General features: G+C 40.2%; 2 protein-coding genes across 7 annotated transcripts; one reads left to right on the top strand and one right to left on the bottom strand.

Annotated features, from left to right (window-relative positions):
- Window positions 1–5681: 5681 nt before the first annotated feature.
- Window positions 5682–40369, top strand: polr1e (RNA polymerase I subunit E). Of its 2 annotated transcripts, none has more exons than XM_072589544.1 (12): window positions 5682–5812; window positions 11333–11436; window positions 11588–11664; window positions 18772–18857; window positions 19772–19827; window positions 20747–20891; window positions 27047–27154; window positions 31306–31402; window positions 32380–32519; window positions 34658–34739; window positions 36960–37091; window positions 40211–40369. In XM_072589544.1, exons 1-12 carry the CDS (start codon window positions 5740–5742, stop codon window positions 40365–40367), a joined length of 1257 nt encoding a protein of 418 aa, XP_072445645.1. In that variant the 5' UTR covers window positions 5682–5739; the 3' UTR covers window positions 40368–40369. The 2 variants fall into 2 exon arrangements, with proteins under 2 accessions (XP_072445645.1, XP_072445655.1); XM_072589554.1 differs by lacking the exon at window positions 5682–5812 and adding an exon at window positions 5867–6042.
- Window positions 40370–40465: 96 nt separating this feature from the next.
- Window positions 40466–92530, bottom strand: fbxo10 (F-box protein 10). Of its 5 annotated transcripts, none has more exons than XM_072589511.1 (12): window positions 92016–92168; window positions 88620–88665; window positions 82153–82743; window positions 78977–79837; window positions 66382–66531; window positions 64360–64496; window positions 61567–61637; window positions 60497–60649; window positions 54748–55023; window positions 52694–53004; window positions 50434–50615; window positions 40466–48140 (listed from the first exon to the last, which is right to left on the bottom strand). In XM_072589511.1, exons 3-12 carry the CDS (start codon window positions 82735–82737, stop codon window positions 47954–47956), a joined length of 2913 nt encoding a protein of 970 aa, XP_072445612.1. In that variant the 5' UTR covers window positions 82738–82743; window positions 88620–88665; window positions 92016–92168; the 3' UTR covers window positions 40466–47953. The 5 variants fall into 5 exon arrangements, with proteins under 5 accessions (XP_072445612.1, XP_072445596.1, XP_072445631.1 ...); XM_072589495.1 differs by lacking the exon at window positions 88620–88665 and adding an exon at window positions 85208–85382; XM_072589530.1 differs by lacking the exons at window positions 88620–88665; window positions 92016–92168 and adding an exon at window positions 92399–92530.
- Window positions 92531–105613: the final 13083 nt, after the last annotated feature.

The following is a 105613-nucleotide window of genomic DNA, read 5'->3' as shown; positions in this document are numbered from 1 at the left end:
CATAACATCCATTGGCTCTCATTTGTGTAACCTGCTCATTATCTCCTCAAAGAATTCTAACAGATATGTCAGTCATGACCTTCCCTTGATGAAACCATGCTGACTTTGCCTTATTTTAATGTGCACCTCCAAGTATTCAGAAATCTCATCCTTCACAATGGACTCCAAAATCTTACCAATGACTGAGGTGAGGTTAATCATCCTGTAATTTTGCATCTTTTCACTCCTTTTTTAATCATGGGGTAATATTAGTAATTTTCCAGTCCTCTGGGAGCCTCCCTGACTCCAGTGATTCCTGAAAGATCACCACTAACACTTTCACTATCTCTTCAGTTATCTTCTTCAGAGCTCTGAGGTGTATTCCATCTAGTCCAGGTGATTTATCCATCCTCAGACTTTTCAGTTTCTCCAGCACTTGCTCCTTGGTGATGGCCACCATGCTCACCTCTGCCCCCGATTCTCTTGAATTTTTGGGATGTTACTCATGTCTTCCACTGTGAAAACTGATGCAAAGTACTTGTTCAGTTCCCCCACCATTTCTTTGTTCCCCATTACTATTTCTCCAGCATCATTTTCGAGCAGCCCAAAGTTGACTTTCACCTTTCTTTTACCCTTTATAGACCTAAAGATGTTCTTGAAATCTTGTTTTGTATTACTGGCTAGCTTACCCTTATATTTGATTTTCTCTTTCCTTACTTATTTTTAGTTGTCCTTTGTTGGTAGGCTTCCCAATCCCCTGGCTTCCCACTGCCCTTTATATGCTTTCTCTTTCACTTTTATGCTGTCCCTGACTTTGCTTGTTAGCCATGGTTACTTTGTCTTCACTGTACCATGCTTCTTTTTCCTACGGATGAATTTTTGCTGTATTTCTCAAATTACTCCGAGAAACTCCTGCCATTGCAGACTGTTCCACTGTCTTTCCTGCTTGGCTCCTCCCTCATTCCTCTGTAGTTGCCTTTATTCAACTGTAATACCGTTACATCTGATTCCAGCTTCTCCCTCTCAAATTGCAGAGTAAATTCTATCATATTATGCTCACTGCCTCCTAAGGATTCCTTCGCTTTAAGCTCCCTTATCAAGTCTGCCTAATTAAACATCACTAAATCTAGAATTGTCTGTTCCCTAATGGGTTCCACCATAAGCTGCTGCAAAAAGCCATCTTGTAGACATTCTCCAAATCCTTAACTTGTGATCCACTACCAACCTGACTGTTAAGAGGCTGAGTATGCAGCCTTGCAGGGCACCAGTGTTGAGGATTATAGTGGAGGAGGTGATGTTGCCTGTTCTTACTGATTGCGATCTATGGGTCAGGAAGTTGAGGATTCAGTTACAGAATGGGGGAGCCGAGACCTAGGTCTTGGAGTTTAGAGATGAGTTTGTTTAGAATTATGGTGTTAAAGGTGGGGCTGTAGTCAATAGTAGAAGCCTGATGTAGGTATCCTTGTTATCCAGATGTTTCAGGGAAGAGTGTATGACCAGGGAGATGGTATCTGCCACGGACCTGTTACGCCGGTGGGCAAATTGCAAACGATCAAGAAAATTTGGTAGGCTGGAGTTACTGTGAACATTAGAATCAAAAGCATGAGCAGGCCTCTCACGCTTGCTTCTCCATTCAATAAGATCATGGCTGATCTGATTGTCATCTCAAATCCACATTCCTGCACACACTTAAATACCTTTCAAAGCCTTGTTTAACAAGAATCTACCTGTCTCTGTCTTCAAATATTCAAGGACTCTGCTTCCACCACCTTTTCAGAAAGAGATTTCCAAAGACTCACAACCCCCTGGGAGAAAAACAATTCACCTAATCGGTGGTTTATATGATTTTCAAACCGTGACCCCTACTTCTAGATTTTCCAAGAGGAGGAAACACCCTTTCCACTTCTAACTTGTCAAGTGCATTCAGGTTTTTATGTGTTTCAATGAAGTCACTTTGACTCTTCTAAACTACAACAGATCCAAATCTAATGTTTCCTCATAAGACAATCTGCCTATTCCAGGTATTCAACTAGTAAATCTTCTTTGAACTGACTCCAATATACATACATCCTTCCTTCAATTAAGTGACCAACACTGTGCACAGTACTCCAGATGTGGTCTCATCAGTGTCCTGTATAATTGAAGCACTTCCTCCCTACTTATGTATTCAGTTCTTCTCATGACAAACAATAACATTCTACTAACTTCCCTAATTACTTGCTGTGCCTGCATACCAATGTTTTGTGATTGATGCATAAGCATACTCATATCCCACTGCATCTCAGAGCTATGAAGTTTCTCACAATTTAGATAACTTTTTTTATTCATTCTGCCAAAATGAACAACTTAACATTTTCCCACATTATATGCTATTGCCACACCTTTTCACACTCACTTAACCTATTAATATATTTTGTAACCTCCTTGTGCCATCTTGACAACCCACTGTCTTACCTATCTTTGTGTCATCAGCAAATTTGGCAACTGTTCTTTGTCCCTTCCCCTGAAGCATTTGAGCTCCAAGAACCGACTCCTATAGCAAACCACTTGTTACATCTTGCCAACCTCATAAAAACCCATTATGCCTACTCTCTGTTACCAATTAGCCAATCAATCATGTGCTATCTCCACAACATAAGCTTTTATTTTCCGCAGTAACTTTTGGTATGAAACGTTTAAATGCACCTTTAAATGCCTTCTGAAAATCGACATCCATTAGTACTCCTTTAACCAAGGCATGTGTTACTATGTAAAAGAATTCCAGTAGATTTGTCAAATTTAGAATCTCTACAGTGCAGAAAGAAGCCATTTGGACCATTGAGTCTGCACTGACCCTTTGAAGAGCATCCCACCTAGACCTAATGTTTTTTTTAACTATGGCTAGCCCACCTAACTTGCACATCCCTAGACACTACAGGGCAAGTTAGCATGGCCAATCTATCTAACCTGAACACCTTTGGAGTGTGGGAGGAAACCTACACAGACATGAGGAGAAATGTTCAAAATCCATACAGATAGTCACACAAGGCTGGAATCTAACCCAAATCCATTGCACTGTGAGGCAGCTGTACCAACTACAGAGCCACCATGCTGCCTGTAACTCCTGTTCCCTGACTGGGAATAGAATCCAGGCTGCAGCGGTGAAAGCACTGAACCCTAACCACTGGTCCATCACAGAAGGTAGATTTCCTTTTCTTTCCTTTCCACCAGGTTCCCTTTCACAATAATTTGTTGACTCTGCCTTTTACCCAGGAATATAGACCTATTGTAAGATATTTAATAGCTTGTAACATTTACAGTATGTTAGATGTTAAACTAACTGCTCTGTAGATTCCTGCTTTCTGTTTCCTTCTATTTTTGAATAAAGGAGTTCAGTTCACTACCTTCCAATCTAATGAAACTCTCCTTGAATCAAGAAAAGTTTGGAAAATCAAGACCAATGCATCAGCTTTCTCACTAACCACCTCTAATGAGATCCTAGGGTGAAGTCCATCAGGAAAAGGTGAGGACTGCAGATACTGGAGATCAGAGTCGAGAGTGTGGTGCTAGAAAAGCACAGCAGGTCAGGCAGCATCCGAGGAGCAGGAGAATCAACGTTTCAGGCAAAAGCCCATTCCTGATTTTGCCCAAAACATCGATTCTCCTGCTCGCCGGATGCTGACTGACCTGCTGTGTTTTTCCAGTACCACACTCTCGACTCTGAAGTCCATCCGGACCTAGATATTGGTCAGCCTGCAGCTCTAAGCGTTTGTTAAGTATCGCTTCTTTGCTGGTAGTGATTTTCCTGATTTTCTCCTTTCTTCCATTTTCTGATTTATTGCTAATTTTTGGATGTTACTTGTCTCCTGTACAGCGAAGATAGATGCAAAGAACCTATTCAATTCATCTGCCATTACCTTATTTTCCATTATTAATTCACCAGTCTCACATTCTGTGAAGCAAGCACGCACATTATTTTCTTATTTAAATATTTATAGAAGCCCTTACTACTGTTTTATATTTCTGGTTCGCCTTCTCTCGTGCTCTAAATTTTCCGTCTTTATTACATTTTTGGTCATTATTTACTTTTTCAAAAATTCTGTCTGATCAGCTACTGTCTTTACACAATTATCTGCCGTTGCTTTTGCCTATCTTTAGCGTTTATAGTTAACCATGGGATGGTTGGTCCCTTGGGATATTTCTGACTCACTGGAATGTATCTATTCTGAGTGTTCTGAAATAACTCCTTAAATGTCTGCCACAACATCTCAATTGACCTTTCCTTAAACTTAATTTGCCATTTTACTTTAGCCAGCTCAATTTTCGTGCCTTCAGAATTGCCCGTAATTAAATTTTAAAGGACAGCCTTGGGCTCACTCCTCTCAAGTATCATCCTGGTGAAAACATTTGAAATTGCAACTGTAAACAATTGTGAACTTCATTTAATAAGGTGCAAGATAATGGAGACTTCATCTCAGACTTCACTTGCTTTGTATATTATGGAAATATACTCAATTTAAAAGTAAAATGTGAAAAGAGAATTAGTAGAGATGTCTGAGGGGGTCTGGGGCAAGGGTGGTCTGGGAGGACATGATTGAAATGTACTAAGTAATGAAGGCAATACGATAGGGTAGGTAGGAACAAACTTTTCCCCTCAGTAGAGAGGTCAATAATCAGGGGATATATTTTTAAGGCAAGAATCAGGAGGTTTTAGGGAAGTTTCACACATAGGGGTGATGGATATCTGGAACTCACTGCTTAAAACGGCGGTAAAGCTGGAACCCTCATGACATTTAAGAACTATTTCAATGAGCACTTGAAATGCCATAGCAGACAAGGCTGTGGCCCCAAGTGCTAGAAGTTAGATTAGAATAATTAGTTCGATGCTTGACGACGGAACGGACACAAGGTCCGAAGGGCTTTCCCTAAGTTGTAAAAAATGAGTCGTCTTCAGAACTGATTTATTTTGGAACACTGTAAGAATTTGGATGTTAAAGGTGCTTATATAAATGCAATTGATGTATTGAAAACAAAACGTGCTAACATCACAGCAGGTCAGGCAACATTGGTGGAGAACGAGCAAGCTAACATTCTGACTCGAGATGACTCTTCATCCGACCTGATGTGAAGGGGTCAGTATTTATGTAATAGTTAGGAGGGTGGAGTGCTGGGGGAGAAAAAGGTCTTGATCATGCGGATTAAGTGATCAGAATGTGAGAAAGGCAGAACAATGCAGTGTCCAACTGCCAAACTGGAAAGAACAGAGGCCTACTGTAAGGAGAGAGGACATGGTGATAGATAAATGCAACAAGTATAGCTAAAGTAAAACCGAATTTTTCAGTACAGGTTTCAGCATCTCCAGTCATTTGCTCCTAAACTGTGATGTATGCAGCTTTGGCCTCTAGATGGCGCTGTTGCAAGGGGCTGCGAGCCTGTGATGGTGAGGTGGTGTGGCGGCCTGGGCCTGTAGGTGGCGGTGTCGCTGGCGCCGGGCGACCTGGGCCAGTAAGTGGCAGTGTCGTTGGCGCCGGGCGACCTGGGCCTGTAGGTGGCGGGGTCCCTGGCGCCGGGCGGCCTGGGCCTGTAGGTGGCGGTGTCGCTGGCGCTGGCCGGTCTGGGCCTGTAGGTGGCGGTGTCGCTGGCGCCGGGCGGCGTGGGCCTGTAGGTGGCGGTGTCGCTGGCGCCGGGCGGCGTGGGCCTGTAGGTGGCGGTGTCGGTGGCGCCGGGCCATTAGAAGTTAATGTGTGGTCGTGTGTTGAAGTTGGCGGCGTGTTGGTTGTCATGATGGCAGCGTTCGGTGTGTGGAAGTACAGGAATTTAACGGAATTGGAGCCGGAGCAATCAGCGACACTCGGTAGTGACTCTGGGAATATTTCGCGGAGGGGCTGTGAACTTAGATACAGGGAGAGAGGGTTAGAGTCAAAGACCGGAAAGGCAAAAAAATAAGTGAAAACATAGATCTGCATTTGTATAGAATCTTTGATAAGCCCTCAAACCTTTCAGACCACCTTTATTCATGAAATACTTTTAAAAGTAAAATTACTGTCGTGATGTGGGAAACGTGGAAAATGAAAGCTGGCTCGTGTAAGGACAGTAGTTGAAAAGCTTGATAGATATTGAATGCTGGAAATCTGAAAAAAAGAAATCAAAATGTTATAATTCTTTTTTTTGTTTGTGTTTATTCTTTCGTTCTTGCATTTACGCGATGTTTGGCATCTTTTGGACGAACCAACATTTGTCACCCACACCCAATTGCCTTCAGGAAGGTGGTTGAACTACTACCGTGAGAAAGTGAGGAGTGCAGATGCTGGAGATCAGAGCTGAAAATGTGTTGCTGGAAAAGCGCAGCAGGTCAGGCAGCAGCAAAGGAGCAGGAGAATCGACGTTTCGGGCATAAGCCCTTCTTCAGGAATCCTTTTCCAGCAACACATTTTCAGAACTACTACTATGGCCCAGTAACGTTGAAGGGCTTAGTAATAGACATCTAACTCTGTGTGTGTGTGTGAGAGAGAGAGAGAGATGAAGGGGAGCTGGCTGTGGTGTTCCCATGTATTTGCTGCCCTTGTCATTCTTGGTGGTAGAGAGTACTGGCTTGGAAAGTGCTGTCTAAGGAAGCTTGGTGAGTTGTTGTAGTCCGTCTTGGAGATGGTATGTAGCTTCTGCCACTGTATATTAGTGGTGGGGAGAGCTTTGAAGGTGTTAGTTGAGTAGTAACCAAGCTACTTTGTTGCAGGTGGTGCCAAGCTTCTTAAGTGTTGGATCATCAGGTAAGTGGGGATTGTGCCATCACACCCCTGATTTGTGCCATGTAGACCATGGACAGGCTTTGAGGAGTCAAAAGATAAGTTCATTGCTGCAGAATTACCAGCTTCTGACCTGCTCTTGCAGCCACAGTATTAAATAACTTGTCCAGCTCAGCTTGTCATCACTGGTATGCTGCAAGATGTTATTAATGTGGGTCATTTAGCATTATGTACTTATTAGCATTATGATGGAATGGCAATCATTGAAGCAGCTGAAGATGGGTTGGGCTGAGCCTGGGGAATACTTACAATGATATCCTGTGGGATGACATGATTGACCATAGACATAGGAGCGGAAGTAAACCATTGAGCCCATTCAATTAGATCATGGCTAATCTGATAATCCTGAAATCCACTTTCCTGACTATTCTCCACAACTCTTGATTCCCATACTGATTAAGAATCTTTGTCAACCTTGAATATCCTTATGTCCCAACCTCTGCAGCCTCCTCTGGTAAAGAATTCTATGCATTCACTATGCTTTGAGAGAAGAAATATTTCCTCATCTTATTAACCTTTTATACTAAGATTATTCCCTTTGATCCTAGACTTTCCCACAAAGTGAAACAACTTTTCCATATTTCCATTGTCAAGTCCCCTCAGAATATTGTGTATTACATTAAGGTTACCTCTTATTCTTCTAACCTCCATTAAGTACAAGTGCAATCTACTCAAATCTTTCCCTATAATACAGTCTCTTCTTGGCTGTCTTGTGACACAATGTAGTGTCCTATCCATAGACTAAGAGATCCGGGTTCAAGTCCCACTTGTTCCAAAGGTGTGTAATAATATCTGAGTAGATTGATTGATTAAAAAAGAGTTTAAAAAAAACAGTCGCTGCATATCCAGAATCGACCTAGATGCATCCCATCATATGTTCTTTAAAGGATGACTCCAACCAGCTTTAGATTCAGATTAAAGTGGTGCTGGACAAGCACAGCAGTTCAGCCAGCATCCGAGGAGCAGGAAAATCGGCGTTTCGGGCAAAAGCCCTTCATCAGAATTCCTGGTGAAGGGCTTTTGCCCGAAATGTCGATTTTTTTTTTTCTGCTCCTTGGATGTTGCCTGACTTGCTGTGCTTTTCCAGCACCACTGTAATCTTGACTAATCTGCAGCATCCACATCCATCTCCAACCAGTTTTATCCCAGGTCCTGTGACTCTGGTTTAACTAGGGTTCCTTGTTGGTATAATTGATTAAAAATTGCCTTGGTGTCAAGGGTAGTCACTGTCATAGAGTCTAGAGATGTACAGCACCGAAACAGACCCTTCAGTCTGACTCGTCCATGCCGGCCAGATATCCCAACCTAATTTAGTCCCACTTGCTAGCACTCAGCCCAAATCCCTTCAAACCCTTCCGATTCATACACCCATCCAGATGCCTTTGCAATTGTAGTAACCTCCACCACTTCCTCTGGCAGCCCGTTTCACACATACACCACCCTCTGCATGAAAATGATGCCCCTTAGGTCTCTTTTATATCTTTCCCCTCTCACCCTAAACCTATGCCCTCTGGTTCTGGACTCCCCCACCCCACCCTATCCATGCCCCTCATGATTTTATAAACCTCTATGAGGTCGCACCTCAGCCTCCGATGCTCCAGGGAAATCAGCCACAGCCAATTCAACTTCTCTCTATAGCTGAATCCTCCAATCCTGGCAACATCCTTGTAAATCTTTTCTGAACCCTTTCAAGTTTCACAACATCCTTCTGGTAGGAAGGAAACCAGAATTGCATGCGATATTCCAAAAATGGTCTATCCAATGTCCTGTACAGCTGCAACATGACCTCCCAACTCCAGCACTCAATATTCTGACCAATAAAAGAAAGCATACCAAACACCTTCACTATCCTATCTACCTGTGACCTACTTTCAAGGAGCTATGAACCTGCACTCAAAGGTCTCTTTGTTTAGCAACACTCCCTAGGACCTTACCATTAAATGTATAAGTCCTGCCTGACAGTCTTTAGTTCAACTCTTTTGTCCACACTTGGATTCAGGCTGAAATGAGGTAAGGAGCTGCATAGGTCTGACAGAATACCAACTCCACATCAGTGAGCAGAATATTATTGAGTACCTGCTAGGTAGCTGTCAGTGACACCTTTCCTCACTTCACTGATGTTTGAGGATAAGCTGATGGAGTGGCAGTTACCAGATTGGATTTGACCTGCTAGACAGGACAAATGAAGGCGATTTTCCACATTGCTGTGTAAATGATACCGATGTAGTTTTACGAAAGTTGGTTGGCTAGTGGGCGGCTAGTCCTGAAATATAATTCCAGGCTGCAAGTGTTATTACCAGAATGTTGCCCAGGCACTTAGCTCTTGACATCATGGAGAATGAATCAAGTTGGCAGAAAGCTGGCATTTGTAATGCTTGGGACCTCAGGAGGAAGTGAAGATGGATTGTCCACTCAGCACTTCTGGCTGAAATTGAATGCAAATGCATCAACATTGTCTTTTGCACTGGAATCATAGAATCCCCACTGTCTGGGAGACAGGCCATTTCGCCTAACAAGCCCACACCAACCCTCCGAAGAGCATCCCACCCAGACCCATCCCCCTACTATGTCAGTATTTCCCTTGGCTAATGCACCTAACCTACACATCCTTGAACACTATGGGCAATTTAGCATGGGCAATTCACCTAACCTGTACATCTTTGGACTATGGGGGAAACTGGAGCACCCGGCAGAAACACACGCAGATGCGGGGAGAATGTGCATACTTTACATAGTCTCCCCGAGGTTGGATTTGAACTCTGATCCCTAGTGCTGTACAGCAGCAGTGCTGATCACTGAGCCACCGTGGTGCTTTAGAGAATGGCGATGTTTGTGAAGCTGCTTCCTCCTGTGAGATGTTTTATTATCCACCACCATTTATAACTGGTTATGGCAGACTACAGAGCTTAGATCTGATACTGTGATCACTTAGCTCTGTCTATTTCATGCTGCTTGATATGCAAGTACTCCTGTGTTGTAGGGTATCAAGTTAGTACCTCATTAAGTATGCCTGGTGCAGGTTCTGGCATGTTCTCCTGGGCTGTTTATTGTATCAGGGTGATCTCCTGTTCAGTGATAATGGTAGACTGAAGGTTATGTCATGAGAGATCACAGATTTTAGTTTAATACAGTTCAGTTTCTGCTGATGGCCTGCAGTGCCCCACATATGCTGTGTGTTGAGTCCATTTGAAATCTATCCCATTCAGAATGATGGTTGTGCAACACCACACAATGTAAAAACAATGACTGCAGATGCTGAAAACCAAATACTGGATTAGTGGTGCTGGAAGAGCACAGCAGTTCAGGCAGCATCCAACGAGCAGCGATTTCGCTGCTCGTTGGATGCTGCCTGAACTGCTGTGCTCTTCCAGCACCACTAATCCAACACCACACAATGGTGAATATCCTTAATCTGGAGAACATGCGGAGAGAGACCCAATGAGAAGCTAAAAGAGTTAGCCTATCCTATCCTGGCAAGTCCAGTCTTTGGATTGATTGAGTTCAGGGAAAAATAAACAGAATTGTTACAGGAAAAGAGGCACGTGAGAAGGAGCTGACTGGTAAGTAATGTAAATAATTTGACTTTGTACTTTTTAAATTTCCTATTTATAGTAAACAATCTTAAAAATAAGCTTAAGTCATGGCACCTTGGCTGTGTGGTACGACCACATGGCAATTTGTGGTCTCTTCATGTCGCCCAGATGAACACATGCATGAATTGTCTGTCACCAGCTACAGAAGTTTGATCTTTGGGTTTCCAAACTCAAGCAACAGCTGGAGTTGCTGTGTTGTATTTTCAAAGCTGACGACTATAGAGGAACCTTGATAATCCCACCAACATGGGCGGGGAGTATTTTATTTGGATAATTGAATGTCGGATAACACAGTTTAGCTGAAGATCGGGACTTTGCAATCTTGTTTGAATAATCCGAAATTCGGATAATTGAATGCCAGATAATCGAGGTTCCTCTGTATGTGGGTAGCATGTTTAAGGAGGTGGCTACACACAAATGTTTATAGCATGCAGGCAGAAAAATATGATTGCTGTTCACTCTTGGAGTTCCAAGTAGAAATCCCTGGGACTGTCTCACTGACTAACTGTTTTTCTATTTTCAATGCTATTGAGGGCAATCATTACTCAGAGGAATGTAGTAAGAGTCAGGTTTATGGCACCACGAGTGGCTCAGCTGCACAGGTGGAGAGGCAGAAGAGTGATAGCAGATTTGATAGGGGATATGGGCAAATTCCAGAAAATCTCATCGTTTTGATTGTTATTCTTTTGTAAACCCAATCAGTTTCTGAATGTTCTTTGGAGAACAGAATCTGTCATCCCTATGCAGTCTGTCTTACCTGTGACTCTAACCCCAAAGACCTGATTAAATGGGGTTGGGGCAACAAAGTGTTTTGCTAGTATTTCCCACAATCCTAGAACAAAACTGAAAAACTAATAAATCAATATTTTAAGACTAAAGCATATTACTTTTGTTGTGGAAAACAAAAGTTACCAAAATGATTAGGATATACTCTGTGCCACTAATTAAGTTTATAAACATCATTGTCCTATTTTACAGTTCAGTTTTCCAATGGGAAACTCTCAAATTCAGAAAATGTGGAATTTCAGCTGCATAAAAATATACACCGAAATCATCCCCGGAAAAAGCATCAACTAATCTTGGTAAGAGTGAAGCGACAGGTATTCTCATGCAGTTGGTTCCATGATAAAGCTAGCATGGTTGTCCTGATTATGTGGTTTGTTTAATCTATTTTAATAACGTTGCTAGCTCATTGAAATTGTTTCACTTTATTCCTTTTTTATCCCCCTGTAGTCTGCTGAGACGGATAGATTGACCTACGTTGGAAATAATTTTGGACCAAGTGCCCTGAAGTGTAATTCATTGTGCAAGTAAGTTTGTTTCTCTGAATTAGGGGTAAAACTCGATTGAAAGGCAAAGTGTTGAAAAAAGAAACAGGGTTGTTAGCATTTGGGAAGAAATGGGAAAGGTTGTGACGACAATCAAACACTCTTGTCACCTTTTGTACCAATCCACACATTGAATCCTGAGATCAGCTGGAATAAAATTGTCTTCCTTTCAATTTGACCAGCTGCAATGTAAAGTAAGTATAATATCAATGTTAAATGTGAAAAGCAATGAGAGGTCGTGTATGGTATGAACTGCCAGAGGAAATGGTGGAGGCTGGTACAATTGCAGCATTTAAGAGGCATTTGGATGGGTATATGAATAGGAAGGGTTTGGAGGGATATGGGCCGGGTGCTGGCAGGTGGGACTAGATTGGGTTGGGATATCTGGTCGGCATGGATGAGTTGGACCGCAGTGTCTGTTTCCATGCTGGACATCTCTAAGACTCTGTAAGTCAGTAGATATCACTTTTGGATAAGGCAGCTTAGACAAATGGCCATCTTTTATGCCATAAGATACAAAGAATAATTTTTCCCCTGTTTTGGACAAACAGCCTACAAATCACATTTTTTTTTCATTCCAGGCAGCATTGGAATCCAGTGAGCTGCATTTTGCTGGTACAACTTTACTGGTACAAAGTTTGATTGGTGCTAAGCTTTGAAGTGAAAGAGAAAATATGTTCTACTATGGTGTAGAGACATTACTTAGTATTTATGGAATAAGCTGTCCTTGGTAACTTGAGAGAAGAAGGGACACAGAGTGAGACACAAGAAGGAAATATGAGTAGGAAGTGTGTACAAGTATGTGATATGTTATTATGAGAATGTCTTTTGTTCTCATTTAGATGAACAGATCTGCTGTGAGATTGCTCACAGTGGGTTAGGGGATGCAGTTTTATACAACAGTATTGTCAGCCAACCATGACAGGGAAAGTGTGAGATTGTGTGACATGATCATGTACTAGATGTGCCAGTTTTAATATGTATGTTAATATTGGCAGAATTCTGGCAGAACTTTGCTAGTTTTTCTTTCCTATTATAAATACCCAAGATTATCTTTGTTATGTCCATATCAGCCTAAAGTGTTCATTGTATAAATAAAGATGGTGATATTCATAATGAAATATAAAGAAATAAGATATGTGACTTTAAAATGGGCGTTGAAGTGTCTGCCAGCCTTTGTCCATTTATCATTACACTCTAACTACACATCAATTGATAACCCCTTGGGCTGATCCTTTCATTTTGGCTAAGTGCACATTGAGTTACGTTTTCTGGTGGTTTTTTTGCCATGATGCGGAGCCTGTTTCCAAACTCACCTTGTCGACTGCCTCCCTTCTACGGCATTCCACTCATCTGATTCTAGCCCCATTTTACTATGCTGCATCTCCAGAACAACTTGCCATTGCTGAGCTATCCAGAAATTGATTGATATCCCTGTTTTTGGCACCATCTTTAAAAGGTCACCTGAACACGCACACTGTCAGTTCGAAATTGCCTTGCAAAATTCCTGACATTTCCCCCGGGGATGTTCAGTGTCCTTTGTGGGCAGGGACCTGAAGGTCCTGCTGGATGATGTGAACAGGATGAGTACCACCTTCTCCAAGACCAATAGAGGAGGTTACTGTACCTCAATGTGCCGTCCCGGTATGAAGTTGCCACCATGTTGGTATAGTCTGAACTGTCTGAAGAAATGCGTTACAATGGAGGAAAAAGATCAATTATCCTCTCCTCTCTGCCAGTGTAAGTGCTACTGTCTTCTGTCCAATATCTCCCTCACTCTTGATCTCGGTTACTGTAACCCCCTAACACCAAGATTCATTCTGTATCACTTTCCCTGTTGCCTGCAACACTTTCTGTCACCCACCCCAATCCCTGACACAACTAACCATGCGTGCCCTCTGCAATTCCTGTTTCCTTGCTTGGGTTATCTTCCCAGCTGTGCCACACTTTTGTGTCTCTCTTTCCAGGAAATAAACAACCGCTGTAGGCCAGAAAGAGTTAAGATGGGTGGTGGGTTGCCCACATTAAGCTCCTTGCTCTTTGGAGAAAGAGGATCCTGACTCAGTATTCATGCTGTTAGACTGGTATAGGAGACTTGGAGCACCATGATCCCCTGACTGATGTGTCTTTCTGAATTGAGACTTGCTGATAACCATGACAAGCGTCCTGTACTTGTATCTGCGCTAATTGGTGTGGCAATGCAGCATTAATGTGAGTCTGGTATCTCTGATAGATGGGGCAAAACACACAAAATCAAGGCAGGGATGCTGTGAGACTGAGTGAGTGCTAATGCACAAGCAAACATTCCAGAGATGCAGTCTGGCCCAGTCCATGATCTAGACACATATGCATGCAATGCCCTTGATGTGGCATTGCAATGACAGTTCCCAGTACAGCGTGTAAGTGGATCAGAGATGTGCTGTGAGGGTTCTAGAGGCTAACACGTATTGGATGTGAGTGCATGTGGCTGGTGCTCTTGGAGGGTGCCTGAGATATTGATGCTTAGTGTCCAACCTGGAATACCTTTGGAGCAAGTGGAAATCTGAAATTGCCAGGTACTTGCTCTGGCTTCCATGTTGACAACTCTTAAGCTTCCAACGCATTTGGTGTGTTTTATAAGGTAGGAAGCTAAATATCAATGTAGAAAGTTGAACTGTGAATAAGGTGTTTAACAAGCAATCCCTCTTAATTGGCACCTTACCACTGTTTAGCAAGAAACTTGTTTTACCACTTGACAAATGCATAAAGGATGCAGTGAATTACTCCTAGTGTCAAGATTCTTGAGATTTTGCCACCAATCTCACCATTCCCCAAATAATGCGAGCACCTAGATCACTCCATCTCTTGTGGTGCAATGCCTTATAAGATTGCCTATTCTTCAACAAAATAATCTAAGACATGTTCTTAACTTGTTCTTAAGCTTTGAAAGAACAGCTAAACTTGCCAGTAATTTATTTTTGTCTTTATCTTATGCTTTAAATATTAGCAGGATTTTTTAATCTGCAGAGTACACTTTGCAAGCTTATCAGAGTTCTTTCTGACAGACGTTTATGCTGTAATACATCATGCATATAAAAACTGGTCTATGGTCTTTGAGATACACTCCATGCCTATTGCTTTTTGAAATTGTACACTGCCTAATTCTGTGCCATTTAACATTTACAAACGCTTCAAAAGAAAATAACTGACACAGTATCTGCAGCTTCTCACTTGACATATTTGAATTCTTGAACAGTCACTTTAAATTAATTCTATTCACAGTTATGCTACAGCAGTAGAATAATGTCTTATGGTTTAATAAGATAAAGTTTGAGTCATTTGACTTGCTTTGAGAAGTGCCATGGGAAATTCACAACCAGGTGGCACGGTGGCTTAGTGGTTAGCACTGCTGCCTCACAGCGCCAGGGGCATGGGTTCAATTCCTGCCTCAGGTGACTGTCTATGTGGCATTTACACATTCTCTCTGTGTCTGCCTGGGTTTTCTCTGGGTGCTCCAGTTTCCTCCCACACTCCAAAAAGATGTGCAGGTCAGGTCGATGGGCAATTTAGCATGCCAATAGTGTTAGGTGCATGAGTCTGAGCTAAATATAGGGTAGGGGAATGGATTTGGGTGGGTCTTCAGAGAGTCAGTGTGGAGTTGTTGGTCCAAAGGGCCTGTTTCCATACTGTAGGAAATTTAATCTAATCTAATATCGTTGTGGTTCTGTTCGCCGAGCTGGGAATTTGTCTTGCAAACGTTTCGTCCCCTGTCTAGGTGACATCCTCAGTGCTTGGGAGCCTCCTGTGAAGCGCTTCTGTGCTGTTTCCTCTGGCATTTATAGTGGCCTGTCTCTGCCGCTTCCGGTTGTCAGTTCAAGCTGTCCGCTGTAGTGGCCGGTATATTGGGTCCAGGTCGATGTACTTATTGATAGAGTCTGTGGATGAGTGCCATGCCTCTAGGAATTCCCTGGCTGTTCTCTGTTTGGCTTGCCCTATAATGGTAGTGTTGTCCCAGTCGAATTCATGTTGCTTGTGGTCTGTGTGTGTGGCTACTAAGGATAGCTGGTCGTGTCGTTTCGTGACTAGTTGGTGTTCATATGAACACCAACTAGTCACGAAACGACACGACCAGCTATCCTTAGTAGCCACACACACAGACGACAAGCAACATGAATTCGACTGGGACAACACTACCATTATAGGGCAAGCCAAACAGAGAACAGCCAGGGAATTCCTAGAGGCATGGCACTCATCCACAGACTCTATCAATAAGTACATCGACCTGGACCCAATATACCGGCCACTACAGCGGACAGCTTGAACTGACAACCGGAAGCGGCAGAGACAGGCCACTATAAATGCCGGAGGAAACAGCACAGAAGCGCTTCACAGGAGGCTCCCAAGCACTGAGGATGTCACCTAGACAGGGGACGAAACATTTGCAAGACAAATTCCCAGCTCGGCGAACAGAACCACAGCAACGAGCACCCGAGCTACAAATCTTCTCCCAAACTCTAATCTAATATCCTTCACCAGACAATTTATATGTAAAGAACTTGCCCACCTCAGATCTTGAGGATTCGATGTGCTGTTTCTTAATTGCTCTTAGTTTGGGCCCTCTTTCAACTTATATTATTGTAGAACAAGTTTAAAGCTGTTGATGATCCTTTTCCTACTTTATGAAAATTGTTGCTCTTTCATGTATGAATCTTGACTCCTGTGTGATATAGATATTTACTATATGTTATCATTTGGGATTAGGATTTGGATTTTAAATTGAGGTGGATAAGTTTTTGTGAGTTCTGTGAAGGTCATCCTTTTCAAAAGGTCAAAGCTGTTTCTAACAGTGACCTAAATACATAATTTCCAAGAAGGCATGGGACTTCAGTTAAATGCCTGGCCAGTTCATTGTTGAAATGGTTACACTGCTGTATTTATGACAAGAGGATGAAAAGTATATCAGGGTTACCAGTTTAGTTTTGACTTCAGACCAGGAGGTTCATGGCTTCAGTTCAAGAGTACCTGTCACCTTGGGGAAGTGGTTTACATCCAAGTTCTGAGCGCTCTTACAATCTCAGCTAGTGCTACTACTGGTCTGAGATCTGACACAATAGGTCATTTTTTTTAAGTCAATGAGCTAGTCTTTCACTGAAACACAAATTCACAATGCTGTAGATTTAGTTTTAACGGTAAAACAAGTTTTTATTAAAAATAATATAAGATAAAATAAAACAAACCAATCCCTTTACATTATAAGAGAATTTAAGATTTTGAAACACACTGTAAAGTACAATATATCACCGATTTTAACATCATTGCTTTACAGTACTCAAATATCAGAGAGAATCCCTTCTCTAGCTTGACTTAATAGTTGTTTTCAGTTCCTGGTCTTGACAGTTCTAAACTGTCTTCTTTCTTCTAATTTCTACCAAGATGTCTGGGAGCAGAAACCAAAGGGCTTTCCAAACAATGGGTGTTTCCCCTTAGAAGAATTCAGAACTTGTTTTGCTAACTAGAAGTAGCTATAAAACACATTCAGTACAAATAAAACCCATTATGTGCCAGAAGTGTATCTCTCATGCAAGGCTTAAAGAAAAAACATGGTTACAGAAATACTGACAAGTTAATCCATAAACCCCTTCATATACATAGACCAAAACCCACATGCCACTAGTTGAAAAAAATTCTAAAATAAATGATATTAAAATATATGTAAATTATACATCTTCCAACACAGAATGTATGGAAGTTTTCAATCTAGATGAACTCAAAAGCAGTTTTAGATGATCAGAATTGAAAAAGGCTCATGCCAAAAGATCTATAGAGGAATCATAAAATCATCTCAGCAGTCCACAGAAAAGAACTGTGAAGAGTCAGTTAAGTAAGAAATTAGAGTTGTAACAGAAATAATATTGGGTACCTCTGAAAAGATAGTGTTGGTAACCAGGTTTAAACTTTGCCTTACTGTTCAAGATTTTTCTGAGTATCCTGTAATTGTATATAGCTCTATTTTTATTGTGCATCATAAACTTCTGTTGTTAAGAAATACCTGCAGCCTCCTGTGCATATGTTTTGGTAGTTAACTACCATAGTAACCAACTGCAAATCTTAAATATAAAAGCAAGCCAGATTTCACTCTGGGATCTGACTTGGCCACTATTGCCGTTAGCTGGGACGAGAACACCGATTCTCACTTCACATTTGTGTACATGCACTTTCCAGTGAAAGCTGCTGGAGAGTGGTCAAGGTTAGAGAAGTTTCCTTCCCATTCTATGCACTAATGTGGCCAATGTAAGAAGAAAGCATCATCAAATTGTGTTGTTATGAAGAAGAATGAATAGTTTGCGCAAAGCGATGAAGAGAACACCAGTTCTTTGCACTTTGCTTTTTTCTGCCATTTCTTCCACCTAAAGGTCTTTTGCGAATTGTTGAGTTCTGATTGCCTCATCCATTAAAAAAAATACTGAGCATTAACAGGCTTTTAGCTGTGAGGTGAGCTGGGTGTGGGGTATAGGGGGAAAGTGGGGAGAAGATGGTGCGATCACAGTCAACCTTGACCCTGCTGTCATCTGACATCCAAATGCATGTTTTCAGCTGGAATACTAGAGCACGTCACTGGCCATTGTCTTGATGAGGAGATGCTGTGGTTAATTATGTCTCCTCTTCCACATAAACTCAGCTAATCTGCATGCACTGACAAAACTAAGATGTTTGTGATCTGTGCATTGCCTATTGGCATCAGGAACCAATGGTTTTTATTTTGTCTATTCTGGCAATTTAACAAGACTTTTGTTTTGACTTTCAATTTCTGAGATTCAGAAGTACTTTAGCAAAAAGAGACAATAACAAAGTTTAACTGTATAATGTGGTTTACCCCTTTGCTGTATACTTTTCAGAGGCATAGATAATTTGTCTCTTTGTAACATTTTGATTGGACTTTGAGCCTGTTCAGAGGCAGCTGAAAAATGTTATAACATTGCTAAGACTATGAAGTCTTTAAATGATGTGTAGGTTAATATTGGAAATTTGCAAAAATGCAAACGATTGGGAAGTTACTGAATAAAAGTGACAAAAAATTTTCTTTTAAGGAATGTGTTTTGTTCATTTCAGGTACTTTGTTGGTGTACTAAATAAAAGAACTGGGAAGATGGAGGTGTATGATGCACAGCTTTTCAACATGCAGCCCTTCTTTCCTGGTATGTTATTCTGTACATAGAACTTGATGACCTTGTGAGCACTATTTGATTTGGATAAGCCAGGTTCTTTAGCATCAGGAGTTGGACTTATGTGATACAGTTAATTGAAAAGCAATCAGATGCATTCCAGAAGAATTGTCGGTCAAAAATGATCACTGATTCAGAGAATGACCTACTAGATGGGATGACTAAAAGCACTGAGGTACTCTATCCCCATTGCTGACTGTTTCTGGAATTGCAACAGTTCAGAAACAACAAATTGCATTCTCTGTAACTCAGCAAATCAAAAGTGTCATTATGTTGTAAAATATCTGAAGGCATTCCAAAAGCATGATCAAAATATTGTGCTGGGCCGAAGAACGAGATGGCAGAATGGGTGACTAACATTTTGGCCGAAGAGATGGACTTTAAAGAGATTGGAATGGAATTTGAGGGTGGGACCTAGTTGGTTCAGTGTGTGGTTGATAATGATAGAAAAAGGATAGTGAAATGCACAAAAAAGCAGGATCATTTGAAGAACGTGTGGATAATCGAGAAGCTGCGTCAGTTAGAAAATTCAGCAGGGATGAGGAAATGGAAGTTTAATTATAAATTAAGTATTTTAAGATGTTGGAGAACAGAGCCAGGCTTGGAGTCCTCCACGCCTGTTACTTCTATCTTCAAGGCCCATGTTAGGCATTTTATGATGTTTGAGTGAAGTGATAAGGCAAATATAATTACACGTTATTTTTATTTTTCTGGGTTTGTTGAAAAATGCCTGTAATTGCTTTTATTGTAGTTCGATAAGGACATAGAATGCCATCACCTGTGAAGTGTTGAGTTTCAGAACTGGTTGTCTAGTTTATTTTAAGAATGATTTGAAATGTCCACTTATGAATTGGAGCAGTGTGTTGATGCTCGTGTCATCTCCTCAGATGAATCTGCCATTGAAGGAGATACCAGTGAAAAAGGCACTTCTTACAGGGAGAAGGTAATTAATCTTTTTATAGCATTTGACAAAGATTGCAATTATGGATGCACTACAGCTGCTTGCCAGGGCTTCAGGAGCAGCATTTTCCAAACCTGTGACCTCTGCCACAGAGGGACAGGGGCAGAAGGTACATGAGGAGGCAGTTAAATCTGTTGGGTCTCTCAATGAGGGGATTTTCCAAGAGGAGAGCTTGAGTAGACTAAGCCTATGTTCCCTGGCTTTTAGAAGAACGAGTGATAAAGTCATAGAGATGTACAGCACGGGAACAGAGGGCTCCTGCCCAAAACATCGATTTTCCTGCTCCTTGGATGCTGCCTGACCTGCTGTGCATTTCCAGCACTACTCTAATCTCCAGCATCTGCAGTCCTCACTTTCGCCTGGTATTGTCATTCTGTCATCCTTCACTTTGTGCTTTTAGTGGAATAATTGTTCAGGTTTATCTTGACACTGGTGATGCTGCAACCCTCAGCTGAGTATGTGGAGCTTTCTTTTATAAATTTACTAAATCTAGCATTCATCTCCTGTGAATTGGTTTGTGTTTACTTTTCCATATGGCAAGCAAGGACTAATGGAATTTGCTCAACTATTGGCAAACCAGTGGGACTAAGTGGAAAGTACAGAACGTAACTATTGCTAAAAAGTTGCTACATCTGCATGCCAATGACAGGCCCAATCAATACACTCCTCTCGAGCTTTATAAATTTTATCAAGTCTAGACCAGATGCCTGCAAGACATAAAGTTTCTCCTTTTAGCAATGTTTTTAAAATCTGAAACTTTCAAAGCCTTTATCAGCAATTAGAATATTGTGTACAGTTTTTGTTAACCTGTCTGTGCAGGCCTGTGAATGCGAGGGAAGAAATTATCCAAAGTGATGTTTTGCTATTAAAATATATTAACTGTTTACTGTTGATTCCGTAGGTGAATTCCCTCATTGAGGCGTTTGGCACAAAGAAACAAAAACGTGCCCTAAGCTCTCGCAGACTGAATCAGGTTGGGAATGAGACTTTACAGATAGCTGTAGCCAAAGCAGCAGAAAATATAATTGAAAAGAAAGGAATCACAGGTAAAGGAACTCCTCTGTGACTATTTAAGATCAAACAATCTACCTTCACAAAATAACTTTATATTACAGCAACCTGAATTGTTGATCTGCGGGAGCGTGCAAGAGGAGGGGCACTAATGTATAATAACTATTTTGTCAAGATATGTGAATAAGTCATATGCAAATCTCAAAGCTATCCCTTGTGAAGATTTGTCAGTGCTAAGCTTTTATTATTAGAATTAGAATCTCTACAGTATGGAAACACGCCCTTCGGCCCAGCAATTCCACACCAACCCTCTGAAGAGTACCCACCCAGACCCATTCCCCTATCACTTGGCATTTCCCCCAGACAAATGCACCTAACCTACACTGCCCTGAACACTATGGGCAATTTAGCATGACCAGTTCACCTAACCTGCACATCTTTGGACTGTGGGAGGAAACCGGAGCACCCAGAGGAAACCCACACAGACACTGGGAGAATGTGCAAACTCCACATAGACAGTCGCCCGAGGCTGGAATTGAACCAGGGTCCCTAGCGCTGTAAGGCAGCAGTGCTAACCACTGAGCCACTATGCCACTCCTGCAGTGTATAGGTATAGGAGATAAATGTGCTCCACTCACCAACTGACACTATTAATACTTTTGGCTATTATTTTGGGCATTGAGAATTACCAGTCTTAGCAATCATGAGAGGGAGAGTGCAACTGCCCAGTCATGTTATAGAGGTTTATAAAATTATGAGGGGCATGGATAGGTTAAATAGACAAGGTCTTTTCCCTGGGGTGGGGGTGTCCAGAACAAGACTGGACATAGGTTTAGGGTGAGAGGGGAAAAATTTAAAAGTGACCTAAGAGGAAATATTTTCACACAAGAGAGTGGTGCGCGTATGGAATGAGCTGCCAAAGGAAGTGGTGGTGGCTAGTACAATTACAAAGTTTAAAAGTTAAAAATCACACAACACCAGGTTATAGTCCAACAGGTTTAATTGGAAACACTAGCTTTCGGAGTGCTGCTCCTTCGTCAGGCAGTTGACACAACGACCTGATGAAGGAGCAGTGCTCCAAAAGCTAGTGTGCTTCCAATTAAACCTGTTGGACTATAACCTGGTGTTGTGTGATTTCTAACTTTGTACACCCCGGTCCAACACCGGCATCTCCAGATTTAAAAGGCATCTGGATGCGTTTAGGAAGGGTTTCGAGGGTTATGAGCCAAATTCTGGCAAATGGGACTACATTAAATTAGGATATCTGGTCAGTGTGGATGATTTAGACCGAAGGGTCTGTTTCCATGCTGTACATCTCTGTGACTCCATATTTATGACAACTATTAAGATCCAGGTCAATTAAGTTTGGATCTTCACAGTTCTGGAGACTTCTGTAGATCATGAATGTTGTGCAACCTCGGGTCTCTGTTTAGTTTTAACCCCCATTGTAACATGCCTTTGAGCTGGAATTATTTTTTGGAATTCCCAATTTTGCCTTCAGCTAAGGCATGCAATTTAATCATGAATGTGAAACTTACAAGATGCAAATTTAAAAAAGGTAGTTTTAAATGATATGTTCCAGGGAGTGTAATGGTTTACACCTTCGATATGTGGTTTGCAAGAAATTGACTCTTCAGTAACCAGTTTACTATGATTGGAGTTCATAGAAGACTGTTCACTTATCCATCCGTGTCAAAGAAGGAAGGTGCAGGGTATGTTAGAAAAGACTTTATGGAAGCTGCTACAAAATGTTTGGGGCATTGGAAAGTTCAGATTAGCAAAATGAAAATTATTGAGGTTCAAAAGTTCTTTTGAGTATTGTTCTCATTGGACCAGTAGGTGGACGAACCTTAGAATCACAGAACCCCAAAAGTATGGAAGCATGGGATTCGGCCCATTAATTCCACACCTTCCGAAGATCATCCAACCCAGATCCATACCCCCTCTACCCTATTCCTGTAACCCTGCATTTCCCATGGCTAATGCACTTAACCTGCACATCTTTGGACTGACAGAGAAAACAAACGCAGACATAGGGATAATGCGCAAACTCCACATGGGCAGTCACCCGAGGCTGGAATCGAAACTGGCTCCCTGACACGGAGGCAGCAGTACCATCTACTGAGCCACCATCTTCATAAAAAATTCAAAATAATGCATGTGATGGATATAGTCAGGTTGTTTAACTTCAGTTTTGGAAGGTTAGAGGATACAAGTTCCAGAGAAGCTGGAAGGTATTTCTTTGTCATGTTTTAGGCTCATTGAATAACATTTCATTTCATTCTCAAGATTAGAAGATTGAGAATCTGAAATATTCTGGAAACCGCTTCAGTCTTGAGATTGTGGGGTTAGTATTATTTAACTGGGGAGAAATTGCAGAAAGCTGAAACACAAAGGGACTTGTACACAAAACACAGAAAACTGGCTCACAGGTGCAGCAGGTAATCAGGAAGGATAATGGAATTTTGCCCCTTATTTAAAGGGGGTTGGAGTCTCAGAATAAGAAAATTTTAATGTAACTGTGCAAGGTGCTGGTGAGACCATGTCTGGAGTACTTAAGCAGTTTTGATCCCCTGGTTTAAGGGAAGATTTTATTTCACTGGACACAGTTTAGAAAAGGTTTGCTAAGATGATTAGTAAATGTTGAGGGATTGCCTTCTGAGTAAAGGTTAAACCAGTTGGTACTGTACTCATTGGAATTTAGAAGAACAAGAGGCAGTTTTATTGAAACATAGGATTCTTAAGGGCTTGACAGGGTAAATGCCAAGAGGATGGTTCCTCATGGGAGACCCTAGGACTAGAGGGCATAGTGTCAGAATTTAAAACTGAGATGAGGAGGAATTTTTTTTCTCAGAGTTGTGAGAGTCTTTGGAACTCCTTCCCACAGAGAGCTGTGGGGGCAGAGTCCTTGGGAATATTTATGGATGGGATAGATTCTTGATCACTAGGGAAATCCAGTGTTATGGGAAAGGGCAGTAGAATGGTTGAGAGGAATGTCAGATCAGCCATGATCTATTCCTATTTTTTATAAATTATTATAAGTGCATAGGGAATAGCTGCATGGCATTTAGCATAGTTTGCTAATCAGTACTGTCATCTTTGAGCTTCTGTTTAATCTCCTGTACTCTGTGTGCCTTGATTCCCTAAGAAGCTAAAACATCTCTATCTCAGGGATAGACAATTCCAAAGCTTCACAATCTTATTACTGCAGAAATTCCTCTTATCTCCTAATAACTGAACCTTTATCCTGAAACTGTGTCCCATTAATATAGATTTCCAATCCAAGAGAAAAATAACCTCTCATCTTGAAAGCAGTCAATATGTAGACAGTTTGAAAACTTTCTGCCTTTGTTGCTGACAGCGTTGTATACCATACAACTTTGAGGATAAACCTAATTTGCTGTCTTCCACTAATTTCAGTTCCTCTTGATTTGCTGACATTATCAGATCCCCAAGTTCTGATCAATGATTTAGCACTCATAAGGAAGCTGCACTCAGAACGGTTCTTTCCAAATATCCAGGTCAACAAAATCAAATCAGTCAAATTAAGCAACAAATAACAGGGCTAGAGTTTGGACACCCCTGATGGAGATGAAAGATTAAATTGATGTCTTAAGAGATAGGTTTTCTCCTCTTAGACATTTTACACTACCTCCTACGGTGTCAAATTCTAGAATCCCCACAGTGTGGAAACAGGCCCTTCGGCCCAGTAAGTCCACACTGACCCTCCAAAGAGTAACCCACCCAGACCCATTCCCCTACCCTATATTTACTCCTGTCTAATGCACCTAACCTACACCTCCCTGAACACTATGGGCAATTTAGTTTGGCCAATTCATCTAGACACATCTTTGGACTCTGGGAGGAAATCAGAGCACCCGGAGGAAACCCACACAGACACTGGGAGAATGTTCGAACTCCACACAGTCGCCAGAGGCTGGAATTGAACCTGGGTCCCTGGCGGTCCCTCAGTGGTAACCACTGAGCCACCCTTTTAATATAAGTAAATTTAAAACTGCTCACAATTTAACCCATATGAATGGCCTTTTCTCATTTGTATTTGTTCTTTCCTTCTCAATGGTCAAATGATGTAAGGCAACAGGGTGAGACAGCGTTCTGTTGCACCTTGGCAAGTGTTAACAGTGCAAAGGTGACACTAGCAACATTCCATAATTAGTCTCAGTCTCGGCGGTACCTTTTCAGTGGTATAGGTCAGATATCCTTTATTTGAGAACCTCTGGACCAATTGCGAATCAGAATTGGATAATTTCGGTTTTGGGATAAAAGATAGTCGGTGCTTACTCAGGGTAATGTTTTCATCAAGCTACATTGAAAACATGTGACATGATGGATTATGGATTTTAACAGAATCTAATGTTTGCTTAGAAATACCTTTCTGACATGTTTATTGGAAAAATAAAACCATTTTTTGCACTGAAAAGCATCAAAATCCAAAACTAAGGTAGGCACTGTGAACAGTGTTGCTAAACAGCTGAATTTGATAGACTTCAGGTCAGAGCTAGTTGAGGCACTTTACTAAAATTTCAGAATTGAAAGAAAGTGACTCAGTGACACCCACACTGACCCTGGTCAGTTTCCAGGGGTATCAATTTATTTATTTGAAGGCTCCCAACAGAATTTGGGTAAATTTTCTTAGAGAGATGAACAGGCCAGAGCTGGTTGACATGGTTTGAATGGGTTTCAGATCACACATTTCCTGTGCAAATTAGCAAGAGGGTGCATTCAAAACATATTTTGGGGTTTAGGTCATTTCAGTTTCCGGATGTACGGTTAATGATACCTATTCTGCATCAGCTTAAATGACCAAGCCTCACTGCACCCAACTTATGATAAAAAAAATAGAACTAGGGATAGATCTTTAGTAATTAAACAATATTTGAACTCCATTTACCTAACACAATCTTTCAACTTTGAAAATTGACCCCACTCTATTGGAATAGTTTCAGATTTTCACTATCCTTGTATAGAGTCATACAGCATGGAAATCGACCCTTCAGTCCAATTAGTCCACACCAAACATGTTCCCAAGCTAAACTGGTTCCACTTGCCTGCATTTGGCCCATATCCCTCCAAACCTTTCCTATTCGTGTACCTATCCAAATGTCTTTTAAGTGTTGTAACTGTACCTGTATCCACCACTTTCTCTAGCATTTCATTCCACACTCACAGTAAAAACAATTTGCCCCTCATGTCCTTTTTAAAACTTTCTCCTCTCTCACCTTAAAGATATGCCCCTAGTTTTGAACTCCCTCACTGTAGGGAAAAGGCTCTTGCTTTTCATCTCAATTCTGCCCCTCATGATTTTATAAACCTCTTTCAGGTCATCCCTCAACCTCCTACACTCCAGTGAAAAAAAGTTGAAAGTACTTACTGAGTCTGCTCCTAAATGGCCTAACTCTGATTTTAAATGATGCCTTCTTATTCTGAATTCCTTCATTAGAGGAAATAATTCCTCAGTACCTACCTTATTGAATCCTTTTAGTCATACTGAACCTGACGAGATCACGCCTCAACCTTCTTAACCCAACAGAATATAAGCTTATTCTCATAATTGAGATCTTTTTGAAGTCATGTTATTATTCTGATGAATTGGGACTCTCTCTCTTTCAAGATGATTGGGTTTTTTTTTCAGAAATTTGGTGCCCAAAACTAAGCACAAGAATCTAGAGGGACTCTGACATACTCTTCGAGGAGATTGCCAACAAGCTACTTTTTCATTAAGGTCACGAACTTAGTTAAGTTCAGTACTGTAGCTGTGTTCTGCTAGACTGACATCACAGAGATCATGCCAATTCCATTTTAGCAAGTTATGATCTTGAACTTAGTTATTGGTTCGAGCAAGAAAGATGTTAAAATCCCAAATGCTTTGCTAATTTTTATCGGGAACGTAACCAAGATTACGATATTTGTTTGAGAAAGCAATAAGTGGTTGCTATCCATTTCTAGAAAACCATTTAAATAAATATGACCTATTTATTTTACAAAGGCAAGGTGAAGACTCCACTGGATGATTAACTAGTTGCAGTCTTATAGAATCCTATTATTTGGCATCGTATTTGTAAGGAAACAGCTGCATCTTCTCTGCTTTCGTCTGTTATTATGGAATGTATTGGAATACTGTTTTACAATATACATGTGATATTATTTTTAACATTTGGTTTTCACGAAGCTATAACTAGTGAGGCGACACAGTTCGAGTCTCAGGACAAGCCAGACTTCCTTCCACCTTGTCATGCTGATGCGGATAAGCCTGAAGATGTTTACAAGTTTGAGGACCGTATCCTTTATTTACTGCAAGTTGAGCTTTGCTATTCACGGGTAGAGTAACGGCTCTCCAGAAGCAGTTCAGTTTGTCTTTTACATACAAAGTTTGTAAGGTTACTATTCTGTAGTGCATGCTGTTAGAGAGAAGGTTTTAATGTTGTTGTGGTTCTGTTCGCCGAGCTGGGAATTTGTCTTGCAAACGTTTCGTCCCCTGTCTAGGTGACATCCTCAGTGCTTGGGAGCCTCCTGTGAAGCGCTTCTGTGCTGTTTTCTCCGGCATTTATAGTGGCCTGTCTCTGCCGCTTCCGGTTGTCAGTTCGAGCTGTCCACTGTAGTGGCCGGTATATTGGGTCCAGGTCGATGTGTTTGTTGATAGAGTCTGTGGATGAATGCCATGCCTCTAGGAATTCCCTGGCTGTTCTCTGTTTGGCTTGCCCTATAATGGTAGTGTTGTCCCAGTAGAATTCATGTTGCTTGTGGTCTGTGTGTGTGGCTACTAAGGATAGCTGGTCGTGTCGTTTCATGGCTAGTTGGTGTTCGTGTATACGGATCGTTAACTGTCTTCCTGTTTGTCCGATGTAGTGTTTTCTGCAGTCCTTGCATGGGATTTTGTACACTACATTAGTGTACACTACACTGAAATTAAAACCTTCTCAAAGTTTGGTAGAAGATTTGAAGAGATTAGTACATTAGTACACTACATTAGTGTAGTGTACTAATGTACTAATCTCTTCAAATCTTCTACCAAACTTTGAGAAGGTTTTAATTTCAGTGGTATGGAGAAAGGGGAGTGACAAGAATATTCAAAGGTATTTACAGCACAGAAACAGTCAGTCTTGAGTCAGTGTGTCTCGACATAATGTTTATGCTATATATGACCCTCTTCCCACCTATCTTTATCTAACCCCATCAATAATTCCATCTGTTCCTTGTTACTCAAATTGCTTATCTAATTTCCCCTGAAATGTAAAGAAGTTCTTTGCCTCAGCTGTTCCTTGTGTTAGTGCACTCCTCAGTCCTACTTCCTAGGTAAAGATATTTCTCCCAACTTGATTTACGAGAGATTATCTTAAACTCGCTTGTCTTGTTCCATCCTTCAAGTGGATACATGAACTCAGCAAAACCTGTTTCGAAAACAAAGTGCAGCAAATGCTGGAAATCTGAAATAAAATCACAAAATCCTGAAAAGTAGGTCTGGCAGCATTCGTGGAGAGAGTAACAGAATTTTTTTTCTTTGAGAAATGCCGTAACAGTTCCTAAACTAGTGTTACATTGCAAACTTTTAAAAAGTAGTAAATTCATTCATTTGGTCTCCAGGAGTCAGGAAAGATCCCCCACCCCCACCCCCACCCACTACCCCCACCCCCACCCACTACCCCACCCCCCACCCACTACCCCCACCCCCCCCAGCCCACCCACCACCCACTTCCCCCACCCACTTACCCCACCCACCCACTACCCCCCACCCACTACCCCCCACCCACTACCCCCCACCCACTACCCCCCACCCACTACCCACTTCCCCCACCCACCCACTACCCCCACCCACTACCCCCACCCACTACCCCCACCCACTATCTCCACCCAACCACTACCCCCCACCCACTACCCCCACCCCCCCCCACCCCCTACCCCCACCCCCTACCCCCACCCCCCCCCACCCCCTACCCCCACCCCCTACCCTCACCCCCCTCACCCACTACCCCCACCCCCTACCCCCACTATCCCCACCACCCACTACCCCCACCCACTACCCCCACCCACTACCCACTACCCCCACCCACTACCCCCACCCCCACCCCTACCCCCACCCCTACCCCCACCCCTACCCCCACCCCTACCCCCACCCCCAGAATCAGTGATGGAAGTGGGCGGATGGCAACACCAGTAATTTAGAAGGCCCACCTGTGTTTACTGTGACATTACTGCCTAGCATTGCTGCCTCACAGCACCAGGGACCCGGGTTCAATTCCTGCCTCGAGTGACTTGTCTGTGTGGAATTTGCATATTCTCCCCATGTCTGTGTGTGTTTCCTCTGGGTGCTCCAGTTTCCTCTCACAATCCAAAGATGTGCAGGTTAGGTGAATTGGCCAAGCTAAATTGTCCATAGTGTTGGGTGCATTAGTTAAGGGTAAATATAGGGTAGGGGAATGGGACTGGGTGGGTTACTCTTTGGAGGGTCGGTGTGGACTTGTTGGGCCAAAGGGCCTGTTTCCATACTGTAGGAATCTAATCTAATCTAATCTTATTTGGACTGTTAACACTCAGTCTTCAGTACCTCTGAGGTCCGTCTATATCACCTGTTGTTCCAATGCTCACTTACCTAGTGTCCCACTAGATACAGAATCAATGAACCATATAAATAATACTGGCAAGTCTTTGAAACAAATTAAACAAAATCAGCCTTTCAAAATTCACTTTGAAAAAACATCTCCCTCGGATTGTCATTCAAGCATGCAATGAAATTCCCATTGAAAACACCTGCAATCCACTTGACATCTAATCTTGTCCAAATTAACAGACTTTGTAAAACTATTTCAAAGAAAAATAAACTTATTACAACATCATCGCCATCAAACATATAAAGCTAGCAGTCTCCTTCAATGTTTGTAAATAATCCACAGGGTTCAGGGCATTTCAGACAAAGTTTGAGACACCTAGGACACAATGACCTTCAGAAACTGTTGGAAAATCATAATCATAAAGGTTTTTGAAGTAAAGTTGATCAATATTGGAAAAGGAGAGAACTTAAAAAGACAGAGAAATTGAACTAACAATGGCTAATGGGTGCAGTGGATGCAATGTCTGAATCATCTTGTAAGGACATATGAAATAGGACTTGATAGAGGCTGTATGATCCTCAAGCCTACTACGTCATTTAATAAGTTCAAGGCTGGTCTTTAAAAGTGCAAAGTATTGTAAAATTCTAAGATTGTGATATTGTGACCTTCCCTCCGTCAGAGGCCAGAAGTGGGACTTCCACCAATGATGGTGCAGTGTTCAACTCCTCAGATTCTGAAGCAGTCCATTTTCAAATGCAACAAGATGTGGACAATATCCAGCTTTAACCATCACCAATAAGACAACCTAACTACCACTCCTTGACATTCAATGGTGTTAACATTATTGACTCCCCCCACTATTAACATCCTTGGGGTTACCATTGACCAGAAACTGATTTGTCATGTAAACACACTGGCTTCAAGAGCAGGTCAGAGGTTAGGAATGCTGCAGTGAGTAACTCCCTCTTGGCTCCCCCAAGCCTATCCATCTAAAAGGCACAAATGAGGGTGTGTTGGAATACTCACCACTTGTCTGGAAAGGTATATCACCAATGACACTCAGGAAGATTGATAGCATCCAGGCCAAAGCAACACACTTGTTTGGCACTACATCCACAAACATCCACCCCCTCCCATCACCGAGGCTCAGTGCACACTGCTGTTACTGTCTACAAGATGCACTGCAGAAAAGAAATCACCCAATGATCCTTAGACAGCACCTTCAAAACCCACAACCACTTCCATCTCTTAGGACAAGGGCAGCAGATACTTGGTAACATCACCTGCAAGTTTGCCTCCATACTGGGTCAAGATATTGGAAGTCCCTCCCTAATGGTATTGTGGGTTAACTTACAGCAGGTGGTTAGCCGTGGTTCAAGAAGGCAGTTCACCACCACATCCTCAAGGGCAACTGGGACAGGCAATAAATGCTGGCCAGCTAGGAATGTCCACATTCCGCAGATCAATCAGAGAAAAATGCCAGTCACCATCTTGACTTGGAAATATATCACTGTTCCTTCACTGTCACTGGGTCAAAATCCTGAAACTCCCTAATGGCATTGTCTGTCAACATATAGCACATGGACTGTAGGGTTTCAAGAAGGCAGCTCACCACCATCTCTATAAGGGCAGTTAGGGATGGTCAATAAATGCTGGAGAGCCAGTGAATCGCATGAATGAATTTTTTAAAAAAGTCAAATGACAGGAAAATCTTGATGGTGACTCTTTCTTTAAGAGATGACAACCACTTGGTCTAATTACAATTCTAGCACTATGGTATTATGGCAGATGATCAAAATAATTAGGTAATTGCAACTCGTGTCAAATGTCTTAAAATTGTCGATCATTTTCACCTGTGGACATCTCCTTAACTAAGCACAAGTCATCTCGTCTACTGAATATCAAGCAATTGAAGCACATAGTGAACTACCGAAGATTAGTGCTGCAGAAGAAATTAGCAAATTAGCACAAACTGGCAAGTAAGTTTAGTGGATAATATGTTGGTATGAGGTTGTCAGCCACAATAATTACCATAATTGTTAAATTTCTGATGCCTTTCATATAAATTCCTGTTCTGAAGAGTATATTTTACAGAAAAAAATCTGTACTGCTTACATTTCATAACAGCTGTTAATCATCATTTGCTACTGTTATGAAGATGTGGGTGTACTGTACCTGTAAGTAAGTTAAAAGCTAGCAGAACTACTAGACAGCACCAAGTGTTCTGAACAAAATATAATATAACATGTGGCCAGCAGCTAATGTAGCTGGTTGCCTGGAGACAAAAACAAATTTGAATAAGGCCAATCAATTTAAATTATACCCAGAAAAAAACAAACTCCAATCATTTGAATTGAGTATATTGACAATATTAAAAACCAGTGACATAATCCGATGCTTTGGCGGTATAAGACCGGGGAAAAAATGAACAATTGAGTGAGAACTGCCAGAAAAGCAATGGATGTAGGCTGCTAGTAAAAACTCTGAGAGGTACCTGTCTAGAGAATGAATTTGCACAGAGAAAAACATCGACACTGACCTGGAAAGCAGCTCTCCAGAGGAAGATATAAAGATTTGACTGCTGGCTGATTTTGAAATTTGAATTTTTCAGTAAATCTTTATCGGGTGTTTTATCAGACCAGTATTATAGAAGGAAAAATATAAGGCAGGTTAGAAGGAGTTGTAAATAGTTGTTAGTTAATTATTCTCTGTTATACTTTAAGAAATAAAGTTGTTAATTTTTACTTTATTTAGTTCTTGGCCTCTCAAATTTTCACAGATTACTGCACGGGATAAATCTTTTCTGTGTTGCTTGTTTAAATTAAGCAGGAGAGTTTACCCTGTGATGTAACACGACATAATGTTACAATTTTTAAACACACTAAAGAAATGCTGTTTGGTCTAGCAGAAGATGAAGCTTAATATTTAAGCATGATTTATTGTTCTTTACTTTTAGCTATTCCTTCTTTGTCCTGGAATCACTGAAGTCCTTACCTCAGGATGAGAACAGTCGTGGTCATATGTGTTACTGCCTACATTACTTACAGATTCTGATCAGATTACACAATTTAAGAGACCGTGAATTAAAGCAGAAAGGTAAAATTTATTTGTCGTCTGTTTTTATACTGTAGATGGACGTGTACATTAATTCAGTTCCAAGAATTACACTTGGGAGTACTGAGAGCTTTAACATTATTTGTGCAAAGCTTGCCTAGCATAAAAGTATGAAGTTGGGCCACTGTTTAAATTTGTGACCTTGGACGAAGTCAGTCAGGATCAGGAATCCACAGATTTGGAACTTTCATACTTCACCTATTTATTCAGTTGAACTTTGAGTCTTCAAATTAAAAATATATGTGGGCCATATACTTTTTTGAAGATAGTATATCCAATTTAATTTCCAGTAGGTTTCACTGTCACAAAATCTCCTCCCGATTATTGATTAGTATTAAACAAAAACAATTGTTGTTTTGTAAAATCGCCCAATGACAGTATGGTTGCTGTACTACATCAACTTACAGTTAAAGTACATGAGCTAAACAACAGTTCTTCGGGTAACAATAACTAAATGGGTCATGAGGTATATTTATTATTTTGGAATTTTTTGCTCAGTTATTTAACTTAGCTGGTGCACCCAATATTACAAAGGTAAGCACTTAACTGCAGTAGAAATAGAATGATTCTGTTTTACTCAGAATAAATAGAAATAGGATTAGACTACTTGGCCCATTGAGCCTGCTCTGCCAGTCAGTGAGATTGTGGCTGATTTGACTGACCTTAACTCCACCTTTCTGCACATCCCCCATTACCCTTGATTCCTTTGTGTATCAAAAATCGATCTAATCCAGTCTTGAATATGTTCAATGATCCCAGTTTCACTCCTTGATGTTAAAGAGCATTCCAAAGATTAAATATTCCTAAGAAGGAATTCCTACTTATCTCTGTCTTAAACAGGTGATCCACTTATTTTTAAATGCTCCCCTCATTCTACATTACCCAAAATAGGGAAGATCCCTCAGGATGTTGTATGTTTCAATAAGATCTCCTCTCATTGTTCTAACCTCCATTGAGTATAGTCCCAACCTGCTCAATCTTTTCTCAAACCCCTTTATCTCAGGACTCAACCTGGTGCACTATTTCTGAGCAGCATACAATGCAAGTAATACGTCTCCTTAAGTATGGTGACCATAACTGTACACAATACTTTAGGTGTAATCTTGCCAATGCCCTGTTCGGCTTTTCAAAGAAATTTTTTTTTGGGATAGGCTTTACTTTATAATATGAAACAAAATACTGGTCCAATTCAAATAGTTTGTACTTTAGCATGATTTAAAGATATTTCATTCTGCAATTTTCAATTGATATTGAACGGTAGGAATTTCAGTAACTTAAAAAGTTGATTCTTTTTGGGGCGATACAGTAGCTCAGTGGTTAGCACTGCTGCCTCACAGCACCAGGGACCTGAGTTCGATTCCAGCCTCGGGCGACTGTCTGTGTGGAGTTTGCACGTTCTCCCCGTGTCTGCGTGGGTTTCCTCCAGGTGCTCTGGTTTCTTTCCACAGTCACAAAGATGTGCAAGTTAAGTGAACTGGCCATGCTAAATTGTCCATAGTGTTAGGTGCATTAGTCAGGGGTAAATTTAGGGTAGGGGAGTGGGTCTGGATGGGTTACTCTCTGAAGGGTCGGTGTGGACTTGTTGGGCTGAAGGGCCTGTTTCCATACTGTAGGAATCTAATCTATATTTTGCCCCACATTTTCTTGATAGACCTTAAATGATTAACAACTTTCCAGTTGTCACAAAAGTGTTACTGTTGGCATAGATAAATTCATATTTTATTAAAGTCATTCCATCAATTTTTCAGGATTTTAAAAAAATTCTGAAATATCTTGCAGTTATAATCTTTTCCCAAATTCATATGAAAGTTATAAATTACTTAAGCTTTGTTTGTTTTGTCTCTGAAAATGCTGAATCCAACATCTGTTGACTTCTAACTTGGCACAAACGATGATTGTAAATTTTTTATAAGTATAATTGACTAAGGCACAAGTAGCTTACACTAGAAATCTATTGGTTTCAAAAATTGATATGCTAAAATGATTTTTTGCATGCTTTTATATTATTTTTCTTTTTCTTAAAGTAAACATGATCCAGGGTCATATTTCTACAATACAAATAGTCCATACTTAATTAAACTGCTTAACTCAAGTATACCTTTAAATATTTTCTGCTTCAGATTCCCTTGGGAGTGATGTTGCAGATGTTGTAAGAAGCAGTTTGATGAAAAAATTCACGGTCCTCACTTATAACAATGGACGGTAAGTACCCTTCTTTAAGTTTCCAAAGAAGATGGATTGCAAAATTTTTTCCAAAGTTCAGAAGATAGCTCAAATAGAAATCCCCAAACACTGGTGATCCATAAACATTTTCTACACCATAATAGAAATAAAGAAAAATCAGCAATCTGGAAAACCCAACACTAAATCTTGATCTAAGATCTTTTATTCTGTTACTTCTAAATGCAAGGTGCGTAAATCCAGAAGTGCTGAGGAAACAGAAACGTATGGTATGGAAGGCTTTCTGAGACTATTATATTGATCTTGCCTCATTGGTGGTAAATTTAACAGTTAATCTTAATATCACTGAAACAGTCAACTGTCTTGTTCAAAAAATTCTATGAAGCTATTAGTATGTGTTTAAGAGGCAATTCAAATCAGTCTTTACTCCATGTTGACCTTTTTTTAAAGAATACTTTTCCCTATGTCTTTACCTATAGGCATGATCATCTGTTCTGTTTGCCTATTTTCTGTATTAAATATCGATGAATTTCCAATATGTTGTGGCTGTGATCTTGTTGGAGATTAGTGCAGTTATATTTGAGTTTGAGAGTTTGATGTTTGCTGCAAAGGTTAGATACCTAACAGTAAACATTCCTGATGAAGGGTTTATGCCCGAAATGTTGATTCTCCTGCTCCTTGGTTGCTGCCTGACCTGCTGTGCTTTTCCAGCGCCACACTTTTCGACTCTGATCTCCAGCATCTGCAGTCCTCACTTTCTCCTACCAAACAAGTAAACCAAATTGCATTTGCCACCTATTATACTTTGCTGAGGAATGAAACAAATTAAATATCAAATGAGGTTTTGTGGGTGGAGTTTAGGAATAAAAAGGGGCAGTCACGCTGCTCGGAGTGTACTATAGACCCCAAACAGTCAGTGGGCAATAGTCGAGCAAATATGTAGGCAGTTCGTTGAGTTGTGGAACACGAATATTGTTATTATATTAGGGGATTTCAACATTTCCAACATGAACTGGGATAGTTATAGTGTAAAGGGTTTAGAGGGGCACATTTCTTGAAGTATATTTAGGCGAGTTTTTTTAATATCAATAATTCATTTCATCCACTCCAGTTTGGGAAAAAAAACAGCAAAGAGAAGCTATTGTGAAAGAATGAGGAATATCAGTATTGAGTAATCTTTCTAATGACATCAATTCAAAGTTTCTACAATTGTAATTTTTCTGTATTTACATACTTTAGCATTAGATTAATTCTGGAAAGAAACTACCATTGGTCCTGTGTTGAACATTTGCCAATTGTCTATCATTAATACAGAATTTGTTTCAATGGTGAAACTTCATTGCAGTAATTAGAGTCATACAGCATTTAATTCACTATTGCTACATGAATTATACGTTAAGCATGTTAAATTGACCTGAGCTCGGATTAACACTTGCAGCTAAGGGACAAACTGTCACTCAAAGATGTATAATAAAATCTGATGACCCATCTAAAACAAAGTCTTGATACAGTGGGAAAAGGAAGTGTTAAAGAGCAGTGATCCTAAAGATAAACAAATAGTCTGCAGACTATCTGATTAGTTGGGGAATTGAGGGTTATAGGGAAAACACAGGAAAGTGGGTGTGGGGAATGTTTGATCAACCATGAGCCTATTGAATGGTAGAACAAGTTCCAAGGGGCTGAGTGACCTATTCCTGTTGCTATTTCTTATGGTGGTCTTTTGAGTAAATTTAAAAACCTTATGATGAGAAGCACTGTTTTCCTTTAACGTGTGATGTACAATTCATTGTTTCAGGATTAAATCTAGGGCTTTAAACACTGCTTTAGACTGAATAATTTCTTTGTTAAGTATGTTCTACTTAATCACATGGTAATGAATTAGATCACATAAACTGTTGTGTATTGTGTCAAATGGAATTTGCTGTGCCAACTTTAGGTAAATGACTTTTGTAAATATTAAAACAGTCAATATGTATGTAAGCTTTTGCAAGAATATTACTCTGTAAAATAACAAACATTTAAATTCAAGAGCACTCTAATATTTTTATCCTGGTTCTAAAATTGATTGTACACAACACACATGATAAATTTATAGTTTTTATGATCAGCTCAAGAATTAGTGATCAATGTCAGATTTGGCTGTAAGTAGTATTATGGCTATTAATAGGAAAATATGTTTGTGCAAGGATATAAAATCTCATCTTCAAATCTTGTACCTAACCAATTTCTGTCTGTTTTCAGGGTAAAACATGTAATGCCAGCCTCTATGAAAGCTAAGATAGTGGCATTCATTATTGCACTGGCTTTACACATCAGTAGTTTTCAAACTAACCTCACGTATCTACAGCGGGATTTAAAAATCAGTGAAAATAGGTAAGTGTTTTCCTTTTAAGTATTGTATCAGTTGCTCAGTTATTTGTCACCTCACATTGTTACTGTCAAGGGAGAGATTGTGGCTCATACTGGCTATTTGGTAAACAGCACTGGAATATGTGCATCAGCAGCCTGAGTTAATATAGCCCCAGATTTCTAGCATCTGACTAATGGTTAGAGAAAGATTGGAAGCTTGGCATCTGAGAACCAACATTGACAGGAGAAAGTGAGGACTGCAGATGCTGGAGATCAGAGCTGAAAATGTGTTGCTGGAAAAGCGCAGCAGGTCAGGCAGCATCCAAGGAACAGGAGAATCTACGTTTCGGGCATCACCCGAAACGTCAATTCTCCTGTTCCTTGGATGTTGCCTGACCTGCTGCACTTTTCCAGCAACACATTTTCAGCTCAACCAACATACCAACATGCTGTGTTACTGGTACATGATTTCTGTTTATCCTAGTCATATGTTCATTTGGAAAACGCTGAGCTGAATCATTGATGTGTTTTAAATTAGGCAAGGTGCACCATTGCTATATTTTATTCATGAAAGGCCCTAATATGTATCTTTGCTTTGTGCTGCATGTGAACCCCTTTCAAGGTGGAGAATATATATTTTGCCTAATTTTGTTTCCGAATGAATTCAATGCAACATTTCAATTTAATAGCAAGTAGTTGAGCCTGGATTGGGTGGGACAGTTCATACAACAAGGAGTATAGGTTGTATAGAATATATTTAATACCAGGTTGTACAGATTGGAAAGAATGGGACTTTTAATAGCCAAATGTCAGCTATGGTGACATGCTTGTAAGCTTAAGTTGGCACTCGTATAATGTTCTATTGTGGTAGAGAGTGCTGCATTGCCTAAGGTGCCAGCTTTCAGATGACTCGTTAAACTCCTGTCTGCCACTGCAGATGAACATAAAAGATCCCATGGCACTACATAACAGAAGAGTTGTTTAATTTCACCTAGGTGTTCTGACCAATATGAATCCCTCAATTACCATCACAAAAACAAATGTGTAGACCATAGTCCATTAGGAAGGGAATACCAGAGTTTTGACCCAACAATCCTGAGTTTTACATTACATATACACTTTTAGCATGCATCATTTGGCTATAATGTACTTTGGCAAATCCTAGAATTGTGAAAGGTGCTATGTTGATGCAGGTTCTTTAGATTGGAACAAACAGCCCAAGTAATAGGAATGTTGAGGAGCGCAGTCCCTTAAGTGTATAATTATTAAAGTTATCAAATTGAGGGTGAAGCAACTAGATTCTCACAACAAAAGTATGGTTCCACACGTGCACACCATTGAAGACATGGGTGCCACATGAGAAAGTTACAAAAATGCTTAGATCCTGCAACCAGAATATTGTAGATGATGTTGTGATATACTTCATGACAGTTTGTGATGTGTGAAATTAATGCTTATTTGTTGTAGTTCAGATCACTTTTAATTGTCAAACAATAAAATAGTCCATGCCTTTATTTAGAAAAGAATCGAACTGAACTATTAAGATGATATAGGTGCTATATGCCATTTTCAGATTGTTGTAATCTTTTTTTGGAAGAGATACACATTAATAGTTTAAAAAGTGTGAAACTTTAAATATTCAGTAAAATCTTTTATCTGGTGAGCTTGGGTAACGGGTGATGCCAGTTAATCAAAAGTGCTGGTTGATAGGGAGTTACATTACTTCTGACCAAAGATGAGGTTTTACTCTTGTCTTTGAGGAGAGGGGGAAGCATTTGGGCAGTTGAGGACCCCCAGCACAGCAAGCAGTACATTAAAACCCCACAACTGACACTGACATTCAGATTAACTTAAAAAAAACCTGTCAGTTCTTTGACTGGGATTGCTTTAATTGGAGACAACAACCAAAACTGACCCAATAATTTCATTGTAAAGCCGAAGAACTATTTCTAAAGATTTACAAACCATTATATTTTTTTAAAGAATGCATTATCTGAACACTGAAAGTGATTTTGAAGTAAATCAGGTTGTGATAAATTCACTGTACCATATAACGCAAAGTTTACTGTTACTTCATACTGTTGTTACTGTTCTTTGATTTGAAGGAGTCCCTTCATATTGGAACTCCACCAGTCATTCATCCTTACTGGATTTGATGTGGATTTATTTTTTTGATGATTTTGAGGGGGCAGAGAAACAAACAATTGGGACTACTTTGAATCATAATATTTTTCATTTGGTCTGAGTAGAGTTCTAAAAGTTTTGAAGGAGAGAGTTTTAAACATTTAACTACAACTTTGCACATTCAGAATTTCACTGCTCCCTGCATAGATTTTTGTAAACTTGTCAACAACTGTTGTGTTGGCATGGAATAACTAATTCCCTTACTGATCATAGAAAATGCCTGCATATCCTATCATGATGTGTGTCTCATCTACTCCAACATTTTGTAACTCTCATCTAAATCCCATATTACCCATAGCAGACATTGAATGAACTCCAGCTCGGAGGTTAAATGAAGCCTGAAAGCTTTGGTAATCCAGCTCTTGGCATGGCCCGATAAGGTTCTTGAGATTATATTTTCATTTTCCTTTTGTCTTTGAATTCTGTTGGGCTGGAAGTTTGGAAAAGGCTGTTCTGATCTTTATTGGCTTGGTGAATGAATCATAAAACAAAATTCCATGGCTTTGGAATATAGTAAATAAATTTGTGTTCTACCTGAGGCTGTATACTATATTTAAGTGTTCCATAAAGGCAGAAGCTTAGATACCTCCACTCCATTTTCCATTGGAGTAATAGTATGCTAAGCTGTCTCTTGACCCTGTCTTCCCACAGCCCCAATTGATTTGCATCTCCCTTTATTTACTTGCACTTGTTTAGTGTCCTTTGATAGATTTTTGTTGGACAAGGCTATCCATTTCATGGGAACAGTGAAACTCTAATTATGATGAGCAGGTGATTATCTCATTCAGCAATTCAGTTGCACAAACCATGATTACTTATATAAACCATTGGTGCATGAACAAAACTTTCTGATGTGCTATTAATTTTTTGTAAGTACACCTCTATCTCAATCTTGATTAACGTAGAGATTGGTACAAAAACTCTTCATTCATCACCACTTGTTTTGTTGTACTTGATAGAATTTTGGACATTGCAAGAGCAATGGGCTTAAAGATTGCAAAGAAAAAGGTGGATATTCCTGGCAGTACTGCAGAGGACCATAAATTAGCAACACTCTCATTACCACTGGATATGCGAGCTAAACCTCAAGGTCGCAAAAGGAAGAAAATGACGTAATGTTGTACATAGAGACACAGTCAAATGTCACATCAGTCCTCAAGACCACAGAAAGGACACTTATGAAGAACATCTAAGCAGAACACTGGCATGAAGAGTTGGCCAATATTTCAAATTTTTATTTTTGAAAAGGAATATCCAGGCTCAGTTAACAGTGCAATTGAAGTGGAGTTAATAGTTGACTGTCAAACTACATCTTTTGTATTCTTAATTAAACATCAAAATACAAAGAGTAACTTTTGAGAAGTTGAATATTTGTCCAGTTGATCCCTTGTGCACATACTGCCAGTCACGAAATGCAAAGAGGGATCAAAACTTGTACAGCTAGTTACACTGCACATTTTCAAAACATCATTTTATAACTTATACTCAGGATATTCGTCTTAAAATTATGGTAACAGTTATTCAGTTAAGTTTGGTAGTAGATTGACATTGTGTAAGGTTAGACTTGATATTATGCGGTTTTACTCAATTACTTTTGAGGCTTGAAAGGGAACTTAAGGCCTTTCCTCAGGATTTAAAAATGTTGGTGAGTTGTTAGTTTGGTCGTCTGTTCATCTGCCAAAACCTATACAACATTCAAATATTTCTTAGCTTCTACCTTATCTATCCCATGTTTTGATGCTTCTTTCTTGAACTAGTTTGGCTTGGGTATAATAAATCACCTCCTTTGAGGAATTAATTCTGGAGCATTTGAACATAGTCAGTTCTTCCATAACATGGAGGTTGCATTCTTCAGCATCCCCACATAATAGAAAAACTGCACTTTAGAAACAGCAGAAAGTGTCGGTGCTGTAATTGCGTTACAGCCCACACACACACACTTTGAAGTTTACACTGTACAAACAGTGTCCCCAATTCTTCAATCACATGACAGCAAATTCACATTGACAAAACAAGCATTATACTGTAATCCCTATTTCCATGCACTACTCAGGCAATGCCATCTTTCAGATGCACTATTAACCCAAGGCCCTTTCTGATTTCTTATGGTACCTGCATTCAAATGAAAGGGAATAACCAACTAATTCTTATTTTCCCCAGCATCAGTTACAGAATAATATATTGATCATACTCAGCTGCTTGTCACAGTCTGTTCTGGTTTGTAGAAAATAATTTAAAAAAGAAACAAAAGGTGGCATATCCTGTCTTTTGTGTTTCATGCTGCTTTTTAATAAAGAGATTAAGATATCAAAAAGGAGGCTCAGAAATGGGCAAACCAATCTGGATATGAAAGGGCTGTTGTGACACAGTGTTAGTATCCATTCCTACCAGAAGACCAGGGCTCAGGTCCCACCTCCTCCAGACATACTACAACATGTCTGACTAGATTGATTAAAAATGGTATAAAGAGGGCCATTTGGTAACTGATGGCAGGTTTAAATAATCTGCTCAGGAACCTCAACTCAAATGAGCAAATGACATCAAAAATATTATTCTTTAAGCTATTGAAAAGCTTGTGAAAAGTTAACTCATGCCTACATTACAAAGACTATTCATTGACAGCTATTTTATATTTTCAGAATACAAGTGCTTCATTCAAGCTGCCCCACTTAAGCAAACATTTTTAGTTACATACAACTGAATTGCATGTAGTTATTTTAAATCAACCTACCTTTTGGATGCACCTCCTGAACAGTTGGGACTTAAATCCAGCCATTCTGGCCCTTGGGTATGTCTTCTTTGACACATCACGAATCATAGAATCCCTACAGTGTGGAAACAAGCCAGTTGGCCCAACAAGTCCACACTGACCCTCTGAAGAGTAACCCCCCAACTAATGCACCTAACCTACACGTCCCTGAACACTGGGGCACTTGTAGCATGGCCAATCCACCTAACCTGCACAGCTTTGGATTGTGGGAGGAAAGCAGAGCATTCAGAAGAAACCCACAAAGACAAGGGGAGAATGTGCAAACTCCACACAGACAGTTGCCCAAGGCTGGAATTGAACCCAGGTCTCTGGCACTGAGAGGCAGAAGTACTAACCACTGAGCCATCCTAATGGTTTTCAACTGTTGGTGAGAGACAGTCAGCAAGATGCTATCGGATATAGAATTCATGCTCCTGTTCTCAAAATTGAAAACTGCTGTTTACTGTACATATTACTGACTATAAAATAACAAGTGTGCTGCAAGACACTCAATTAACTGCATTTATTTAAACAAAAATGGGTTATATAATCGAAGGTCAAAACACTGCAAAGCAATTCACAGTTCAGAGATGGTGGACTGATTGCCCAGTTGTTCCATGGGTAAATATGACCGTTAAATTTGCACACAAGGTTTCACAAATTGATAAATGAATGAATGGCTAATCTGCTTTCTCACAAAGTTAATGTAATTGTTGTATAGCCTGTAAATGTACAATGGACAGCAAACAGCATTTTCAGTTTTGATAACAGGAGAATGAATTCTATACCTGATAAAATCTTGCTGACTGTCTCGCATCAACAGTTGCAAAGTATTAGTGAGTTGACAAAGACAACGGCAGGGTTCTAAAGTTTAAGTGTTGAGAAATTTTTTTCTTCAAGATACTTGGGCAAGGATCAAGAGGCCCTCAGAGAAATATTTTAAAAAACACTTTGCTAAAATGTTCCTTTGTCCAGATAAGTGAACATTATAAATGAAGGAAATCTATCAGCATAGTGATCATCAGAACAGTCAACATCATATTATTGGGATGTAGTTGGTACCTACAAGGAGCAGACATGACAGGCCAATTTTCCATTTTGCTGGGTATATGTTAACATCAGTTTAGATCATAGAATCCTGTAGGGCAGAAGTCGATTTGCCAATTGTGCTTGTGCAGCTGTTTGCAAGATTTATCCAGTTAGTCCCATGCTGTTTCTATAAACTGCTGCAAATCTTTCCTTGATATATATCCAATTTTCTTTTGAAAGTTGTGCATTCCAATCACAAATTTGTGTTTTTTGGTCACTGACCTGTCAGTAATAATTTTTTCCTTATTCACTCAAACAAAACCATCTCAAACTTTGTGCACCCCTCTTAAATGTCCCTATATCCTCCTTACTCTTTACATGAACATAACTCCACATTGCAGCATCTTTCTCTTGTAGTACTTTCCATACCTTAGCAGTGGTGCTCAGGGTGAGAGAGAATTGAATTGTTTTTCAGTGTTCAATAAGCAGAATGTTGTAGATTACAGTGAAACTGGATGAAAATTCATAAGTTATACTTGTCCTTAAATTTTCAAAAATGTTCTTTCTCATTGTTACTGCATACTTTGTAAAGTTGGTTTGAAATGAACAGGTTTTAATTTATTTTCAGGCATTTTTATAGTTTGAAATTGAAAGTTGGTTTCCCACTTTCCTATTATATAATTATGCAAGTCTAATCATTCTGTTTACAGAAAGGGTAGAGAATAGGATAAACAATTGAGAGGTGGCAAATGGAGTTTAATGTGAAAAGTGTGAGGCGATTCACTTTGGAAGGAGTAACAGGAATGCAGAGTACTGGGCTAATGGTAAGATTCTTGGTAGATGAGCAGAGAGATCTCAGTGGTCCTGTACAAAGATCCTTGAAAGTTGCCTCCCAGGTTGAATAGGCTTGTTAAGAAGGCATATGGTGTGTTAGCTTTTATTGGTAGAGAGATTGAGTTTCAGAATCATGAGGTCATACTATTGCTTTACAAAACTCTGATGTGGCCAAATTTGGTGTATTGCGTACAGTTCTGGTCACTGCACTATAGGAAGGATGTGGAAGCTTTGGAAAGGGTTCAGAGGAGATTTAGTAGGATGTTGCCTGGTATGGAGGGAAGGTCTCATGGAAAAGTTGAGGGACTTGAGGCTGTTTTTGTTAGAGAGAAGAAGGTTGAGAGGCGACTTAATTGAGACATAAGATAATCAGAGGGTTAGATAGGTTGGACAGTGAGAGCCTTTTTCCTCCGATGGAGGTGGCTGGCATGAGAGGACATAGCTTTAAATTGAGGGGTGATAGATATAGAACAAATGTCAGAGGTAATTTCTTTACTCAGTAGTAGGGGCATGGACACACTGCCTGTAACAGTAGTAGACACGCCAACTTTAAAGGCATTTAAATGGTCATTGGATAGACATATGGACAAGAGTTTCAGATTGGTTCCACAGGTCTGTGCAACAAAGAACCAAAGGGCCTGTACAGCGCTGTAATGTTCTATGTTCAATTAGGCCCATTAAGTGCATTGAGAACAAAGGGAGTCATCAGATGGATATCAGGTTTGAAGATTCCAACTGATTTTCATGCTGTTGATTGCAATATGTTGGAAGATCAGTCTGTCAGAAAACAACAGCAAACATTGAAAACTATGTATTAACCTGTTCTGTAACTGGGTAACAACTGTGTCATTCCTGGATAGTGTTAATTTCACTTTGACGAGATCATATGGTTGGTCAAAACAGAGTGTGAGAGGGAGTAAGCTTGAAAAAGTATTTTTAAAAAGAGTAAAGTATGTATTGGTCTTCTACAGCGTGATAATGGAGTTAAAATGTGATAACAACAGATGAACAAATATTTCTTCTATCTTTACTACAGAGAATAAGAATATTTTGTTAATACTTTTAAACTAGGGGGAGGTGGAGAACTTATTGGAATTATGATCATGAAGACAGTGGTGTTAAGCAAACAAAACTTTGGGCTGAGTAGTGGACTTTATCTTGGAGTGTTACTATATTGCTAATGAGGTCATAGATGCTTTGGTCTTAAATCTGTGGAGTTTTGAAAAAAATTTAAGGAAGGTTCCATTGGACCAGAAAGTACCAAATAAAGCTCTGTTCAAGAAGTGAGTGAAGCAGAAAACTGGGAACTAAGACTAGTTAGCATTACGTGTGGGGAAGTATAGAATCAGTCATTAAAGAGATTATAGATGCACACTGAAAAAATGCGAAGTAATTGGGAAAAGTCACTACTGTTTTAATCAAAGGGGTAATAATGTGTACTCGAAGGAGTAACACCTTGTGGATAAAAGGCAAACATAATATACAAATGTAGAGGCATTTGACAAGGTACCACAAAGGTTACTGCAGAAACCTTGAGCCTTCACTTGTTTTACAATTTACATCAATGACCGGTGTGTGGATGGGTGGGTGGAAAGAAGAGTACAGACAAATACCAAGATAGGTAGGAAAGTATGTTGTGAAGAACACAAGGAAGGTGGAGGCAAATGTGGATTGATTGGACAAAAATCTGGCAAATGTGAAGTTCACTTTGGCAGGAAGATTTCTTGAAAAGCAGAGTATTACTGAAATAGACAATACCTGTAGAACTCTGAAGGTGTTCTGGTGTTAAGAGTCAAAGTATTATGTGGACACCAACTAAGAAGTCTAATTGAAAACCATCTTTTATTACGTGAGGAATTGAACATAAAAATAAGGGTGTTATGCTTCAGTTAGATAGGGTATTGGTAACACATTTCGAGTAATGTGTAGCTTTGGTATCCTTATTTAAGGAAGGATGTAAATGCATGAGGTGGTTTACTAGATTGATACCTGGAATGAGTGATTTGTCTTGAGGATGGGTTAGAGAGACTGGGCTTTTCTCCATGGAGTTTTTTTGAAGCGTACAATATCCTGAATGGTCTTGATAAAGGTGGATGTAGGTTAGGTAAGAATTAAGAGTCATGACCGAGCTGACATGAAATCTTTCTCAGAGGTTTGTGTATCTTAAGTGGTAGAGGCAAGGTCATTGAATATTTTAGACGCAGAGGTGGACTGATTATTATTTTGAGGTTTGCGACCAAGAGTTAATAGGGTAGATGGGACTGTCGTATTCAATACACAAATACATCTTAGTGAATGTCAGAAAGCTTAAGGGGCAAATTAATTCACTTTAGCTACACAATACAATAGATGGTATTCATACAAATATTAAATTCAGTTCACTGGAAACTGTGACCTGGATTTTTCACTGGCCAAATAACTCTTGGAGCAATAAATGGGGGTTACAGTGAGGACCCGATGGCATCTTGATAGCACATTCTGAGAATCACCCATAAAATTTAATTTTCAGCTGGGCAATTCCTCTACAGGTGGAACCCTCAAAGTCTCCATTTAAATTGAAATTAAAATAGTTTCTCAGGCAAGGTTAAAACTTTTAAATATAGTCTTAACACCTGACTAAAATCTGTTCAGCTGACACCATACTTACTTCATACACACAATTACAGCTTCTCTCAAACTCCTCCTTCGCCAAATGCGGCTCAGTAATACCTACTGATAAAGTTATCAAAGTACCAGAGGACACAGCTCCCAAACTGGGTCTGGCAGGTGGTCAAGCAATCAACAGGAGGGAAAATAACTGGCTTGTGCTCATCACTGTCAGAGATGCATCCAGAACAAATAGGTAGGAGTGACCAGCACTCAGTCCTTACAGTAGCAAAGACCTGCCTTCCACTGTGGCTACTCTCCACTGTGTTATTGACAGATCAAACCAACTTAAAACCAGGAATCTGAGGCACTGTGTGCCATCAGCAGCAGAATTATACTCCGTCACAATCTGTAACCTCACGGGCTGACAATCCTCCACACTACCATTTCCATAAAGCTGTGAACTAGGCCTAGTTTAATACAAGTACAAATCAGGCAAGTATAATGGAATACTCGCCACGGCAGGGAGGAGTGCAGCTCCAACAACATCCAAGTGGCTTAGCAACAAGATAAAGCCTGTTTTATTTGGCACCCCATCCAACACCAGCATTCACTCCCTTCACCAGGGATGCAATGAATTTAACTCACCAAGGCTGCTGCAATAGCACTTTCCAAATCTATGACCTGTACCACCCAAGAACAACTATGGCAGCAGCTGTAGGGGGAAACCACAAACTATATAGCCATTTACCATCCTGATTTAGAAGAATATTACTATTCCTTCACTGTCACAGTCAGAATCCCAGAACCCCTTCCCAACATTCCAAGGACTGTGGTAGTTCAAGACAGCAGCTCATCACCACTACCACCACCATCTTCTCAAGGGCAACTGGGGGTGGGTAATAAATTCTGGCATTCCCACAGTCATCCCATGAAGAAACATAAAATAACCATAACCAGGATTTGAAATGTTCTTTTACTCAAAGATAAAACTTTTGGAGAAGTTCAGTACTAGTTCACAAAGAGAAATCAGTTTGACTATAGATGAAACGGGACATTAGCTTCTCAAACTGATGAAATTCCATACTTAACCATTCATTGTGGTTCTTGGAGAAATCTGGTTTCTGTGTAGATGTCAGTTCAGAAATCATTCAGGTTCAGATCTGCATGAACAAATGTCCCTCAATACACTGCATCATTGAGTGAAAATACATGGATAAGATTGGCAGCTATTAATCATGCAGACAGGGAGTACAAAACTAGGAACTTTAATAAGCAGATCTAAACTTCTATTAGAGAACTGCATCATGTTATTAAACTCCAAATCGAAGTTGCCAATAATTGTTGTGTTCATTTGATTATATGCAAGATCACCTGTAAAGAAGTGAAATAACAAAATACATGCCCCAATTTCTTTTCCATCACTTAAAACATAATTGATACAGGAATTGAGGCATTAAATTGCTTTTTGTGGCACATCTGTACCAGTGCTGATTTTCATTCATTAAAGAATGGAACAGAAAATGCTGCCGTTGTCATGGCAGCCCCCTTCAACCCTTGCAGCTATTCGAGTCGTCATGGATGCAACCCTTTGACGAGTCTGGACCATGGAGGTGGCTCGATTTGATCCATCAACAAGTGGCCTTGCTGGAGGATTGTCCAGTTTCCAAGCTATGCCAGATCTGCAAGAACTAACAGAGAAATATTCCATTAGGGATGAAAGATTAGTGAGATATAGTTCTCAGGGATAAGGGGATTAAAGGGTATGGGGAGAAAGTGGGAACAGGGTAACTGAGTTGGATGAACAGCCATGATCACGTTGAATAACGGAGTAGGCTTGAAGGGCTGAATGGCCTTCTTCTATTATTTTCTATGCTAATATTAATTATAGTTCCTGCTGGCCGTGGAACATGGGTATGATTGGTGTTCAACCCACATACCAATACAATAAGAGAACCATTACTCAGTTTGTGGAGCAAACTGAAAGAATAATTTTATTCAGCCTTAATAATGACACTGAATCTTTCAAACTTCTGTTTGTTGAAATTATATTTTATTGTAGAACCAAACACAACTAGAAAGAAATAGGAAGAGGTCAGCTGCAGTTCAAAACCAAAATTAAAAAAGAATGTCAGTAAATTTGGCGTTCACCATGGAAATACTGTGCTCAACGCTTGCACCACCTCATTTAAAAGTCAGGCAAATAGGTCAGTAACTAATATGCATTTGCTTCCATTGTTGTCAATGATACATCACCATTTTACAGGTTAAGTGTTTCAGTAGTTTCCAGAAGTAACAGACTATTCTGTAAATTTGAACTTTGAGATATAATTACTTCAAACTTAATTCCTTGTAGATGGTGTTGGGTTACAGCTTGCAATTAATTATTGATGTATAAATTACTAATTATGTAGCTCACTTCCAGTTTAATTTTTGTCAGACGTGAAATGAATGGAAGTCAATGAAGCAGCCACTCTTTACCTGCAACCATGGTTGAGATAAAATCCACTAAACCATCCAAGAAAATAGATAAAAGATGATCCTGTATTTCCCTCAGTCATACTCAAGAGGAATCATTTCAAGACCACACCAAGAACCTTACAATGTTGTTAAAGACAGGGAATGAAGTTATTAGTAATATCAATGGAAGAAGGATTAAATTTATGACAAGGATTCCAAGAGTTACAGCATTGCATATATACCACCCAACAGGTACAGCAAACTAATAATGTTAGCATCAATATTAACAGTGAATACTGTCTACAAACTGCACATATCACAGTTTGGTGTCACAATAGTGGCCAAAAATAAGCATGTTTTTTGTCCTCTATCAATAGATGACACTAGCTGTGGGAGCTCATTAAAAGCTTTTGCTTTCAAGAATAACCATCTTATTAAGACCATAAGACATAGGAGTGGAAGTAAGGCCATTCGGCCCATCGAGTCCACTCCGCCATTCAATCATGGCTGATGGGCATTATTGGACTGCTATTAATATAAATCATGGCCATGGAGGAAGTGTTTATATCACAGCTGGTCACACTGCTGATCGGCCGCAAACCATTCTCCGGCTTCACATTCTCCTTCAAGGAAAGGATATGAAAATAACAAAGTGTATTTACTATTTTCATAAAAGCAAGATGCAGTTGATACAGACTTAAATGGTCTTGGATGAATTTGCACAAAACAAAGAGAGTAACTACAATATACAATATAATATACAAGTAACTACGATTTCCAATCCATAAACCTCAATAAAATTCATGGACATCATCTAATCAATCAATCCATCAATCTCCTTATCCCACAAATCTAGCTTTCAAATGCCATCTTACGGCATTTCCCCAAATAAAGAATTGTATGCAATGTATGTTTTTGGTCAAATGTGTTTTTCATTTTAACAAAAAAAAAGGGGCCCATTTGAAAGGGTTAGGGAGAGAAACCAATAACTTATTAGAAATAGCTTGTACATTGGAATCAAGAATACCAGTACTAAAAACTGCAGGGGGTGTTGGATTGATAAACTTATCCAAGTCCTCAATTTGAGTCTCTATTTGGTCTGCCAGCTATGAGAAAAAGCCTCTTCGAAAGCCAAAGTAAAGTACCTTTCCACTCTTAACAGAGTCAATCCAGATTGCACTACTTGATTGCTGTTATGAGAGCACTGTTTTTTAATTACTTAGAAGTTAAAATCATTTTTTTTTAAACGTAGGCCAGTCAATAGAATTCTGAACGTTAATTTGATTTGTATCAGCTCCGCAATGAAAATTACATTGTTTTCAGTTCCATTCTTTGCTTAAATGCACAGGCCCACGGTATGGAATACCATCAGGAGTTGGGGGATACGGACTGCACTTAACCCAGCCTGAGAAAGTGTGGGGTACAATAAAGCTGCAAAAATGTAGCAGAGGAGGCTGATATTTGATAATTTTGGTAAAATTTCCCATGATAGGGACAAAAAAAAAGCTTAAGAACAAGACTTACTTTTTGCTGCAGGCTAAAATTTCATTGCTTTGAACAGTACACTTCTCTGGGTTTTCCGTTTTCTCCAAAATGGTCTTCCCAACTTTTCCTCTAAAGATTTGATTTTCTTGCACTGTTCCCTTAGCTTGGTCCAAGATGGCAATCCCATAGTCATGAAGAGATTGGATTCTGTTCTTTGTCACCTGAAGTAAAGCATATCTAAGCATCAAACCATGGATCCATCCCAACCCTAATAAACCTACCATCAAGCTCGGATACATTCACAAAAGCTACTCAATAAAATCCATGCCTCTTAAATTGCGATACATGAATTCAAACTGAAATAAACTAAATGACAATTTTCCTTGTCTTATTTCAGCTGCTTAATTCCAATAAAATAAATAATTCAGTTTCATTAAACAAGAAATGAGTTAACAAAATTTGGCTGTAATAGCACATGGAATTTTTTTTTAAACTTACTGACCAGTTGCTACATTTCTACATAAATTCTAAGGTGTCAGCCATGGTTCAGTGATAGCACTCTTGCCTCTGAGCTGGTAGGTCCTGGTTTAGGATAGCAACGTGTCAGTAGTGGATTTAAGCCTTCCGTACTCTATGAATTGTCTCGACAATGAGCTGCTCACCCAGGTCCTGCCTACCCTGTTGGGAATCTTTCTGCACTGTTCAAAGATGGGCAGGAGAGTTGTCCTAGTGTTTTAACCAATTGTTTAGCCAAAATTAATAAAACAGAATATGTGGTTATTTTTGTTTCATTGCTGTTTGTTGGACTTCGCCGTGTCCAAATTGGCTGACATCTTTCTACATCGTCACATCAAGTGAGTACACTTCAATAAAGTGCTTAATTGATTTGATTTATTATTGTCACAGGTAACTAGGTACAGTGAAAAATTTTGTTTTGCATACAAGGCAGATCATACCATACAAAATGCATTTCGGTAAAAGAACAGAGCAAGGAATACAATGTTACGGCTAAGAGAAGGTGCACAGAGAGTAAGATCAACATTCAAATTTTAAGTGTGAGGTCCATTCAGAAGTCTAGTAACAGCAGGAAAGAAGCTGCTCTTGAATTGGTTGTGAGGTACTTCGAGACAACCAGAAGTTGTACAAAGTACCAAAAATATGCAAGCTGTTCCTACCCTTCTATCTTGAAATCAAGAAAAGTTTATAATATATAAAAGATTTGGAAAGAAGAAGCCTTGATCTTATCTACTGCAGTCAATAAAAGTAGATGACTGTCCTCTGGGATTTATTGTAAGGCTGTAGAATCAGTGTTACTGCAGCAACAATTCTTATGACATATAAACAGTATTATCAAACAAATACACTTGGAAAACGTGACACAGAAAGCTCCCTAGCAAGTGGGAAGACCAGCTCAGCTAAGAGATGGATCTCTTAGTGACAGCTTGGTCACAGAAAAACACAACTCAAGTCTGTGGATAGAGAAAAATAAAGTCATATTTTGAGTCAGATGTGACTTCTTCAGAACTGAGTACAAATGAAGAGTTATATTTGACTGAATACATTATCTTTGCTTCTCTCTCCATAGATGCGAGCTAACCAGAGTGTATTTCCAGTACTTTGTTTTTATTTCAGATTTCCAGCGTCTCCAAAATTTTGCTTTTTTACAACTGAAGTCTCTCTTGTAGGAATGTCTGGATTCAGTCCTGAGAACAGTCAACCTGTGAGTAAGGCCCATTTGTTATGAATGCTGCTGCCATTTTAAAATGACAGCAATAGGTTTAAGTTGAAGTGGTTAATTTTCAGTTGCTGGTACACAGAATCTATACGCAGAATGTCATTTTCTCTCAGGGTGGATGAGTTTGGCAGGGGTAGCATATGTAATCATTACAGGAGACCATGCTCTTTGCTGATCAGAAGACTTTGGGCAGAGACGGACTTGAACATTGTTATATAAAGACTGAGCAGTAGTATCTTTTATATCAATGGCTATACTTATAGAAACCCAAACATATAAATCATGTACAGTGCTTCACCTGGAGGCCCACTGAAGATGTTACCTAGTAGGGTCATGAAACGTCTGGAAATGAACCTTCCAGCTCAGTGAGCAAATCTACATCCAGAACCGCAACATGAGCTACAAATCTTCTCAAAACTCGCTAAGAAAATGGTGAGCTGAGATCACAATGCGACAAAGGTTAGTGTCACAAATACAAAATACCACAACTCTACATTCATCAAAATAATGGTCTGGTCCTCAAACATCAGGAGAGATCTTTCAAAATTCGGATGCAGAACCCACCTTCATGTCTGCATTCTCAAGTAGCTGTAGACCATATCCATGATTTCCCAGGATGTCATTCTCCAAGACAGTCCCTTCTCCCTTTGAGGTAACTCCATGGCTGCTGTTGTCATAGATACCATTCCCCCGAAGTTCAACTTTGCATCCTGCTTCTACAAGAACTCCACCTACACTATTGCAGGTGATGCTGTTGTTTGTGATGTGGGTGAATTGACTGCTCTGATAAACAGCAATCCCATTGTCATGGTTGGCATGGACTGCATTGGCTATTATGTTGAGCGTCTCACTGCTTTTTATGTAGAGTCCAGCAGCTGGTGAAAAGAAATCAGAGGGAAGAAAGTGGGATATCTTTATGCAAACCTTGAAATGGATATCAGTTGGCACATGAAACTGCAAGAGTGATGACTGTGCAGGCTGGAATAGCAAGCAATAATCCCCTCTATAACCAATAAAATTACATTATGGCTGAACTGCGATCTCATAATTCCAATTATGTCATTTTAGGGAAACCATTTTTACCACAAGGATTGCAGAAGTTCAAGGGGTAGATCACACTTTCATCGGACAACCAGAGTTAGACAATAAATGTGGTCTAGTCAGCACCCTGTCCCCAGAGGAATAAGAATAAACCTGTTCTGCTATTCTGTAAGACTATAGCTGACCTCCATTATTCATCTTTGATCCTTAACATTTGACAACCCTAACCAAAGGAATTTCATCAGTTTTAATTTCAAATGACACAATGTTTAGGACAGAAAGATGAATCAGATTTGCATTAGCCTTGTGTGCGCAGTGAGCATTGAGAACAAAAGCATGAAGAACATACTACTGGAGCAGGTTAACGTATGGAGAATATTACACAATCACTGCAGAATAATGCAGGGATACATTTGGCTTTTACAGCAGTCAGCTTGAGAGAGAAAAAAAACAATCTAGACAGCAATTCGTATTGCCAATCAAATAGGAGGTTTCCTATTACTACCATTCCCTAATCCCCAGCACTTTAAGCCTTGACAAAAACCACTAACTGCTGAGATGATCCTTTGAAAAATCTTTCAGAATTTCTATCATGCCAGTTGTAGAACTTTCCTTTAACTGTTGTTGTGAGGGTTGGTGGGGTGGAAGACAAACAGGATATTCTACCTCTGCCAGGAGTGGAAACAAAGGCAGCAATTCAACTCCAATTATACACCCACCCAAATACAAAGATGATTTGGAAATGGGGTGTACAATGGGCAAATCATCTGCCACCACCTGTTCTACACTGAAACTGAATTTTATTCTTCAAACTTTCACTTTTCACTTGCATGCAATTTTTCATTCTCTGTGCAATTATGTTTCCTACACCAGCTCGAAATTGTGAATAATCAAGGAAGTGGACTACTTCTGAAATTTTCCCATAGTGTTAACATATTACAGGGCTAATTGAAGTTATTAGAAATGATAGTTAAGAAAATATGCAATGGCGGAGAGGGTGGGGAATTTTGAACAATGGATATTATTGGTTTATTTATTTTAGTATTTCTGAAAAGTATCCCTCCCTCTCAGAACCCAAACAATAAGCCAGTGAACAATCTATTGTGATATAAGTGCTATTTGACAGCACTGTAGCCAATCCTATTTATTAATTTGCTGATGACCAGGAGTAGACTGCTAGGGCAAGGCACATTTAACACCCCACGTGAACAGGTCACACTGGGAAATGTTCCACATTTCTGGGAAGATGCCAGTGGTACTGAAATGTCGTGGCAAAGGTAATGGTTAATTTTGGAGCACACCAGCAGGCAAAAATTACCCCACAGTATGTTTTGCATGATATAGTGTCCCGAGCCTATTACTGAGCCCATCCTTCAATAAAACTGGACAGCAAATGGGAGATGTGTTAGCAGTTGTGTACGTGCTTCACCAAAGGCATTATCTTCATTTAAGGAAGAGAAAAAGCCAAAGAAAAACTGATATCTAATTCAGCATAACAACAAACAGAATTAACAGCACAGACTGGTCACTCAGCTCAAAAGGTCTCATGTTGCTATAACCTTTGGTTGCTTACTTACCACCGTTATGATTGATGTTGTTAAACTCAATCAACGCCACAGTGATTGGTTTGTGTGATGTGTATCGCTCTTCATCACTGTCAAAGTCATTTTCCCAGTTGATGATCTCCCCCTCGTCATTGAAATTTTCATCGCCTCCTTGATTATTGAGGTAGTCATTTACATCATCTTTACGACAGAAGACAGCCACTCCATAGATGTTGTTGCGGCTGATTTGGTTATTGGCAATGTGGGGGAGACTAGAGGACATGACCCACACACCACAACCCTTGTTACCTGCACAAATATTTACAAATTAAATTAATTTCTTCAATTGGGATTCAGATCTCAGAACATCCTAATTCAGAATTAATCTGTCCTATCAGATTTTTAGTCTTTTCTTTCCTGTCTTTTCCACAAACATTTAATCCACATGGGTGTACAGTTCCATCAGTAACCACACTCCTGGACAATGTCTAATAACTGATGTTCATGTGGGAGGTTGAACAGTGAATACTGCCACATTATTTGAGACTGATCCAACTTGCACGGATATAGCCTCATTTAGTGCAGAAAAGACCCTAAGGCCCAACATAACGACCACTAAAGGTGCGCTAACCCCAAATTTCCTGCACTTGTCTCATATCCTTCAATGTTATGATATTTAAATTGTTTATCCGCATTTTTTAAAAGGTTGTATGGTTTCCAACCTCCACTACCTTTCCAGGCATTCCAGATTCCCACCACCAACTGAGAGAAAATGTTTTTGCCACAAATCCCCTCTGAATCTCCTGCCCCTTACTCTAAAACTATGCTCTCGTGATTGAAATGGCCCTTACCAACGGCCTTTTGCTAATAGCAGTTACCCTGGTACTGTTTGGGAGTGGAATCGAAGATCATACTTGTCGCTGTGGCAACTTTAGGAGGTGCAGGTAAATAAACCTTCTCCCTCTCCTCTTTGTATAACCTTTAGGAGCATTTCCTCTATTCAGACAGACAAGGAGTAAGCCACTTAGCCCCTTGAGTCAGATTTGTGTCTAACTACATACCACCCATTGTACTACACTCCTTGATACCTTTGCCAAACCAAAATGATTTTAAATCTTGAGATTGAAAGACAAGAGCTCATCTTACATCTGTAGTCCTTTTTACACTTCTATCAACCTTAATGTGAACGATTTCCTCGTTTCAAGTCTGAAAGCATTGGCTCTAATTTTTTTTTAAGAAAACAAACAAACAAACAAAGTTCTTTAGTCCTAGTCTCCCCAACTAGAATTAGCTTCTCTCCACGTATCCTTCTGTTCCTCTTAATATCTTGAAAATGTCAATCAAACCACCCTTAAATTCCAGGAACTACAACTCAAGTTTGTGCCCTCTTCCTTGTAATATATTTCTTGGATTTCACATACAATTCTGGTTAATCTACACTGCACTATCACTATCCAATGTAACATTTTCACCTCTTGCCTTTGAAATCCTGGAGTGAAAACTGTATACTTTGGGATTTATGGCTTTTTAAGTACCTTGAGTCTTTTTTTTTGCTCCCCTCACAGCAGTTATCTTGCTAACATTTTTTTCTGTTGTTAATAGCAGTTTCAATGAGATGTCAGACATGCTAACCTCTTCCTCTCCTGGAGTTACTGAAGCAAAAATTATTTAGCATGTTTGCCATTTCTTTATTTTCATTAATGACATCAGCAATATCAATTTAAGGGGCCTACTGCCACTGGCCTCCTTCTTTCCCCAATAATAACTTAAATTAGGTGTGTATTGATTTCAATAACCTGCGCCAATTTCTCTGCATATTCCTTTTTGTAGTTCTTACAATGTGCTTTGGCAACCTTTCCCACTCTTGGTACTTCTCCCATTTGTTAGGATCTATGCTTTTTTTTTCCCCAATGCTTTTTAACTAGTCTATGGTGACTGTTAGCTCTTCAGATGTTAATGGTTGCCTTTTTAGCCAGTAAAACTCTTGCCTTTTGTGATTCTGTGTTGTATTTAGTTCCTTTTTGAGCCAATTTGCCTGGTTTACAGCTGGATTGACTATCTCATCCCACTCAAGTCAACCTCAACCTAAATCTAGAATCTTAATTGCCCCAAGTTTCTTCCTTTCAAATTCTACACAATGTCACAATATTATGATTCTGTTAAATATTCACATATCACTACATTATTAATTCAAATAGGGGCTGCTATGTACATTTTTGTAGTTTTCCCCTCAAGTGTATCTCAACTATTCCTTGTTATTGTAGGTTCTACATTTTCAACTCAGGTTGTAAGTTTGCTTGCTGAGCTGGTAGGTTTGTTCTCAAACGTTTTGTCACCATGCTAGGTAACATCATCAGTGAGCCTCCATCATTGAAGCTTCATTGGAGGCTCACTGATGATGTTACCTAGCATGGTGACAAAACATTTGAGAACAAACACCAGCTCAGCGAGCAAACTTACAACCTGAACCTCAACTGGAAGTGGAAATCTTCTCAAAATCACACTTTCAACGCACATTAAATAAAGTTTCTCCTGAATTCTATTCTGGATTTATTAGTTACTGTCGTACATTAAAGGTTTAAAGGCCTCAAACAAGTTCAGGCTGCTTGTTTCAGGAGAAAGAGAAATTATTCAATCTTTCCTGATAAAATTGAATTGTGTTCCTTCCTGATGAAGGGCTTTTGCCTGAAACATTGACTCTCCTGATCCTCGGATGCTGCCTGACCTGCTGTGCTTTTCCAGCACTACACTCTTGACTTTGATCTCCAGCATCGGCTGTCCTCACTTTCTCCTGAGTTATAAACGTGTCAATCTTATGACTTTTTTCGTACCTTCTCTATATCCTTCCAACAATATAGAACCCAGAACAAGGCATGATAAACACTAGATTTGGCACATTGTTATACGATAAAACAGATATATTAAGAATAGTAATTTTCAATGGAAAAGATTGATTGGGGGACCAAATTTCAATTTAACTGTAAATCATCAATAAAATTGCAAACAAATCTAATGCAAAAAAAAATCTACTGAAGTATCAGATTCCTTGATCAAAGTAAATTGGACACAAGTTGTCAAATATGATCAGATTTTATCCAGAATAATTATAAACTCCAAGTGTAAAAGGTTAATTTCCCACTCTGGCCTTGTCATGCCTGTGAAGGAGAATATTAACAGACCAGGCTCATTTGGCAACCATGCAAACTAAATCAGTGAGATTAACTACACAGTATTCGCATCACAGCTATGGAATTTTGCAGGGCAATTTTTTGTTTTCTTAAACCAATTGCAGTGGGACTGTTTATATGAAGTCACTGTGAATGAATGACCTGTTTCTCGAATGTTCAGCTGTCATGTACAGAAAAGCAGTGCAATGATCAAAAGAGGATACAATTAAGATCGAGAGAATTCATTAGCAAATTCCCATTCAGTTAGTAAATTTAAATAAGTCAAATAAGAAACTCAAGAAGCTGCTTTTAATGTTCACCAGATAAAAGAGAGTTAAGTAAACCTTAACATCTTCGGGCAACTTTCCAAACAGCCTTATGTCAGAATTATACAGCATGGTACAGACCCTTTGGTCGAACTAGTCCATACCGACCACATTCCCAAACTAAGTTAGTCCCACCTACCGGCTTTTGACCAATGGAATCGAAAAGCATGGCGCTGGAAAAAACACAGGAGGTGAGCGTGCATCCAAGGAGCAGGACAATCGACATTTTGGGCAACAGCCGTTCATCCTGCATTTGGCCTATATCCCTCCAAATCTTTCCTGTTCATGTACCTATCCAAATGTTTCTAAACATTGTAACTGTATTTGCATCCACCACTTCCTCTGGTAGTTCATTCCACACACTAACCACTGTGTAAAACGGTTGCCCCTCATGTCCTTTGTAAATCTTTCTCCTCTTATCTTAACAGTATGCCCAATGATTTTGAACTCCCCATCCTAGGGGAAAAGACCTTTGCTATTCACCTTATCTATGCCAGTCATGATGTTATAAACCTCTATAAAAGGTCACTTCTCAACATCATATGCTCTAGTGAAAGAAGTCCCAGTCTTTCCAGCCTCTCTCTATAACTCAGACCACATTCCAAGCAACATCCTGGTAAGCCTCTTCTGAACCCTATCCAATTTAATAATATTGGTTTTATTAGCAGGACAACCAGAACTGCATACAGTATTCCTGAAGAGGCCTCACCAACATCCTGTACAAGCTCAACATGTCTTCCCAAATCTTATACTCAAAAGGTCTGAGCAATAAAGGCAAGTGTGCAAAATGCCTTCTTAACCACCCTGTCTTCCTGTGATACCACTTCAAAAATATGTACCTGAAACCCGAGGACTCCGTTCTACAACATTAACAGGGCCCTACTATTAATTGAAGAAGTTCGGACATTGTTCGTTTTACCAAAATGCAATATCTTGCATTTATCCAAATTAAACTCCATCTGACACTTCTCAGCCCATTGGCCCAATTGATCAGTATTTCTTTGTAACCTTAGACAACCTTCTTCGCTGTCCACTATACCACCAATTTTGGTGTCATCTACAAACCTACTAACTATGTCTCCTAAATTCTCATCCAAATTATTAATATAAATGACAAACAGAAGTGGACTCAATACTGATCCCTGTGGAACACCACTGGTCACAGGATGTCATTGAATCTTAAAGCACAGAAACAAATAATTTGCCCATTGTATCAATGTGGAGTCATTGAAAGAGCTATTCATCTGTTCTTTGCCCATAGCCCTGTACTTATATTCCTTTAAAAATATAAATCCATTTCACGTTGAACCCTCCAAATCAGAACATCTAGCTGTTTCTTAAATGATCCAAGTATTTATACTTTCATTGCTCTAAGCCCATTTAAAAGTGCTGATAATTCTCTATACAAAAGAACTTCCTAACATCAGATTTGTCTTTTATTAGTTTGAATTTTAGGACCTATTTTCTGACTGATTATTTAATAACATTTCTCCAAATGACCTGCTCATGCAAAGTTCTACAAAGTCAACTCTCAAGCACCTCCGTTCCAGACTGAAAAGCCAAAATTTCGTTTCTCTGTATCCAACATCTTTAATACTAGGGTAGGGGCTGGCAGCCTATTGGCTCTTCTATACATTCCATCATAGATTGAATGCCTGTTTCATGTTTGATGACACGGTGCTCGAGATGCCATCTGACCAAGGAACTACCGACTTTCTTTTTAAAAACAGTTTTACAAATTGCTGCAGTTTAACGTCCTATTGGGCTTCATTGGTTGCAGCTTCAGACTGGAAGGGTATGCTGAACATTGTGTTCACCAAGACCCCTTGATGCCTTTGAACTAATTTACTTCAATACCATTCAGTCCTTCAGTGGGCCTGGAGCACCTTCTATAGTAAAATAACCAGAAACTATTCCATGATGGAGACGCCCCAGAAGAGGTTATAACAAATCAAAGCAAAGAGAATATTGCATTTTGTAAAATGACTATTTCAACATTTTGGTTTATTGGTGATGGATAATGAAAGTGTATACATTTTGGCATAGGTTGGCTGGCCCAATTAGCCAGTTTGTGTTGTAGAATTGACAGAATTCTAAGTTGACATCTAGAAATCCTTTCCAATATAAATGAAAAGCTTTGTCAAATCATTAATTGGACATTTTATTCATAATCAAACAAACTGCACTCAGGCTAGTATAGCAAAGAAGAAAAATCTACTTTTGACATTTCATAACACAAGGCACAGAAATTTACAAGATGAGCTGAAATGTAATCCACTGAACCCTTACCATAAATGGTATTTCCTTCTATTAAGCCTTTCCCTCGCTCGCCCACAACAACACCATCTGAATAACCGTAACAGATAAGATTCTTTCGCAGAACAGGATCTCCTCCTCGGCGAATGTCTGCACCTCCCCAATGATTCTCACGTATAATATTTTCTAAAATTGAAACAAGATGCATGTAATAGGACAGCAATAAAACTTTTTGAACTGAAAATCACTAAGTGTTGCAAAAGATTTTACTGTCCATCACCCAATAACTGAAGCAGTGGGATTTTTGGTGGAACTAGCAGTGTTTAGCCATTTCCACCCATTTCCCTGGGTAGGGCTTCGAGCTTGATAGAATTTACTGGTGCATCAAAGTATGATGGACATTAAACTCAGTAAGAAATGAAAAAGTGTTCAATTGTATGGCTACCAGTACAATACTGAAGTGTACCATTTCCAAGACTCATGAATGTTTCAGTAACTCTATCATTTTCTTTTTGCCCAACATTTCTCTCCTTTTCTAATAGCATAGACCAATACTTATACCTGCTTCTTTCAGTTGTTCTAATTAATTCTTATTTGTGCATGTAAACAGTGAATGTCACCAGTAATAAGTCAGCACGAGAAGCATCAGAACAGAGCCCAATCTCACCCTGGCAACAGGGAATAGTTATAGATGATCTCCACCATCTGACCCCCACCCAATTATTTTATCTTTTCCAGGAACAGAATTGCTTCAAACTCCAATTGTTTGATCAAACCAAGAACACAGCTAAAAATTGTGTACTGCATGTGGACAAAGTTTGGAGAAGTGATATTTAACCTGATGGATGCAGTTTTTTTTGAGAAGTTGGGAACATTTGAGTGGAACCAAAAGGTACACCTTGTTCAAATACAGTAGGTAAATCATACATTGCGGAGGTTATACAAACAAGATACAATAAAAAATACACTCTCCATCAGTTTCTTAAAAGAAAGTGTGTGCTGGAGTCTTGGATAAAATATAGAACAGCAAGTATAGATTCATCAAATATTTAACTTATATTAAAATATCCAGTATTTTTCATGGCGTGAAGCTACAAACTGACCTAATATTTGGCCCCTTCCATTTTCATTCACTGCAACACCTGCGGCAAGTCCTTGGTAGATGTGATTCCCACTGTGAAGAGACACATTATCAACTGGTAATGCATTGCTCCAGGAAAAATTACTGTCTTGATTGAGGGTGGTTAAAGAGGGGACAATCAGACCACACAAGCACAGTTACTGCTGGCACATCCCAGGACTCCAACCTTAACACCTACCATATTCTCCTTTAGATGTTTCTCCTCTTTCACATTCATACCAATGACACACAGCACTCTTAGAGAGTGAAGAAAGATTCTGTGTAAATTTAAGATCTTTCAGGAGGTCAACATGCCACTCAGTGAAGTACTCTTGATGTGTGATCAGTTTTGGAATGGAGGAAATGTTGGCACCCAATTTGTGCTAAAAAGTGCAAAGAGCAATTAAATAAGTGACCAATCTGTTTTTAGGTGGTATTGATGGAGATGCAGAAATTAACCAGGGATACCGGAGACACAAGACAGGACCAGGCTTAACGACTCCTCCGAAAGACAGCACAGCATGTAACACTCCCTCAATACCACAATAAAGCGTCAGTTTGCATTCTTTGCTCAAATCTCTGAAATAGGACTTGAGCAAACCATCTTCTGATTCAAAAGGCAGGAATGCCATCACTGAGTTAAACCCCAGTACCATCAGCCAAAAGCTTTGGCTATGGTAAGTTTGGGTCTAAACCATCTACTTGAAGTACCATGAAGATGTTAATTGCCTAATCACCAACACCTTTATAACCTAAAGGTCAGGCTAAAACTGACAAACACAGTGTATCTGTTTAATGGTGAATTTTTAAAATCAGAACTAGTCATTTATAATGGATTTTTGAAAATAAATGCATTGGGCCAAATTCTCTGAGGAGTGGCAATTAAACATAGAGTGCTTGTAAATGTGAGGTTAGGGTGGGAGTTGGGTGGGGCACCAGCAAGGTAGGGTGCCAGGGCACAAGGCAGTAAGGAACCAATGAAAACAATGGAGAGTTTAGAGCAGGTCAGGGAGGGTGGGGAAGGATTGGGGCTGCTGGCAAGGTGGGGTGTTGGATCCATAAGCAAGGTAAATGGGATATTGGTCAGAAAGGGAGGTGCTCATCTGGATCAGCGGAAGTGTTAGGTTCTTTTTCTTGAGATTCTTACACACTTGATACAACTGCAATACGCCAACAACTTACATTAACAGCCAAAATTTATGAAGCAAGTACAAGCTTTGGAGGACCACTTAACACTTTTTGCAATGCTTGCGAAGAGTGTCAAGAGAAGCTCTCTGAACAAAGGAACAGTTCTTCCTTTATCCAAGATCTTTACATCTTGTGAGTAATGTCCACAAGACAAACCCCAGCCACTCCCCCCACACATAAAACACAATGCAGTGACCAGATTATCTCCAGAAACAATGTAATGTAAATCATCCCTTAATGGCAAAATCTGGTATAAATTGTTTTTCTTAAACTACAGGAAGTGGTCAGAATTTTAACTGCAATGTTCTTATTGGTTCTGAATTGGAGATGACAATGTAATTTTTTTTACATTGAACCTGCAAGACAGAGAAACATACCATCCTATCCTTCTGACATCCAATTTCTTGAAGGTCAACAGAACAAATTAACCCCTTAACGTCTCAGGAGTACAGAGATATTTGCCTGGATTGGGCAAAGGGGTCACAGGTTCAGAGTGGGGGTAATAAATCTGGTTTCCGGGGAACATCTGCTCTGGGAGTTGAGGGGCAGTGTTGCGTCTGAGATCTGAGGAGTGTAAGGGCTCTAAGAGAAGTGCAAATGAAGGTTTGAGAGGGAAGTTGTAGCTCAGTTTAGACGTTACTCAGGGGTTAGACTAGGTATTTAATAAACTAACATATACTGAATAAGTATTTACGGAGTTTAAACTGAACCCTTCAAACTAAATGGATACTTTGAGTCTGCTACAATGGGGCATTCCACAGGGTGCCAATGGAGAATTCTAATCTACATTCCAAAAACAAGTATCTGTCTACTGACAAAGTCTTTTCCCTAGGCTAGGGGAGTCCAGAACTAGTGGGCATAGGTTTAGGGTGAGAGGGGAAAGATATAAAAGGGACCTAAGGAGCAACCTTTTCATGCAGAGGATGGTACATGTATGGAATGAGCTGCCAGAGGAAGTGGTGGAGGCTGGTACAATTACAACATTTAAAAGGCATCTGGATGGATATACGAATATGAAGGGCTGAGAGATATGGGCCAAGTGTTGGCAAATGGGACAAGAGTACGTTAGCTTATCTGGTCAGCACGGATGAGTTCAACCACAGGGTCTCTTTCCACACTGTACACCTCTATGACTCTATTGGAAAATCCTGGCTAGAGTGTCTAAGTTAGACTTAGAAATTCGATACTATATTTTCAAAAAATAAAATCAATGCTTTGAAACCCAGCTCAGTTGAATGGCTGATATCAAGGCTCCTAGACTTTCTGAATGTATAATGTACCTTTTTCCACTGTTACTTTTTAATCAAGTAGTGATTACATTTAACTATTCACGATATACACTCAGAGGTAATGTTGCTGTTTTCCAAATTCAGCAATTACTCTTTAAAAAACATTGTGTATTGCCTAGTTACACCTCAGGTGGTAAGCATCAAAATACAAATGTATTTAAAAAGACTGCAGGTCATGCAAATATCTTTGTTGCTCAGTCAGGCATTACACAAAACCCCAGGGAGTCACTGCTGTGCCTGCGAGATTAGAACCAAAAATGACAGAAGCTGCAAGTGAGACAGGTTACTGGAGTATTCACCTCACCACAGGGTTTCCATTATACAAAATGTAGATGCCAGCTTCTTTATTTCCATAGATCCGATTACTGCGAATGATTCCTTTTCCATTCCCAAGCACAACAATTCCTGAGCGATGGCCACTGTGAATCTGGTTGCACTGCCCAGCAAAACAACAAGAGGGAAGTGCCACATTTGAGTATTGCTGTTTAAGCACCATGATCAATGCCACACAACAGCTACTGCTTTTTCTGAAGATTCAGACTCAACCTGAATACATTATTAAGCCATTACAAAATAGCTCAGATATTATTCTGGTTTGAATAGCTGACCCATACAGGCATGAATATTTCTCTTTCTCCACTTCCAACAGCTTTATCCTAAGTCTGCAAAGTTAAAATAAAATCACACAACACCGGGTTATAATCCAACAGGTTTATTTGGAAGCACTAGCTTTCGGAGCGCTGCTCCTGTCCACAACCACCTGATGAAGGAGCAACGCTCCGAAAGCTAGTGCTTCCAAATAAACCTGTTGGACCATAACCTGGTGTTGTGTGATTTTTAACTTTGTACATCCCAGTCCAATATCGGCACCTCCAAATCATATCCTAAGTCTGTGTAGCTAGGGATAGGGTGGCTGCATATAGAGAGGGTACTCCTCTGAGACTGGAGTTAAGGAATACTGTTAAGCAGAACCAGCTTTATTCCAATCAAGTGGTGTTTGTATATTGAAGATAGATAGGCAAATATTACACATTAGTTTAGTGAAAGCATGCTGTAATTAACCTTAGGCAATTGTTCCAGCCCCCAATCATAATTCAATGATTTTACCTGAATACCCAGGTGGTTTACAAGAGTTTGCATTTCAGTGAATCAATTGCATCTAACATCATGGCAGAATCTCAATGTCAATTTTTATTCACGAAGAGAAAAAGTCACTTTCTACCAACACAATATAGTGTTGTGTTGATATCAACACAGTTCTATCGGCTTTGATGATCTAGGTTTCCAACTAGTATAATTAAGATGGGTTGGTTAACATCCTGCCTACTTTGTTATCTAATAAAAAATACTGAGACTTAGCAACAGCAATAAAATTAATTGAACATGCAAACATTTAGATTGGGAAGAACGATGAATAAAAAATTAGTTATTTTACAAATGATGAAATTAAGAATGTGGTTGGTATGGAGAGAAGCAGCCATCACAGTCAATTACAAACAAGGTGGAGTATGTCACTCTCTATTTTGTCTCAAGACTGTTTAATCCCCATGTCAGTGAAGAGCATTTGCTTTTTGTAGCAGCATTCCTCATCACCTTTTTCAGTGTGATCTCCAGTTTATGCAAGTTGAAGACCCTTTTGTGCCAAAAGGTCCTGGTCACTAGGGCAACACCTACGGTCATTTGTGTAGAATCAGTAGAGCCAATAGAGTGGTGGTGATTTTCATCGCATCAATTCGGGACTGATGTAATATGCAATATATTAGTAGAAATGTCAAAGTGATAATGGCACCGCATAAGAGAAAATCTACATGACTATTATTTAATGGGTGTTTGTGGAAAAATATTCTTGGCATTTTTAAAAGATACGTCCCATTTCTGTTCATGGAACATCACAAAATTCTAACATAGGACAGATACAGGAAGGATATGTTCCATGACTGGGGGAATCTACAATCAGGCTACAGTCACAATAACAGAGAAGATGCAGTTTTTTTTAAAACTGAGTCAATGGTAAACATTTTAATTCTTTACTCCACAGGGTTTTGGAGGTTCAGTGATTGAGGTCATACAAGACAGTGATTGATAAATTTCTAGATATTAAAAGATATCAAGTAATATGAAGATGATGCATGAAAATGGCATGGTGGAAGAAGATCAACAATGATCTAGTTGAAGGTCAGAAAGACTCAAGGGGCCAAATGCCCTATTCCACCTCTTATTTCCTATGATTGTGATTAAGGGTTATAAAGAGATTGGGTTCATACCCCAAAAAAAATCAATGCTAGCAAACAGACAGCCGTGCAAAATTAGAAGTTAATTACCAGTATCAAAGGGTTAGCTCCTTTCCGGATATCGATACCAGCTTCAGAATTGGAGTGGATGTTGTTGTCTGCGATTAAACCACCTGCTGCCAATCGTAAAAAGATTCCTGATGCTTTGCATTGACTAATTTCATTCCTTATCATTATAATCTGAGAATGAGAAGCAGTACCATTAGGTATTTTGAAAGTACAGTATAAGATTAATACTGAATTATAGCAGCCATCTACGTTCACAACCCACTAATTCTGTACTTTATTAATTCAATAAACAATTGCATTTCATGCAAATGACTTGGCAGGTTCTAGATTCTTACTTCACCAATTTAGTCTAGCTTGACAGCCCTGGAGTACTACATTATCAGAGCTGCCATTTTTTTAGACAAGACTCAACCTCCCTCCAGAGAAATCGGTTTTCCTTCTATTTGAACTCTTGTCCAATTCTGCCATCATCCCACAAATGATGATCGTGTCTTCATCTGGAAAGTCCTTAATCTCTGGAACACCCTAAACCTCATCCTCTCTCTCCTTTAAGAATCTGTTAAACCACCTCTTTCACCAAGTTATTTGTCATCGGTCATAAGGACTTTTTGTTTGGTGTCAATTTTTGTTTGATTACTTCATGGCTCAGGAAAGTTTCATTATAAAGTTGCATGCAAGCTTTTAATATATAGCAGAATGACCTGTATTACATAATGTGGCAGTTGTGTTCCTCTGCAATCCCATGCTATAGAAAATCATGCTGTGGAAAAGCGCTATAGAAAATTACACTGTAGAAGATCGCTATACCTGTTCAGTAGAAAGTTTGCTTTATCCAAACAGCATCCATGTTATATCCAATTCACATTGACAAAACGCACATTATACCAGAACACCCTGTACAGGCTTTTTTCTGGGAACAAAGCGTATTTGTACTTCCCATTGTTAATAAAAATTGCATCCCCCTGCCACTTTTACAGCAAAACTTTGAACTAAAATTTCTTCAACAACTATTCCAAGCTGTTACTGTTAGATCCCAGATTAGTAAGCACTGTGAAATAAAAATATGACCAACTCATCTCTTAAATTACACTTTAAAATGTTTCTGGAACAGATCTGTTCCCAGTGCAGACCACATTGCAATTGCCTAAAGATAATTATCCAGCCCAATAACCTAGACTATTCCTTCTGCATCACCTGTTCTCCTGGTTGCATTTGACTTTATGGTTTAGCTTGGGTCAAAACTGTAAGCCATGCCTTTAAAGTCTACGGTCAAGTAAATATATGCAATTTATTCAATTTGAGAATTCAGGCCACTATTAGTTAACGTTCAGATGCCTTGAATTTTCATTCTATTTCGAAGTTACTTTTACAATAAATGGTAAAATTGAAGCCAAAGGAGATATTATGTACTGAATTTCATCAGGAAATAATGGCAGAGTGGAAAGGACAGTGTGGAGGACGAATCTCCAAACTAGGAATCCAAACTTTCTTGAACTGGATACCTCAGTAATTCCTTATCTTGGTATGAGAATGGCCTTCAGTAAAAATGACAGGATATTGAATTGGAGACAATCTTTGTGATGTGAACTCATGTTTAGTTGGGCTGAAGTGGATAAAGAGTAGGGGATAAAGTAAACAGATTGAGTTTTGTCAGGTTGTGATAAGCGGTTTTGTCTGAGATCTGTACTGAGGTATCAGTTCTTCACCATTATAGCTCAATATATTGAATAAAGGAAGAGTTTTATATCTAGGTTTACAAATGACACTAAAAAGCACATTCAGCTGTTTATCTCTGAGGGAGCAGAAGTGAGGGAAAAATGTGGAGAAGTACAAGATCTACTTAATGGAGAAATAAGAGATGAAAACAGAGGACACAAAATCATTAAAAGTATATATACAGGTACAAAAAAAAGGTGAAAGCAAGTTACTGAAAGTGCTGACCTTTATTTTGAACAGGTTAGATTCAGTTGAACAGAGTCTTGTTCAGATTCTACTTGGATAGTGTTCTCAGTGTTGGATACCATACCTCAGAAAAGATATTTGCCTGGCGAGATGTACAGTGCAGATTCGCCAAAGTATTTTTCCCTAATTCTTTCACAGAATGTAGGCAACACTGACAAGCAGTGTTTCCTCTAATGATTTTGATCTGCTGCAGGCTGTGCATGGCAGACTCTGCTACAAGAAGATGCCAATGTGTCGCATAGGGTGTGCAGAACCTCCCATTGCTGAGGGATCATTGCTGTCAAGGCAAGCATTTGTCACCCATCCTTGATTTCCCTTGGAAGGAATGATTTGCTAGCACATTTCAGAGGGAAGTCAGGAATCAACCACATTGCTGTGGGTCTGGAGTTACATGCAGGTGAGGATGGTAAATTCTTGTAGCAAGATGTGGCAAGTGGTGCTCCCTGAGAATTGTACCAGGGCATTGACCATTTACCATATATATAAAATGAGTTGAATATCCAAACTTACAGATGTCACTAAGAGAAACATTTACTTATGTGAACGTGAGGGAGTAGGAGTGGGGCAAATCGTGGTTGACGGATTTCAATGTAAAGTAATGCAAGAATATTTACCAAACCCTGCTTATGATTCTCGACCAGAAATGGTTGTGGATGTTCCATGATTGAAGAAACTTAGGGCTGAGGCAACAGACTTTTAGTCTCAAGGATATGGGAATGAGTACAAAAGTGAATTTGAAGCTAAAAATCAGTTATGATTGTATTGGATGCTATAGCAAGCTTAAAAAGGGACAGATGACCTACTTCTGGTCTTATTCCTGGTGTCCCAGTGTTCTGAAATTCAATAGAACATAGAACATTACAGCGCAGTACAGGCCCTTCAGCCCTCGATGTTGCCCCAACCAGTCATACCAATCTGAAGCCCATCTAACTACACTATTCCATGTACGTCCATGTGTCTGTCCAATGACGACTTGAGTGCACTTAAAGTTGGCGAATCTACTACCGTTGCAGGCAAAGCATTCCATACCCTTACTACTCTGAGTAAAGAAATTACCTCTGATATCTGTCCTATATCTATCACCTCTCAATTTAAAGCTATGCCCCCTTGTGCTCGCCGTCATCATACTTTGAAAAAGGCTCTCCCTGTCCACCCTATCTAACTGTCTGATTATCTTATTCAATATTCAAAGGAGCTGAATTTCTTTTATATTTTTCAGCACCATGAGTCAATAATTCAATCACATTTTTGACTACTGGCTGCTATCATAACTACAAATATATGATGAACTGGAGTGCTCTGCCAAGTGATATAAAAATGTGACACTGTAAAGGGGAGAGCTTTCCATTGGAAATACAATCCCTTGGAATTGTATGAAGGATTGGCTTGAATATTACTTAGCACATTTTTAGCTGACCTCAATTAGTGTCACATTTGAATCAAAAGGTGAGTGAGCTATGATGCAGACCACAGACAGAATCAAATTAGGGTCAAACGTAGATTCACAATGTGTGTGCACTTTAACAGTTCTTGATGTACTGTTCAAATTAAAACAGCCACGTAACTGTGAGGAATGGCTGATGAGAGAGAAAAGATTGTCAAGAACAAGATGAAGTATTGAGGGTTTGAAAAAAATGACCTGTAATATATTCTGTTAACAAGGAGGTCCACTCAAACAAAACTAGAGCACAGAAACCCAAGTGTTCTGGAAACAGCTTGTAAAGGAAGAATGTAGCATTTGTTCTTTGCATCTTCAGGATTTTCTGAAGATGTTGCACAGCTGAATTAGACCAGTTACAAACGGAGGAATTTGACTGCGACACTGGGAGAATTCCCTTTTATGGTACAGTGCCATAAACGTTTGCATCCACTTTATGGCATTTTTGACATTGTAGGACACATCATGTATAGTGCACTTAAGTTAGATGATGTACTCAGGTCTTGACCTCAGTGAACCAGTTGGGCATTTACAACAACCTTACAGCTTTATAAATACATTTAAAGATGCTAGTTTTGTTATAATTTTAAAGTAATTTAATGCAAATTCACAAACTAGCACGATTTGAATTCACATTTTCTAGATTAGTTCGTCTTTGGTAAATCGCTACAAACCCCCACTAAACAAAATAAAAAATAACGAACTATTAATAACTGATAATCTGAAACAAAAACAAACTGCTGGAGAAACTCAGCAGTTCTGGCAGCATCTGTGGAGACTCGATGGGCCAAAGGGCCTCTATTTGCACTGTAGGGATTCCATGGTTCTATGCATGTTACCAAGTGAATGAGACCAACATTTAATTATTGAATATCTATGTGTCATACCCATAGGAAACACCTTTTTTCAGCAGGAAACTCTTATTAGTCTGAATACTGTGTGTTATCCTGACAGCTTCACGTATGTTCATTCAGAGCAGATATACTGATAGGTCCAATGATTCTTACACATTTATTTAAGCCTATTCTCACCAGCACCAGGTTAGACAAAATATATAGAAACAGTCAACTTTCTGACAGTTGAGTTTATTTCTCTACAGGTTTTTAGGTATAAAGAAAGAATTGTGAGATTTCATCTTCAAACATCATTCTTGTATTTTCCAAGATAGTCTTGTGAATTCAACTGATTTTTTTTTAGACCTGTAAAAAACCTTTAATTTCCAGAGAAACAATGTTCTTTTGCAAACTAGTCATACCAATTAGCTTGTATGCCTCGCCTCAATTGCAGAAGTAGAATATTTAAACCAAGCCTAATGCCAGTTAGTGGTCTTTAATCCAAGAGAATTTTGAAAGCAACTTTTTAGTCATTTCTTCCATCCTCATTAATTCCTTTTCCAGCTTGGTCACATTCTCGGTTTTGCTTTCCTCTTTCTCAACTCTCATACATGACTAACTGCATCCAAATTTACTCTATTTGTCAGTAGTACAGTCTCCATCTTGAATTGGTAACTGCTGATGGATGCTGATTCAACAGACAGATGCAATCATGTGCCCTGCTGTGCAATAGTTTGTTGCTACATTTCATATCCAACATTTGGAAAAAACTACTGAACTAGCATCAAAAATCATCAGAGACAGAATGCTTGTTTAGTGCCTGTGGTTTTCCTTTGTAAGTAAATAAACAAAGGTACAGTAAGTGTATACATACACTTCACTACTGAAGGAATGCTACATTAAAAAATATTTTCAGATGAGACAATAATCCTTCTTAAAAATGTACAAATGATCTAAATTTTTATATAAAGGACTATTCGAAGAAAAGATGATGAGTTCTCGCTAGTGTCAGAGGGAATAATGTTCCCACAACCAACATAATGAAAACAGATTATCCTGTCATTGACCTTCAGAAGTATTTCATTGACTGTCAAGTACTTTGGGACATCCTAAGGTTGTGAACACGTTAGTTCTCTCCATAAATACAAAACTTGCTAAAATATCCCAATACTCTATATATAATAAAACTAGATGTGAGTAGACACATTTCCACCTCCTCATGTTAGCTATTCCAGGATCAGCAATAGTGGCCTTTGCTTGGTACAGATCAAACAGACAAAATCCTGGGCTTCAGAAATTATTTGCCCAAAGCTGAAGTACAGACTGGTAATTAACGCTGGAATTGTTAGAATCTACTCCTCCTGTTCCCGAGATGGTATTCAAAAACATTATCAAGGGAAATTTGAATACAGTTGCACATCACAGTACTGAACCATAAGATTAGTTAGAAAACTGACCTCTCTATTACCAGAACTGTCCGTACTAGACTTTGTGTCCCATTAGAATAGCCACCTCTGACAAACAGCAGTGGGCACCTCAGGAGTTTACAAACAAATATACCATTCAGGAACTTGGTGGAGGATAACCCGTGTGCAATAGTCTGTTCCTCGGATCCCTCAAAAGGTGCAGCAAGAGAAAATATGCATTTCTTTATACAGTCTTTCACAACCTCAGGAAATCCAAAAGCACTTTAATGCTAAGGAAATACTTTTCAAATTTAGTCACTGTAAAAATGTAGGAAACTTGACAATCATTTGTGCATATCATTATCCCGCAAATAACAACAGAACAAATGAAAATTTGTTTTAGTGATGTTGATCAAGGGATAAAATTGACAAGAACACCAGGAGAAAACTATTCAATGTTCTTCAAATGCTGTCACTCTTAAATCCACTCAAGAGGGACCAGGCGGGACCATAACAAAAAAAGCCTCTTAACAGTGCAACATTTTGGGATGATACTTGAAGTAGCACTGACAAGTCCTGCAGCAGATACAATGATGCAACCTGTCAACAAGAGTTGCCTGCCACCACACAGCCCAGGCTCTGATGAATTAGTGGGATGCGGGCATTGCTGGCTGGCGAGCATTTATTTACCTATCCCTATTTGGCCTCGAGAAGGTGGTGAGCTACATTCTTGAACAACTGCAGTTCACATGCAGTGGATTAACCCCCAATGACATTAGCGAGGAAATGCCAGGATTTTGACCCAGCAACATTGAAGGAACAACGATAGATGTCTAGGTAAGTGGCTTGGAGGGGAACATGTAGGTGGTGGTGTTCCCATGTATCAGCTGCCCTTGTCCTTCAAAATGGAAATGTTTGTGGTTTGGAACGTGCTGTCTGAGGATCTCGGATGAATTTCTGCAGTATATCTTGTAGACAGACACACTTCAGCAGTGTGTACTGCTTTAACACAAGGAATGTCAGAAAAAACAGTGATGAACTTAGAGCATGGATCAGTACTTGGGACTATGATGTTGTGGCCATAATGCAGATGTGGGTTTCACAGGGGGAGGAATGGTTGCTAGATGTTCCAGAGTTTAGAACGGTTAAAAAGAACAGGGAGGGTGGAAAAAGAGGAGGAGGTGTAGCATCGCTAATCAGAGGATGCATCACAGCTACAGAAACGAAGGTTGTCAAGGAAGGTTTGTCTGAGTGAGTATGCGTGGAAGTTAGGAACAGGAAGGGAGCAGCCACCTCTTTGGGGGTTTTCTACAGACCTCCTGATAGCAGTAGAGAGCTTGAAGAACTCATAGGCTGGCAGATGTAGCAGGGTTGTTATTATGGGTGACTTCAACTTTCTCAATATTAACTGGAACCTTCTTCATGCAGATGGTTTGGATGGAAATGTTTTTTGTCAAGTGTGTTCAGGAGGGTTTCCTTACTCAGTATGTATACAGGCCGACATGGCGAGAGGCCATTTTGGATTTGGTACTCAGCAATGAGCCAGGACAGGTGTCAGATCTCACGGTGGGAGTACACTTTGGTGACAGTGACCACAAACTGCCTCACATTTACCATAGCCTTGGAGAGGGAAAAGAGCAGTTACCAAAGGAAAATATTTCGTTGGGGAAAAGGAAATTATGACGCGACCAGACAGGAGTTGGGAAGTACAGATTGGGAGCAATTGTTCCACAAAAAAGGGCACAACAGACACGTGGAGACTGTTTAAGGAGCAGTTGTTGCGAGTGATGCACAAATTTGTTCCTCTGAGACAGGCAAGAAGGGGTAAGATTAAGGAGCCTTGGATGACGAGAACAGAGGAGCTTCTCGTCAAAAGGAAGAAGGCAGCTTACGTAAGGTGGAGGTAGCAAGGATCTAGCACAGCTATAGTGAATTACAGGCTTGCTAGAAAGGACCTCAGAAACAGATTGAGGAGAAGCAGGAGGGGGCATGAAAAAGGCTTGGCAAGAAGGATTAGGGAGAACCCAAAGGCATTTTATTCATACGTGAGGAATAAGAGAATGATTAGGGAGAAGGTAGGGCAGATCAGTGATAGCGTAGGGAACTTATGCGTGGAGTCTGAGCAGGTAGGGAAACCCTAAATGAGTTTTTTGCTTCGGTTTTCACTAAGAAAAAGGACTTTATTGTGAATGAGAACTTTCAGGAGCTGGGAAACAGGTTTGAACAGATCAGGATTGATGAAGCTGATGTGCTGGAAATTATGGTAAACATTAAGATTGTTCAGTCCGCAAAGCCAGCTGAGATTTATCCTAGGTTGCTCTGGGTAGCGAGAAAGGAGGTTGCTAAGCTGCTGGCAAAGATCTTTGCTTCCTCACTCTCCACTTGAGTCGTACCAAAGGACTGGAGGGAGGCGAACATTGTTCCTCTTTTCAAGAAGGGGAATAGGGAAATTCCTGGCAATTACAGACCAGTCAGTCTTACATCTGTGGTCAACAAGGTTTTGAAAAGAATTCTGAAGGATAGAATTTATGACTATTTGGAAAAGCATAGAGGTGATTAAAGGTGGTCAGCATAGCTTTGTGAGGGGCAGATCATGCCTCATAAATCTTATTGAGTTCTTTGAGGAGGTGACGAGACAGGTTGACGAAGGTCAAGCAGTGGATGTGGTGTATATGGACTTCAGCAAGGCATTTGATAAGGTTCCCCATGGTAGGCTCATTCATAAAGTCAGGAGGTATGGGATACAGGGAGGTTTGGCTATCTGGACTCAGAATTGTTGGCTGTCAGAAGGCAGAGAGTGATTGTAGATGGAAAATGTATTCTGCCTGGAGGTCAGTGGTGAGTGGTGACCCGCAGGGCTCTGTTCTTGGGCCTGTGCTCTTTGTAGCTTTTATAAATGACTTAGATGAGGAGATTGAGGGGTGGGTTAGTAATTTGCTGATGACACAAAGGTTGAAGTTGCCATTGGTGAGGCCCACTGCATGCTGCAGCGTGACAGACAGGATGCAGAGCTAGGCTGAGAAATGGCAGATGGAGTTCAATTTGGATAAGTGCAAAGTGATGCATTTTGGAGAATCGAACTTGAATGCTGAATATAGAATTAAAGACAGAATTCTCAGCAGTGTGGAGGAACAGAAGGATCTTAGTGTTCAAGTGCATAGATCCCTCAAAGTTGCCACCCAAGTGGATAGGGTTATTAAGAAAGGATATGGTGTGTTGGCTTTCATTAACAGGGGGACCAAGTTTAAGAGCCACAAGGTTTAGCTTCAACTCGACAAGACCCTGGTGAGACCACACTTGGAATATTGTGTCCAGTTCTGGTCGCCCTACTATAGGAAAGATACGGAGGCTTTGGAGAGGGTGCAAAAAAAGGTTTACCAGGATACTACCCAGACTGGACGGCTTGTCTTATGAAGAGAGGTTGTCTAAGCTCGGACTTTTCTCTCTGGAGAGAAGGAGGAAGAGACGTAACCTGATTGAGGTATACAAGGTAATGAGAGGCATGGATAGAGTCAAGAGCAAGAGACTTTTCCCCAGGGCAGGATTGAATAGCATGAGGAGTCATAGTTTTAAGATATTAGGAGGAAGGTATAGAGGAGACATCAGAGATAGGTTATTTACACAGAGAGTTGTGAATGCATGGAAATGCGCTGCCAGTGATGGTGGTAGAAGCAGAGTCATTGGGGACATTTAAGTGACTGCTGGGCATGCACATGGACAGCAGTGAATTGAGGGGTGAAAAATGATGTTATTTTATTTTAGATTAGGAATAATCCTCAGCACAACTTAGTGGGCCGAAGGGCCTGTTCTGTGCTGTACTTTTCTATGTTCTATGCTGCTACTGGTGTCAAGTTAAATAATAATACTGATCTCTGCCCTTGATAAATTAAGGGAAAATCCAACAAAAATTAGCTAGAATTCTTGCTCTTCCCTATCCTTTATCTGTGTTGGAAAGTATGCTCATCTAATCCTTTACCATGCCATATATCCAGATTTAGTTCTACACCACCTAGTTACTGCCTTTGTTGTTTGAATTCATATCTCTGGACATCAGAGTGTGTTCAGGAAAACTTACATACAACGAAATTCACAACTGATCTTAGAGGAACCTGTTTGGGAGCAGCCAGAGCACAGAAACAGGTAAGTGCATATTTTAAGTATAGCCTTGCTGTATATCTGCAACAGTGAGTGGAGTGGGTTCTTTTTTGATTATATGTCTTATTCTTGATTAAATTTTTAAAATGTAAACCATTACTATTAAGTTAGCCTGGAGCAGTTTTTTTTAAGAGCAATAAGACAGTGCTATCAGCTGGATCTGTAGATTGTGAAGGAGCAAAAATGGCATATGTATGGGTATATGAATAGGAAGGGTTTAGAAGGATATGGGCCAAGTGCTGGCAAATAGGACTAGATTAGGTTGGGATATCTGGTTGGCATGGATGGGTTGGACCAGAGTCTGTTTCTGTGCAGTACATCTCTATGACTCTGTTTCACGTCAGGTCACAATCTACCAACAGTTGATGCCCAGATTCATTTGGACAGACAGCGGAGAGATGTCTTATTGCTCCCCAAAACTAAAGCAGCTCTTTTAGGACAGAAAGATGGCCACAGCTTATCTCAGCAAAAGTGAGGACTGCAGATGTTGGAAATCAGAGCCTAGATTAGAGTGGTGCTGGAAAAGCACAGCAGGTCAGGCAGCATCAGAGGAACAGGGAAATCGACATGTCGGGCAAAAGCCCTTCATCAGGACTCTTTATGAAGGGCTTTTGCCCAAAATGTTGATTTTCCTGCTCCTCGGATGCTGCCTGACCTGCTGCGCTTTTCCAGCACCACTCTAATCCAGGCCACAGCTTATATGTCTCACATGCAACTAAATCAGGAACTGAATGCAGGGCACTTCAATGATGGTAGAACTAAATACAGGAATCTCCATGTAACACAGGTAGCAAAAGAGAAGTTGGAAAGTATGTTTCCTCTTGAAAACAGTCAGAGTGATACAGGACAGAAATAGACCCTTCAGTCCAACTAGTCCATGCCGACCAAGTTGCCCAACCAAACTAGTCCCACTTGCTTCCCTTTGGCCCATATCCCTCTAAACCTTTCTTATTCAAGTGTCTTTTAAAATGTTGTAACTGCACCTGCATGTACCACTTCTTCTGATAGCTCATTCCACACACAAACCAAAAATGTGAACTTGAGAGTCAATGTTATGGACACAAGCCCGAAATGTCAATTCTCCGGCCCCTCGGATGCTACCTGACCTGGTGTGCTTTTCCGCTACCACACATTCTCCAGCATCTGCAGTCCTCCCTTTCTCCAAACATGTGAAAGTGTCCATTTAGGCAGGAAAAAAAAAATCAAAAAGCAACATCTCATTTGACTGGGGAGAGATTGCAAAGCTTTATGGCTCAGATGGGTCAGTGTATTCTAGTACACCAAACATTAAAATGGAGTATGAAGGTACAGCAAGTAATTAGGAAAACAAACAAAATGTTGACATTTCCTGGCAAAGGAGTCAAACGTGAAAGCAGGGAAGTGTTGCTACAGCAGTGCAGGGCCTTAGACTATAACCTTGAGTTCAGTTAGAAGCAGTGGAGAATTGATAGCAGCAGTTTACCGGATTGATTCCTGGGAAGGAGAAAAGATTGAGCATGTTTGGCTAATACCCATTAGATTTAGAAGAATTAGCTATGATCATATTGGAACAGATATGATTTTGAGGGGCTTAACAGGATGGATGCTGAGAGGAGTTTTAACTCGTGGGGAGACTGGAACCAGAAGACAAAGTATAAACATGAGTCATTTCCCATTTGACACGGAGATTAGGGGAATTCTTTTTCCTCTTAGAGGGCTGTTAGTCTGTGGAATTCTCTTCCCCAGAGAACAGTGGAGGCTGCGTCACTGAATGTATTCAAGGCTGAATTAAACAGATTTATGACCAATAAGAGACGCCCGAAGGTTCTGTGGGATAACCAGGCAAGTGGAGTTGAGATCACAGTCTGAACAACCGCAATATTATCAAATGCAGAGCAGGCTTGAGGAAGATTAAACAACTTATTTTTACTCCTAATTATTCTGTTCTTGGAAGGATCTATTTTTAAAGGTTTAAATAAAAAAGATTTTTGAAAGCTGAATTTCCTCATAGTCATTATCTGGTCTATTCAGCCTTTCTAGGCTTTTTGCAATATTTATCTGTTTAGTCCTACCTCCCCCAATTTTCAGGTATTTATCAAATTCCCTTTCAAAAATTTCAATGAAGTTTACTTTCACTATGTATTCTGCTGGTGCACTCCATGTCATCATACCTTGGTGCATAAAACAAAACACTTCTTCCTTCTTTTGCCATCTCAAGTCTGTATGCTTTTTTTAAAAAAAAATCACCCTCTCCATTAGAGTCAGTTTTCCTTATTTACTCTACCAAACCTTTCATAAATGTAAACAGTTTATATAACTCCCCTGTACCTTCTCGGCTTTAAGGACAGCAAGTCCAAGTGCTCAAGTCTTTCCTCATAATTGAGACATGTCATCCCATTAAATACTAGTAAATGCTCCTCTGCACTCTCCCCAAAGCTTTGGCATCCTTCTAAAGTATGGCACCCAGAAATTGAGATATTGCTTCAGCATTTTAGAAATATTTAGTATAACTTCATTATTTCTGTTCTCAACCAATAAAGCCAAGGATCCCATATAGTTTTTTTAAAAGCAAAACTTAAAGGACTTGTTTTGCAAGGTTCAAAAATGTACATAAACCCAAGTTTCCTGGTCCTGCACCCCATTCAAAACTGGGATCATTTAGTTCATAATATCACTGCTCATTCTTTCTCCTATACGGCATAATTTCACAGCACTAAATTGGAACGATAAAGTATCTGCCCATTTCATCAGACTGCAACATCCTGAAGTGTTAAAGACCTGGCCTGATGTTAAAAACTTGAACTTTGCCCAAGTGTAATTGAAATCATGGTCCTCAATTGTACCTTGGCATTTTGGATGCATCGCACGGCATAACTCAGATTTCTGAAGATATTACATTCCAGTCTAGCTTGTCCTTGACTGCAGACAAACACACCACCTTTTCCATCCCGAAACAGGCACTTCCGGATTAAGCAGCCATGTAGGCTGCTGGCAAGAACCTGAGCCTCTTTATCCTTCTGCAGCTCCTTTTGCAGAGTTTTTAACTCCAAATCCATTTGCAAGAGGTCAGTTCCCTTCTTTTGAGACCTAAACGGATTGGTCCTTGCCAAAAGGCGACTCAGACCATGGGATTGGTAAGAGAGTTTATATACAGATTGCTCATCGTCTTCATTCTCACTGCATGTGCTCATTTCACTGTCACTGTAATCAGTCTCTAAGGTAATGACGTCCCCCTCACAAGGACTCCGTTTTGTAATGCATCCTTCTCCATTACACTGACCATCTCTCATGCAGGGTTTCTGGATATTTTGTTTGGAGGCTGAAGCATGGCGTGAACCAGTCACATTATCGTTCAATTCAAATGTTCTAAAGCTGCTCGATGAATGCTGACAATGATTTTCAGAGCTACAAGCATTTGAAAGTGCTTGGCTTGGCACATTCAAAAGAGAGTTGGATTTGGCAGCCACGGCCAGATGTTTGCAGGCCCAGTTTCTCTCAGTCAGTCCAGAGCCCTCTACAGTCACCGATGTGCTCTCACTTCCATTGAACTCACAGTTTTCAATTATACTGAGAGCAACGTTGTGGAAACTGATGCTAGACTGGCTGAAAGTACAAAACCTCACTTGACAGGTTCCAGGGGCGTGGATCTGCAGCTGCCCATTTTCTATATTGCAGTTGTCAAATTGGACATGGCCGGACATTGTCTGTTGATTAAAAGTGACAAAGTCAACATGTGTGATCATGAACATCACATTAAACTAAGACTGTCCTTTTTGGTTTTCTTTCTTTAAGTGGAGTCGCACTAACATGCCAACACTTACTGTTCAATCCTACCTGCTCAGAGAGCATTGAATCAACCACATGACATGGAAATAGTAACCTGCATTAGACCCAGATGCGGTAGAAATAGCAGGTCCTCCCTTCCTGAAGGGCATCAAATGAACCATCTGGGTTTTAAATAAGCCAACAGTTTCCACAGTCATGTTTCTGACTCCCACCCATCAGTTTTTCTCTACTGATTCACAGTAAGAGGGTATCGCTGGCTAGGTAGTATTTATTGCCCATTCCCAATTGTTGTGGGTCTGGAGTCACATGTAGACCAGACCAGGTAAAGATAGCATTTCCTTTCCTGAAGGACATTTGTGAACCAGATGGGTTTGTCCGACAATTGGCAATTAGATTCTTAATTCCAGATTTTTATTGAATTCAAATTCCATCATCTACCATGGTGGGATTTGAACCCAGGTTCCCAGAACATTATCTGGGTCTCTGAATTAACAGTCCAGCGATAATACCACTAGGCCATTACCTTTGCCAATTACCAGATGAATTACTGGCATTTTAACTTGCAGTCCCAAGGGTTACTTGTCTAGTACAATAGAAAATAAAGTATCTTGTACATACACAAACAATTTTCAAATGGTCTATGATTGACATATGATTTCTTCATTCACTGCAAAGGGCTTTGTGCGACAGAAACATACATCAGGAATTCAGGTGTGAAACTAAGTATGACTTATAGTGGTTGTAATGTTTTAGTGATTAAATAATTGTGCAGCACCAAATTCATCTGATTAACCTACACTCCAAATTTTTTTAAATCAAGATTCTGTGTCAAAGCACCAGCTAAATCGTTATGTTTAATGACTAATGTAAGGAGCTATTATCTACAAAGATCCATAGGCATCTTTATTAGAGAGAGACAATTGGTTTTGCACTGGTAGATGGTATCCACTCCATGAACGTGGGACAAGACAAGGAAGGATTATTGTTTTTGGGAAGGCCAGAACAATGAGGGCAAATACATTTACGGCCTACTTCTCAGCTAGTTGCCAAGAAAGTGATAAATGCATACATCTATTACTGGCCAATAAAACCCTCCCATCCCTCACCAGATTTAAACTGAACCATTACTAGGCAAGTACACAAGAGATTCTAATGTCTGACAGATTTATATTACTACAGTAACCTTAACTCACAAAGCTCTTAAATGTAGGAAATTGGATGTAGTTCAGCAAGGAAAAGTACACAACAATCTAGATTGAGCCTACAGGTCCTAAATCCATAAACCTGCAGCTTCATAAAAGGCCAGACAACCACAGTCTTTGTTGCATTTACTCAACCTTCATTTTCAAAATGCGCTGCTGCATTCAGCTGAAGGATGATCACTAAGTATACTGTATTGGTAAAAGGCTCCTTACTTTTATATACATTTTCTTGGGACTGGGTGTACATTACATGAAACTCTAATTTTCTCAAACCTGGTTTCAAATTCATCCAGACTACCAGGGACAATCATCTCCTCTATTGGTTACAAAGACTTTACATAAAAGAATTAATGCAATGCAAATTAGGAATTTCCTAATATTAAACCGACAACCTAACTCAGGGTGGCTGGTGCAGGAAATATAGCCAATGGTGTTAGTCAGTGATTGGCAGTGCCCACTCACACTGAGGAGACTGAATGGATTCTACTTCCAAGCATTAACACCACTCACTTGCGGGGGGGGGGGGGGGGGGGGGGGGAAGAGAGAAAGAAAAGAGTACAAACGGTCACACAAAGTAAAAACACATTCTAAATGATCAAGGTAGTCAATTGTTTAATGAGATGGAATTGAATGCACTGGAATACAACTTGAATTGTAGGATTTGATAAAATACCTCACAGCACCACATATTAATCCAGTGTGGAATTCCGGTTTCTTAAAGTGCAAAATCTCCTCCTAAGGAAAATAGCTGCTTAAATTGGGATAAGAATACCCACCGATCATACTGTATATGAGCGATGTGAGACTATGATGTATGGCGAATACTGCATGTCTGGGAAGAATAGGTAACTTTGGAACAATGCTCTTCATTGCTGCATCTGTTACAGATCAATTTATAGAGGCTAATTGATAGGATTAGTCATCAACCTTATGACCATTATAGCATGCAACTAATGGGATTGAAGGTCATTTAGCATTGTTTCAACTAATGATTCCTAAATTATTTTCGATATTCTAAAATGATTGCTCACCTTGTACACAATAGGTGTGAACCATGCAGGCATGAGGACCAGATTGCATAGTCGTGCAGTTGGACAGTGTTGGTCAAAGCTAACAAGGAGTGCCACATCTCCAAGCTTTCCCTGTCCAATTATTTCCACCGGGACTTTCAGTGTCACCTCATTCTGTTCTTCATATACTCCAGGTGAAATAATGATCTTATCATACACATTGGCAACTGATAAGGCACTCCTGAGGTTTACATGTTCACTTGCTGGACCTACAAATATAGTTTTTCTATCCTTCTTCCTCCTAAATAAATACAAGCAATTTGAGGATTCCAGGTCTTGAGCATTTCTAGTCCAGATTTTTGAAGTTAAATGGTGTTGCCTAAAAGCCTCCCGCCAAGAATGAGGCTCAATATCAGGCTGATTCGGCCAATTTGGGTGTTTGCACTCACTGCATCCAAGACACAGCTGTCTCCATCTGGTATTATCCAGGCTGATAATCAGTTCATACCAGGCTCTGCACACGACACAGCAGCGACCCAGGTCTGGGAGAGGTAAATAGGCCAGAATCAGGCGCCACAACTCCAGTGGGAGACCACTAATCTCCATCGTCACCTGTGAATTAAACTGACCATTAAAAAAATGCATTCATATAGTGCAGAGTCTTCAAAATTTTGTTAACACCTATAAATGATAATGAAACATAACAATGTATTACATAACCAATATTGTGCAGAAATAGCAATAAGATCAGTTTTACAGATATTATTTAAGAGATTTATGTTACAGGGAGGTAGTTATTCCACAGCCATGTGAAGGAGGTAGATGGGTCACCATCAGGGATAGGAAAGTGCAGGGATCTCCTGTAGTGGTGCCCCTCAACAACAAGTATACGGTTTTGGATGGGGGGGGGCGGAAAAGACGACATACCAGGGATAAGCAATGGGGCACAGGCCTCTGGTGCAGAGTCTGCCCCTGTTGCTCAGAGGGGAAGGGGGAGGAGCCCCAAGTCGTGGCCCACGTAGGCACGAATGACATAGGCAGGAAAAAAGATGGGGATCGAAGGCAGAAACTCAGGAGCTAGGGAGGAAGCCTAGAGGTAGGACATTGTTGTTATCTCTGGTTTGTTACCCATGCCACATGCTACCGAGAAGAGGAATAGGGAGAGAGAGGAGTTGAACACATAGCTACAGGGATGGTGCAGGAGGGAAGAGTTTCGGATTCTTGGATAATTGGAGCGCTTTCTGGGGAAGGTGGGACCTCTACAAACAGAATGGTCTACAACTGAACCAGAGGGGTATCAATATTCTGGGGGGGGGGAGGGGGGAGAAGTTTTGCTAATACATTTCGAGGGTGGGGGGGGGTTGGTTAAACTAATGTAGCTGGGGAATGGGAACCTGAATTGTAGTTTCAGTGTACAGGAGGTTAAGGGTAGTGAAGTCAGGGATAGGTTTACAAGGTCGCGAGAGGACACAGGCAATCAGGATGTTGGTTTGAAATGTGTGTACTTCAATGCCAGGAGCACCCGGAATTAGATGGGTGACCTTGCAGCATGGATTGGTGCCTGGGACTTTGATGTCTTGGCCATTTCAGAGACATGGCCAGAGGAGGCACAGGACTGGTTGTTGCAGATTCCGGGATGTAGATGTTTAGATGGTAAAAGAGAGGGGGGGGTAGGGGGTGGCATTGTTAATCAAAGGTAGTATTTCAGCAGATAGCGTTTGAGGACTCATCCTCTGAGGTAGTTTGGGCTGAGATTAGAAACAGGAGAGGTTCAAAGTTTTCTATAGGCCTCTGAATTGATCCAGGGATGTACAAGAAAGGATAGCAAAGATGATTCTTGATAGGAGCAGAGTAACAGGGTAGTTGTAATGGGGAATGTCAACTTCCACAACATTGACTGGGAATACTATAGTTCAAGTAGTTCAGATAGGTCAGGTTTTGTTCAATTGTCTGCAAGAGGGTTTTCTGACAGTATGTATACAGGCCAAAGGATGATGCCATATTGGATTTGGTACTGGGGAATTAACCCAGCCAGGTGTTAGATTTGGAGGTAGGTGAGCACTTTGGCAATAGTGACCACAATTCGGTGAGGTTTACAATAGCAATGGGCAGGGATAGGTATATACCACAGGGAAAGAGGTAAAACTTGGGGAAAGGCAATTCTGATGTGATCAGACAAGATTTAGGATGCATAGGATGGGAAAAGGAAAATGCAGGCAATGGTTACTCTTGAAATGTGGAGCTTAGTCAAGGAACAGCTATTGTGGGTCCTTGATAAGTATATACCTATCAGGCAGGGAGGCAGTTGTCAAGAGAGGGAGCCATGGTTTACTAAACAAGTTGAAGCTCTTGACAAGAGAAAGAAGTAGGTTTATGTGAGGATGAGGCATGAAGGCTCAGTTCGGGAACTTGAGAGTTACAAGTTAGCAAGAAAAGATCTAAAGAGAGGGCTGAGAAGAGCTAGGAGGGGACATGAGAAGATGTTGGCGGATAGAATAAAGGAAAACCTTGATCTTCTATAGTTGTATCAGGAATAAAAAAAAAATGACTGGGGTAAGATTAGGGTCATTAGTGGAAAGTTGTGTGTGGAATCTGAGGACATAGGAGAAGCGCTTAATGAATACTTTTCATCAGTATTCACATTGGAAAAGGGCAATGTTAGTGAGGATACGGAGATACAGGCTACAAGATTAGATGGGATGGAGGTTGACAAAGGGGAGGTTTTGGAAATTTTGGAAGATCTGAAAATAGATAAGACCTCGGGGCCGGATGGGATTTATCCTCGGATTCTCTGGGAAGTCAGGGAGGAGATTTCAGAGCCTTTGGCTTTGATCTTTATGTCATCATTGTCGACAGGAATAGTGCCAGAAGACTGGAAGATAGTGAATGTTGTTCCCTTGTTTAAGAAGGGGAGTCAGGACAATCCTGGTAATTATAGGCCAGTAAGCCTTACTTCGGTTGTGGGTAAGGTGTTGGAAAAGGTTGTAGGAAATAGGATTTATAATTATCTGAAAAGGAATATTTGATTAGGGATAGTCAACATGGTTTTGTGAAGGGTAGGTTGTGCTTCACTAACCTTATTGAGTTCTTCGAGAAGGTGACAAAACAGGTGGATGAAGATAAGGCGGTTGATGTGGTGTATATGGACGTCAATCAGACATTTGATAAGGTTCCACATGGTAGGCTATTGCACAAAATAAGGAGTTTCGAGATTGAAGGTGATTTAGCAGTTTGGATCAGAAATCGGCTAGCTGAAAGACAACAGAGGATGGTGGTTGATGGGAAATGTTTATTCTGGAGCTCAGTTACCAGTGGTGTGACGCACAGGTCTGTTTTGGGGCCACTGCTGTTTGTAATTCTTATAATGATCTGGATATGGGTGTAGAAGGATGGTTTAGTAAATTTGCAGATGATACGAAGATAGGCAGAGTTGTGGATAGTGCCAAAGGATGTTGTGGATTACAAAGGGACATAGATAAGATGCAGAGCTGGGCTGAGAAGTGGCAAATGGAGTTTAATGCGAAAAAGTGTGAGGTAGTTCACTTTGGAAGAAGTAACAGGAATGCAGGGTACTGGGATAATGGTAAACTACTTGGCAGTGTAGATGAAGAGAGAGACCTTGGTGTCCAGGTGCATAAATCCCTGAAAATTGCCACCTAGGCTGATAGCATTGTTAAGAAGGCTTACAGTGTGTTGACATTTTTTGGTGGGGGATTGAGTTTCAGGGCCACGCGGTCATGCTTCAGCTGTCCAAGACACTGGTAAGGTCAAACCTGGAGTATTATAGGAAGGATGTGGAAGCTTTGGAAATGGTTCAGAGGAGATTTATTAGGCTGTTGCCTGGTATGGAAGGAAGGTCTTACGAGGAAAGGCTGAGGGAATGGAGGCTGTTTTCTTTGGAGAGAAGAAAGTTGAGAGGTGACTTAATCGAGACGTATAAGATAATCAGAGGGTAGATAGGGTGGACAGTGAGAGCCTTTTTCCTTAGATGGTGAAGACTAACACAAGGGGACATTGCTTTAAATTGTGGGGTGACAGATTTAAGACCGATATCAGGGGTAGGTTCTTTACTCAAAGAGTCGTAAGGGCATGGAATAGCCTGACTGCAACTATAGTAGACTCGCCGACGTAAAGGACATTTAAATGGACATCTGGATGATAATGGAACGATGTAGGTTAGATGGGCATCAGATTAATTTCATAGGTTGGCGCAACATTGAGTGCCGAAGGGCCTGTACTCCGCTGTAACATTCTATGTTACCCAGGACACCCATGCGGTTTTCCAAATAGGAGGACAGAACCTTTTCTCAACCAAAAGAAAGCATTTTAGGGCACTGAAACACTGAACATTAAAGGGTTATCCTAGATTTTCTACGCAAGCCCTACAATGCCTTTTTAATTTTTCTGTAGTTTTGATCTTGGATATAGTAGGCAAATAACAGTTTGATAAAACAAAGATTGTTAAGGGATTGTTGCAGTTTTCAAAGGAAGTAACCTCATCAATAAAGCTCATTGTAAATACTGTTTACACAGCTACTGGTTCAGGTTGTGGTGGATGATTTGCAGATGAGCTAGAGGTTCATGCAGATGGTATGAATGGTGATTCAGCCAACAACTGACAGCTAAATTGGTCTGTGGACTAGTGATGAGTAATTGACAAAAATCTTGTGTCTGCCGACAACCATATGATTGGTTCCCAGGTAGGTGAATAACTTAGGGGTAAAAGTAAGGCAGTGAGAGGTCATCAGATCTCCAAAATCTCAGGAAGTTGTAAACATTCTCTGTAGAAAAAAAAACACTAAATTTGAAACAACTATTTTTCCTTCAGCAGTTGCTGTAAGCTGAGACTCTTAATTAACGTGTCACAGACTTTCATAAGTATGAACCAATCACGTATCTTCTGAAAACAAGTGAAAGTATCAGATCAGCATGAAAATCATGTCAGCAAACCCTCTGAACAGAGATCACTGAATTGCCTTCCCAATCTTTTCCTCTGCCCAATACACCCAGGTTTTATTTCCCTGTCCATCTGCACATGTAGAGGGGGAGTTTAAAAAAGGGGTTAGAGTTTTAAATAGTAGAACTGTATGCTGATGGTTCATAACTGTTCCTCTGTAGCCAGAGTTTATTTATTAATAACAAATATAATTATTGTTAAGTCCAGAAACCTGGTCCATGAACTTGGGACTGAAAATCAGGTAAATTGGGGAATTGTGTACTTCTTAAAATCTTAACCTATGCAATGACTCAGGGAATAGCAGGACTGATTTCCACTGGACTATCCAGTGAGGCATAACAACTAGTATAGATTTCATTCAGAAGCAAAATTGCCCTCGTGGGACTCAGATCAACATAGACAGTAAATTTTGAATGGCAAATTTTACCCATTTTCAATCCTCTCACTACCCGTAATTCTTTTGAGATGTAAAACATAAGCTTAGTTTGCAATAGTTATCAGACTGTTAAAGAAATTTCACTTATTGTAACTTGGTTGTTGGATGAATATCATCACAATTCAGAAACAGGTACAAAAACGGATTTGTGACAGTACACCAAACATAACTCTCACTTTCACTCAGTTATTAACATGGTTTGTGAAAATTCACTTCGTACCAAGTTTGTGTATTAGCATGTTAAACTCAGATCTAATCCAACATAGTCAGCCTTGGATTAATTAGTCACCAGCAAATGTGAAAAATAACTCCCCAAAACTGTGTTCACTTCCAGGTCATTAGTCAAAGTAGTGTCAGAAACAAATATTCAGGAGGAATAAACAAGTAGTCACGGTATAAGCAACAGCAACTCTTTTCACAAAGGCTTTTATGGAGCATGCTACCTTATAGAACTGTACCAGTGAGCTGGTGTACACCAAAAATAATGTCTTTCATAACTTCAGCATAAATTAGAAAAGCAGCCAGTTAATCTGGTACTATTAACTCACCACACTCATTCCTCATTCTTGACTTGTCTGCAACCTTTGACAAGATTGACCGCATCACCCTTCTCCAACATCTCACCAATTCTGCCCAACTGGGTAGGACTATCCTCATTGGGTTTTATTCATATATATCCAGTAACAGGTCGAGAAGCTTTTGCAAAGACTTATCTTCCTATTTCTGCATCATGATCTCAGAGAATTACGCATAGTAAGAGATACTGAAAGCAGTGGAGAGGATTGAAAATGGGTAAAATTTGCCATTCAAAATTCACCGTCTATGTTGATCTGAGTCCCATGAGGGCAATTTTGCTTCTGAATGAGATCTATACTAGGTGTTATGCCTCACTGGGTAGTCCAGTGGAAATCAGTCCTGCTATTCCCTGAGTCATTGCATAGGTTAAGATCCTCAAGGTTCCATCCTGCACCCCGCTCAATTTCTCATCTGCATGCTGCTTCTCCACAATATAATTTGAAAGCATGTCAGATTTCACATATATCCTGACAACAAACAGCTCTACCTCAAGTGCCACCTTTCTCAACAATACAATACCTCTGGTCAGTCATGCTGGTCAGATGTTCATTATTAAATGTCCTTCCTAGGAGATAAATGGAAAAATCAAAGTCACTGTCTGAATATCCCGCCATAAACCCCCATTTCCTAGCTTTCAATTCTATTTCCCTCCCTGGCCACTCTCAGAACCAGAATCTAGATGTCCCATTTGACTCTGAGCTAAGGTTCACCAAGAATGCCTACTGTAGCATCTGTAATATTACACATATCTGCTCTTGCCTCAGCCCATTTGCAGCTTAAACCATCAGCCTTATTCTGTTACCTCGAGACAGGACTTTCATGATTAGTTTCCCAATTTCTACCTTGTATGAACTTAAGTCCACCTAAGACTCTGCTCCCTGTAGCCTAATGTACATTCAAGTACAGTATTGTTCACTAGCACCAATGCTCAGTGACCAACATGTGCTCCCAGACTAGCAACACCTCATTTGAAACTCATTTCTGCTTAATTAATTTATTCATGACTATCTTGTACTGATTATCCCTAGTTTTATATTCCCCAATGTTATGATCCCAGCTGACCTTATTGTTTGGACAAAATAATATTCCAGACCAATATCTGGCTTGATATATTTAATGAGATGGTCTTTCACCATAACAAGCACACAATGTTACACAACTGGTTTTAACAATAAAACAGAAGTTTATTATGCAAAGGAAAAGATAAAAAGGAATAAGCAAAGCTTTTTACATACAACATAAACTAAAATACAATCCCAACGTATTTTAAAATCCGTTATGTCAACCATCACACCCTGTTCAGTCTTTCTTGAACTATAACCTCACAGTTCTGGTACTAACCTCCCATCTTTTTTGCTCCTTTGCCAGTAGTTAATAAATAGGAAATTGATAGGCAAGCACCTAACCTATACAGACTTCGCAAAGTGGAGTTTAAACAAGATTCTATACAGATTTCTCGCAAGTAGAATATTGACTAACATTCCCTGCCAAGAAGCAAACCAATTAGCTGTACTGGGCAAGCCTTCCATAAATACAGAACAAGATGCTGTGCTGAACCATTCCAAGCAGAATCGCTCCATATTCAATTACTGGTCAGAGTTGGCTTATCTCAGCAAGCGTAACTCCAAGATAAATTGGGAGATATTCATTAATAGCTTGAAAGAAAAGAGAACTTTCAATCATACAACCAAGGAACAATAGTAGGCTACTCAGCCCTTTGAGCCCAATCTACCATTCAAATAGATTGGTGGCGGATATGATTTTAACCTCAACTCTACATTCCTGCACATTCCTAATAAATCTTTTATCTACTTGGTAATCAAGAATATATCTGCTCTGCCTTAAAAGATATTTAAATATTATATATTCACTACTGAGGAAAGCAATTCTAAAAATTCATAACCCTCAAAGAAAATATGTTTCCTCATTTCAAATGGGCTACCCCTTATATTTAGATCATCCTTAAAACATAAACAATAGACAATAGGTGCAGGAGTAGGCTATTCGGCCCTTCGAGCCAGCATCGCCATTCATTATGGTTATGGCTGATCATCCACAATCAGTATTCTGTTCCTGCCTTATCCCCATAACCCTTGATTCCACTATCCTTAAGAGCTCTATCCATCTCTTTCTTGAAAGTATCCAGAGACTTGGCCTCCACTGCCTTCTAGGGCAGACCATTCCATATATCCACCACTCTCTGGGTGACGTAGTTTCTCCTCAACTCCTGGTTCAATTCCCGGCTCAGGCAACTGTCTGTGTGGAGTTTGCACGTTCTCTGTGTCTGTGTGGGTTTCCTCCCATAGTCCAAAAATGTGCAGGTTAGGTGAACTGGCCATACTAAATTGCCCACAATGTTAGGTGGCACAGGGTCTGGGTGGGTTGCTCTTCGGAGGGTCGGTGTGGACTTCTTGGGCCGAAGGGCCTGTTTCCACACTGTAAGTAGTCTAATCTAATATAATATAATCTAAATGGCCTATCCCTTATTTTTAAACTGTGTCCTCTGGTTCTAGACTCACCCATCAGCGGAAACATGCTTCCTGCCTCCACAGTGTCCAATCCTTTAATAATCTTATACATCTCAATTAGATGCCCTCTCATCCTTCTAAACCCAAGTGTATACAAGCCCAGTCGCTCCAATCTTTCAACATATATAGTTCCACCATTCTGGGAACTGACCTTATCAACCTACGCTACACTCCCTCAATAGCCAGAATGTCCTTCCTCAAATTTGGAGACCAAAACTGCACACAATGCTCCAGGTGCGGTCTCACCAGAGCCCTGTACATGTAATCATCTCTCAAAACATCACAAACTATCGCATGTACAATTAATCAGTCTGGCAATGATATTAACAGTGGCTGTATTTCAATATTACAGCTAAAAAGAGTTCATGAGTTCACCCATTAAAGAGCTGTTATTACTGATATGATTTAAGAGTTTTCTCATGTTACCAAGTTCCAATTGTGTCCCCTTGTCAAATTACCTAACAGAATGTTCAAAATAAGTGTTCATGTAGCATATTGTTTAAGACAGGGGGGAGTTTGGAAACAGCGCATTGGAATTTGAATCTGACACAATTTCTCTGTCCAGTTTCTTTAAATGCAAAGAAAACTGTTGGTCACATTATAAAATACTAATTTGGCCTCAGCTGAAATAAGTTTAGCTCTGGGCACTACACATTAAGAAAGGATGCCAAGACCTTGGGATGTCAGAGAGATTTATAAGAATGCTGTCAGTGATGACAGACTAGAAAAGTTTGGATAGTTCTCCTTCAAGCACAGCAATTAACAGGTTTGCTAGAAGTGGTAAAAATCATAAAAGGACTTTGTCAGAAGAGTTGTGACCAGAGAACACAGATTTAAGGCAACCGGGAAATAAAAAGAACCATGCAGTACACAATGAAACTTATTTAATGCAGCAAGTTGGCATGATCTACAATAAACTGCTTGAAAATAAGGGGTTGGGACACAGTGAAAGCAAACTCGGTCGTAACTTCCAAGAGGGAAAATAATAAATACCTTGAAAGGCAAACGCTGTAAGCTAGGAAAGCATAAGCCAGAGTGTGGATAACTAACTACACATAGTACTAGGGATGGCCCCAATGGTCTGGTACAGTATTGTTTCACTGTGTGGTATTTTGCCTTGTTCTTAGCTGCTAACAGAATGCATGGGATCCGATAGTTTTAAGAAAATACATGGGGATCACTGATAGTTTAAAATAAATGCATGGAGACACCGAAGCTTTACTCAGATGTAACGTGGGTTTAAAATTAAAAGATTTCTCAGTGTGGATTTGCTTTCAGTTGACGCTTTCTTCGTTTTAGAAGGATATTTGTGTCGGTTCCCAGAGTTTAATGTGGTTGGGGAGAGGGGTCATGGACTAACTCTCTCCGAGCAGCGCCGGGTGCTCACCTTTTGTTTCTTCAGTGAGGCCGACACATGGCGCCCGCAGCCCGAGGACTCTCACTCTCCGCTCGGCCCGGCCTGGGCGCAGCAGCAGCAGCACCACCACCACCAACCGCCGGCCGCCTCGCACCGCGCCATCGGCCCCGCACAGCAGCTGAGAGCAGCGAGCCCCCCCCAGCCGGCTCCCTCGCGCCCCCCCCCGACAGCCACAAACCGCCACCGCCGCCGCTTGGCATCGCGAGCCCCGGGCCGGCCCGCGGGTGACATCACCTAGCAACCGCACGGTCGTTAGGGAGATGAACCGCAGGCTTCCAAAAGGCAGAGAAATACAACTCAAAATACAGGCACACCCTGGGAGCAACAAGATGCTGCCACTCAATGCAACTCACCGGCTGGTCTTATCGGCAGAAGATGAAAATCCATTCAAAGGGCGTGCTGCAAACACCAAACCCTGATACTTTCAGTCCGACGTGCAATTTTTAAAAAGTTAGGCTTGCACTGAACACTCAAACGCTGACTGTTTCACCGGGGAATTGGATGTGTTTAATTGCGCCCCAGTCACGAACACTTCAAAACTCACCGCCCGCGTCATTGGTCCCAAGTAGCTTTACTCTCAGCCAGATCCTAAATTGTTTGCACGAAGCAGGTGGGAGTACTGAGGTGTCCTGTGCCAGCGAGGTACCTTTGAAATGAACTTACACATAATTACACATTTCCTGAAGAAGGGTTATGCCCGAAACGTCGATTCTCCTGCTCCTTGGATGCTGCCTGACCTGCTGCGCTTTTCCAGCAACACATTTTTCAGCTCTGATCTCCAGCATCTGCAGTCCTCACTTTCTCCTTACACATATTAACAGTCATGATGTGGAGACGCAGGTGTTGGACTGGGGTTGGACAAAGTTTTTAAAAAAATCACACGACACCAGGTTATAGTCCAACAGGTTTATTTGGAAGCACTAGCTTTCAAAGCACTGCCCCTTCATCAGGTGTTGGTTGAAGGAGCAGCACTCCGAAAGCTAGTGCTTCCAAATAAACCTGTTGGACTATAACCTGGTGTTGTGTGATTTTTAACTTTGTACACATTAACTGATTATGCACAAATCAACTCGCACAGATGAATCACCTTTTCCATTTTCCAATACACTACTGTATTCCCTACCTATACTTATCCACTATTTGATATATTTTTAAATAAAACCAATTCTATAATATTTTAAGCAGTTAGCAGCAGAAAGGAATAATCAATACTTATGTATTTCAAACCAATTCTTTTTGTAATAGCTGTATTACTGTATTTGTTTATAGTCCAACAGGTTTAATTGGAAGCACTAGCTTTCAGAGCACTGCCCCTTCATCAGGTGTTGGTTGAAGGAGCAGCACTCCGAAAGCTAGTTCTTCCAAATAAACCTGTTGGACTATAACCTGGTGTTGTGTGATTTTTAACTTTGTACACATTAACTGATTATGCACAAATCAACTCGCACAGATGAATCACCTTTTCCATTTTCCAATACACTACTGTATTCCCTACCTATACTTATCCACTATTTGATATATTTTTAAATAAAACCAATTCTATAATATTTTAAGCAGTTAGCAGCAGAAAGGAATAATCAATACTTATGTATTTCAAACCAATTCTTTTTGTAATAGCTGTATTACTGTATTTGTTTATAGTCCAACAGGTTTAATTGGAAGCACTAGCTTTCAGAGCACTGCCCCTTCATCAGGTGTTGGTTGAAGGAGCAGCACTCCGAAAGCTAGTGCTTTCAAATAAACCTGGTGGACTATAACCTGGTGTTGTGTGATCTTTAACTTTGTTCACCCCAGTAAAACACCAGCATCTCCAAATCATGGCTATTATTTGCTGATTGTGATTATATATTTAAAATCCCTCAAATAGACAAGTTTCTGCACGAAGAAAACCTCAGAGCTCACGCTGAAAATAAAACCTTGGAGTACATTTTCTCTTTCTATTCCCTAAACTGCCACTTCAAGAATGAGAAGTTGACATTCCTTTAAATAAGAACTGAGGCAATTATTATTGAAAAGGCTATGAGTCATTAACATGGCCAGGTATGTTACTATAGTACTTATATCGCTTACAGTCAGAACATCTCCAAAACCTACCAATACTTTTTTGAACAACGACTGGAATTTAAACTTGCCAACAAGATTACATGGCAGACAATCCAAATTTTATTATTTTTGGATATTCTGTAATACCAGCTAGTATTCATGCTTTGTGAATCTAAATTTGCAGCGGAAATCTATTCACGGTCCCTCGATACAATTCCAAAATAGTAAACATTAAGCATGTGACTTAACTTTCACACATTTATCGAATAATTGTCATTGAGTCATATAACGCAGAAAGAGCCCATCAAGTCTGCAATCTTCATCACTACCATTAAAGGCATGCTAATCTCAATTTCTGTACTTGTCCAATATCCTTGAATATATATTTCAAGTGTTCATTTAAATATTTGTTGAAGGTTGTAAGGTTACCAGCCTCCCACTACCTTCCCAGGCAGTGCATTCCAGATTCCCAATGTCCCCAATGAAAGGGTTTTTTTCTCAAATCCCCTCTGAATCTCGTGCCCCTTACCCTAAAACTATGCCCCTTCGTGATTGACCTCTCAACCATGGGGAACAGCTGTTCTCTATTCACCCTGTCTATACCCCTCCATAATGTAAGACACCTCAATCACGACCCCCTCAGTATTCTCTGCTATAAAGAAAAGATTTGTTCTAGTTCCTTCCTGTTGCAGGAATGAGAGATGAAAGGATGGACTGAATGCATCAAGAACACATCTGTTGCTGTCAGAGTATATGGGACATTCAGAGATGAATTGACAATCCAAGATAACATTTTGTGGAAAGGAATTAGATATTTAGCCTCATGAGCTGTGGACAAAAGGAAAGTTACACAGAAGGTGGTACAAATTGTGTTTGTACCAGCTGAATAAACAAATGAATGAATTGAATGAATGAATTGAATTTATTGTCAAGTGTACCAAGACTCAGTGAAAAGCTTTGTCTTGCAAGCAATACAGGCAGATCACAGAATTAAGTAGCATAGATAAGTAAATAATAGGTAAACAGCAGCAAATACAAAAACACAGGTACAGGCAAATGTTAAGAGTTTGTGAGTCCATTCAGTATTCTAACAACAGTAGGGTAGAAACTGTTTCTAAACCAGCTGGTGCATGTGTTTAGGCTTCTGTACCTTCTTTCCAATGGTAGGGATTGTAGAAAAACATTGCCAGGGTGGGATGGATCTTTAAGAATGCGGGCGGCCTTTCCTTGATGGATGGATTCTACAGATGGGAGGTTGGCCTTTATGATTGTCCAGGCTGAGTTCACCACTCTCCGTAACCGTTTCCAATCTTGAATGGTGCAGTTGCCATACAGGTAGTGATACATCCAGACAGAATGCTCTTAATGGTGCACCTATAAAAATTGGCAAGGGTATTCACTGTTATGCCAAATTTCCTCAGCTGCCTGAGGAAGAAAATATGTTGTTGGGCCTTTGTAACCAGTGCATCCACATGAAGAGTCCAAGAAAGCTTGTTGTGGATGACCACTCCCAGGAGCCTGACACTCTCCACTCAGTCCACCTCTGTGCTGTCAATGTGCAGGGGGACATGAGTAACATCCCGCCAAAAGTCAATAATGAGTTCCTTGGTTTTGCCAGCATTGAGAGCTAGGTTGTTCTCAGTGCATTATTTTTCCAGGTCTTCCACTTCCCGTCTGTAGTCTGTTTCGTCGCCACCTGAGATTCAACCGACTATGGTGGTGCCATCAGCGAACTTGTAAATGGCATTAGTCTGGTATTTGGCAATGCAATCATGGGTATACAGTGAGTATAGTAGGGGCCTGAGTACACACCCCTGGGGGACTTCAGTGTTGAGTGTTAGTTAGGATGAGATATTGTCCCCAATCTTCACTGATTGTGTCCTGTGGGTCAGGAAACTGAAAATCCAGTTGCAGAGAGTGGGGCTTAGTCCAAGATCACTAAGTTTAGTAATCGAGAGGATAATGGTGTTGAAGGCTGAACTGTAGTCAATGAGTAGGATTCTCACGTAGCTGTTCTTGGTGTCCAGATGTTCGAGGGAGGAGTGAAGGGCAAGTGATATGGCATCTGATGCGGATCTGTTGATCCGATAGGCAAATTGGAATGGGTCGAGAGTAGTGGGGAGGCTGGAGTTGATTAATGCCATGACCAGCCTTTCAAAGCACTTCATGACCATGAAGTTAGAGCCACTAGGCGGTAGTCATTGAGACATGCTGCACGAGCCTTCTTAGACACAGGGATGATTTTGGCCCTCTTGAAACAGGCAGGGACAGTAGCCTGCCGCAGGGAAAGATTGAAGATGTCTGAGAAGATGTCTGCCAGTTGATCTATGCATGCTCTGAGTGCACGGCCTGATACTCCGCCTGGTCCCATCACTTTCCTTGGATTCACACGAAGGAAAACTGATCTGACCTCTGATGCAGTGACTGTTGGGATAGGTTCGTCAGGACTTTTTTGGAATAGGTGTTAACTCTCCGCTGAAATTCTGCACAAAGGGAGCGTAGAGGCATTGAGATGATCTGGAAGGGATGTGTCATCATCTGCTATCTTGTACTGACTCTTTTTAAAACCTGTGATATCATTCAGTCCTTACCATAGTCTCCGGGTGTCTGTCTGGGTCTCTAGTTTTGATCAGTATTGGTCCCTGGCTGTCTCAATGGCTCTACGAAGGTCATACTTGAATTCCTTATATTTGAGCAGGTCTCCTGATCTGAAGGCCTCATGTTTGGTTTTTAGCAGGTTCTGTATGTCCTGATTCATCCAGGGTTTCCTGTTGAGGAACACCTGGATTGACTTCCATTATCCAGTGGACAAACACTGCCCATTCTAATCCCATTTACCAGCATCAAGTCTGTGGCCTTGCAGGTGATAGTATTTCAGGTGCAGATCTGGGTCCCTTTTCAAGTGAGTTGAGGGTTTCCACCTCATCGACCAAATGGGACTGTGACACCCAAAGCCCTCTGTGTGGAAAACGTTTTCCTCCTGTCCCCTCTAAACCTTCTGCAAATCAATTTAAATTTGTGCCTCCTGATAATTGATCACTCCACAAGGGGAAACAGGTCTTCCTTGCCTACTGCTGGCATATCCAAGCCCCTCATTATTTTATGCCCAATGATTAAGCCACCCCTCAGCCACCTCGATTCTAAGAAAAACTACCCTAGCCTAACCAATCTTTCCTCCTACCTGTAATTTTCAAGTCCTGACAACATTCTTGCACGTCTCTTCTGTTGTCTCTCTAGTGTCAAGTGACATGGTGAACAAACCATGCACAAAAGCTGTGGCTTAACCAGTAGGTTATATAGTTTCAGCATAACATTGTTGTTCTTGTATTCGATAGTCTGCCCAGTGAAGACAAGCTTCTCATATGCATTCTTTCCCATCTTATCTACCTATCCTATCAACTTCAGACACCTGTGGACATGTCCTCCCAGATCTGTCACTACCTCTACCATTCTCAATGCCCTCCTATTTATTGTACATTTCTTTGCTTTGTTGTCCTCCCCAAATCCAGATTGAATTCCATTTGCCACTTTTCTGACCACTCAACAAAATCACTGATATCAGTTTGAAATTAACAGCATCCCCTTCACTGCCAGTTGTCTGGCCAATTTTGTGTTGTCGCAAATTTTCGAATCACACTTCTCACATTTAAATCTAAATTATTACGATATATCATGAACAGCAAACTACCCAAAAATGGGGGTCCATGGAACACTACTTTCCATTCACAAAACATCCATTGACCTATGGAATCTATGGATTTTCAGAAGATTACAATGAATACATCCATTATATGCACAACCACTTTGTTTAAGAACGTGGGATAAAAGCTTTCCTACATTGTAACTGTATCAAGATCTTAGAATTCCCTTCCCTTCCCTATATCCCAGGGACTGCAGCAGTTTAAGAACACCACTTTCTCCAGGGTGATCGGGGACGGGCAGTAAAGTACTAGCCCAGCCTGCAATGACCACATCCTGTGAACAAATAAAGAGAAAAAGTCTAAATTGCTGGACAACCTTTTGTCTCATTTGTTTTCCTCATACTTTTTCTGAGGTAAAGCGCTTGTTTGGAGTTTCTCCTTCCCTTTCGTCCCTTTATTTTTCAGTATTCTTAGTAACTTCTATCATGAGACCAGATACAAAGTATTTATTTAGGGTTTCTGTCATTTTCTTATTTTCCATTAGTTAACATAGAGCTGAATTGTAAGCTTGGGAATGATTGGTTGCTTTTCATAGGCACAGATAGCAAAAATAGGATGGGAAGGAGCTACACCAATGAGATGAACTCCTTCTGAACTGAAGTGGGACAATGTCATGGCTAAATGGGTAAATTAAAGGGGTGGTAACCTCTTCAAACTCATAAGACAGAAGGGGGAATCAAAAGGAAAGTGAACACGCCTAAATATATCTTAAATAGGAAAGGAGACCATTGGACTAAACTAAAGTGGTCCAAAAATGGACAAGCCAATTATCATCTAACAATGTCCCACTAACAACATCTTATTTAAGGGCTGACGATTTTCATGGCACAATTTCAGTTATTGATTGTAGAGCTAATTGCTAGAATCTGCAATAAAAATAGAACAAATGTAAATGCACAGCAGTTGACACAGCATCCTATAGAGAAAGTCTTTCAGATGAGGCTCCTGCATCAATACAGGCCAAGAACAACTTAATGAAAGTGATTGAGTTAGTTTGGTATGTTTTGGGACTGTCTCTAATTATGTGTAAAGTGAAATTCAAGGCTGGGAAAGATATGTCTTTATTCAGCAAGAGAATCCAGAGTTATGGAGAAAAGGCAGGAAAGTTGAGTTGATGATTATCAGATTTGAATGGTGGAGCAGACTTGATGGGTTGAATGGCCTACATTTGATTGTATGTTCATGCTCTTAAAAATGAAGCTGTAGCATCAAAAATAGAAAATGCCCATTTCCATTAACGCTACATTAATCTTAATAGATTTGGTATAAACTCAGCAACAGGCTATATAGTACCTCAGCAGGTACTAAAGCTCTGAGAATGTTCAGCCTGCAATCTTTCACAGTTTTTGATTTATGGTATTCTATTACAGCATGTTAAGTGTTATGGTGTTTCTGGAATGATGTTATTTCCCACAAGTGAATTGTTGTTTACAATCTCATCTCTCACTCTGGACTGAAATGATGTGTTTCCATGCTAAAATTAGAGGGTAGTCCTCTGGGAAGAATGATGTGAAATATGAATTGTTTCCTCATGAGTGAGATAGATCTTTAAAAGTACAGTTCACCAGAGAAATTCAATGCAGCACAACTAGAATTAATATATAAAGAAGTCATATTCCAAGTCTCAAATATAAAATGTTCATGCTTGTACTTAATTCACTTTATGACTTCACCTTTTCCTAACCCCTGACAGCTCTGTAACTCCTCCAAGTAATTTTTACTCTAAACTCCTCTGAATCTCTCCTCCCTTTGTCCTGTCATTGGTTTTTGTGATTTCAGTTGCCTCGGTTTAATGGTCTGGAATTCCTCCGTGAATTACCATTGTGACTTGTTGGAACAGTTTGTGCATTCCAAAAATCTCTTGAGTGATGCCATTGGAAGATCTTTGCTCCTAGGTAGGGTCACCCATGACAACAAGACCGAGGGAGGTGCCGGATGAAGCACAGTCCAAAATGTCCTCAACAGCAGAACAAGAGAAGGAACACTCTGTCTCACTTATTGCGAAAGTGGAAGTAGACTCTAGTGCTCAAGTGATCCAAATCATTATAATTTGACATGTCACTGAAATATGATCACCAATCTGCCAAAATGATGTGGTCGTCAAAACTGCATCAAGTTCTCCATGTTAAACATTGTTACAAATAGGCTTCTACCAGAGTACATTTTCAATGCCAAGTCTGGTGGCAGTGGAGAATTGGCAATGAAGACAGATTGTGAACCTGGGAATCACTTGTCAAGAATCTGCACACAAGTATCAGCAGCATGAAGATAATTAGACACCTTTGGGCAGCAACATCTGTGACTAAATAGTCTACCTAAGTATATCCTCTGCTCACCCCAAATGGGGAGGGGGGGCTAGAAAAGGCCCCCCAAAAAAAGGCTGCATCACTTTTTCTCCTTGTTTGGTTACCACATTATGGAGGATCTCCACCTTTTGTGGTCACAGAAGAAAACTTAAAAGTTTGCAACTTGGAATGTTAGAATGCTTGTGGGTCATCTCAACAGTGAGTTCCCAGAAAGAAGAACTACGATCGTATCTTGAGAGCTATTAAGACTGCAAATTGACATGGTTGCCACACAGTGAGACCTGCATTCTTGAGAAGGGTCAGCTGAAGGAACAAGCATACCAATACATCTCACCGTGGAAATGAAAGCCTGACGGCAACTCTTATGTTCTTGGTGTTGGTTATTCCATCAGGGATAGAATCTTGGATATACTGCCAGAACATCTAAATCATATAAATAAATGATGAAGTCCTCGTTGCCATCTGAAAAGAAAAGATACTCTTTCAGGGGGACTTTAATTTTACGGTTGACTGTGATTCCAATATTTTCAGAGGAATCATTTTGGGGGGGAGGGTGGACACATGGTTAGAAAAAGTCAATATAAATGGAATCCTCTTGCTGACAAAATGTTCTTCACATGGTCTTATTATAACAATTACCTTCTGCAGAAGGATAAGTATAAAACAACAAGAACACATCATAGATCAAAGCATTGGCATCTCTTAAGTTATTTCATTGATCTATCATTGTGTCTATCACTTGATCGATGTGGGGTCTGGTGCTTGCTGGACTGAACGTTGACTTGTTTGTCAATAAATCCCCAAGGGAATACAAGAGAAACTTCTTTGAGAATGGTTACCATGTTTAGACTTTGTATCACAGGGAATAATTCATACATTGTAAATGCAATATAGAAAATGTTTTAAAAACCCATGAGGGAGAAAGAAATAGAAGGTTATGCTAATAGGATTATGTAAAGTGAGGGGGAGGAAACTAAGAATAAACATCGGCTTGGACGCTTTGCATCAGAAGTCTTGAGCCTGTGTTGTAAATTCTACGTAAAGTAATCTGAGGGGCCGTCTGTCCCAGTGCTCATCATTGTCCCACGCACACACTTATTTTACATAATTACTTCTGACTAAATTGGAAATTTGTGGCAACTTGGGAAACAGAGAAATAGAGTTGATTATGAGTATTTTTCAGTCCAGGCTAGAGAACCGGCACGGTGGCACAGTGGTTAGCACTGCTGCCTCACAGCGCCAGAGACCCGGGTTCAATTCCCGCCTCAGGCGACTGACTGTGTGGAGTTTGCACGTTCTCCCCATGTCTGCGTGGGTTTCCTCCGGGTGCTCCGGTTTCCTCCCACAGTCCAAAGATGTGCAGGTCAGGTGAATTGGCCATGCTAAATTGCCCGTAGTGTTAGGTAAGGGGTAGATGTAGGGGTATGGGTGGGTTGCGCTTCGGCGGGGCGGTGTGGACTTGTTGGGCCGAAGGGCCTGTTTCCACACTGTAAGTAATCTAATCTAACTGAGAGATGTTGAACTAAGACTCTCTTACACTATCATTGACAGGAAAGTACAATTAAATCATGATGAGTTTACATAAATTATTTCCACTCTAGATATGAGTCTGGAATTTTCGTCAAAAAAAGACCAAAAGAGGCAAGGGATGTAAAGTTTTGTAGTGAGGAATTGTGTACACCTTTATACCTGTGAGAGAAATATGTTAGAAAATAATCTGTTCAAAATATCCACATAAATTGATGTCAAGCAGCTATTCATTTTATGGATTTTTAAATACTGTTTAAACTTACTAATTAAATGTTTTGTATGAGTACGTTGGTTATTTGGTTCACCATTGATTAAAAATGTTTAAAACAGTTCTATACAGTTTTGACAGGAACTAACCAGTTTCAACATTAAATAATGTATTACATTAGCCACAGTATCACTGGAGGATGTCTCTGGAATGCGTTTGGCACTTGGGTTCATGAAACTTTGACTGACCAGATTGAGTGGACAATGCTTGGCTTTGTACTCCAGTGAGCAGTCCCCATTGTGTGAATTGGTCCTGCTGCAACAAGGCACTGCTTACAAAATATATCATTCTGCAGACAATTTTTAAAAAATTTCTTGAGCTGTGGGAATCACTAATAAGGTTGATATATATTGTCTATGCCCATTCTCCCTGAATAAATGATGGTGAGGGATATCCCTCTTGAATCACTGAAAGTGCCTTGACACAAATGAGTGGCTTGCTAGTCCACTTCAGGAGACAGGTAAGCATTAACTACGTTGGTGCAAGTGACTTGGAGTTCTATATGGACCAGATTAGATAGCTTTCTTTCCTAAAGGACATTATCAAACTGGTTGGATTTCTAGAAAAATATCAGCTTCATGGTAATTTTTACTGTTATAATCTTGATACATCACTGTCTACAAATTGACAGGCTGTACTTCAGTATCCAAAGTCTGGCTGTCTTTGTGGATCTGTGACTGCTCTCAATCACATAATTTCAACTCTCATCAACTCAACCATTTGCTGCTTGCTGTCTTTTCTTAAACTGATGTATGAAGGTCCCTGTTTAGCATATTTTCAACTCCTTAACTTCCCCTTCCTTAGAAATTTGTTCTTAACAATTGTCAAATGTGAGCATGGGTTTATTTGCAAGTAGTAGTCGTGCCTCTGAAACGAGTGAGTCATCTAGGAATATATAAATGTGCTAATTCAAATGGTTGACTTTGTAAAGATCACCATGAATATGTGAGAGCAGATAGTTTGGTGTGAAAAATATAGCAGTAGGAAATTAGCTGAAAAGTGCAAAAATGTTCTGTGGCACCTTTGTTTTTTTGTACTTCTGCTGTCATTGTTACTTCAATTTTATTTGAAGCTATCTGAACATGAACTTTTTAAATAGCAACAAATGATGAAAAACAGACATCCAGGCCTTGCGTAATGTAAATCTATTCATACACATTACTGCCTTTTGCTGTTTGAGTTCAAATATCTCTGGACATCAGAAAGCGTCTTGGAAAAATTAACAACAGCGCAATTCACAACTGACCTTGGAGGAACCTTTGTGGGAGAGCTTACAGCACAGGAACAGTTAAGTACATAGTTTTTAAGTGTAACCTTGCTGTAAATCCACAATAGTGAGTAGAGTGGGTTATTTCTTGATGAGATCTGTCTTTTGATTAAATTTTAAAAATATAAACCATACGCACTAACCTGGAGCAGTGTTTTTTTTTAGAACAATAAGATGGTGGTATTTTCTGGGTCTGTAGATTGTAAAGGTTCAAAAATGGCCTTTAGTAGAGTGATATACTCTGCCTGTCAGATGTGGGAGTTTAGGGAGAGTTTCCAAGTTATTGATGATTATATCTGTAGGAAGTGCCTTTGGTTGCAAATCCTATCAGATCACAGGGGTTAGTTGGAGAGGCAGTTAGAGGCAATAAGGAATTCACAGGAACTATGGATTGAGATGGATGGCAGTTATATGAAGGGAGAAAAGCCGCAGATACAGTCACATACATGGGTTAACTCCAGGATAGATAGGAGAGGGAGGCAGGTAGTGCAGGAGTCTCCTGTGGCTATTCCCATTTCAAACAAGTATGCTATTTTGAAAAATGTACGGTGTGATGGACTCTCAGGGGAATGTAGTACGAACAGCCAAGTTTCTATTACTGAGAATGGCTCTAATGTAGTAAGGGGTATGTCAGGTTCCAAGCGATCGATTTTGATCGGGGACTGTCTAATCAGATTCACTGACAGACATTTCTGTGGCTGTGCATAGAAATGTACACATTGAAACCAACAACATTGAAAGGGAAAATGTTGAGATTCTGAAGGGAGAATGCAGAAAGTTAGGTAAGAAATTAAAAAGGAGGTCCTCAAAGATCGTAATATCTGGATTACTCCTAGCGCTGCGAGCTAGTGAGGGAAGGAATAGGAGGATAGATCAGATGAATGTGTGGCTGAGGAGCTGGGGCAGGGGCATTTTTGGATCATTGGATTCTCTTCTGGGGTAGAAGTGACCTGTACAAGAAGGATGGATTGCACCTGAACTGGAAGGGGACTAATATACGGGCAGGGAGATTTGCTAGAACTGCTTGGGAGGATTTAAACTAGTAAGGTGGGAGACCCAGGGAGATAGTGAGGAAAAAGATCAATCTGAGATTGGTGCAGTTGGAAAAAGGAGCAAGTCAAACAATCAGGCAAAAGCGCAGCAGGTCAGGCAGCATCCAAGGAGCAGGAGAATCGACGTTTCGGGCATGAGCCCTTCTTCCTGCGTTTTTCCAGCAACACATTCTTAGCTCTGATCTCCAGCATCTGCAGTCCTCACTTTCTCCTCAAACAATCAGACAAGGCAAGAACAAAGCAGAGAACAAGGTAGGAGTAATAAATTAAACTACATTTATTTCAATGCAAGAGGCCTAACAGGGAAGGCAGATGAACTCAAGGCATGGTTAGGAACATGGGACTGGGATATCATAGCAATTACAGAGTCAGGGCTCAGGGATGGACAGGACTGGCAGCTTAATGTTCCAGGATGCACATGCTATAGGAAGGATCGAAAGGGGGGCAAGGAAAGAGGGGGAGTGATGTTTTTGATAAGGGATAGCATTACAGTTGTACTTAGGGATTGTGACTAGATCCAGGGGAGTTATTTGGATGGAACTGAGAAACAAGAAAGGGATTTTATTAGAGATCCCCCACTAGTCAGAGGGAAATTGAGAAACAAATTTGTAAGGAGATCTCAGTTATCTGTAAGAATAATAGGGTGGTTATGGTCAGGGATTTTAACTTTTCAAACATAGACTAGAACTGTCATAGTGTTAAGGGTTTAGATGGAGAGGAATTTAAGTATGTACAAGAAAATTTTCTGTTTCAGTACTTGAGTGTACCTAATAGAGAAGGTACAAAACGTGTAACTGAGGTGTCAATGGGGAGCACTTTGGGGCCAGTGACCAAAGTCCATGGAAGTGCCCATCAGTCAGTAATTCAAAGGCAGCTTCTGATACCAGTCCAGGGCACTGACCATAGTCAGGCATCTGGCCAGGGTATTCTTAATCACTGGGCCTGTGCCTCTGCCATCTGGGGAGGAAGGAAACTTCTAACAAAACAAAGAACAATGCAGCACAGGAACAGGCCCTTCAGCCCATCAAGACTACAAGAACTTATTTGTGTGTATTGGGAGCTCCAAGACTAGGGTGGAGGGAGAATGATAATTGTGAAATGAGGGGCAACTGGATTTGTAAAGGGGGAGAGTATAGTAAAGAATGGAAGAGAATGGCATCATACAGGAAAGGGGGTTTATACATAGTCAGGGGCACAGTGGCCTTAAGGGAGTATCAGTGTAGGACCACACCTGGCATGGTCACCTCAAATGCCAGGCGCTGGGCAAGTGCAGGTTCTGTAGGCGGGTTGGGTGAGGATCTGGGGATGTGTAAAGCTTGTGGAGTTTCTACAAAGAACTATCAAGATGAAGAGTTGGTTGAGGCGTGTTCACTATCACCTTTTATCGTGCTGGACATGAAA

The sequence above is a fragment of the Chiloscyllium punctatum genome, chromosome 2, assembly GCF_047496795.1.
Source record: "Chiloscyllium punctatum isolate Juve2018m chromosome 2, sChiPun1.3, whole genome shotgun sequence".
Taxonomy (NCBI): Eukaryota; Metazoa; Chordata; class Chondrichthyes; order Orectolobiformes; family Hemiscylliidae; genus Chiloscyllium; species Chiloscyllium punctatum.
The sequence above is the reverse complement of the archived record's forward strand: the minus strand, read 5'-3'. Positions and strand labels throughout refer to the sequence as shown.

Excerpts from the sequence above, each read along its gene's own strand:
- polr1e (XM_072589544.1), top strand. The coding sequence starts at position 5,740 with ATGATGGCAGCGTTCGGTGTGTGGAAGTACAGGAATTTAACGGAATTG. Across the intron at positions 11,665-18,771 it reads AAGTGTAATTCATTGTGCAA|GTACTTTGTTGGTGTACTAA; the intron begins GTAAGTTTGTTT and ends TGTTCATTTCAG. Across the intron at positions 20,892-27,046 it reads TGAAAAGAAAGGAATCACAG|CTATAACTAGTGAGGCGACA; the intron begins GTAAAGGAACTC and ends GTTTTCACGAAG.
- fbxo10 (XM_072589495.1), bottom strand. The coding sequence starts at position 85,309 with ATGTGGAACCTTATCAAATGTCTGATTGACGTCCATATACACCACATC. Across the intron at positions 79,838-82,152 it reads TCACACCTATTGTGTACAAG|ACAATGTCCGGCCATGTCCA; the intron begins GTGAGCAATCAT and ends TTTAATCAACAG. Across the intron at positions 64,497-66,381 it reads GAGCTAACCCTTTGATACTG|TGCAACCAGATTCACAGTGG; the intron begins GTAATTAACTTC and ends TTTGCTGGGCAG.